At 28.5% G+C, this 134,301-nt stretch overlaps 2 protein-coding genes and 1 long non-coding RNA gene across 10 annotated transcripts; 2 read left to right on the plus strand and 1 right to left on the minus strand.

The window, feature by feature from the left end:
• Positions 1–3,074: 3,074 nt before the first annotated feature.
• On the minus strand, positions 3,075–3,527 carry LOC147816931 (uncharacterized). Its single transcript, XM_087157459.1, has one exon. It carries the CDS (start codon positions 3,525–3,527, stop codon positions 3,075–3,077), a length of 453 nt encoding a protein of 150 aa, XP_087013585.1.
• Positions 3,528–54,953: 51,426 nt separating this feature from the next.
• LOC147816932 (uncharacterized) lies at positions 54,954–71,215 on the plus strand. Of its 2 annotated transcripts, XR_015429510.1 has the most exons (4): positions 54,954–55,472; positions 56,498–56,608; positions 65,994–66,107; positions 70,632–71,215. It is a non-coding gene; the product is annotated as an uncharacterized LOC147816932 (long non-coding RNA). The 2 variants fall into 2 exon arrangements; XR_015429509.1 differs by lacking the exon at positions 70,632–71,215 and having other exon boundaries at positions 54,957–55,472; positions 65,994–66,250.
• Positions 71,216–83,938: 12,723 nt separating this feature from the next.
• LOC147816933 (uncharacterized) lies at positions 83,939–121,693 on the plus strand. 7 transcript variants are annotated; one of them, XM_087152716.1, is made up of 9 exons: positions 83,939–84,451; positions 97,919–97,986; positions 98,604–98,663; positions 100,841–100,974; positions 106,702–106,801; positions 110,029–110,150; positions 110,315–110,499; positions 112,576–112,692; positions 113,445–121,693. In XM_087152716.1, the coding sequence occupies exon 9, from the start codon at positions 117,033–117,035 to the stop codon at positions 117,840–117,842; it is 810 nt and encodes a 269-aa protein (XP_087008842.1). In that variant the 5' UTR covers positions 83,939–84,451; positions 97,919–97,986; positions 98,604–98,663; positions 100,841–100,974; positions 106,702–106,801; positions 110,029–110,150; positions 110,315–110,499; positions 112,576–112,692; positions 113,445–117,032; the 3' UTR covers positions 117,843–121,693. The 7 variants fall into 7 exon arrangements, 6 of the variants coding, with proteins under 6 accessions (XP_087008842.1, XP_087008837.1, XP_087008848.1 ...); XM_087152711.1 differs by lacking the exon at positions 110,315–110,499 and having other exon boundaries at positions 100,841–100,996; XM_087152722.1 differs by lacking the exon at positions 110,315–110,499 and having other exon boundaries at positions 106,702–106,868.
• Positions 121,694–134,301: the final 12,608 nt, after the last annotated feature.

Genomic DNA, 134,301 nt, shown 5'->3' on the forward strand with positions numbered 1-134,301 from the left:
ACAGTTATAAGTACAAAAGAAAAAGTTTTAGTAAAACGATTCACTGTTTATTTTGTTAATACTTATTTTATATAAGTATTTAATTTATTTTGTGTAATTGGAAAATGTTAATTCAAAAAGTTTTGTTGTTAAGCTTTGTGTTTTTCTTGTTATTAATAATCTGTTTTTAAAATACTTTTTACTTTTTTTTTTAGTTTTGATGCAATTGCCCCTACCTTGATGATGAAAGTGCTTACAAAAATTAATAACTCACCAAAGGTAAGGGGTCTTTTATACTTCAGATCTCATTGAAGGAGACAAATGAATATGTTTCATTTCTTTTAAATTTTAAGTGTATTCCAGCTACAAAAAACTAAGCAAGTCTGAAATTGAAAATATTGTTGGATGTATACGGAATGCCATAAATTCTATGCATGTCTTATACATTATTTAGATAATGATTCACATTTTAATAAACATGTGATTCTCATTTTGTGTGCAATAAAGACACTATGGATTTGATAGGGTTATCTTGGAGTTGACTTTTATTTTTATTGCAATTTTTAGAAATCACTTAGAAACATTAGTAAAGACTGTCATATAAAAATAAAGAAACTTTAAATTTATTCCCTTAAATGTTTTTATATTTCTAAGAGTTTTTTTTCCAGTTAGCACAAAAACTTAGAGAGTGCAATACAAATGTTTGAGAGTATAGAGTGATATGAATATTGTTTGTTTGTAAGTGCAAAAGATAACTTTTTAAACTTCATGCCTATGCAGAAATGCTATGATACACTTATTACATAATGACTAAAACATTTCAGAAGCTCTTAGCGATATGTTATCTAAAACAAAAAGAAGAAATGTGTGAAAAATCTTAAGTTGAAATTAAATATATTTAAAGCATAAAAAATATTAGATAAAAGAAGAAAATTCTCTAAATTACTTAGTTTTTAACATAAAAGAAAAAGAAAAGAAATTCCCATTTAAAAGTGAGAAAGTAAAATTACGAAATTTATTCAATAACTTGTGTGCAAAAATATCCAGATAGAAAAAAAAGAAAATATAAATAAAGTTAAAAGGAATACAAAAATGGCTGAATAATATTACAGTTGACTTTTAATTAAAGAAATTAAATGTTAACAGAAAAAGTGGATAGAGAATTTGTCATTCTTCGTTCATTAAGCTTTTGAAATTAAAGTTATATTTTTTTCTGACGTTTAAAAAGCCACATAATATTTTTTGGCATTTCTGTTTTAAATCAGAGTGCAAATATTATTCTTATGGGATTTTCATGGCTGTTGTAGATTCTTGTATGTCGCAATTTAAAACATTTTAAGAAAAGGTAGATTTTTCAAATTATTTTGCCAAAAATCGACGTGAGAAAAATGAGATGCTTTGTGTAATAAATTGTGTGAACTTCATGATGAGAAAAAAAAACATGACCTTTAGGATGTTTAACACTTTATTTTGTACAATTTAGTTAATAGAATGTCTTAATTTGTAAAAATACTGCACATATTAGAAAACAATCTTAACATATTGTGTCATGAAAAATTAATTAATCTTCGAAAATTTTTCTTTCTCTTACTTTTAAGAGTTTCAATATTTATTTTCACATTAAATTTGATGTCTCTAACTGCAACTGTTTGCACTCACTCCACCCATAAAAATCTTGTGTGGATTATCAGCTTCATTTTGCTGTTAATTTTCTTTTCTTGTTTTAAAATTATCAACATTTTTTTAGACTTTAAAAAGCCCTTAGCAAGAGAGTGTTTCTTCCTCTTAAGATGGGAGTAAAAGGGATTCCTCTCTGTTTCATGCAATGGGAAAAATTCTTTACCCAAAGCGTAGGTTTAGTTTATTTCCTATGGGATTCAATATTGATTTTGGCACTTGCTAAATAATTTAGATGATGTTGTTTATTTTATTTAGGTGATGCTTCAAATAAGTCAAATTACAATGTACAGTCCGCAAAAAAAAAAGATATCACCCTGAATAACTTTCGTTCGAATCATCGGATTTTCACAAACTAAGTATCAATCTTAATGGTTTCTGGGGGTGACCTCAAATATGCTAATTAATTAGTGCTAACTATTAATAAAGTTATGAAATCAGACACAAAAACGTACTTTGTCTGAATAAACATATATTTTTTTTACATATTTGGAATCTAGACACTTGAATTAGGGGGGTAGACAAAATTTTTAAAAAATTGGGTGGTAAATTGGGTAGCAATAAAGGTTTATATATTTGGCGATAGTCCAGAAAACCGCCAAAAAAAGTCGCCTGCGCAAATGAATATTTTAAGATAACCCATTGACTAATTCAAAAGAGGAATGCTTAATTTTACTAGGTTGCTAAGCAACCAAAATCTGACCGTAAAAAAATTGAAATAAAGTTCTGTGATTGCTTTAAGAGGTTTTATTAATTATTAATAGGAAATATTTCGAAGTTTCTAGGCAATAGACAATTTTTAAGCTGATTTCTGTCCAAAAAGCAAAAAAAAAAATTTTTTTTAATCCCTTTTGAAAAGAAAATTTGAATCGATTTATAAATTATTTATTATGTTCTGAGTTTTTAGTATTTAAACACATGAACTTTTCATCTGATATTATTTAGATTATGTTGTTTTTGCTATATTTATTCGAGGATTTCATACTAAAATCAAATTAACATAACCTATTATAGCTACCAGCGGGTGACCGAGCTCCGCTCGGAGAAAACAGGTATCGAAGCTAACACGAAGATTTAATTTTTCAATTGTGATTTATCAAAACAATACATGCCATAAGAAAATTTGTGAAACCATTGGTGAAAAGATAACCGGTTAAAGTGCACCATTGTAAACTATCTAAACAAAGTTTGGAAAGGGAACTATTCTATACAAAGGTAAAGTTTGAAAAGTCATAGGAAATAAAATGTAATTGATAACAAAAAATTATACAATTAAAGAAATGGTACAAAGTGAGCAGTGTGAAGATTGAAGTGTGTTGAAGTTCAATATTTTTGACAAATTTATTTAGAAAAGCCAAACATATATACATACATAAGAAACATATTATAAACCTATAACAGCATAAACATAATAAACATTAATCATCGATTGCGAAGTCTTCCATGTTGTCCAGGTAGTTTCTTGTCGGAGAGGCAGGTGCGGCTGGTGAGTTTCTCTTGTTCAGGACTTCCTTCCATACGACGTTTCGGGTGTGGGTTGGATTCTCAGGAGGCAGCAGGACCTTCAACGCACTTTGACGCTTGACTCTTGAAAACGCGACGTAGAGCATTCCGTGCACGAAGACCGTCGTGAGGAGAAGCACGCCGACGAATTCGAATGTTTGGCCTTGTGACTTGTGTATCGTAATGGCGAATGCTGGAGTAACTGGGAATTGGTGCCGTTGCATAGTTGCGCCAAGCTGTGATTTGCTGGAGTCGAGCGTGATCCTTGGAAGGTGTACTTGTCGGCCTGCGTGTTCACCGGTGATGATCTTAGCCTTGATGATGTTGTTGCAAAGTTCGGTGACAATCAATCGTGTTCCGATGCACATTCCTTCAGAGACGTCCAAGTTTCGCTGCGCTGCTTGACTGCTCTTGTCGGGCGCAGCGGCGTTATCATCGGGTCTTGGATATTCAAAGCGTGCATATTGGTCGAAGATGTGAAAGATGTGGCTTCAGATGGTCCCGACATGTTCAATTGGTCACTGTTCACAACGAATTCGTAAATTTGCTTCCGTTCATCCGCTTCTTGAAAATTCTTGTCCAGGAAAAGGCGTCGATGAGAGAGGTATTGTCGAGCATAAAATACGATGTAAACTCCGCAGGAAGACGCGTCATCTTGGTGGTTGTAAGCGTTGCGAGGTTTCATGATGCATCCTTTCAGCTTTTCATTCGTAACAACGGTATTCAAAACGTGTCGCAGTATTTTTCTCAAAACAGCATCGATGGGCAGCGGGTTGTCGACTGGATCGCAGACTAATAGTTGACGTTCTCCATAGCTTGCTTCGTAAATTCCTATCATCCAGTGCTCGCCTCTATCCATTTGAGCTCTCTTGTGAATGGGAATGAGTAGCAGGTCGAATCCTTGTTGAACGCCGTATAGATAGTTGGAAGCCTTGTTCTGGTCGCTGATATCGTTGAGAAGAGCCATTCCTTCATAAGCGCCATCCGCTGTTGTAACGTAGAAGCGTGCGACAAATTCAGGGTGAAGTACGGCAACTTTGACGGTCGGGTAAGTTTGTTCGGCGTAATGGAGAAGCATTCTGACAATGACGGTATCTTCTAGTTGTCCATTTGCGGGTATAATTGAGTTGATAGCTTGTTGTTCCAAAATTCCGGCTCCTTGAAGAATTTCATGTAGAGGTGCGTTCTGCATGTTGAAAATGTAGCTTGAAATCTGATGAATGTTGAAATGTATTGAGTATTGAGTATAGTTAAGTGCTGCGAGCTCTCTGCTTATCGCTTATAGCTATGCGTTTATGTTGAAATGTCGGACTTTGTTGACGGTGATTTTAACACAAAAGTTAAACTTTTCTCCACTTTGATAAATGTAAACTAATGCGAACCTTACAATTAAATTATTAATTCCTTCGTATATTATTGGTTTAAGTTGTCGAAAATTAATATTTCAATTGTAAGGTTCGCATTAGCATACATTTATAAGAGTGGAGAAAAGTATCTATAGCCATTACGGCGAACTAATAAAGTTTGAAAATATCCTATCTGTAACTCCGAACTGCTCGACCGTAGCGCTTCAAAACAGGCGCCAATCGATTCCTCGTGGCCAAAAACCCCAGACCCCCAAGTTTACCGGAGTTTATTAATTCTGGGGCGATTTTCGACTTGGCAACCATTCCTCGTATTATAGTATAAGATATACAAAATTTTAGGGATTATCATTTTTGAAGGGAAAAAAAGTGCTTGAAAAATAAAATGTAGATTGTATAGTAATTCTAATGCACATTCACAGAGTTTTCTATAATTTACGATATTTCTTTTTTCTATAACTCAAGGAATTGCTGAATGTTTAGTGGCATTTTAAAAACATTGAAATATGTTATGTTTAAGAATAAGATATTGAAATAATATGTTGCATATTGTATGATTAATTGTTTAAAAAATCACTTCATTCTGCTAGATATTTAGGTTACATAGTTTTCTTTGGATAAAGATGATTAGAAAATAGCATCCTCATGTTTCGATACATTCTGAAACTTACGTTCTCAAATTCACCATTAAGTGTCGCACAGCATATTCTTCAATTACGATAAGCTACATTTACCACCAAATACTGCTCCTATGATTATTTTTGTTTCCCTTATGTATATCTGATACTCTCTTTCTAAACAGAGCTTGTAAGATATTTAAGATACTGAAATAGGGGCACAAAAACTTTAAAGATAAAATATTTAATTTCATTAACTGAAAATATCTGATCACAAAATTTTAATTTTTAAGTTAAATATAACTTTTACAATATTGATGCTCTTACGTTTTTAAAGACCACATGAATCCTGTTAAAATATTAAAATGCATATGTTTACTTTAACGAGTGTAAAATCCTTATCAAAATAATGATCAAGACTCAACTGTAAAACAGTATAATTGACAATAAAAAGTCAACTGGCTTCAAAACATATGAAGAGGGTACTAAAAGTCGACAAGTTTCGAGCGTTCAAATATAATCGCCCATTCTCAAGACTTGTCAGGTTTGAATAACTTGTGACTTTTATTATTCTACGCTCAAAACATGTCTATTTTTACTATTATCTATTATTTTTTTGAATCAATGAAGTTTTTATATTTTCGATTCAGTTTCTTGGGATTATCCATTTAGTTACACAACATATTAAATTATTTCACTCGATATTAAAATAAGTTTTACATAAGTTAGAGGCACAGGTTCTTAGATTGAAAAAATTAATAATTCACTGCTTTGTGAAAAAATCAATGCAGTACAATTTTTTTTTGCTGCAAACCTTAACATTTTAATTCAAGGACATAAAAAAATTCCGTTTACAATTGAAATTTCAAAAGTCGAATGTGAAAATGGAATGCCCCCTAGCACCAGGAATCGAAATTAAATAGTTACAAGGACAACTATTTAAAACAAGTTAGCGTTCCTGTCCTACTCGAAGTTGTTTGAAAAGGTATTTTTTATATATCGATTTCAAAGTTTATTCTACATATATTTTAGGGTATACATTCAGAATATTTCGATCGAGTTTATTTTTACACCTTTATTTGCTTAAAATTATTAAATAATTTGCTTGAAATAAATTATTCAAGCTACATGATTTAATGCATTTATAGTATAATAGTAAATGGGGCTTCCATCGCATATCCTTAACCTTAATACCGTTATAAATGGAATAAGCTTAGATAAATAATAAAAGTTAATTTTCAAGGAATAATATGTTTCAATCAAACAGATTTCATTCTGGAAATAGCGAAATTATTGAGTAGATCCCTTGGAGCAATATAAGTCTTTAAAAAAAACTTGACTATAATTTTGAAAGGAACTTTACTTTAAAGAAAACCTAAATTAAAGTACTAAAAAAATTGATTAGTATATTAATGAGGAAATAATAAACTTAAAAGGGTAAAGAATAAGATTTTTAAAAATGTTAAACTTTAATTAAATAGTTGGTAAAATAGTTCTGCGAAACACTTCCGGAAATTTCTTTTAAGATTAAGACGATATAGGGTAAACCAACAAGTGAAGGAACACACCCCAGTGAAGGAACATTTCATAGATATTTTTTAAAAATACGATTTTAATCGTTTTGATTTCGATTGATTGGTAACAGTAGCTTACTACCTAACAATAGGAAGTCATCTAACAATGCACTGAGTTACCTGGTCTTAGAGTCTTCTCTGGAAAAAGTTTTGAATTTGTTAGTATCTGTTCAACGCCTTGTTTCTTTGACAAATTATAAGGTCAGGGTTTGTAGTTATCCGTTTAAAGTACAATTAATTGCATATAATGTTTTTTTTTTCTCATTGTGAAAAAGAGAAATCAAAATATGGTTATTGAAGTTACGTTTTATTTATTTTAAGCATCATAACATAAGCAAGTACTGAGATTAGGGGGTGTTTATTAACTGGATTACCAAACGATGAAAAACCAATGAATAAACAAGTGTTCCTTAACTGGGATTTTTTTCAAGTTAATGAAAATAAAAGAAAAATTTTAATTTTCTTGTACCTTTAGTCATATTATACATCAAAATTATGTTAAAAATACAAAAATCAACTTCTAGGAACCAGTGAAGGAACAGACATGTTCCTTCACTGGGAATAGATTTCCCAGTGAATGAACAGTATGTGTGAAATATGATTTTTCATGGACAATAAGTAGCTTTGAGGTATAGAGGACATCCAAAATTCAGTTAAATGTTGTATGAATAGTTCCTATAACAATTTCATTTCAAAATGCAAATTTAATTACTAAATTTATTTAAAGAATTATAATAATAATTTATTTATTATTTATCTTTATAAATGTAGTGATTAGTTATTACATCATACCTTAGACACCTTGATAAACTATGTTTACTGACTAAATATAACAAATAAATATAATAAAAGCTTGAATCGAAAATTTCTTTACAGGTTTTTGTGCCAATAATTAGCTAAATTATTATCTTATTGCGGTCCTTAATGTCCAGACGGGAACTGGTAGGAAAAATCCATTTAAAGACAATCATCCAGGTGAAAAATGGGTGAAGTTTTTTTTAAGGTGACATCCACCGATAACTCAGTGCAATGCGAAGATAATTTCAAAAGGCAAAACTTCCCTTTGAGAATAATATTCGAAATACTGGTTTTAAGAACTTTAGAAGAATCTTTAGGAGGGAAGTAGCTCTGGCACCCTTTTAGAAAGTGATTGCATTTACAATGCGAACGAAACAAGAGTTGAATACTGCCCTTAAACGGGAAAAATCTTTGGCCCAAAAAATTATAAGGATTTATATTCTAAAGTACCTAGGAAAGAAAAAAGTACCTCCATTGGTAGTTTTTCCTTACTGAAGAATTCTTTGAGATATTACAGAATCAGTCACTACTATATATTTCATTGGAAAAAGCGATTCATGAAATGAAACAATGTAGATTAATATGGTATAAAAAAATTCATACCTTATAATTCAACATTTTTTCATTTTCAATTTAATTAAATAATAAAAAATAATTAATTATTATTAAAAATTATTTTTTTCATGAAATTATCTTTGGGTAAGTGATTTTTATGACTGGGTGAAATTTTCTTTGAATTGCTTTATTAGTTTTAAAAATATGACTAAAAACGTAAAAAGTGAAATTAACATTAAGGGGTACGAACTTTGGATCGCTCTCCTGACCAAACTATGGGGACCATATTTCTCAGATTGCGGCTACCCCCTCTATTTTGAAGGTTAAGAATCCAAATATGTAAAAAAAAATGTATGTTTATTCAGAGAAAGTACGTTTTTGTGTCTGATTTCGTAACTTAATTAATAGTTAGCACTAATTAATTAGCATATTTGAGGTCACCCCCAGGAACCATTAAGATTGACACTTAGTTCCTGAAAATCCGATCATTAGAACGAAAGTTATTCAGGGTGATATCTTTTTTTTTTTTTTTTGCGGACTGTACTTCCTACTTGTCTAAAAATGTTTGAGAAGAATCCTTTCATTTCTAATCCTGAAATAAACAATTCAGAAATAAATACTCAATACAAATCTAAACTGCTTTCAAGTCTAAGCCACACTCCAAATTCTTAACACGTTTTGTTTCACGCAAAAAATAGTTTAAAAGGTTTTATTGATATCAGACATGGACTTCAGGAATTGAAACCAGGATAGCCTGGTTGGTATGGCACTGCACTCAATTTCGTGAGAATGGGAATCCGAATCCAGCCTGCCGAAGACCCTCTGTATTGTAAATGGTGACTGGTGCACGTTAAATCTGCCAGGTCACAAAGTCTTCCATGTCCCGATGACAAATTACACCTCTGGGGGTTTTGGAAAGGAGAGTGATCATTCTATGATTCTGGTCAAAATTACGATATGACACAGAAGACTGCAAAAGAATGCATTACACATTTTTAATTCTTAATAATGAAGAGTAACTTAAATTCCACCATCCTTTTCACCATAGAATACGTTGTGGGATTTATTTATAGACTATGTCAACCGTCATCCATCAAAAGTTACCTCATGATAGAGTCAAGTTAACATGTCTTATATAATAGTGAATTGGTATTTAATATTTATAGTGGTAGTTATGCCACAACGTCTAATTTAAGAAATTATGGTTCTTTTGTACTTTCATATGGAATTTAATATACTCTATGTTCATTTGCTCTAATGTCAAAAAAATAGGTGGACTTCCATGAAACTTTTGCTATCCATTGAATTTTTGCCCATGAAAAAAAAATTTTTTTGAAAGAGCAAAAATATTTAACTCCTGTTTTTGACGTGGTTTTCTTACAAAAAATTAAACAAAAATTTAATGTTATATTGGAATGAATAGTTCAACATTTATCAAAAGTAAGATTAACTTTCATATTGAAAATATACCAAAATGTTGCATATATATGAAAACATCTGCTATTTTTGTTGTTTTTGAAAATATTATGATTTTTACTACTACTGAGTGCTTTCATATTTTCATTATTTTAAAACCAAATGTTTAAAAGCGCAAAAATATTTAACACCTGTATTTGATGTGATTTTCTTATAAAAAATTAAACAGAAATTTCATATTATATTGGAATCAACAGTTCAATTCAGATTTTCTAACTCAGGTTAACATAACATTGTGTCTATTAAATAGATGTATTGGTCGCAGTAATGACTGTATTTAATAATTATAGCCTTAATTCACTTACTGCTGTTTTCTAATCTTGTATTGTATATTTTTAGGAGGTGTTTTATAGGACATCAATTTCTGCAGAATCTTTCACTTTGTTTTTGAAAGAGAATTCCCTTTGTTGATGACATTGAAGCAAACTTTGAATGTGCACTTTGGTTAAGTGATGCTGATTATGTGAGTGCTCCATAGATTGTATGTATCTTTTTTGAAACTGCTAATAATATAATTAAAAATTTTGAGAAATAGTGATCAAAGCTCTTATGTATTTTTCAGTTCACAAATTTTTGAGAACAATAACCCCCAAAATTATTCTCTTCTGAAAGCCAATCACTCTGTTTTTATGGTTACATTTGCTTAAATTTCAATGGAGTGCCCATTAGCTTTTCCAAACTTTCTTCTACTCAATTTTTGCTTTAACAATTACTACTCAATTAACAATTACTAATGCTCTACTCAATTTTAACTTTACTCATTTAGAAAGTAATGTAAGAATTTCAATACCCAAAGGCTCTATGATTGAGGAGTTTTTTTAATGTTATATGTTCATTAAAGAAACCATTTCGTAGAAACGTTCTTGAAAAATTCTTGTTTCTAAATCAATTTGTTTCTTGTTAAAAAAAAATCTGCGACTGAAAGTCATGTGACATTTGATTTATTTGCAGTACTCCACTCCCTAATTTTAGAATTACTTGTTTCTGTTGAATTTTTTTTTCTGCGTTATTTAATTTAGTTAAGGAAAATCTCTGAGCAGTATAATAAGGAGTTTTTAAAGTCACATATTCATATGTCTGATGATATGCATTACATTTTTCTTCCTTTTAAAAAACATCAAATTGGTCTTAGAGTTATTAAATTTAGTTTAATCATTATTTTCTTAAGAAAAACTTATCTTGATCATAAAAAATCATGTCATATCAAATCATATCACAATCAGAACTTATCATAAAACTAATCACATAAAAATTATAATTTCTTGCAGCCATGTACTCTTTTGTCTGAAGACTAAATAATCTTTGCCTTTTTTTAAAAAAAATTTCAAAATATTTAACGAACAACTAATCTTAATATTTACTTCATTTATTCATTTCTTTTTTTGGGGGGAGGAGGGTTTCTCAATTAAACTCATTTATGTAATTTTGAAAAGTTAGCTGAAAATTCCTTTTTTCCATTTTCGGAAGTTATCATAACTATACGGTCTACCTTCAATATGAATTTTCTTGAATTAGTTTAATCAGAAAACTAAATCATTTATATTTATTTAAATGTAGAGAGATTTTTAACTTATCAAATAGAAGGATTTTTTTGTTCTGACCTCCCATCACCATAACATTGCATTAGTCACATGTCAGCTGATAACAGAAGGAAACTCATTTTATTTGTATCAATCTATCTTCTTTGTAATTTCTATATATATTTAAAAATAACTCATCTTTTCATGTAAGTTATTTATAACCAGAGTGAGTCTTATTCCTTCAATTTATGAATTATACAATGATCTTTGCATTCAGATTGTTTTCAAATTACTTATCATGATTTTTATTCTAGCAAATTTAGAATTTTACATTCTGACATGAAGACACATTGCATTTCATTTTGACATGAATTATAAATAGCACACATAATGTTTGAGAATTTATAAATCAGTGATTTAGCTGATTATAGAAAACCATAATGAAGATTAAATAGGTTTTAAATGAAATCTTTAGCAATGTACTGAGTGTCTGTTGCTACTATTGCCAACTGGCAGGGGGGTTAAATTACAGAGTATGTAATATAATTTGAATCAAGATAACTGATTTTTTGTTATTAGCCTCAATGTGAAAATAAATAAAATCCTTTTTTTTTTAAATATTTTCCTTCATTTAAAAAAGTAATCAGATTTAGTTTGTTAATAAATGCTCAATAAATGCTTAGAAAACTATTTATTAACTTTAGAGATGTTTAATTTGTGTGATTTTTCTTACTTAGCAATGAAGATTAATGCTTTCAGAGATTTGAGGGACTGACAATAAATTACAAAAGAAAACAAGTATTTTTAAACATCCTATGACAGATAATCAAGAACTAAGCTTATAACTTGTATCAATTACTTTGATTGGTATTTTACTTTGAAATAGCAACACAAAATTTCCTAAACTTAGCCTAAATATTTCTGGAAATATGGACAATTTTATAAAAAATGTATCTTTTTGTTTTACGTTATTAACTTTAAGATTATTCTATAAAATTAGGCAAATTTTTTGGAACATTTTAAAATTTATTACAAAATTATAGTTTTAAAATTTGAAATAAATTTGACAAAAACTGCATAAAATATGAGTTTATAAAGTAATTTTTTTATACTGTAATTTTGTAAGGAATTATATTTAGCTACTAATGAAAAGAGTATTTCAATATCTCAAAAATTTAAAACGTTTCAACCAATTTTCTAAGTAATTTTTGTACTTTTTTAAAAAAATTACAAAACCATTAGGAGTTTTCACAAATTTCATTTTGAAGCCGCAGCTGTTTTTGCCGGTGACATTTTTAATAAATCTTGTTTCATAATACAAAATGAAACTTGTAGAAAAACCCTTTCGTTTTGAGCTTACTTTTAAAGAGTACAAAAACTACTTAGAAAATTGCCTGAAATTTTTTAAATTTTTAAGATACTCAAATCAGAATATTTTCATTAGTTGCCAAATACAATTCACTACAAAATTCTGAAATTTTTTTTTAAAACTTTTCTCTGCATGCGCAGTAAAGAACTACTTTAAATACTCATATCTTAAGCAGTTTTTATGGAAGTTTTTTAAAATATTAAATCAATAGTTTTGTAAGTAATCTGAAATATCTCTAAAAATTTTGTTTACTTGTGTAGAATATTTTTAAAGTTACAGCAAAAAAACATGGGACAAGGAAAAAAGTTTTTTATAATCTCCATAAGTATTTAGCATAATATAAATAATGATAACCAAAATAATCAATACAAATTAAAAGCTTCTTAACTGATTTCCTGGCATAGGGTGATCAAAAATACTACTTTTCTTTTTGTAATTTATTGTTGGTGTCTCAAACTTCTGAAAGCTCTAAATTTTATTGCTAAGTATAAAAAATTTAATGAGCTAAAGAACCCTGAAGTTACTAAATAATGCTCTAAGTATTTCTCGAGAAATTTTAAAAAAATGCCAAAAATTGAAAGTGAAAAAACTAAAAACTCTTCCATTACTGTAGGATTGTTTATATATATTTGTTTCAGAGTCACGACACAATGAATGATTATATGGTGTCTTTGGCATCTAGAGGTGTGATGTTCAATTTATTCTCTGTGAATAATAGGAGGTGTAGAGGACTGCACAAACCTCAGTTTTATGAAAGTTTTTCTAAGGTATAAATGAAGATTCTTTGCCCAAATTAATATTATGTAATTTTACATCTGCTTTAATTTTTTTGTTTCTTATTAATTTATTTATTATTATTTTTTTTTTACCTTCCAGCAAAGGCGATTGCAAAAATCTCTGTAACATGCTTATAGAGGCTAAACTTTATTTTGATAGATACCCCGCCCCCTTTTTTTTTCCTTCCAGGAATGAAAAATTATAAACCCAAAAGCTGTCCCTCTTAATAAAAAATATCTGAACTTCACTGTACTTATGTGAGTGGTTGAAGGTTAATTGTCGTTTTGTAATATGAATTTTGTTATTTTTGTTTTCATAATATTACAATCAATGCTTCCTTGCTTGAAAATATTCATTAAATTCTATGAAAATAGTTTTTTTTTTTCTTGGAAAAAAAATTATTGTTTTATTTTTTCTACTACTAAAACAGATACTTTGTCATACTGCCTCAATTCAAAAGGAACCAAAGATCATTTCAAAAGCTACTAAATCTTCAGGACATTATAGTTGGTATAAAATTTGTATGGGCATAAATAACATCATTTTTTTAATAAAGTTTCATTATGCGCAAAATCTTTTAAAATATTCTTACTATATCTTTAAATTCTCAGGGAAAATATTTCTGGAGTTAATTTTCATTATAAGGAAGCATTGATCTTTCTGGAAAGCTTTAAATTTTTTAGACTTGTGAATTTTATGCTAGATTCCTAGATCCAGCTAAAATATTCAAAATTTACATTTATTTGTTTTTAAAATGGGTATTTATGGTTATGAATTGTTGGTAACTTTTTAATTTGTATTTTATTAGACAACTTGGATTTTTTGCAGCTTATGAATTAAGTGTTTTATATATTCTTTTCAGGTTCTTCTCTTAGTAAGAGACAACTACAAGTTGACTTAGTTCCTTATCTTTCAAAATTCCAATTGAAAGATTTAAACTGGTATTAACACTTTAATATTATTGTATTTGAAGAAGAAAAAATTATAGATAAAAAAAATTGATTTAATTTCTTTTTTAAACTTAGGTAGCACTAACGAAAGAATTAGGAAATATGAAAATAAAAAAAGTTTTTTAGGTAATTAATTATAATTTTATGTTCTAATTTTTTAATTTTAATCCTTGTAGTGATACAATCTACTAATTAAGCTATATTAAGTCAATTATTCTTTGAAACAATTAAATTCTCTTCAATTTGGTTTTTATTGTTATTTATTTTGTTTTAAAACATATCAATTATATTTTAACAAAAATGTAAAATATGTTTTGAAAAAATATGCATTACTAGTTATTTTTACGTCTAAAAATATTTAGACTTGTCTTAAAGGTGAACACATATGATTGCTATTACTTTGTACTTGCATATTTACTATCTTTCTTTTATTCTCTAATGTAGTGTATTTGCCTGTAAAATATTGTCTTTTTTGCGGAATTTTGTTTTTAGTTACTTTTTCTTGGTAACTAAACAGTACGGTAATATAATACGTGGTCCAATTTGAATACAGGGTGTTTATAAAGTCCCGGACCCATTTTTATGTTTAATAACTCATAAAATAATAAAGATAGATTAAAATTAATAACATAAATGGTTAGATAGACTCAAAAAGTTTCCACCCTTGTCAATGAACTTCCACGTGTGCCCTCTTCTTTTTTAGAGGTTTACAACAGATATGGTAGGAAGGATAGAAGATGGTGCTGATTTTCTGAAGTGCATAATGTTCTCCGACGAAGCATCCTTTCATGTTTCTGGCATTGTTAATTGCCTTAATGTACGCATATGGGGATCTGAAAACCCCATGAGTACCATGAGACACAAAGGGACACCCCAAAGGTTAATGTGTGGTGTGGACTAATGCACGACCGAGTCATTGGGCCTTTCTTTTTTATAGAAAAGACGGCCTCATTAGTCGTATACTTAGACATGTTGGAAAATTTCATATTTCCACAACTAGAAGAGCTTCAGCCACATGTCTTTTTGCAACAAGATGGTGCACCACCTCATTGGGGTATCATCGTTCGTTGTTCTTTGAATGACCATTTTCCAGGAAGATGGATTGGGCGAGGAGATCCAATTCCTTGGCCACCCAGATCACCTGATATAACGCCGCTGGTTTTATGTTTACAGGAGAATCGTGTCGAACATTGATGACCTAAAAGCCAGAGTTACAACCGCAATAGCTACTGTGGATGCCGACATACTTGCCGCTAACCTGATGTGAAATTGACTATCGACTTGATATTCTCCGTGCGACGAAGGGGCACACATGGAAGTTCATTGACAAGGGTCATGAAACTTTTTGAATCTATCTAACCATTTATGTTATTAATTTTAATCTATCTTTATTATTTTATGAATTATTAAACATTATAATGGGTCCGGAACTTTATAAACACCTTGTATTATGGACAATATTGTTATACATAATATTGACTACGAATTTCTTCATTTTAAGGCTATTACATATATACATACATTGTAACCTATAGGGCGACATTGTGGGCCCCCTATTAGGCTTATAATTATTTCCTCTTGTAGGGTTCACTAGTTTCTGGTACTGACTTCGAATTTCTTCATTTTAACGCTTTTCAAAACATTATTATATATAAAATTTTATAAATTTATTTATAACATTCAGTTATGCTTTATTCTGTACCCATTATTTACAATACGTACTCATTACATGACCCAGCTATACTAAAGCACCTTGCTTAGTTTTACTGTCCTTTAACAGCTTGGGCGGCCCTTTACACACAATCTCACCATTCAATCAAGCGATGGGTAGTGTATTGGTAATGGGGTCGAATCCCATTGTAACCATCTTTGAGATGACGTTATTTAATTTATGTTATCTATTTTTCAACTAAAGCTTTTAAGCCATGACATGCAGCCAACAATAAATAACTTAATTTAACGGCAGTAGTTGGAATGAAACATTATTTTAGGCCTAGTCAGATAATGTGAACAGTTATTGAGTTGGTACTTTTCTGTCTAACCTGTCACATTATACCAACGAGAGGATAGTTTTTACCTACACCTTGTTGTGTGAATGCGATGAGGTTAGTTTGACGCTAAGATGGAATTAACGAACCTGGCCTGTCTCACAGCGATGTCCTTAGAAAATACGTCACCGGAGTACTTACATACACCTGTGCTCAAAAGACTAGTGAGTCTTTGTCAAATTTCAAGAACAGATTGTACAAGCTACGGAAGTTGATCGAAATAATATAAGAGATCAGGAGAGGCTTCCTTAAATCAAATATCTTCAGTGATCAAGGGGAAACGAACCAGCTACCAATTTTGTTGCATTTCAAATTTCACCCACCCCGGGCTCGTCTTAGAAAGGTTTAGGAATCCTATATTGTAAGACATTTTTATGATTTAAAAAAGTTCTTAAATGTGGGATAGAATAAAGCACATTATATTGAGGTACCACAATATTTTTCCAGTGTTGGGATTTTGGACTTCCTAAACTTATTTTGGACAGGACACGTGGATTTTACTGCCCTAAACTGACTAAAACTGTCTTAAAGTGTCCAAAACCTTGAACATTGGTAAAAGGTAATTTAATACTATATGCGTAACAATTGTAGGCATAATAATTGTATAGATTAATAAATATTTGATACTTTTTACACAATTTGCTTTAACTTGTTAAATTAGAATGATATAATAGGAAAAGATTTATAATTTGTGAATCTCCACAATTCAATGAACAACAAAAGTGAATACTTTTAAATATGACTAAATATGCTTTTAATACTGTTAAATAATGTTTTTGCATAAGGATAAATAATACAGTATTAAAAATATTAATAAACTTTTTTTAATAAAACAAAAACTTTGGCTTCATTTTTCCTGTGCGAAAAGTAACTTTATTTTCCACAATACTTATTTTTAATTGCGACATAATTTGAATGAAAGGATTTTTTTCGGGTTAAAAAAGTTTTGAGCAAGCAGATTTTAGACAGGACAGTTTAAACCGTGGTTTAATCCATTTTGTCCTAAACCTTGCCAACTCAGTATTTTTCTCTAATTTTAGTAATTTTATTCTATGACATGTTATACAGAGTTTTTTTTTTTTTTTTTAAATGTTTATTATTTTAGAAAAGGAAGGACATGCTGAGGAAAAAGTAAAAGTTCCTCCCCGAGTGTTCACCTGTCATTTTCGAACCATAAATGTTACCCGTGATAATGATTACATCCAGATTGTTTTGAAAATCACCAGAGGGAAATCTATATTCCTCACTCATGAGGTAATATTATTATTATTTGCAGCATTGATACAATTTAATTAGCTCTTGTAATATCTCATTCATGCGTAAAAAGTGTTTTTCAAAGGAAAAAAAATACTCTAATACAGGGTTTGGTTCCCATGGTCCTTAAAAGTCCTTAAAAACTGCTTAATTTTTATTTTAGAAAATATGATCCCTTAAAAGTACTTACAGGGTATCCGCGCACCTGGAAAGTCTGAATTTCGGTATTTAACAAAATATGTCATGATTTTAACTATTTTTTTTATAAAAAAATCATGGATTTAGGTCGCCGAAAATTTTATTTTTAAAATGGAATTCCCCCCCCCCCCAATTTCATGGTGTTCCGAATATCTGAATTTGTAACAAAATCCCCAGAGTCATATTTTATTAAAAAGTTTTTATCATGTTCTTTAAATATTATGGTGTTCTTTCAAAAAATGAAAGGAAAAACATAATTTCTGGAGCGAAGTATCTTTTAAACTTCTGTGATTTCAGAATTATTATAATTTTTTATTTTATTTATTTAAAATTCTAGTTGGAGCAAGCCAGTCATTGGCAAATTTTTTTTTTATTCCGAAATGAAAACAGAAAAATCAGGAGTATTTCTTTCCTTTATGATGAGCGAGAAAAGTATCTTTAGAATATAATTCTGCAAAAGAAAAAAAAATTGCTCAGCTATTATTTTTTCAGCTATTTTATTGCTTCAACTCTTTCTTTACTCCATTTTTTGTTAATTTAAAATCAATAAATATGAAGATGCAGAATATAACAGTTTTGGTTATACCTATCATTTTAATTAATGTTATTATAATACTTTTTAAATTTATTATTCTGTTTTTATCGGAGAAAATAGTAGCTTCATTAAGTCATGAAAAGTTCTTGGAATTAGTCATGAAAAGTCATGAATTTGAAAATCTAAAGTATAGCAGATACCCTGTACTTAATTTTGGTACAAAGTTTTTAAAAGTCCTTAATTTTTCTGCATCACTATTACTTGATAGGAACAATTTTTTCAGTCTTACAAAAATATTTTTTTTTTTTTAAAAAGTCATTCTTTTATCACCTAGAATGAGACCATGCATTGAGGGTAGAACATTTTGGAAAGACAAATTTTTTGTCATTGCTTAATATTTAGCATGATTGGCCCACAACTGAATATGTGATGCGTGCCCAACAGCGAAATATAGAAACTTGTGTTAATAATTATTTCAATGTTTTTCTCAAATTTCTTTATTTGCCCTTTTTTTTAAATGAAAAAAAATTGGGAATCTTGATTTCTGCCCTTAATTTTACAATTCAATTTCAATAAAATGATTAAGAATGGAATATGGTTTAGTTTCACAGATGTTGTTAACATTTAACTATCTGAAAATATTTTTTTAAGAAAACACAACTCGGGTTTGCAGAAATTACCTGACCCTACTTTGGCGAACCCTGTTAATTAATGCAATTATATCAGTACATGCGTTATAATAAAATTGTTTTTTATTTGTTGATGTTTTTAAGAACTGTCACTGGTGGTATATTCGATGATAAACAATCATACTATTTTAAAGTCCTTAATTTTTCGAAAAAGTCCTTAATTTTTTCAACAAAAAAATTTGCTACTCATTTATCTGAAGACTACTCTCTGCAACAAATTGCTATCAATTATACTTATTTTTTATTATTTGATTGAGTATTTGCTGAAAAAGTTTTTTAATTATTGGCTATTGTGAGTTCATTTCTCATACTTTTATTACGAAATAATATATAATATAAAAAAGTAGTTATAGTAAACTAATAAATTAATGTAGTTTTTCTGACCACTGGTGTGGATAATTTTTATGAATAAGTCAACCTAGCATTTAAATTTCAATGTCAATTAAATACTGAGTATTGTAGTTTAAACTATCTGTTTCAATGCTGTACAGAGATAAATTGTTAATTATAAATTATTTTTTGTAATATATTGAGCTAATTATAATAGATTTAGTTACTGAATAAATTAAGAAAACTGTCTTAAGATGCATAATAACTCCTTTTAGAAATTTTGTTTAATAACTTGGTATACATCAATGATTTTTGGGTCATTCACTACAAATAAGCTATTTTGCTATTTTCAGGTAGTGATAGCTAAAAAAAATTGTGTCTAAAATTTCTAATTTTTTTGTAGTAAGATATGACAGAAGGTTCAAAAACAAGAAAAAAACATGGCTGTCACTCTTTAATATTTAAAAAATATTATTTTTAAAGTGTAGGAATGATAATTTTTGTTTATGATAAGCTATTAAAAATAATTTTAATGAATGTATTTAATTATATGACAATCCTTTGCTTTAAAAAGTATTTAAAAAAAACAAAAATATCTTTCTTAACTAGTCATTAGAAACATAAAATCAATCCCTCACAAGTGTTATTTTTTTCTTTGTAAAGGAATGATAATAGTTAGGGAATGAGAAAATAGTGTTGTTTATACCCACAAATCGAATGAAATAGTAGTGTCTATTCTTAAACCATCCCATTAAAGGAAATTAAAACTTTCTTAAATGCATTTTTAGAAAATGAATTACCTTCATAAATTTAAATGAAGGAATAAAAATGTTATCTTAACATCTGTCCAATTTGCTCATTCAGTTTCTTTTTACATACTGTAGCCCAAATTAAATGAAATTTCTTTTGCAGTTTTCTCAGAAACATTTCAAATCACTATGAGTGTAGGAATCATGAGTTTTGAACTATTTTGCCAAATAAAAATCCATTTTTTCTTCTTCTTCGTCAGTTTTTTTAATGTGTATTTTTAAATGTGTATTTTTTGTGAACTTTTTTTTTTTTTCATTTGCTACTATTAGTTCACACTCTCCCTATATCCACAAATCCTGATATAGATATATCAGGAAAATCTTGTTCAAATTTTCAATTGTTAATAAAAATATGTTTTATTCATCCACTCAAATTCAAATACATTTCTTAAAACTTATATTGGTTGACACTCGATGTTAATATAATTTTTTTTTCTTCAAATATTAATTCGTTAATTAAATTTTATATAATAAAATTTAGTTTTATGGGGAAGAAAAAAATTTATTGTTTAATGAAAAGTAACTAAAACAAAATTTTTCTTATATATATATATATATATATATATATATATATATATATATATATATATATATATATATATATATATATATATATATCTTTTATATATATATATATATATATTGTTTTATAGTAGTTGACTGCAAAATCCTGAGGTTTGGTGTCTCTAATCTTAAACATAAATGGCCTTTTAAATTCTTTTTCCTTAAATTTACAAAAATATTTGTTCTGATTCTTCAGATTAGCATTTGATTCTTAAATACTTTTTTTTTTTAAGTAAATGATGTTTTGAAATTTTTATCTTCAAAAAAAATTTATAATGATGTTATATAACACAATAGCCTTTACCTCTGCTTTAAAATTTCATTTAAAGAATAATTATTTTTCTCTTTTAAATATTTTTTCATTATTTCTTACACCTAAGCATGTTTTGTATAATATTATTAAACAAAAAAATTTTGATTTAATTTTCTTTATTATTGAATTCCTTTCTTCTGATTTATAATTTTGTAGTATATTTTTTCTCTATACCTTGTTAAAAGATTTGAAAGTTTAATGTAGGGAATACGTTTAAAATTCTAAAAAATTTGGAGAAACTTTTTGCTGTCAACCTCAAAATCTAAATAATTTTTTTTCTCTATTACATTTTTTTCTCTGCACCCTATTTAGAGAGTTAATATTTTTATACTGAGAATTAATGTAGAATTTTAGTCAAAAAATTTCTTTTACAGTTAACTTCAAAGTCTTAAGTTAATTTCTTTTGAAAACTTCATTTCGATAAAATATGTAGTAATTCAATTTAAATTTTTTTTTAAATATTTTACTTGTTTAAGAATATGATTTTATTTTTTAATATTGATTAGAGTGTGCAAGCAACGAAAGCAATGATAAAGATGCGATTGCACATTCAACTCCCCCTGGTGTTGGAGACGGAGGCGAAGCTTCTACCGCAAATGGGGCTTTCTCCCACCTGCCAAAAAGCCATTCAAAGTGCATTGAATTCTGGATTCTTTGAGGACTGTTGATGATATTTTGTTGTTCCTCGTTTCATCCTATAATCAGTAAAAGTACATTTTAAATAAACATTATTTTATTATCAGAAATGTAAATAATAATGCTTTTATCAATATGTTCTATTGTGTAAATAAACTATATCTCAATGTAGACTCTGTCTGTCTTATTTATAATTAGTTGTGTGTAAGTTTTCTGGGAAATAAATTCAGTGTTGCCACAGGACAACTAAAGTGCCGTTGAATTCAAGGTTGCAAAAAAACCACCTACCCGGTTAAGCCCGGGTGGCTTTTACTGGGTAAAACCCACCCTAAAGAGGGTTTTGATTAGTAAGAATATAAATAAAAAATAATCTTGTGTCAAAATAAGTTTCAAATGTGTGATGTATGTGAGTGCATATAACATTTTGTATTGGGATGTCAGAAGAAACTTCTTTCAGACTTTTGCATCAATTTATTTGTATTAATTATTAATTACCTATATGTGAAGTCAATTCATAAAATTAAACTTAATTATTACTAGTAAAATAAGCTTTTTTGAAATAAGATACTTACTTATTCTTACCCTGTCTTTTGAAAAAAAAAACAATAAAACATGAAAAGCCCTATAAAACCCACCTGTGTTGGGTTTTTCTGGAAAACCTGTGTATTTTGCAACCCTGGTTGAATTGCATGCCAACTGAAACCAGTATTGAATCAATGTTTCAGCTATATCCTTGTATTTGGTATCATTTTAAAGAAAATTTGTTGTAATTTATGAATTCAAAAGTTGTTTTTTGGAGTTGTGCATGATTATAGTAAAATTTATCATAAATAGAGAGCATTCATGATTTTGATTTATTGTACCAAATAAAAACTCTATTTTAAAGAAGAATAAGTTATTAAAAATATTACGATTTTACAAATAGTTTGATTTATATTGTAAAATAAACTGTTCCTGAGTCTAATTATGCAGTGATTACCGTCAAAAAAAAAAATTTTTCTTCTTATTCTTTTAAGTTTATTTTATTCATTACACAAAAAACTTTTTTAACTTAATATTTGGTTTTTACAATAAAGTCTATTAATACAATCATGTTATGTTATATTTTTGAAAATTTTTTTTAAAGTTTCTCGTGTAACAGAGAGGGCAAAACTCAATTACACAAAATTGATAGGTTGATAATTCAAAAGGAACTCTAAGAATGTAAACAAGTGCCAATGCATCTTGATTCAACTAGTTTAAACCAGTTTCTCCATTATAAGAGCACACTTTTTATACAAAGCTGTGCCGTTTTTATTTAATAGTGTGTTTAGTTTATAGTTAAAAGTTTTTTAAGTGAGTAATTAATATGGGGAAAACAGCAGCTGAAAGAATGACAGAATATAGAATGTTCCAAGTAAAAAAGATATTTGTATGAAGAAAGCTAAGGAATATAAAACGAAAATTTAAAAAAATAAAAAGGCACTGATACAAGCAGAAGAAATTCAGGAAGGATATTCTCTTTATAATATTTCATAGGCATTGAAGAAAGCTATTATAAAAACAAACCGTGTATTACCTGTATCTCCAAGAAAACATTGTACTGTTCTATGCATACTCTGTAACCTTACTACCAAAACAAAAGAAATAGCCTAGTAACAAAGTTTCTGATGAAACAAAAAAAACTTGTAATAAATTTTTATTCATCTGATAAACTTTCTTGCCAGAATTCTGGTAGAGCTGAGTGCATGATTATCAACGAAAATGGACAGAAAGTCCGCAAAGCCAAATGTGCACCTTGATGGAAGCATATCAAGTATCAAGGCAGATGCACCAAACTTAAAAATTGACGAAGTTTGGCTGTACTATGACCTATCCATATTTTATGCATAGGTAAACACCATATAAAATGCGTATGCGCTATTCACGAAAATGTGAATTTTCTATTAAAATCACAATTGTTTGCCTAACACTTGCATAAAATTACTAAATATAACGACTTGCAACAATCGCTCAATTGACTTTTTATTTTATAACCGTCGTTGAACAACAGATCCAAATTTGAGTTAACGGTTCCCAATGTTTAGCTTCATAGCCTTGTAATTTTGAATCTATTCAAAAATACAAGGATACTCGTCGATCAGTACCCACAGAAGTATTGATTTGTTTTGGGAACTTGGAGGACTTTGGGACCCGACATATTTAATGTACACCAGTCACCATTTAAAACACTGGGATTCTTTTGATGTTGCTGTAGATAGTTTTGCAAGTGTAAAATTGTAAGGAAAAAAATGAGTAATTAATTTTGTTGCCCAAATAACTGAAATTGAGAAAGAAACAAAGAATGCTTCTAGCTATTCTATTGTTATATACAGAACACTTTATTTACGTTAAAATATCGAAAAAATATTATAAAATAATTTGAAAGTCAACCATCGCAGGGTTTCGTACCCAGAGCCTCCGGGACTACATATCTAACTTGCCCACAGCGCCACCAACTGTGCCACGCTTCACGTGTCAGTCCAGCGAATATTTAGATGAAAAACACCACCTCCGGTTTAGTCAACAAACTTATTTTGGCCCTTTGTGGGCCTACTAAACAGTCTATAAAAAATTCCATTGGTACAATAGCTTGTTGCATTAAACTCTAATTTAAATCCGAGTTTGAAATTTATAGGTTAATATTATAGGGAGTTAAGGGGTGTGATGTGTGCGTGCCTCCTGATATGACTTTTGTCCCTTTTTCAGCCATTATTCGCTCTTTAACAAAGAAAAATAATTCTTTTCACATATAGAACACTTTATTCACTTAAAAATATTGAAAAAGAAGTTTAAAAAATAACATAAAATAAAATAAATGAATAAATAAAAAATATCCAAAATTTATTCGTTTATTAGCTATTTTTCGCTACTTTCCAAGGAAAAAATAGTTATTATTATATACAGAACACTTGATTCTAGTTATAATACCTAAAAGAATTTTTAAAAAAATAATATAAAATAAATAAAAAAAATTAAAATCGACCATCACAGAGTTTCGAACCCCGGACCTCCGGGATTACACATCAACCTTGTACACAGCGCTACCAACTGCGCCACTCTTCACATGCCAGCCTCACGAATATTTAGCTAAATACACCTACTCCCGGTCAGTCAACAAAACTTATTTTGGGCCTACTAAATAGTCTATAAAAAATCCCATTGGTACAATAGCTTGTTGCATTAAACTCTAATTTCAGGCCGAGTTTGAAATTTATAGGTTAATATTATAGGGAGCTACGGGGTGTGATGTGTGCGTGCCTCCTGATATGAGTTTTGTCTCTTTTTCAGCCATTATTCGCTCTTTAACAAAGAAAAATAATTCTTTTCACATATAGAACACTTTATTCACTTAAAAATATTGAAAAAGAAGTTTAAAAAAATCACATAAAATAAAATAAATGAATAAATAAAAATTATCCAAAATTTATTCGTTTATTAGCTATTTTTCGCTAATTTCCAAAGAAAAAATAGTTATTTTTATATACAGAACACTTGATTCGCGTTATAATATCGAAAAGTATTTTTAAAAAATCAATATAATACAAATAAAAAAAATTTCAAATCGACCATTATAGGGTTTCGAACCCAGGACCTCCGGGACTACACATCAACCTAACACACAGCGCTGCCAACAGTGCCACGCTTCACATTCCAGCTTTGCGAATATTTAGCTTAATACACCTACTCCCGGTTAGTCAACAAAACTTATTTTTGCCCTTTGTGGGCCAACTAAATAGAAATAACTATTTTTCCTTCATGAAATATCGAATAATAGCTAATAAACAGATAAATTTTGATTATTTTTTATTTATTTAGTTATTTTATTTAATGTTATTTTTTTAACTTCTTTCTCAATATTTTTAAGTGAATAAAGTGTTTTACATATGAGTAGAAATATTTTTCTTTGTTAAAGAGCGAATAATGGATGAAAAAAAGACAAAAGTCGTATCAGGAGGCACGCAGACATTACATCCCGTTACTCCCTATAATATTTACCTATAAATTTCAAACTCGGCCTGAAATTAGAGTCTAATGTAACAAACAATTGTATTGAAGGAATTTTTTATAGACTAATTAGAGGGCCCACAATGTTCCAAAATATTATTTGTTGATTAACCGCGAAGAGGTGCTTAAAGCTAAATATACGCGGAGCAGGTAAGTGAATCGTGGTGCAGTTGGTGGCGCTATGGACAAGTATGATTTGTAGTCCCGGAAGTCCTGGGTTCGATACCCTGCAAGGGTCGACTTTAAATTTTTTTATTTATTTCATATTATGTTTTTTAATATACTTTTCGACAATTTAGCGTGAATGAAGTGTTCTGTATATAGAAATAACTATTTTTCCTTTATGAAATTGCGAATAATAGCTAATAAACAGATAAATTTTGATTATTTTTTATTTAGTTATTTATTTTATTTAATGTTATTTTTTTTAATTTCTTTCTCAATATTTTTAAGAGAATAAAGTGTTTTATATATGAAAAGAATTATTCTTCTTTGTTAAAGAGCGAATAATGGCTGAAAAAAAGACAAAAGTCGTATCAGGAGGCACGCACACATCACACCCCGTTACTCCCTATAATATTAACCTATAAATTTCAAACTCGGCCTGAAATTAGAGTCTAATGTAACAAACAATTGTATTGAAGGAATTTTTTATAGACTAATTAGAGGGCCCACAATGTTCCAAAATATTATTTGTAGATTAACCGCGAAGAGGTGCTTAAAGCTAAATATACGCGGAGCAGGTAAGTGAATCGTGGTGCAGTTGGTAGCGCTATGGACAAGTATGATTTGTAGTCCCGGAAGTTCTGGGTTCGATACCCTGCAAGGGTCGACTTTAAATTTTTTTATTTATTTCATATTATGTTTTTTAATATACTTTTCGACAATTTAGCGTGAATGAAGTGTTCTGTATATAGAAATAACTATTTTTCCTTTATGAAATTGTGAATAATAGCTAATAAACAGATAAATTTTGATTATTTTTTATTTAGTTATTTATTTTATTTAATGTTATTTTTTTTAATTTCTTTCTCAATATTTTTAAGAGAATAAAGTGTTTTATATATGAAAAGAATTATTCTTCTTTGTTAAAGAGCGAATAATGGCTGAAAAAAGACAAAAGTCGTATCAGGAGGCACGCACACATCACACCCCGTTACTCCCTATAATATTAACCTATAAATTTCAAACTCGGCCTGAAATTAGAGTCTAATGTAACAAACAATTGTATTGAAGGAATTTTTTATAGACTAATTAGTGGGCCCACAATGTTCCAAAATATTATTTGTTGATTAACCGTGAGGAGGTGCTTAAAGCTAAATATTCGCGGAGCAGGTAAGTGAATCGTGGTGCAGTTGGTAGCGCTATGGACAAGGATGATTTGTAGTCCCGGAAGTCCTGGGTTCGATACCCTGCAAGGGTCGACTTTAAATTTTTTTATTTATTTCATATTATTTTTTTTAATATACTTTTCGACAATTTAGCGTGAATGAAGTGTTCTGTATATAGAAATAACTATTTTTCCTTTATGAAATTGCGAATAATAGCTAATAAACAGATAAATTTTGATTATTTTTTATTTAGTTATTTATTTTATTTAATGTTATTTTTTTTAATTTCTTTCTCAATATTTTTAAGAGAATAAAGTGTTTTATATATGAAAAGAATTATTTTTCTTTGTTAAAGAGCGAATAATGGCTGAAAAAAAGACAAAAGTCGTATCAGGAGGCACGCACACATCACACCCCGTTACTCCCTATAATATTAACCTATAAATTTGAAACTCGGCCTGAAATTAGAGTCTAATGTAACAAACAATTGTATTGAAGGAATTTTTTATAGACTAATTAGTGGGCCCACAATGTTCCAAAATATTATTTGTTGATTAACCGTGAGGAGGTGCTTAAAGCTAAATATACGCGGAGCAGGCAAGTGAATCGTGGTGCAGTTGGTAGCGCTACGGACAAGGATGATTTATAGTCCCGGAAGTCCTGGGTTCGATACCCTGCAGGGGTCGACTTTAAATTTTTTTATTTATTTCATATTTTGTTTTTTAATATACTTTTCGACAATTTAGCGTGAATGAAGTGTTCTGTATATAGAAATAACTATTTTTCCTTTATGAAATTGCGAATAATAGCTAATAAACAGATAAATTTTGATTATTTTTTATTTAGTTATTTATTTTATTTAATGTTATTTTTTTTAATTTCTTTCTCAATATTTTTAAGAGAATAAGGTGTTTAAATTTATGAAAAGAATTATTTTTCTTTGTTAAAGAGCGAATAATGGCTGAAAAAAGACAAAAGTCGTATCAGAAGGCACGCACACATCACATCCCGTTACTCCCTATAATATTAACCTTTAAATTTCAAACTCGGCCTGAAATTAGAGTCTAATGTAACATACAATTGAATTGAAGGAATTTTTTATAGACTAATTAGTGGGCCCACAATGTTCCAAAATATTATTTGTTGATTAACCGTGAGGAGGTGCTTAAAGCTAAATATTCGCGGAGCAGGTAAGTGAATCGTGGTGCAGTTGGTAGCGCTATGGACAAGGATGATTTGTAGTCCCGGAAGTCCTGGGTTCGATACCCTGCAAGGGTCGACTTTAAATTTTTTTATTTATTTCATATTATTTTTTTTAATATACTTTTCGACAATATAGCGTGAATGAAGTGTTCTGTATATAGAAATAACTATTTTTCCTTTATGAAATTGCGAATAATAGCTAATAAACAGATAAATTTTGATTATTTTTTATTTTGTTATTTATTTTATTTAATGTTATTTTTTTTAATTTCTTTCTCAATATTTTTAAGAGAATAAAGTGTTTTATATATGAAAAGAATTATTTTTCTTTGTTAAAGAGCGAATAATGGCTGAAAAAAGACAAAAGTCGTATAAGGAGGCACGCACACATCACACCCCGTTGCTCCCTATAATATTAACCTATAAATTTCAAACTCGGCCTGAAATTAGAGTCTAATGTAACAAACAATTGAATTGAAGGAATTTTTTATAGACTAATTAGTGGGCCCACAATGTTCCAAAATATTATTTGTTGATTAACCGTGAGGAGGTGCTTAAAGCTAAATATTCGCGGAGCAGGTAAGTGAATCGTGGTGCAGTTGGTAGCGCTATGGACAAGGATGATTTGTAGTCCCGGAAGTCCTGGGTTCGATACCCTACAAGGGTCGACTTTAAATTTTTTTATTTATTTCATATTATTTTTTTTAATATACTTTTTGACAATTTAGCGTGAATGAAGTGTTCTGTATATAGAAATAACTATTTTTCCTTTATGAAATTGCGAATAATAGCTAATAAACAGATAAATTTTGATTATTTTTTATTTAGTTATTTATTTTATTTAATGTTATTTTTTTTAAATTTCTTTCTCAATATTTTTAAGAGAATAAGGTGTTTAAATTCATGAAAAGAATTATTTTTCCTTGTTAAAGAGCGAATAATGGCTGAAAAAAGACAAAAGTCGTATAAGGAGGCACGCACACATCTCACCCCGTTGCTCCCTATAATATTAACCTATAAATTTCAAACTCGGCCTGAAATTAGAGTCTAATGTAACAAACAATTGAATTGAAGGAATTTTTTATAGACTAATTAGTGGGCCCACAATGTTCCAAAATATTATTTGTTGATTAACCGTGAGGAGGTGCTTAAAGCTAAATATTCGCGGAGCAGGTAAGTGAATCGTGGTGCAGTTGATAGCGCTATGGACAAGGATGATTTGTAGTCCCGGAAGTCCTGGGTTCGATACCCTGCAAGGGTCGACTTTAAATTTTTTTATTTATTTCATATTATTTTTTTTAATATACTTTTCGACAATTTAGCGTGAATGAAGTGTTCTGTATATAGAAATAACTATTTTTCCTTTATGAAATTGCGAATAATAGCTAATAAACAGATAAATTTTGATTATTTTTTATTTAGTTATTTATTTTATTTAATGTTATTTTTTTTAATTTCTTTCTCAATATTTTTAAGAGAATAAGGTGTTTAAATTTATGAAAAGAATTATTTTTCTTTGTTAAAGAGCGAATAATGGCTGAAAAAAGACAAAAGTCGTATCAGAAGGCACGCACACATCACACCCCGTTACTCCCTATAATATTAACTTATAAATTTCAAACTCGGCCTGAAATTAGAGTCTAATGTAACAAACAATTGAATTGAAGGAATTTTTTATAGTCTAATTAGTGGGCCCACAATGTTCCAAAATATTATTTGTTGATTAACCGTGAGGAGGTGCTTAAAGCTAAATATTCGCGGAGCAGGTAAGTGAATCGTGGTGCAGTTGGTAGCGCTATGGACAAGGATGATTTGTAGTCCCGGAAGTCCTGGGTTCGATACCCTACAAGGGTCGACTTTAAATTTTTTTATTTATTTCATATTATTTTTTTTAATATACTTTTCGACAATATAGCGTGAATGAAGTGGTCTGTATATAGAAATAACTATTTTTCCTTTATGAAATTGCGAATAATAGCTAATAAACAGATAAATTTTGATTATTTTTTATTTAGTTATTCATTTTATTTAATGTTATTTTTTTTAATTTCTTTCTCAATATTTTTAAGAGAATAAGGTGTTTAAATTTATGAAAAGAATTATTTTTCTTTGTTAAAGAGCGAATAATGGCTGAAAAAAGACAAAAGTCGTATCAGAAGGCACGCACACATCACACCCCGTTACTCCCTATAATATTAACCTATAAATTTCAAACTCGGCCTGAAATTAGAGTCTAATGTAACAAACAATTGAATTGAAGGAATTTTTTATAGACTAATTAGTGGGCCAACAATGTTCCAAAATATTATTTGTTGATTAACCGTGAGGAGGTGCTTAAAGCTAAATATTCGCGGAGCAGGTAAGTGAATCGTGGTGCAGTTGGTAGCGCTATGGACAAGGATGATTTGTAGTCCCGGAAGTCCTGGGTTCGATACCCTGCAAGGGTCGACTTTAAATTTTTTCATTTATTTCATATTATTTTTTTTAATATACTTTTCGACAATTTAGCGTGAATGAAGTGTTCTGTATATAGAAATAACTATTTTTCCTTTATGAAATTGCGAATAATAGCTAATAAACAGATAAATTTTGATTATTTTTTATTTTGTTATTTATTTTATTTAATGTTATTTTTTTTAATTTCTTTCTCAATATTTTTAAGAGAATAAAGTGTTTTATATATGAAAAGAATTATTTTTCTTTGTTAAAGAGCGAATAATGGCTGAAAAAAGACAAAAGTCGTATAAGGAGGCACGCACACATCACACCCCGTTGCTCCCTATAATATTAACCTATAAATTTCAAACTCGGCCTGAAATTAGAGTCTAATGTAACAAACAATTGAATTGAAGGAATTTTTTATAGACTAATTAGTGGGCCCACAATGTTCCAAAATATTATTTGTTGATTAACCGTGAGGAGGTGCTTAAAGCTAAATATTCGCGGAGCAGGTAAGTGAATCGTGGTGCAGTTGGTAGCGCTATGGACAAGGATGATTTGTAGTCCCGGAAGTCCTGGGTTCGATACCCTACAAGGGTCGACTTTAAATTTTTTTATTTATTTCATATTATTTTTTTTAATATACTTTTTGACAATTTAGCGTGAATGAAGTGTTCTGTATATAGAAATAACTATTTTTCCTTTATGAAATTGCGAATAATAGCTAATAAACAGATAAATTTTGATTATTTTTTATTTAGTTATTTATTTTATTTAATGTTATTTTTTTTTAATTTCTTTCTCAATATTTTTAAGAGAATAAGGTGTTTAAATTCATGAAAAGAATTATTTTTCCTTGTTAAAGAGCGAATAATGGCTGAAAAAAGACAAAAGTCGTATCAGAAGGCACGCACACATCACACCCCGTTACTCCCTATAATATTAACCTATAAATTTCAAACTCGGCCTGAAATTAGAGTCTAATGTAACAAACAATTGAATTGAAGGAATTTTTTATAGACTAATTAGTGGGCCCACAATGTTCCAAAATATTATTTGTTGATTAACCGTGAGGAGGTGCTTAAAGCTAAATATTCGCGGAGCAGTTAAGTGAATCGTGGTGCAGTTGGTAGCGCTATGGACAAGTATGATTTGTAGTCCCGGAAGTCCTGGGTTCGATACCCTGCAAGGGTCGACTTTAAATTTTTTTATTTATTTCATATTATGTTTTTTAATATACTTTTCGACAATTTAGCGTGAATGAAGTGTTCTGTATATAGAAATAACTATTTTTCCTTTATGAAATTGCGAATAATAGCTAATAAACAGATAAATTTTGATTATTTTTTATTTAGTTATTTATTTTATTTAATGTTATTTTTTTTAATTTCTTTCTCAATACTTTTAAGAGAATAAGGTGTTTAAATTTATGAAAAGAATTATTTTTCTTTGTTAAAGAGCGAATAATGGCTGAAAAAAGACAAAAGTCGTATCAGAAGGCACGCACACATCACACCCCGTTACTCCCTATAATATTAACCTTTAAATTTCAAACTCGGCCTGAAATTAGAGTCTAATGTAACAAACAATTGAATTGAAGGAATTTTTTATAGACTAATTAGTGGGCCCACAATGTTCCAAAATATTATTTGTTGATTAACCGTGAGGAGGTACTTAAAGCTAAATATTCGCGGAGCAGGTAAGTGAATCGTGGTGCAGTTGGTAGCGCTATGGACAAGGATGATTTGTAGTCCCGGAAGTCCTGGGTTCGATACCCTGCAAGGGTCGACTTTAAATTTTTTTATTTATTTCATATTATGTTTTTTAATATACTTTTCGACAATTTAGCGTGAATGAAGTGTTCTGTATATAGAAATAACTATTTTTCCTTTATGAAATTGCGAATAATAGCTAATAAACAGATAAATTTTGATTATTTTTTATTTAGTTATTTATTTTATTTAATGTTATTTTTTTTAATTTCTTTCTCAATATTTTTAAGAGAATAAAGTGTTTTATATATGAAAAGAATTATTCTTCTTTGTTAAAGAGCGAATAATGGCTGAAAAAAGACAAAAGTCGTATCAGGAGGCACGCACACATCACACCCCGTTACTCCCTATAATATTAACCTATAAATTTCAAACTCGGCCTGAAATTAGAGTCTAATGTAACAAACAATTGTATTGAAGGAATTTTTTATAGACTAATTAGTGGGCCCACAATGTTCCAAAATATTATTTGTTGATTAACCGTGAGGAGGTGCTTAAAGCTAAATATTCGCGGAGCAGGTAAGTGAATCGTGGTGCAGTTGGTAGCGCTATGGACAAGGATGATTTGTAGTCCCGGAAGTCCTGGGTTCGATACCCTGCAAGGGTCGACTTTAAATTTTTTTATTTATTTCATATTATTTTTTTTAATATACTTTTCGACAATTTAGCGTGAATGAAGTGTTCTGTATATAGAAATAACTATTTTTCCTTTATGAAATTGCGAATAATAGCTAATAAACAGATAAATTTTGATTATTTTTTATTTAGTTATTTATTTTATTTAATGTTATTTTTTTTAATTTCTTTCTCAATATTTTTAAGAGAATAAAGTGTTTTATATATGAAAAGAATTATTTTTCTTTGTTAAAGAGCGAATAATGGCTGAAAAAAAGACAAAAGTCGTATCAGGAGGCACGCACACATCACACCCCGTTACTCCCTATAATATTAACCTATAAATTTCAAACTCGGCCTGAAATTAGAGTCTAATGTAACAAACAATTGTATTGAAGGAATTTTTTATAGACTAATTAGTGGGCCCACAATGTTCCAAAATATTATTTGTTGATTAACCGTGAGGAGGTGCTTAAAGCTAAATATACGCGGAGCAGGCAAGTGAATCGTGGTGCAGTTGGTAGCGCTACGGACAAGGATGATTTATAGTCCCGGAAGTCCTGGGTTCGATACCCTGCAGGGGTCGACTTTAAATTTTTTTATTTATTTCATATTTTGTTTTTTAATATACTTTTCGACAATTTAGCGTGAATGAAGTGTTCTGTATATAGAAATAACTATTTTTCCTTTATGAAATTGCGAATAATAGCTAATAAACAGATAAATTTTGATTATTTTTTATTTAGTTATTTATTTTATTTAATGTTATTTTTTTTAATTTCTTTCTCAATATTTTTAAGAGAATAAAGTGTTTTATATATGAAAAGAATTATTTTTCTTTGTTAAAGAGCGAATAATGGCTGAAAAAAGACAAAAGTCGTATAAGGAGGCACGCACACATCACACCCCGTTGCTCCCTATAATATTAACCTATAAATTTCAAACTCGGCCTGAAATTAGAGTCTAATGTAACAAAAAATTGTATTGAAGGAATTTTTTTATAGACTAATTAGTGGGGCCACAATGTTCCAAAATATTATTTGTTGATTAACCGTGAGGAGGTGCTTAAAGCTAAATATACGCGGAGCAGGTAAGTGAATCGTGGTGCAGTTGGTAGCGCTATGGACAAGAATGATTTGTAGTCCCGGAAGTCCTGGGTTCGATACCCTGCAAGGGTCGACTTTAAATTTTTTTATTTATTTCATATTATGTTTTTTAATATACTTTTCGACAATTTAGCGTGAATGAAGTGTTCTGTATATAGAAATAACTATTTTTCCTTTATGAAATTGCGAAAAATAGCTAATAAAAAGATAAATTTTGATTATTTTTTATTTAGTTATTTATTTTATCTAATGTTATTTTTTTTAATTTCTTTCTCAATATTTTTAAGAGAATAAGGTGTTTAAATTTATGAAAAGAATTATTTTTCTTTGTTAAAGAGCGAATAATGGCTGAAAAAAGACAAAAGTCGTATCAGAAGGCACGCACACATCACATCCCGTTACTCCCTATAATATTAACCTTTAAATTTCAAACTCGGCCTGAAATTAGAGTCTAATGTAACATACAATTGAATTGAAGGAATTTTTTATAGACTAATTAGTGGGCCCACAATGTTCCAAAATATTATTTGTTGATTAACCGTGAGGAGGTGCTTAAAGCTAAATATTCGCGGAGCAGGTAAGTGAATCGTGGTGCAGTTGGTAGCGCTATGGACAAGGATGATTTGTAGTCCCGGAAGTCCTGGGTTCGATACCCTGCAAGGGTCGACTTTAAATTTTTTTATTTATTTCATATTATTTTTTTTAATATACTTTTCGACAATATAGCGTGAATGAAGTGTTCTGTATATAGAAATAACTATTTTTCCTTTATGAAATTGCGAATAATAGCTAATAAACAGATAAATTTTGATTATTTTTTATTTAGTTATTCATTTTATTTAATGTTATTTTTTTTAATTTCTTTCTCAATATTTTTAAGAGAATAAGGTGTTTAAATTTATGAAAAGAATTATTTTTCTTTGTTAAAGAGCGAATAATGGCTGAAAAAAGACAAAAGTCGTATCAGAAGGCACGCACACATCACACCCCGTTACTCCCTATAATATTAACCTATAAATTTCAAACTCGGCCTGAAATTAGAGTCTAATGTAACAAACAATTGAATTGAAGGAATTTTTTATAGACTAATTAGTGGGCCCACAATGTTCCAAAATATTATTTGTTGATTAACCGTGAGGAGGTGCTTAAAGCTAAATATTCGCGGAGCAAGTAAGTGAATCGTGGTGCAGTTGGTAGCGCTATGGACAAGGATGATTTGTAGTTCCGGAAGATCTGGGTTCGTTTCCCTGCAAGGGTCGACTTTAAATTTTTTCATTTATTTCATATTATTTTTTTTAATATACTTATCGACAATTTAGCGTGAATGAAGTGTTCTGTATATAGAAATAACTATTTTTCCTTTATGAAATTGCGAATAATAGCTAATAAACAGATAAATTTTGATTATTTTTTATTTTGTTATTTATTTTATTTAATGTTATTTTTTTTAATTTTTTTCTCAATATTTTTAAGAGAATAAAGTGTTTTATATATGAAAAGAATTATTTTTCTTTGTTAAAGAGCGAATAATGGCTGAAAAAAGACAAAAGTCGTATCAGAAGGCACGCACACATCACATCCCGTTACTCCCTATAATATTAACCTTTAAATTTCAAACTCGGCCTGAAATTAGAGTCTAATGTAACATACAATTGAATTGAAGGAATTTTTTATAGACTAATTAGTGGGCCCACAATGTTCCAAAATATTATTTGTTGATTAACCGTGAGGAGGTGCTTAAAGCTAAATATTCGCGGAGCAGGTAAGTGAATCGTGGTGCAGTTGGTAGCGCTATGGACAAGGATGATTTGTAGTCCCGGAAGTCCTGGGTTCGATACCCTGCAAGGGTCGACTTTAAATTTTTTTATTTATTTCATATTATTTTTTTTAATATACTTTTCGACAATATAGCGTGAATGAAGTGTTCTGTATATAGAAATAACTATTTTTCCTTTATGAAATTGCGAATAATAGCTAATAAACAGATAAATTTTGATTATTTTTTATTTAGTTATTCATTTTATTTAATGTTATTTTTTTTAATTTCTTTCTCAATATTTTTAAGAGAATAAGGTGTTTAAATTTATGAAAAGAATTATTTTTCTTTGTTAAAGAGCGAATAATGGCTGAAAAAAGACAAAAGTCGTATCAGAAGGCACGCACACATCACACCCCGTTACTCCCTATAATATTAACCTATAAATTTCAAACTCGGCCTGAAATTAGAGTCTAATGTAACAAACAATTGAATTGAAGGAATTTTTTGTAGACTAATTAGTGGGCCCACAATGTTCCAAAATATTATTTGTTGATTAACCGTGAGGAGGTGCTTAAAGCTAAATATTCGCGGAGCAGGTAAGTGAATCGTGGTGCAGTTGGTAGCGCTATGGACAAGGATGATTTGTAGTCCCGGAAGTCCTGGGTTCGATACCCTGCAAGGGTCGACTTTAAATTTTTTCATTTATTTCATATTATTTTTTTTAATATACTTTTCGACAATTTAGCGTGAATGAAGTGTTCTGTATATAGAAATAACTATTTTTCCTTTATGAAATTGCGAATAATAGCTAATAAACAGATAAATTTTGATTATTTTTTATTTTGTTATTTATTTTATTTAATGTTATTTTTTTTAATTTTTTTCTCAATATTTTTAAGAGAATAAAGTGTTTTATATATGAAAAGAATTATTTTTCTTTGTTAAAGAGCGAATAATGGCTGAAAAAAGACAAAAGTCGTATAAGGAGGCACGCACACATCACACCCCGTTGCTCCCTATAATATTAACCTATAAATTTCAAACTCGGCCTGAAATTAGAGTCTAATGTAACAAACAATTGAATTGAAGGAATTTTTTATAGACTAATTAGTGGGCCCACAATGTTCCAAAATATTATTTGTTGATTAACCGTGAGGAGGTGCTTAAAGCTAAATATTCGCGGAGCAGGTAAGTGAATCGTGGTGCAGTTGGTAGCGCTATGGACAAGGATGATTTGTAGTCCCGGAAGTCCTGGGTTCGATACCCTGCAAGGGTCGACTTTAAATTTTTTTATTTATTTCATATTATTTTTTTTAATATACTTTTCGACAATTTAGCGTGAATGAAGTGTTCTGTATATAGAAATAACTATTTTTCCTTTATGAAATTGCGAATAATAGCTAATAAACAGATAAATTTTGATTATTTTTTATTTAGTTATTTATTTTATTTAATGTTATTTTTTTTAATTTCTTTCTCAATATTTTTAAGAGAATAAGGTGTTTAAATTTATGAAAAGAATTATTTTTCTTTGTTAAAGAGCGAATAATGGCTGAAAAAAGACAAAAGTCGTATCAGAAGGCACGCACACATCACACCCCGTTACTCCCTATAATATTAACTTATAAATTTCAAACTCGGCCTGAAATTAGAGTCTAATGTAACAAACAATTGAATTGAAGGAATTTTTTATAGTCTAATTAGTGGGCCCACAATGTTCCAAAATATTATTTGTTGATTAACCGTGAGGAGGTGCTTAAAGCTAAATATTCGCGGAGCAGGTAAGTGAATCGTGGTGCAGTTGGTAGCGCTATGGACAAGGATGATTTGTAGTCCCGGAAGTCCTGGGTTCGATACCCTACAAGGGTCGACTTTAAATTTTTTTATTTATTTCATATTATTTTTTTTAATATACTTTTCGACAATATAGCGTGAATGAAGTGTTCTGTATATAGAAATAACTATTTTTCCTTTATGAAATTGCGAATAATAGCTAATAAACAGATAAATTTTGATTATTTTTTATTTAGTTATTCATTTTATTTAATGTTATTTTTTTTAATTTCTTTCTCAATATTTTTAAGAGAATAAGGTGTTTAAATTTATGAAAAGAATTATTTTTCTTTGTTAAAGAGCGAATAATGGCTGAAAAAAGACAAAAGTCGTATCAGAAGGCACGCACACATCACACCCCGTTACTCCCTATAATATTAACCTATAAATTTCAAACTCGGCCTGAAATTAGAGTCTAATGTAACAAACAATTGAATTGAAGGAATTTTTTATAGACTAATTAGTGGGCCCACAATGTTCCAAAATATTATTTGTTGATTAACCGTGAGGAGGTGCTTAAAGCTAAATATTCGCGGAGCAGGTAAGTGAATCGTGGTGCTGTTGGTAGCGCTATGGACAAGGCTGATTTGTAGTCCCGGAAGTCCTGGGTTCGATACCCTGCAAGGGTCGACTTTAAATTTTTTCATTTATTTCATATTATTTTTTTTAATATACTTTTCGACAATTTAGCGTGAATGAAGTGTTCTGTATATAGAAATAACTATTTTTCCTTTATGAAATTGCGAATAATAGCTAATAAACAGATAAATTTTGATTATTTTTTATTTTGTTATTTATTTTATTTAATGTTATTTTTTTTAATTTCTTTCTCAATATTTTTAAGAGAATAAAGTGTTTTATATATGAAAAGAATTATTTTTCTTTGTTAAAGAGCGAATAATGGCTGAAAAAAGACAAAAGTCGTATAAGGAGGCACGCACACATCACACCCCGTTGCTCCCTATAATATTAACCTATAAATTTCAAACTCGGCCTGAAATTAGAGTCTAATGTAACAAACAATTGAATTGAAGGAATTTTTTATAGACTAATTAGTGGGCCCACAATGTTCCAAAATATTATTTGTTGATTAACCGTGAGGAGGTGCTTAAAGCTAAATATTCGCGGAGCAGGTAAGTGAATCGTGGTGCAGTTGGTAGCGCTATGGACAAGTATGATTTGTAGTCCCGGAAGTCCTGGGTTCGATACCCTGCAAGGGTCGACTTTAAATTTTTTTATTTATTTCATATTATGTTTTTTAATATACTTTTCGACAATTTAGCGTGAATGAAGTGTTCTGTATATAGAAATAACTATTTTTCCTTTATGAAATTGCGAATAATAGCTAATAAACAGATAAATTTTGATTATTTTTTATTTAGTTATTTATTTTATTTAATGTTATTTTTTTTAATTTCTTTCTCAATACTTTTAAGAGAATAAGGTGTTTAAATTTATGAAAAGAATTATTTTTCTTTGTTAAAGAGCGAATAATGGCTGAAAAAAGACAAAAGTCGTATCAGAAGGCACGCACACATCACACCCCGTTACTCCCTATAATATTAACCTTTAAATTTCAAACTCGGCCTGAAATTAGAGTCTAATGTAACAAACAATTGAATTGAAGGAATTTTTTATAGACTAATTAGTGGGCCCACAATGTTCCAAAATATTATTTGTTGATTAACCGTGAGGAGGTACTTAAAGCTAAATATTCGCGGAGCAGGTAAGTGAATCGTGGTGCAGTTGGTAGCGCTATGGACAAGGATGATTTGTAGTCCCGGAAGTCCTGGGTTCGATACCCTGCAAGGGTCGACTTTAAATTTTTTTATTTATTTCATATTATTTTTTTTAATATACTTTTCGACAATTTAGCGTGAATGAAGTGTTCTGTATATAGAAATAACTATTTTTCCTTTATGAAATTGCGAATAATAGCTAATAAACAGATAAATTTTGATTATTTTTTATTTAGTTATTTATTTTATTTAATGTTATTTTTTTTAATTTCCTCCTCAATATTTTTAAGAGAATAAGGTGTTTAAATTTATGAAAAGAATTATTTTTCTTTGTTAAAGTGCGAATAATGGCTGAAAAAAGACAAAAGTCGTATCAGAAGGCACGCACACATCACACCCCGTTACTCCCTATAATATTAACCTATAAATTTCAAACTCGGCCTGAAATTAGAGTCTAATGTAACAAACAATTGAATTGAAGGAATTTTTTATAGACTAATTAGTGGGCCCACAATGTTCCAAAATATTATTTGTTGATTAACCGTGAGGAGGTGCTTAAAGCTAAATATTCGCGGAGCAGGTAAGTGAATCGTGGTGCAGTTGGTAGCGCTATGGACAAGTATGATTTGTAGTCCCGGAAGTCCTGGGTTCGATACCCTGCAAGGGTCGACTTTAAATTTTTTTATTTATTTCATATTATGTTTTTTAATATACTTTTCGACAATTTAGCGTGAATGAAGTGTTCTGTATATAGAAATAACTATTTTTCCTTTATGAAATTGCGAATAATAGCTAATAAACAGATAAATTTTGATTATTTTTTATTTAGTTATTTATTTTATTTAATGTTATTTTTTTTAATTTCTTTCTCAATATTTTTAAGAGAATAAAGTGTTTTATATATGAAAAGAATTATTTTTCTTTGTTAAAGAGCGAATAATGGCTGAAAAAAGACAAAAGTCGTATAAGGAGGCACGCACACATCACACCCCGTTGCTCCCTATAATATTAACCTATAAATTTCAAACTCGGCCTGAAATTAGAGTCTAAAGTAACAAACAATTGAATTGAAGGAATTTTTTATAGACTAATTAGTGGGCCCACAATGTTCCAAAATATTATTTGTTGATTAACCGTGAGGAGGTGCTTAAAGCTAAATATTCGCGGAGCAGGTAAGTGAATCGTGGTGCAGTTGGTAGCGCTATGGACAAGTATGATTTGTAGTCCCGGAAGTCCTGGGTTCGATACCCTGCAAGGGTCGACTTTAAATTTTTTTATTTATTTCATATTATGTTTTTTAATATACTTTTCGACAATTTAGCGTGAATGAAGTGTTCTGTATATAGAAATAACTATTTTTCCTTTATGAAATTGCGAATAATAGCTAATAAACAGATAAATTTTGATTATTTTTTATTTAGTTATTTATTTTATTTAATGTTATTTTTTTTAATTTCTTTCTCAATATTTTTAAGAGAATAAGGTGTTTAAATTTATGAAAAGAATTATTTTTCTTTGTTAAAGAGCGAATAATGGCTGAAAAAAGACAAAAGTCGTATCAGAAGGCACGCACACATCACACCCCGTTACTCCCTATAATATTAACTTATAAATTTCAAACTCGGCCTGAAATTAGAGTCTAATGTAACAAACAATTGAATTGAAGGAATTTTTTATAGTCTAATTAGTGGGCCCACAATGTTCCAAAATATTATTTGTTGATTAACCGTGAGGAGGTGCTTAAAGCTAAATATTCGCGGAGCAGGTAAGTGAATCGTGGTGCAGTTGGTAGCGCTATGGACAAGGATGATTTGTAGTCCCGGAAGTCCTGGGTTCGATACCCTACAAGGGTCGACTTTAAATTTTTTTATTTATTTCATATTATTTTTTTTAATATACTTTTCGACAATATAGCGTGAATGAAGTGTTCTGTATATAGAAATAACTATTTTTCCTTTATGAAATTGCGAATAATAGCTAATAAACAGATAAATTTTGATTATTTTTTATTTAGTTATTCATTTTATTTAATGTTATTTTTTTTAATTTCTTTCTCAATATTTTTAAGAGAATAAGGTGTTTAAATTTATGAAAAGAATTATTTTTCTTTGTTAAAGAGCGAATAATGGCTGAAAAAAGACAAAAGTCGTATCAGAAGGCACGCACACATCACACCCCGTTACTCCCTATAATATTAACCTATAAATTTCAAACTCGGCCTGAAATTAGAGTCTAATGTAACAAACAATTGAATTGAAGGAATTTTTTATAGACTAATTAGTGGGCCCACAATGTTCCAAAATATTATTTGTTGATTAACCGTGAGGAGGTGCTTAAAGCTAAATATTCGCGGAGCAGGTAAGTGAATCGTGGTGCTGTTGGTAGCGCTATGGACAAGGCTGATTTGTAGTCCCGGAAGTCCTGGGTTCGATACCCTGCAAGGGTCGACTTTAAATTTTTTCATTTATTTCATATTATTTTTTTTTAATATACTTTTCGACAATTTAGCGTGAATGAAGTGTTCTGTATATAGAAATAACTATTTTTGATTTATGAAATTGCGAATAATAGCTAATAAACAGATAAATTTTGATTATTTTTTATTTTGTTATTTATTTTATTTAATGTTATTTTTTTTAATTTCTTTCTCAATATTTTTAAGAGAATAAAGTGTTTTATATATGAAAAGAATTATTTTTCTTTGTTAAAGAGCGAATAATGGCTGAAAAAAGACAAAAGTCGTATAAGGAGGCACGCACACATCACACCCCGTTGCTCCCTATAATATTAACCTATAAATTTCAAACTCGGCCTGAAATTAGAGTCTAATGTAACAAACAATTGAATTGAAGGAATTTTTTATAGACTAATTAGTGGGCCCACAATGTTCCAAAATATTATTTGTTGATTAACCGTGAGGAGGTGCTTAAAGCTAAATATTCGCGGAGCAGGTAAGTGAATCGTGGTGCAGTTGGTAGCGCTATGGACAAGGATGATTTGTAGTCCCGGAAGTCCTGGGTTCGATACCCTACAAGGGTCGACTTTAAATTTTTTTATTTATTTCATATTATTTTTTTTAATATACTTTTCGACAATTTAGCGTGAATGAAGTGTTCTGTATATAGAAATAACTATTTTTCCTTTATGAAATTGCGAATAATAGCTAATAAACAGATAAATTTTGATTATTTTTTATTTAGTTATTTATTTTATTTAATGTTATTTTTTTTTAATTTCTTTCTCAATATTTTTAAGAGAATAAGGTGTTTAAATTCATGAAAAGAATTATTTTTCCTTGTTAAAGAGCGAATAATGGCTGAAAAAAGACAAAAGTCGTATCAGAAGGCACGCACACATCACACCCCGTTACTCCCTATAATATTAACCTATAAATTTCAAACTCGGCCTGAAATTAGAGTCTAATGTAACAAACAATTGAATTGAAGGAATTTTTTATAGACTAATTAGTGGGCCCACAATGTTCCAAAATATTATTTGTTGATTAACCGTGAGGAGGTGCTTAAAGCTAAATATTCGCGGAGCAGGTAAGTGAATCGTGGTGCAGTTGGTAGCGCTATGGACAAGTATGATTTGTAGTCCCGGAAGTCCTGGGTTCGATACCCTGCAAGGGTCGACTTTAAATTTTTTTATTTATTTCATATTATGTTTTTTAATATACTTTTCGACAATTTAGCGTGAATGAAGTGTTCTGTATATAGAAATAACTATTTTTCCTTTATGAAATTGCGAATAATAGCTAATAAACAGATAAATTTTGATTATTTTTTATTTAGTTATTTATTTTATTTAATGTTATTTTTTTTAATTTCTTTCTCAATACTTTTAAGAGAATAAGGTGTTTAAATTTATGAAAAGAATTATTTTTCTTTGTTAAAGAGCGAATAATGGCTGAAAAAAGACAAAAGTCGTATCAGAAGGCACGCACACATCACACCCCGTTACTCCCTATAATATTAACCTTTAAATTTCAAACTCGGCCTGAAATTAGAGTCTAATGTAACAAACAATTGAATTGAAGGAATTTTTTATAGACTAATTAGTGGGCCCACAATGTTCCAAAATATTATTTGTTGATTAACCGTGAGGAGGTACTTAAAGCTAAATATTCGCGGAGCAGGTAAGTGAATCGTGGTGCAGTTGGTAGCGCTATGGACAAGGATGATTTGTAGTCCCGGAAGTCCTGGGTTCGATACCCTGCAAGGGTCGACTTTAAATTTTTTTATTTATTTCATATTATTTTTTTTAATATACTTTTCGACAATATAGCGTGAATGAAGTGTTCTGTATATAGAAATAACTATTTTTCCTTTATGAAATTGCGAATAATAGCTAATAAACAGATAAATTTTGATTATTTTTTATTTAGTTATTTATTTTATTTAATGTTATTTTTTTTAATTTCCTCCTCAATATTTTTAAGAGAATAAGGTGTTTAAATTTATGAAAAGAATTATTTTTCTTTGTTAAAGTGCGAATAATGGCTGAAAAAAGACAAAAGTCGTATCAGAAGGCACGCACACATCACACCCCGTTACTCCCTATAATATTAACCTATAAATTTCAAACTCGGCCTGAAATTAGAGTCTAATGTAACAAACAATTGAATTGAAGGAATTTTTTATAGACTAATTAGTGGGCCCACAATGTTCCAAAATATTATTTGTTGATTAACCGTGAGGAGGTGCTTAAAGCTAAATATTCGCGGAGCAGGTAAGTGAATCGTGGTGCAGTTGGTAGCGCTATGGACAAGTATGATTTGTAGTCCCGGAAGTCCTGGGTTCGATACCCTGCAAGGGTCGACTTTAAATTTTTTTATTTATTTCATATTATGTTTTTTAATATACTTTTCGACAATTTAGCGTGAATGAAGTGTTCTGTATATAGAAATAACTATTTTTCCTTTATGAAATTGCGAATAATAGCTAATAAACAGATAAATTTTGATTATTTTTTATTTAGTTATTTATTTTATTTAATGTTATTTTTTTTAATTTCTTTCTCAATATTTTTAAGAGAATAAAGTGTTTTATATATGAAAAGAATTATTTTTCTTTGTTAAAGAGCGAATAATGGCTGAAAAAAGACAAAAGTCGTATAAGGAGGCACGCACACATCACACCCCGTTGCTCCCTATAATATTAACCTATAAATTTCAAACTCGGCCTGAAATTAGAGTCTAAAGTAACAAACAATTGAATTGAAGGAATTTTTTATAGACTAATTAGTGGGCCCACAATGTTCCAAAATATTATTTGTTGATTAACCGTGAGGAGGTGCTTAAAGCTAAATATTCGCGGAGCAGGTAAGTGAATCGTGGTGCAGTTGGTAGCGCTATGGACAAGTATGATTTGTAGTCCCGGAAGTCCTGGGTTCGATACCCTGCAAGGGTCGACTTTAAATTTTTTTATTTATTTCATATTATGTTTTTTAATATACTTTTCGACAATTTAGCGTGAATGAAGTGTTCTGTATATAGAAATAACTATTTTTCCTTTATGAAATTGCGAATAATAGCTAATAAACAGATAAATTTTGATTATTTTTTATTTAGTTATTTATTTTATTTAATGTTATTTTTTTTAATTTCTTTCTCAATACTTTTAAGAGAATAAGGTGTTTAAATTTATGAAAAGAATTATTTTTCTTTGTTAAAGAGCGAATAATGGCTGAAAAAAGACATAAGTCGTATCAGAAGGCACGCACACATCACACCCCGTTACTCCCTATAATATTAACCTTTAAATTTCAAACTCGGCCTGAAATTAGAGTCTAATGTAACAAACAATTGAATTGAAGGAATTTTTTATAGACTAATTAGTGGGCCCACAATGTTCCAAAATATTATTTGTTGATTAACCGTGAGGAGGTGCTTAAAGCTAAATATTCGCGGAGCAGGTAAGTGAATCGTGGTGCAGTTGGTAGCGCTATGGACAAGGATGATTTGTAGTCCCGGAAGTCCTGGGTTCGATACCCTGCAAGGGTCGACTTTAAATTTTTTTATTTATTTCATATTATTTTTTTTAATATACTTTTCGACAATTTAGCGTGAATGAAGTGTTCTGTATATAGAAATAACTATTTTTCCTTTATGAAATTGCGAATAATAGCTAATAAACAGATAAATTTTGATTATTTTTTATTTAGTTATTTATTTTATTTAATGTTATTTTTTTTAATTTCCTCCTCAATATTTTTAAGAGAATAAGGTGTTTAAATTTATGAAAAGAATTATTTTTCTTTGTTAAAGAGCGAATAATGGCTGAAAAAAGACAAAAGTCGTATCAGAAGGCACGCACACATCACACCCCGTTACTCCCTATAATATTAACCTATAAATTTCAAACTCGGCCTGAAATTAGAGTCTAATGTAACAAACAATTGAATTGAAGGAATTTTTTTATAGACTAATTAGTGGGCCCACAATGTTCCAAAATATTATTTGTTGATTAACCGTGAGGAGGTGCTTAAAGCTAAATATTCGCGGAGCAGGTAAGTGAATCGTGGTGCAGTTGGTAGCGCTATGGACAAGTATGATTTGTAGTCCCGGAAGTCCTGGGTTCGATACCCTGCAAGGGTCGACTTTAAATTTTTTTATTTATTTCATATTATGTTTTTTAATATACTTTTCGACAATTTAGCGTGAATGAAGTGTTCTGTATATAGAAATAACTATTTTTCCTTTATGAAATTGCGAATAATAGCTAATAAACAGATAAATTTTGATTATTTTTTATTTAGTTATTTATTTTATTTAATGTTATTTTTTTTTAATTTCTTTCTCAATATTTTTAAGAGAATAAGGTGTTTAAATTCATGAAAAGAATTATTTTTCCTTGTTAAAGAGCGAATAATGGCTGAAAAAAGACAAAAGTCGTATCAGAAGGCACGCACACATCACACCCCGTTACTCCCTATAATATTAACCTATAAATTTCAAACTCGGCCTGAAATTAGAGTCTAATGTAACAAACAATTGAATTGAAGGAATTTTTTATAGACTAATTAGTGGGCCCACAATGTTCCAAAATATTATTTGTTGATTAACCGTGAGGAGGTGCTTAAAGCTAAATATTCGCGGAGCAGGTAAGTGAATCGTGGTGCAGTTGGTAGCGCTATGGACAAGTATGATTTGTAGTCCCGGAAGTCCTGGGTTCGATACCCTGCAAGGGTCGACTTTAAATTTTTTTATTTATTTCATATTATGTTTTTTAATATACTTTTCGACAATTTAGCGTGAATGAAGTGTTCTGTATATAGAAATAACTATTTTTCCTTTATGAAATTGCGAATAATAGCTAATAAACAGATAAATTTTGATTATTTTTTATTTAGTTATTTATTTTATTTAATGTTATTTTTTTTAATTTCTTTCTCAATACTTTTAAGAGAATAAGGTGTTTAAATTTATGAAAAGAATTATTTTTCTTTGTTAAAGAGCGAATAATGGCTGAAAAAAGACAAAAGTCGTATCAGAAGGCACGCACACATCACACCCCGTTACTCCCTATAATATTAACCTTTAAATTTCAAACTCGGCCTGAAATTAGAGTCTAATGTAACAAACAATTGAATTGAAGGAATTTTTTATAGACTAATTAGTGGGCCCACAATGTTCCAAAATATTATTTGTTGATTAACCGTGAGGAGGTACTTAAAGCTAAATATTCGCGGAGCAGGTAAGTGAATCGTGGTGCAGTTGGTAGCGCTATGGACAAGGATGATTTGTAGTCCCGGAAGTCCTGGGTTCGATACCCTGCAAGGGTCGACTTTAAATTTTTTTATTTATTTCATATTATTTTTTTTAATATACTTTTCGACAATTTAGCGTGAATGAAGTGTTCTGTATATAGAAATAACTATTTTTCCTTTATGAAATTGCGAATAATAGCTAATAAACAGATAAATTTTGATTATTTTTTATTTAGTTATTTATTTTATTTAATGTTATTTTTTTTAATTTCCTCCTCAATATTTTTAAGAGAATAAGGTGTTTAAATTTATGAAAAGAATTATTTTTCTTTGTTAAAGTGCGAATAATGGCTGAAAAAAGACAAAAGTCGTATCAGAAGGCACGCACACATCACACCCCGTTACTCCCTATAATATTAACCTATAAATTTCAAACTCGGCCTGAAATTAGAGTCTAATGTAACAAACAATTGAATTGAAGGAATTTTTTATAGACTAATTAGTGGGCCCACAATGTTCCAAAATATTATTTGTTGATTAACCGTGAGGAGGTGCTTAAAGCTAAATATTCGCGGAGCAGGTAAGTGAATCGTGGTGCAGTTGGTAGCGCTATGGACAAGTATGATTTGTAGTCCCGGAAGTCCTGGGTTCGATACCCTGCAAGGGTCGACTTTAAATTTTTTTATTTATTTCATATTATGTTTTTTAATATACTTTTCGACAATTTAGCGTGAATGAAGTGTTCTGTATATAGAAATAACTATTTTTCCTTTATGAAATTGCGAATAATAGCTAATAAACAGATAAATTTTGATTATTTTTTATTTAGTTATTTATTTTATTTAATGTTATTTTTTTTAATTTCTTTCTCAATATTTTTAAGAGAATAAAGTGTTTTATATATGAAAAGAATTATTTTTCTTTGTTAAAGAGCGAATAATGGCTGAAAAAAGACAAAAGTCGTATAAGGAGGCACGCACACATCACACCCCGTTGCTCCCTATAATATTAACCTATAAATTTCAAACTCGGCCTGAAATTAGAGTCTAAAGTAACAAACAATTGAATTGAAGGAATTTTTTATAGACTAATTAGTGGGCCCACAATGTTCCAAAATATTATTTGTTGATTAACCGTGAGGAGGTGCTTAAAGCTAAATATTCGCGGAGCAGGTAAGTGAATCGTGGTGCAGTTGGTAGCGCTATGGACAAGTATGATTTGTAGTCCCGGAAGTCCTGGGTTCGATACCCTGCAAGGGTCGACTTTAAATTTTTTTATTTATTTCATATTATGTTTTTTAATATACTTTTCGACAATTTAGCGTGAATGAAGTGTTCTGTATATAGAAATAACTATTTTTCCTTTATGAAATTGCGAATAATAGCTAATAAACAGATAAATTTTGATTATTTTTTATTTAGTTATTTATTTTATTTAATGTTATTTTTTTTAATTTCTTTCTCAATATTTTTAAGAGAATAAGGTGTTTAAATTTATGAAAAGAATTATTTTTCTTTGTTAAAGAGCGAATAATGGTTGAAAAAAGACAAAAGTCGTATCAGAAGGCACGCACACATCACACCCCGTTACTCCCTATAATATTAACTTATAAATTTCAAACTCGGCCTGAAATTAGAGTCTAATGTAACAAACAATTGAATTGAAGGAATTTTTTATAGTCTAATTAGTGGGCCCACAATGTTCCAAAATATTATTTGTTGATTAACCGTGAGGAGGTGCTTAAAGCTAAATATTCGCGGAGCAGGTAAGTGAATCGTGGTGCAGTTGGTAGCGCTATGGACAAGGATGATTTGTAGTCCCGGAAGTCCTGGGTTCGATACCCTACAAGGGTCGACTTTAAATTTTTTTATTTATTTCATATTATTTTTTTTAATATACTTTTCGACAATATAGCGTGAATGAAGTGTTCTGTATATAGAAATAACTATTTTTCCTTTATGAAATTGCGAATAATAGCTAATAAACAGATAAATTTTGATTATTTTTTATTTAGTTATTCATTTTATTTAATGTTATTTTTTTTAATTTCTTTCTCAATATTTTTAAGAGAATAAGGTGTTTAAATTTATGAAAAGAATTATTTTTCTTTGTTAAAGAGCGAATAATGGCTGAAAAAAGACAAAAGTCGTATCAGAAGGCACGCACACATCACACCCCGTTACTCCCTATAATATTAACCTATAAATTTCAAACTCGGCCTGAAATTAGAGTCTAATGTAACAAACAATTGAATTGAAGGAATTTTTTATAGACTAATTAGTGGGCCCACAATGTTCCAAAATATTATTTGTTGATTAACCGTGAGGAGGTGCTTAAAGCTAAATATTCGCGGAGCAGGTAAGTGAATCGTGGTGCTGTTGGTAGCGCTATGGACAAGGCTGATTTGTAGTCCCGGAAGTCCTGGGTTCGATACCCTGCAAGGGTCGACTTTAAATTTTTTCATTTATTTCATATTATTTTTTTTAATATACTTTTCGACAATTTAGCGTGAATGAAGTGTTCTGTATATAGAAATAACTATTTTTCCTTTATGAAATTGCGAATAATAGCTAATAAACAGATAAATTTTGATTATTTTTTATTTTGTTATTTATTTTATTTAATGTTATTTTTTTTAATTTCTTTCTCAATATTTTTAAGAGAATAAAGTGTTTTATATATGAAAAGAATTATTTTTCTTTGTTAAAGAGCGAATAATGGCTGAAAAAAGACAAAAGTCGTATAAGGAGGCACGCACACATCACACCCCGTTGCTCCCTATAATATTAACCTATAAATTTCAAACTCGGCCTGAAATTAGAGTCTAATGTAACAAACAATTGAATTGAAGGAATTTTTTATAGACTAATTAGTGGGCCCACAATGTTCCAAAATATTATTTGTTGATTAACCGTGAGGAGGTGCTTAAAGCTAAATATTCGCGGAGCAGGTAAGTGAATCGTGGTGCAGTTGGTAGCGCTATGGACAAGGATGATTTGTAGTCCCGGAAGTCCTGGGTTCGATACCCTACAAGGGTCGACTTTAAATTTTTTTATTTATTTCATATTATTTTTTTTAATATACTTTTCGACAATTTAGCGTGAATGAAGTGTTCTGTATATAGAAATAACTATTTTTCCTTTATGAAATTGCGAATAATAGCTAATAAACAGATAAATTTTGATTATTTTTTATTTAGTTATTTATTTTATTTAATGTTATTTTTTTTTAATTTCTTTCTCAATATTTTTAAGAGAATAAGGTGTTTAAATTCATGAAAAGAATTATTTTTCCTTGTTAAAGAGCGAATAATGGCTGAAAAAAGACAAAAGTCGTATCAGAAGGCACGCACACATCACACCCCGTTACTCCCTATAATATTAACCTATAAATTTCAAACTCGGCCTGAAATTAGAGTCTAATGTAACAAACAATTGAATTGAAGGAATTTTTTATAGACTAATTAGTGGGCCCACAATGTTCCAAAATATTATTTGTTGATTAACCGTGAGGAGGTGCTTAAAGCTAAATATTCGCGGAGCAGGTAAGTGAATCGTGGTGCAGTTGGTAGCGCTATGGACAAGTATGATTTGTAGTCCCGGAAGTCCTGGGTTCGATACCCTGCAAGGGTCGACTTTAAATTTTTTTATTTATTTCATATTATGTTTTTTAATATACTTTTCGACAATTTAGCGTGAATGAAGTGTTCTGTATATAGAAATAACTATTTTTCCTTTATGAAATTGCGAATAATAGCTAATAAACAGATAAATTTTGATTATTTTTTATTTAGTTATTTATTTTATTTAATGTTATTTTTTTTAATTTCTTTCTCAATACTTTTAAGAGAATAAGGTGTTTAAATTTATGAAAAGAATTATTTTTCTTTGTTAAAGAGCGAATAATGGCTGAAAAAAGACAAAAGTCGTATCAGAAGGCACGCACACATCACACCCCGTTACTCCCTATAATATTAACCTTTAAATTTCAAACTCGGCCTGAAATTAGAGTCTAATGTAACAAACAATTGAATTGAAGGAATTTTTTATAGACTAATTAGTGGGCCCACAATGTTCCAAAATATTATTTGTTGATTAACCGTGAGGAGGTACTTAAAGCTAAATATTCGCGGAGCAGGTAAGTGAATCGTGGTGCAGTTGGTAGCGCTATGGACAAGGATGATTTGTAGTCCCGGAAGTCCTGGGTTCGATACCCTGCAAGGGTCGACTTTAAATTTTTTTATTTATTTCATATTATTTTTTTTAATATACTTTTCGACAATATAGCGTGAATGAAGTGTTCTGTATATAGAAATAACTATTTTTCCTTTATGAAATTGCGAATAATAGCTAATAAACAGATAAATTTTGATTATTTTTTATTTAGTTATTTATTTTATTTAATGTTATTTTTTTTAATTTCCTCCTCAATATTTTTAAGAGAATAAGGTGTTTAAATTTATGAAAAGAATTATTTTTCTTTGTTAAAGTGCGAATAATGGCTGAAAAAAGACAAAAGTCGTATCAGAAGGCACGCACACATCACACCCCGTTACTCCCTATAATATTAACCTATAAATTTCAAACTCGGCCTGAAATTAGAGTCTAATGTAACAAACAATTGAATTGAAGGAATTTTTTATAGACTAATTAGTGGGCCCACAATGTTCCAAAATATTATTTGTTGATTAACCGTGAGGAGGTGCTTAAAGCTAAATATTCGCGGAGCAGGTAAGTGAATCGTGGTGCAGTTGGTAGCGCTATGGACAAGTATGATTTGTAGTCCCGGAAGTCCTGGGTTCGATACCCTGCAAGGGTCGACTTTAAATTTTTTTATTTATTTCATATTATGTTTTTTAATATACTTTTCGACAATTTAGCGTGAATGAAGTGTTCTGTATATAGAAATAACTATTTTTCCTTTATGAAATTGCGAATAATAGCTAATAAACAGATAAATTTTGATTATTTTTTATTTAGTTATTTATTTTATTTAATGTTATTTTTTTTAATTTCTTTCTCAATACTTTTAAGAGAATAAGGTGTTTAAATTTATGAAAAGAATTATTTTTCTTTGTTAAAGAGCGAATAATGGCTGAAAAAAGACAAAAGTCGTATCAGAAGGCACGCACACATCACACCCCGTTACTCCCTATAATATTAACCTTTAAATTTCAAACTCGGCCTGAAATTAGAGTCTAATGTAACAAACAATTGAATTGAAGGAATTTTTTATAGACTAATTAGTGGGCCCACAATGTTCCAAAATATTATTTGTTGATTAACCGTGAGGAGGTGCTTAAAGCTAAATATTCGCGGAGCAGGTAAGTGAATCGTGGTGCAGTTGGTAGCGCTATGGACAAGGATGATTTGTAGTCCCGGAAGTCCTGGGTTCGATACCCTGCAAGGGTCGACTTTAAATTTTTTTATTTATTTCATATTATTTTTTTTAATATACTTTTCGACAATTTAGCGTGAATGAAGTGTTCTGTATATAGAAATAACTATTTTTCCTTTATGAAATTGCGAATAATAGCTAATAAACAGATAAATTTTGATTATTTTTTATTTAGTTATTTATTTTATTTAATGTTATTTTTTTTAATTTCCTCCTCAATATTTTTAAGAGAATAAGGTGTTTAAATTTATGAAAAGAATTATTTTTCTTTGTTAAAGAGCGAATAATGGCTGAAAAAAGACAAAAGTCGTATCAGAAGGCACGCACACATCACACCCCGTTACTCCCTATAATATTAACCTATAAATTTCAAACTCGGCCTGAAATTAGAGTCTAATGTAACAAACAATTGAATTGAAGGAATTTTTTTATAGACTAATTAGTGGGCCCACAATGTTCCAAAATATTATTTGTTGATTAACCGTGAGGAGGTGCTTAAAGCTAAATATTCGCGGAGCAGGTAAGTGAATCGTGGTGCAGTTGGTAGCGCTATGGACAAGTATGATTTGTAGTCCCGGAAGTCCTGGGTTCGATACCCTGCAAGGGTCGACTTTAAATTTTTTTATTTATTTCATATTATGTTTTTTAATATACTTTTCGACAATTTAGCGTGAATGAAGTGTTCTGTATATAGAAATAACTATTTTTCCTTTATGAAATTGCGAATAATAGCTAATAAACAGATAAATTTTGATTATTTTTTATTTAGTTATTTATTTTATTTAATGTTATTTTTTTTAATTTCTTTCTCAATATTTTTAAGAGAATAAGGTGTTTAAATTTATGAAAAGAATTATTTTTCTTTGTTAAAGAGCGAATAATGGCTGAAAAAAGACAAAAGTCGTATAAGGAGGCACGCACACATCACACCCCGTTGCTCCCTATAATATTAACCTATAAATTTCAAACTCGGCCTGAAATTAGAGTCTAATGTAACAAACAATTGTATTGAAGGAATTTTTTATAGACTAATTAATGGGCCCACAATGTTCCAAAATATTATTTGTTGATTAACCGTGAGGAGGTGCTTAAAGCTAAATATTCGCGGAGCAGGTAAGTGAATCGTGGTGCAGTTGGTAGCGCTATGGACAAGGATGATTTGTAGTCCCGGAAGTCCTGGGTTCGATACCCTGCAAGGGTCGACTTTAAATTTTTTTATTTATTTCATATTATGTTTTTTAATATACTTTTCGACAATTTAGCGTGAATGAAGTGTTCTGTATATAGAAATAACTATTTTTCCTTTCTGAAATAGCGAATAATAGCTAATAAGCAGATAAATTTTGATTATTTTTTATTAAAGAAAACAAATAGTTTGGGGAGGAATTTAGACGAGAGAGTTTTTTTTTTTTTTAAGTACATAAATAAAAGAAGCATTGTCATAATATGAGTAAGCAAAGTAGCACTATTTCGAAGAATCTAACGTGGAACTGGGAAGTTAGCAATTTTTTTGTGGGGAGATGGGGGCCTCTGGGTATCATCTCGTCTGCAGAGGATCAAAATTGTGATGGCGTGTTTTCGGATCATCCTCAGGGATGTTTCCCAGACCGTCACCAATAGCCCATTGTGCAGCTCTACTGCGACGTAAATGCGACTACACCAGGGCCGGATTAACCTATAGGCACGTGCCTAGGGCCAACGAAATTCAGGGGCCTGCGAAAAACTTGGGAGAAAAAAATTTAAAAAAAAAAATCAGAGCGTAGTGGAATCTGAAAAAAAGTTTTGTTTTTCTGATTCCACTGTGTTTGATTTTTTTTTTCTTTTCACGATAAATTTCGCAACCAATAAATTCTTTTTATTCATAAATTTCCGGGTTTTAATATTTATGCTAGTGCCTTTTTTAACTATCGTTTCGATAATTTTCAAGTGTTTTGATTTAGATTAATAAGTTTTCCTTTTATTTTATTGTTTCCCCCCCGTTTAATTAGTTAATTAGGTAATATTGCGTTATTTAATCATTGGTTTTGTTTATATAAGTTAATTTAGGAATTGTAATTATTTTTAAAAAATAAATATGAGAATTTTGTATTTTTTAAACTTGTTTTTCTTGTCTAAACTTGTAAATTTTTTATTCTTTTAAATGTTATATTTCTACCATTTTTTTTTCTCTTTAAAGTTAGGAGTACCTATCTTTTTTCTCTTACTTTATGCATTACACTTGGTCGGTATTGCAGATAAAGTTCGATAAACAAATTCGTAAATTAAAATCCATATTAATAAAAGTGTAAAAAAAAATATGCAAGAAAATTTCAGCATATATTTTGAAAAGAGGGGAGGAGTGGGGGAAGGAGTGGGGGAAGGAAGGGAGGGCCCAAAAACGGCTATGCCTAGGGCCTACGAAAGGTATAATCCGGCTCTGGACTACACCCAAAAAATCTAAAAACGTCTTAAAAAACAAGTAAGCTAAGAGCGTGAAAATACTTTCACACAATCTTTCGAAATTAATTCAAAGCCAACAATTTTTTTTTATTTGCAGCATTTGAATTTGCTTTTAGCATTGGTTGATATAATTACCAAAAGAGTATTTTTAAATCAAAAATTTGACTAAAATTAAAAAAGGTTTTTGAAACTTAACTAAATTGTAATAGCTCTGCTGATGTTGACCCGTGTTAAAGTTCTTGTGCTTGTCCTGCTGGATGTTTCTTGTGACTGCATTGTTGATCATGGATTTTTAATGCGCTAATGAATTTAATTTATGTGAATGTTCGTGAAATTATGTAAACATGTCATTTAAGCCCAGCAAAATTAGTTTTTAAGTAAAAGTGCTATTTTTTATTTTATCATTTCGGTTGTTTCAAGTAGCAGTTTAAATTATGCAGGGATATATTCGTAATCTGACCTGTGAAGCCAACTACATTTGCCAAGACCCAGGTTATCCAGGAAATACATCCAGAAATAAAAGTATATGCTGGGATGGCGCGTATATGGATATCATCAGATCGAAATAGTATTTCTATTTTTTCTTTATTTAGGTCGATAGTATTTTTAAGCTAGTTTTAGTTTAAATTTATTATAACTGTTTTCTTTTATTTTGAAGTTTTATTTGGGGGTAAATTACCGAATTGTGTAGGATATTATAAATGGTGTAAACCTATTTAGTGTGATCTTGGCAAACAATAATATACAATAATATAATACCTTAATTCTGGTGGCCAAGGGTGTGATAAATATGTATTATATTCTGTAACGATGTAAACAAGAAATTTACTCAATCCGGAAAGATAACAAAACTCAAATAATTCATTTGCTAATTTAAGACAGTGCTAAACATTCAAGGAACTAGCTCATTTGTTTATTTTTTTTTCTTGATAAATTTGTGTGTATTCTGTAATACTTAGCTTTGTTAATCTGAAATGTTCTGATGTTTTTAAACATTATTATTTCTCAGAATTCCAATTGCTATTTTTAATTGAAAGATAATCTATATTTCATTGTTCTGTAACTTTTATATTAAGATACTAAGAAAATATTCATTCTAGACCTTAAAAAGGGCAGGGCACAAGAAGCTGGAAAGAGCCCCTAAAAAAGGGCTCACATCATAAAAAAGAGCATTATTTAAAAATATTTACTTTATTTTTAGGACACCCAAAATATAAAAAGTTTTTAATTTTATCACTAAAAAAATTTTTTGTTGTTGAGGTAATTAGTTTAAAATAATTCCCTTAATTCAATTGGTACATTCTATATGTTGATTTTAAAGTGAGCGTAATTATGAAATTTTGAAGCGCATGATAAAATATCTATATGGTTCGAGAGTTGGTGCGAAATTTACATTTTTGTAAAATCCTAATATTGTTTTTCTTTTCATGTTGCTTATTTATACACTATTATACTATGCTTATTTATAAACTTAATTTAAAATATATTTTTCCTTCCTATCTAGATGATGAAAATCAGATTTTTTTTCTTTTCATGTTTATAATTATGCTTATTCATGCATTCAATTGAAAATATTTTTTCTTTCTTATCTAGAAGATGAAAATGTTGGACATCCTTTTTGGAAGCTGAAGATTGTAAGCATGAAAAAAATTGATGGTGGTATCCTTGGTTGTCAAAAACAAGAAGCTATCAGCTGATATAATGGTTAGTCAGTAATTAACAATAAATTTAATTTTTACATTCATTTTGGTGTACTTACCCATTGCAAGAGTAAATACCCTACCCACTGGATATTTACCTGACCCTCATTTATAGTTGCAATCTCAATAAATCGAACCTCATCTTAACTATAAGAGTTTTTGTTGAAGATTTTTCTTTCAAAGTTTTTACTACAAAATCAAAAGATTTACCCATTGTTATAAATTTAAGAAAAATTTATTAGTTACAAATTTTATGAATAAAAAACTATAAATTAGTTAATTTGAAAGAAATAATGTAACTTTTTTTTATTGAAACGAGACAAATTTTTTTTTTTGGTGTTTTCTTTCTTTTTTGAATTTATTTGAGACATTATTTTATTTCGTATAAAAAATTTTTTAGGTCCTTATTTTTAAGTACTAGTTCCCTAAACACTCATTATTTAGTACAAGATCTTAATAAATTTAACTCAGTCAAATTTGTCAACCTCTTGTTTAATTGTCTAAATTATCTTGTATTTTAAAGATTTGTTTTTCTCATACTTGACAAAATAATTCACTAATATAAAAATTAAATTGTTCACTTTAATATTTTTTGAAAAAATGATTTTTTTTAAAAAAAATTTCATTAAAATATCAACTGATTTTAAAATTACATTAAAAAAAGCATTTATTTTGAATAAAATAGTTATATTTTTTTTTTTTTTTTTTTTTACAAAAACTTACAAAAGAAATTTCCAGTTTTAGTTTAGTCATTTAATATAAATATTAAATTTATAGAATTAATAGAAATGAACACAGTTAAGAAATTTTAAACTCATCCCTTATGCATATAAATTTCTTCTATTTTATCCAGTTAATGCCATTGTCTTCGAAAAAAATGATTTTTTCTTGAAAAGCGCTCAATTTTCACATAAATCACTTAACATAAAGTCTACTTTGTGATACTGCACAATACCTTTTAACATTGCTTTTTATTGTGACAATTTAGCTCCTCTGCTTGGTATTTATAGTTTTTTGAAATATTTTTCCTGGAATTGATATTCTTTAGTGTTCATTTTTTGACATTAAAAATGTTATGTTATTGCCAGAACTATAAGCAAGGCAAATGATGGTTATATATTTTAAAAGTGACGAAAAGTTTTAAAAGCCTTGATTTAGGGTACTACCCCCAAGGCAGAGGTAAATACCCATTTATAAATACCATACTTACTGGCTATTTATCTGACCACATCTATACCCATGCAGTGTTTGGCTAAATTTGAATTGATAAAACTCTTAATAAATATAAAGTAATGACTATAAAATATGTAAAATTGTAATTGCTGCAATTTTTGTAGTCTTTATCAAATTTTCTTATTTATTTCCTTCTCAGTGACGATACATATTATATAAAAAACTATTTTAAGTTTGAAATTGTTTTTTGTTTATAAAAATAAATAATTATAATAAAGTTTGCATAAAACACTGAAAAGTTAAAAATTTTATACCTTATTATTTTGAACTTTTTTTTAAAATTTTTTTCATGCAACAAATTTGTCCTAAAAAATTTTAAGCAGAGGAACTTTTTTTAGAGGAAAGAAGAGGAATTAGGTGATTGAATGTGCCTAAAAGTTTAGCTTTTAGGCTCATTCAATGACCTAATTATTCTTTAGTTTAATGAGAACAATCACAAATTTATCTTTAAAATGATAAAAATAGAAAGTTAGAGCAAGGTTTATGTGTCATGTAAACTAAAAAAGTAAATTAATGTTATTAGTTTTACCCATGCTATTTTCTCTTTGCTTAATCAGATGAAAGTATACTGCAAAATAAAAATCTGCAATATCTTTTTTGGTAGAATATAGATTTTAAAAATAATTGATTATTCTAAAATTCTCAATAGTTCCCATTAAACTTTGTTCAGCAGTTTAAGCTTCTAAAAATGTTTTGAAGAACCTAATTTTATTATTGATTTTCTGAAAAATGTATTTTCTCCTACAGAATTTAAAAGAATAAGTTTTATTTGGCTAACGGAATAGCAGGGTCTAATACTAATTCTTATTGTCGGCATTGCAACAGATTTGTGTCTTAAAATATTTGTACAAATATTTTAAAAGCAAAATACGCAAATTCGAAATTGAAAAAGTCATTATAATGATCTATTATATAGCTATTATAAAATTATAAAGTTTCTAAAAAACCTCAAAATTTAGATTTTTTGTCTTCTATATTTTTATATATTTCTTTTTATTCTTCACAACAAAATCCTTCTTAAATTAAATAAATTTCTTATTTAATAACAAATCCTTTTAGTTAGTTTACTTTGACTTATATAGTGACTTATTCATTTGAATTTTGTTTGATAATATGAATTTGAAACAAATGAGATTTTTTAAAAAAAAAGAATCACTTCTGACTCGTATCTGTATAAATAGGAAATATATTGTATTACAGAGTTCTCCCTACGAATAAAATAGGGTTGGGCGCTTCCTCTCTGAAAAAAGCTTTTTGAGTCTTGAAACGAACTCACATTAAAAATTGAAATTGGTAATATTATGTTATAAGTGAATTTTATCCACGACAATTTTTAAATTACCTCATACTATCATAAATTGTCTCATACTATCTTATAAGTATATTTCAAAGGTAATTCTCTCTCATTATCAAAATCTGAGAAGAGATTGTTGTTAATGAAAATAATTAAAGGTATGCTAACAAACAAACTCTGTGCATATATTTTTTTTCAATTAAAAGTAAACTAACAAAAAATGATTAATTGATAAGCAGCTTGATAGCGTTTTTTAATAATTTTAACTAAAAATTATAAGAAAATAAACTTTAAAATGTGCATTTTTTGAAAAAAAAAATATTTAGAAATTAGTTTTAAAATTACTTAAAAAAATTATTAATATGCTCCTCCCCGACCTCCCCCTAAAAAGATACTTCTATTATAGAATGTTAACCAGTTGAGAATAGTCCAAACAGAGTAAATGTTTGTAAAAGTAATCTGAATTTAACCTATAAACACATAATTTTACCAATGTGTAATTGTTATTTAAGCAATGAATTAATTTTTTTCAAAATGGAATCTGAATAAAAAGACAATATTTTTAAAAGAGAGTGTCTTATTTTTATGAAAAGGGCAAAGAGCATTTATTGGGGTCAAAGGGCAAGCTGAAAGGGTTGCCCTTCACAAAAGGGTTAAGGAGAACACTGGTATTAAAGTATACTGTTAATGAATTTCTTATAACAAAATAACTAAATGTTGCGTTTTTAGAATGTTTTTCAATCCCCTTGAAAAATTATAATTATTGGAGATAAGATTTTGTTTTTTCCGATCAATAATATAAAAAATATTGTTTAGTGTGTCTTAAGGAGAATTCTCAATCTCTTCCAACACTTATGTATCTTTGAATTATTAGGTATGCTCTATCATTAATATCATTGTTGTATTAATTTTAAAAGAAAAGTTTTAAATTACCTTTTTTCAAACTTGTGAAGTTTCTAATAGTGTTCTAACAGCTGAACCTTGATTATTTCCATTCTATTTATCCTTTTACTGTTATTTCCAAAGAGTGAATGTAAGCAATTGATAAATGTTTTTCCAAGTTTATATCTTCTTGGTAAAGCTCAACATTATTTAATAATTTCGACCAATTTTTAAAAATCCATTTTGATGTTCATTTGATCCTTTTACTGTTACATTATTTGGGCAAATTATTAATGGTTGTCCCTACCATTATCGCATTATCATTACTTTAAATTAGAAGTCATTCAAATATTATATAAGCATATTTTTGGCAATTTCAAACACCTCCCATATCAGCAAAATTAAACAAATTTCAAACCTTTTTCCATGTGTCAGGATATTGCATCACCCTCTGGTTTTTACTTTCTTTTCAGTACTATAATTTAATTTAAGGATAAAATTCTAATAAAAGATATTAACTTTATGTTAAACAACTATTGTATACAACTAATAAGCTACCGTGTGATCTGTTTTTATCCTAGCAAAATCATATATTACCCCTAAAATTGTTTGAAAAAAGTTCCTAAAATTACCCTAAAATTTTAAAAAACTTTGCTGCTACCCCTGTAGATTGTGCATGTTTTACAAGGAGATGCCCCAAGGGTAAAATATTACCCTTTAAAGTTTCAGTTCATTTACCTTTAAATTCAGAAAAACTTTGAAACTCACCTGCAGTTGTGGTGCAGCATTTAGACTTTCCATTTTCTGTTGAGAGGTTCGGATTTCGATAGAATATTTATTATCTTTAACTTTCTTTTCTAAAAATGAACTATTTAACATGTTTTATGCAATTTATAAATTATTTATGTTTTATGCAATTTCAAACACCTCCCATATCAGCAAAATTAAACAAATTTCAAACCTTTTTCCATGTGTCAGGATATTGCATCACCCTCTGGTTTTTACTTTCTTTTCAGTACTATAATTTAATTTAAGGATAAAATTCTAATAAAAGATATTAACTTTATGTTAAACAACTATTGTATACAACTAATAAGCTACCGTGTGATCTGTTTTTATCCTAGCAAAATCATATATTACCCCTAAAATTGTTTGAAAAAAGTTCCTAAAATTACCCTAAAATTTTAAAAAACTTTGCTGCTACCCCTGTAGATTGTGCATGTTTTACAAGGAGATGCCCCAAGGGTAAAATATTACCCTTTAAAGTTTCAGTTCATTTACCTTTAAATTCAGAAAAACTTTGAAACTCACCTGCAGTTGTGGTGCAGCATTTAGACTTTCCATTTTCTGTTGAGAGGTTCGGATTTCGATAGAATATTTATTATCTTTAACTTTCTTTTCTAAAAATGAACTATTTAACATGTTTTATGCAATTTATAAATTATTTTAAAAACAAAAAATATCAGTACCTGTTTAATTTTATCTTATTAAAATATATGGATTAATTAAAAAATGTGTAATTCAAGTTAAAATTTTGTTGTTATTTTTTTAAATTACAAATTTAAGTTAAGAAATTTTGTAATTTAAAATTTGCATTGAAATGTTATAATTAGTTAAAAATTAATTCAAATATTTTGATTAAAAAATAAGAAAAATAAAACATTTATAAATTTTTGTCTTAAAAATTTAATTTTTTTAACAAATTAATTTTGATTAAAAAAATTATAATTTATAACTTATATAAAACTTATTAAATAGTTATTAACCTTTTTAGATAAAGAAATTTGAATTGAACTCCTGACCTCACAGGTAGAAGGTGAACAGCCTTACTGTTACACCACGAAAGAAAAAAAAATTCAACTAAACCAATATTAACTTAGTTTTAAAATAAACTAAAATACGCATTTGAAAATAATGAAGTTATATTTCTTGAAACTAATAAGAAATCAATTATAAATGATTAAATAAAAATAAATAAAAAAACTTATTTTAAGAAAAAGTTTTCAGCAATTTTTCAAAATTGCCTCATGCAATACTTACCATCTCCCTCCCCACAAACTGATGACATTTTCGACCAATAACTTGTCTTGGCTATTCTTAAATATTATCACACGTTTAATTTGTGCCCTATCTTAACCACATGCTCCTTAATTTAAGCTTAATTTTGTTTTAATAGGAATTTTCTAGATGTGTTCCACCCTTGTTAGATACAAACTTGTGCGCATGCAATCGCTTGTGAGAACTGAACAACAATATTTGGGCATAAGCTTACTTTTCTGGGTTACACCAAAAATCGCAATTGAAATTGCAAGCATTCTCTAAAATGTTTAATCTTCTTTGAATAGAATTAAATTAATTTTGTTCAGTATATTATGAACTGATAACATATCGATAAGACTGCTTTAAAACTCTACTACGCTTTTTAGTTTGTCTCAGAAAGATATTTTTGAGCAATTATATAGTTTTTTTTTGCAAATTCAAGAACGGTATTTATTATAAGGATATTTTTTGTGCTGTCTAATTGAAACATTTTTAGATTTTGTCCGTTTTATTTTCTAAGTATTCCTTTTGTGTATGTGGATAAACAATTCAATACTGCTGTTTGCATTACTTTGAAAATTTTCATTTTATACTTCAAGTAAACTTATTTAATTCTTGTACATTTCCATTATTTCACAATGATTTGTTTATAATAAATATTTCTATCAGGTGGAATATTTTTCTAACTTGTATCTAAAATTTAACAAGAGTTAACTTAGAAGTTTCAATTGCTATTGTGTCTTTTGAAGACTTTTATTTATCTTTCAGGTTTTGAAGTGGTTATTAACTTGTTATTTCTTAATTTAAAAGTTCATGTATTTCTCTTAATATGGTCACATGCATTTTTCTTAATATGGTCATATATTTTTCTTAATATGGTTATTAAAAAAATCATATAGTATTTTGATGAATATAGAACCATAGTTTTTGATACATATAATTTTCACAAGATTCTTAAAATAAGATCCTTAATGCATTGACCTCTAATAATGTTTTAAGATTTGCTATTCCTTTTTCTCTTCAATAAGAATTTCTCTTCACTTTTTATATTGACACTTTAAAATATATATATATATAATATGCGGTGTATCCACACCGATATTTTTTAGTTAATTAGGTGAAAGAAGCATGATTAAAAAGTCCAGATTGTGCATAATCTTCTTTTATTAAGTTGCGATGGTGAAATAGCAGTTTAACCCCTCTCCAAAGCGGGAGAGGGGGAACACATATCCCGTCTAAGCTGACGGATTTTATTTTAGCATGATAAGCAACAAAAAGCCACGCAAAAACTAGTGCTCTGCGTGTCCATTGGGGTTTCCCCGCGCAGGTTCGAATCCTGCCGGCTTATAATATGCGGTGTATCCACACCGATATTTTTTAGTTATAACTATATATCAACTATATATTAACAACATATATATATATATATATATATATATATATATATATATATTAACAACATATATATATATATATATATATATATATATATATATATATATATATATATATATATATATATATATATATATACAGTGGTGGCTAAAAGTGTGGACACTTTTTGAAAGTTTCATGTTTTTCAACTTTGTGTGCTTGTAGAATATATTAATTTTCACTTAAATACAAAAGTTTATATATCAAATTAAAGGTAATTTAATCTATCGTTTGAATAAATCGTTTTGAATAAAGACGTGTTTTGTAATAAAAGCGTACTAGCCTATCACAAACACTGTTCTTAGGACCAATCAAATGTCTGTAACTATAGTTTAGGTTATTTGGATGGCAAAAGAGTTATTGTTGTGGAAATATTTTATGGAATGATGCGTACTAGTACAATTAAAGAGAGTATTGCTGTTTTTAAATTTTAAAGTCCTTTGTTTTAATTAAACTAATTTTAAACAATGTCATCAACAAGAAGAACTAATTGGTCATCTACAAAACGAAGCCGAATTGTCATATTGAGAGAAAAGGACCTCTCTTATGCTGAAATTGCAAGTCAAGTTAGTGGTTCAGTGACTTGTTCTGGTGTACGAAAGTTCTGTTTGCGTTATAAAAAAACGAAATCAATGGAAAATGAAGGCAAATCAGGCCGAAAAAAATGCACCAGTGCTACCGCCGATAGAAAAATTAAACGGCTATGCCTTCGAGATAGAAAAACTTCATCAGATGCCATTAGATGTGAATTGAATGCAGCGGGTATTGCAGTAAGTTCAAGAACAATAAGAAGAGAGTTATCAGGATTTGGACTACAAGCTAGAATTCCAAGGAAAAAACCATATTTAAATCAAAAGCAAAGCGAAAAACTACTTAAGTGGGCAAAAGAACACATTAAATGGTCAGAAAATCAATGGAAGCAAGTAATCTGGAGCGATGAGAGTAAAATATCTCTCTTTGGTAGTGATGATGGAAAATACGTGAGACGTAGAGTAGGTGAAGCACTTCATCCTGATTGCATTGAAGCAACATCAAAAAACCCAACAAATGTTATGATTTAGGCATGTATGTCTGCAGATGGTGTGGGCTGAATTCAAGTGATTCTTGGCATCCTGAATGCCAAAAAATGCATCAAAACTGTCCTGAAACCATAATTGATACCTTCCATCCGGGATCTCTTCCCCAACAACGCACCATTTATTTTTCAGCAGGATGCAGCTCCATGCCACACTGCAAAAGTATACAAGCATGGTTTCAAAATAAAGGTATAGATATATTACCATGGCCAAGAAACAGTCCTGATCTCAATCCAATTGAAAATTTGTGGTGACGTTTGAAAATTCTTGCACGAAAAAAACGTCCATCCAATAAAAGACAACTTATTGAAGCTATAATTGATTCTTGGCACCATGTGAATACGAAGTATTAACATGCCGCCCGGTCTGATATATATACGTAAGATTATATACGGTATTACGTAAGATGAACTTCAAACAGTCGATCACTCAATGAAAAGAAGCTGGGAAGCTGTCTTAAAAAATAAGGGTTATCCTACTAAATATTGATTGTGTAAGTATCACTTTAAAAAAATGCAAATCTAAGATAGATCTTATTATTAGTTGCATTACTTTTTTTGTAATACAGATATTGTAATACTGTATTCATTATTAAATTTTACATTAAATTAACTTCAATTTGATATATAAACTTTTGTATTTAAGTGAAAATTAATATATTCTACAAGCACACAAAGTTGAAGAACATGAAACTTTCAAAAAGTGTCCACACTTTTGGCCACCACTGTATATATATATTAACAACAAGCTGTAAAGTTTCAAATTTATCAAAAGCTTCTTATATTCTATGTTTGCAGTAAATTTTAGTTGAATTTTAAATAACTGGTAGATTTTTAAACTGATATTCAAAGAAACATTTAAAATATATTTTAAAATTTCTCTTAAATACTTTTTAGAGAGGGGTTTAAACACTGCTAACAGAGAGCTTGATGACATTTTTTAATTCTGTTACATTTGTTTGAATATTATAAATAGTATAAATATCAAAAAATCAAAAATACATGTTACAAATTGAAAATTGTATGCAAGTTTCAATTAGAGTGCACAATTGTATACAGTTACATTAAATCATCTTTAATGCAAAGTACAATGCAGAAAACATTGCAAAAACAAATGTTACAAATAGTGTGGAATATTTTAATCAGTCTATGAGAAAGGGCTTAAATACTTAAGAAAAATCAGCCTAAATTTTTTTTTTACTGCTCTTTTTATTTTATTTTTTAATTCAGTTATATTTGTTTTCAAAATTTTTTTATACCTATTTGTAATGTTTTTCTGTATAATTTTTCTGTAATGTGCTTTTTACCAAATATAATGCTCCATCATAGTTTTGATGCTTGTGTATTATTTTCATGGTTTTAATTTGTTTAGATTTTTTGTATCTCTTTTATACTTATCAATCTTTATATCATAATATTAATTACTTGTAGGACTCATCTTCACAGTCCTGCTTCACCTATAATTAAATTGTTTTGTTGGAAAAAGATGATCAACTTGAGATTAATCATGAAACAGTGTGGGAGAGGATGAAGAATACCTCTACAGTAAGTTTTAAATAATATAAAACTTGTAAATTTCTTTATTACATATACAGATAACCCAAGTGTTGTGCAGACTTGGGTGACCTCCTTATTACAATATCCCCACACTCCTTAGAAGTCCATAAAAACTGCTTAATTTTTATTTTGGGAAATAAGGGCTATTAAAAGTACTTAATTTTGGTTCAAGATTTTTAAAAATATTTAATTTTTCAGCATCACTATAGTTGATGGGAACAATTTTTTCAGTTCAATTTTTTAAAACAAAAAGTTGATCTTTTATCACCTAGAATTAGACTATGGTAGAGCATTTAAGAGAGTCAAGAAAGGGTGTGTCTGAGGGGGGTAAGCATATTTCATTCATATACTGGTTCTTTCATTAATATATTCTGCATTTTGTCTAAAATCTGTTCCGAACCTTTTGTTATAAATGTGGATTAGAATAAAATTCTAACTTAGATTTTAATAATCATTTTATTGAGTTAACATTGCAACTTAAAATGTTTCTTCTTCTTCTTTTAAAATTTCTAATTAACTTTTGGTAGCAAAATTAGTTCATGTTTTTCATCAGATTGTTTAGTAATCCTATGTAAAGTTAATTCCTAATAACAGTTTTGGCGGGAAATAATTTTATGTAATCCTCATTATAAAAGTTGAGGTACCATAAACATAATATGATAAAGTGATAATGCAGGATAAGAAAATGCCACTAATAATGAAGAATACTGTTTTGTTTTAAACTGTCAATTTGCAATAAAAATAAAATATCAAATCATAGTAATAGTAGAGAGTAATATTAAGAATGATAGAGGATAATAAAAAATATTACAAGTAAATGTCTATAAATGATTAAAAATTAAATAATTTACCAGTATTTATTAATTAAGTAACCTTATCAATTTTCTGCCTAAGGAATGTGTTGATATCCTTAAAAAATGGTTTTAGAGCCTTTTATTAATAAGTTTCACTGAAAAGCATTGGTTTGAAAATTATAAGTTTTCTGAACATAATTGTGTTTTTATTCTATAAAAATTTCATAAAAATATTTATTTCAGTAAATTTTTAAAAAAAAAGTTCAAACCAAATGAAAAAAAGTGAATGATTTAAGGTGCTTAAATACCAGCGTTGTCTGTTTTTACTTGAAAAAGGACTTAATTTGACATGACATATTAAGAAAACTACTATCATGCATGACTCTAATTATACTTTTTAGTATTAATTCTTTTAATATTCATTTGAAACATTTTATTAATGGAAAAGAAAGAATTTTTTCGGCATAACTGAATATTTAGCGAGATTGGCCCACAACTAAATATGTGATGCATGTCTAGCATAGTTGCCAACTGTTCCGGTTAAATCGCGTTTGTTCCGATTTTTTAGCTTTGTTTTGAAACTACGGTTTTAGGCCAAAATGTTCTGATTTTTCGACATTCTAGTGCCTTTTCACTCCTTATACCAATTTTCTTTCAACCCAGGGCAGGTCTAAAAACGAGAAGCAGGGCATGTGATTTTTCCACAAATATCACGGAATACTGTTAGACCATTGGTTAGCGCGCTTCGCGAATCAAAGTTTTATAATCCGACGAGATTTTGAAACTATTGCTAAATCACATTGACGAGACGTTTATGATTCTTCTGCCAATTTTATTCCTTTGATTTGGCTGATTTTCGCCATTCTGAATATTAGGAACTCCATCGGAATCTGCTAATATCACGATTCTCATTCACACAATTTTAATATCAATCTTCAATTTTGATATTTAGCTAATTTAAAAGTTATGCAATGTGATTCATATTCTCGTGATTTAAAAGTGATGCATCATGATTCCTATTTACACGATTTAAAAATTTAGTATTGTAATTTGTATTTTCGCTTTTTTAAATTCCAATTTCACGATTAATATTCACTCAATTTTTAAAATCAAGTATTATGATTCATGTAAGAAGTAAGTTTTTTCTTGAATTAATTACTATAAACATGTGATATTCTTTATTAGTAAGTAATTTAATTAAAACTGTTAGCTCAAAAAATTATTTTCAGCATGAAACATTTATAAATTGATATTTTTATATCAATAGTTTAGTTTTTGATATTTTGTTTTCACTTTGTGTCATAATTTCCCATGATTACCTTATCAAGCTTTGTGTTCCTCTTTTTGTTTTTAACAAGTAGGCAGCTATTTTCTAGAAACCGCAATATAAAAACTTGTTGTAATAATTTTTTCTCAACTTTATTTTTTTAAATATATGAAAAGAAAATTGCAAATCTTGATTTCACCAATTAATTTTACAATTCAATTTCAATGAAATTATTAAAGATGGAATACTGATTAGTTTCATAGATATTGTTAACCGTTAACAGTCTGAAAATGTTTTTTTTTTCCCTTCAAAAATCCGACTTAGGTTTGCAAAAATTACTCGGTCTCACTTTGACGAGCCCTGTTAGTAAATACAATTTTATCAGTACTTATATTATAATAAAGTTGCCTTTTATTGTTTTTTTTTTATTGATTGATTTTCTTTTTCAAGAAAGGTCAATAATTGGCACTGTCACTGGTGGTATATATGCATATTCGATGATAAACAATCCTATTATTTTTAAAGTCCTTTATTTTTGCTTTCTTAAAAGAGTGGGAATCCTGTATTATACATTTGAATATTTTTTTTAAAATTCATTCAATTACTTTTGTAAAATTGTTCTACATTATTATATACAAAAACTTTATAAATTGAATTCCATGTAGTGTAGCCCTTGTTGCTGAACTTTATTCAGCCCAGCATTTGCTCTGTTTAATAGCATGTACAAGAGTAACTGTAATCTGGTACAAATTTTTTTTTATTGATTATATAAAATTCATCATTCAATTTACTTCTGCAAATGTTTTCATATTTTGCAATATAATATGAGTTCACTCTTTGCATCTTTTTCCACCCATGTACCCTATATGTCATTCTCAGTCAATTAGGAATTCATATCATAATTAACTAAATGTTGATAATTTTTACATTAAAACTGTTGATTGAAAATTGCAAATCAATGACTAGCAATAAAGAAACTTTAAAACAAAAATTTAGTTAAAGTTTTAAATTTCCATTGCATGAGAAAATGTAATTAATTACTGCATGCTCACTTAAATGCTTTTAAAACATACAACTTTTTTCTTATCAATAAATAATTTATTAAAAAAACATGAAAAATATTTTAAATGATATTTTTTTGAAAAGTTATTGAATATTTTTAAGAAAATAAATAATATTGCTAGGAAATATGTAAATCACAGTTCATTTCACTTTGGATAATTTGGAAATTAGGAAAATTTGTCATATATTTTGTGCCTACAACCAGTAAACATTTTCATTCAAACAACCCATTAATGATAATCTTATCTCCATAATTTTCTTTTGCATTATCCACAATACCTAAACACATAGTAAAATATACTTTTACTTTATTGTCTAAACAATTTATTATAAAAAAATAAGAATGTTTTTGAATCTGTATTACTAAGTACTTGATTACAAATTGCTATCATAAATAATCACACCCACTAACCACATATTTTTTCTTAAAAATGAAAAAAATATTTTTGAATTTATTACAATATATTCTTGAAAACCAATTCCTATTATTATTGTTATTTCCAATTACAGTCGAACCCCGCTATAGTTAACCGTCTGCGAACTCAGTAATGTGTCCACTATATCCAAATTTTTTGAAGAATATTTTTTGCATAAGACAGTTGAATGATTGAAAATTGGCTTTGCAATTTTGCATAAGTTATTTAAAAAATTATTAACTAATTAACGGATAATAAAGCAAAAATTGATGAAAAAGTAATTACGTCGCTAAATATTAGTTTTATTTTCACTTTTTATGAAAAAAATTTGTGATTTTTGATTGAATATAATTTGATTTTAAATTGAGTTCATCAATTTTCTTATCTACAATGTGCAAAGAATGCAAGATTTTTACATTTTGAACAAGATTTCGAACCATCTTAACAAAGTATCTTCTACGTAAATGAGCAAAATCAAATCTTCATTTTAAACTCTGCTGAATTTCTCTTAACATAGTACAATTTTGATATTTTGAATCTCTTCTGGCAAGAAAAAAAAATTTAAATATCTTATGCTATTTGCAAATAAGTTTAGTTAAATTTAATATAGTTACTAATATCAAAATAACTTTCCTTTCTTACTATGCAACTTACAAAATGTATATCACACATTAAAAAAAAAAAAATTATTCATAAAAATCATTTTTTCAGTTATATTAACATTTACATGAATGAAATAGTTTAGTTTTCACTATTTAAATTATGAATTCTAAAAGAAATAAAACTTATTTCTCATTGTTTAATATTGTTTATTTTTAGTATAATTTTATTTTATTAAAGCATTTAATGAATTTTTCAAAATTCTTATGCAATATTTAAAATTTTTTCTTTTTTTAATTAAGTTATAACTCAGGAAACTGATTTATTTGTAAATCTATATATATATATTTCTCTTACACGGCGACAAAAAAAGCCTCATTACAACTTCCCGAATGGCAACGCTAGAAAATCAACCAATGATTGCCGCTAAAAATGTCACATGCCAAATCTAGCTGAAGTGGCTAAACATATAGCCCTTTTAAAAACGGAAACTGGAATAACCAGAGAGAGCATCAGCAGGTTGTTCAATTCAGCTGCGGCAATCTCATACTATTAAGCTAGGCAGAAGTGAGTAGTCTTTGTTGATAGATCTCCATTTTAATATTTTGTCAAAAGCGCTTTTTTTTCACGAATTTATATAGACTGAACCAGTTTTTAGTCATGGGCAACTTTATGTTGTCCTCTCTAGGGTTAGATCATTTGACAGCCTAACAGTGATAGCTCCAAGTCCAGAAATTTATAATTGTGTGTTTAAGGAAGTTCTTAATCTTTAATAGTAATTATTTTTTGTTATTAACAAAGCCCTTAATCTTTCTCAGTATTTGTTCGTATTTAGTATTTATTTCAAATTAATGTTTAGTATCTGCAAGTTTTTCTTATGTATGTCAAAGTTCAAAGATTTATTCTTATGTTTTTAACAAAGTTGTGAATCGTTCATGGTTATTATTTTTTAAAAAACATAATGTTTTGTTTATGCAGGTTTTTCCATTGCAATTCACTTATTTCAGTTTTTAATAGACTTAATTATAGCCAAAATTTTAACCTTTTTAAAGAGATATCAGTTTTAGAAATTTTATCTTAAGATTTTATACTATAGCACATTTCTAATGGGCTTAACGAATTACATGTCATTTATTTGAATTCAAATTTATTTTAATGACTTAGTATTTACTACAAAGATGTAATTTAAAAAAAAAAAGAGTTATATGGATTTGAATGATTGTTTTGAGAATTTTGCGCATTTGCAATGTACCTAAGTTAGTAGCGAGCAAAACGAGCTTGGCTTGCGAAGCAAACCATTTAAGATTGCGTAGCAATTTTCGGGGGTTGGTGAGCGTTAGCGAGCAGGGGGCGCAGCCCACTTGTATATTTTAATTCTTTAATAACTTGTTCCATATATCTATATAACTTATGTTGCCTACTTTTAAATAAAATTAATTTTGTAGCAGATTTTCTATTTACTCTTGAGAGTAATGGGCATTTCTACATCAATCATTCAATAAAAAAATTAAGGTCAATAATTTGGATAAGCTAAACATGTTTGAAATTTTGAAAATTTACAAATTTTTTACAATTTGTAAATTAATAGATAGAGAGTTGACCTAGAGAGCTAAATTGTGTGATATTTTGTTAAGATTTTCAGAGCATTTTATGGCATGTAGCATAGCTAAACTATGAAAAAAATTATTTTTGACTTAAATGTAAATATTAAAGCTTTAAATTTTTTTAAAATAATAAAATTTAATTACCTTTCTCTGTTTTGGAAAAGTTGACACCAAAAAAATAAATTAATAAATAAAAAAACAGCCAAACTAGTTTTTAGTTTATCATTTACAGAAACCAAGTAGTAGTTAAAATTTCAAAATTCGCTATTAAAAAGAAGTTTTATTAAAAAGTGACTTCTTCATTTGAACTACTAATTTTCATAACCTATTCTGGTCAAAATTGTGATATTTGTTATTCCTTTTATTAAATAACTCATAATAAAATAATTATACCCTAGGGAACAAATTTTTTGTTGTGTTTATACAAGTACTTGATCTTAATTAATTCCAATGTATGAATTTCATGTATGTAATTTCCAGTTTTGTTTCTTTAAAGCTGAGTTCACAACTATATAAAGAATGTATTGTGTATATATATATATATATATATATATATATATATATATATATATATATATATATATATATATATACATATATATATATATATGTTATTTTTAAACATTGAAAAAATTAAAAAGTAACATGAAAATTAAAAGTAACATTGCACAATGTATTTTTGAATGAAATAATAACATAACATAAGAATAAAAATTGATGTGGTCCAAAATATTAAAATATTTTATTATAAGCACTACAATTCATTTATAAAAGGAGAAAAAAAATTACTTATTTTTTAGCATCACCTTTAGCTTTGATCACTGCATATAAACAATTACATGGAATAAACAAGTGTTTGACAATTTTCTTTCAAGTCTTAGTAGTCCTAATGCTTTTCGCTTTTTGTTAATTAGAGCAACTTCTTATAGTTCTTTCCTTATTATTCATAAACTATCAGTTGGGTAAGATCTGGGGAATTAACTGGCTACGGTGCCATTGTGATTTTGTATTAAGCAAGATCTTGAAATATTTTAGTGTATGGTGTGAGGCTAGTTGAAAAATAAAATCATCTTCATTTGTGCTCATGCAATTCCATACTATCACACCAGCTTCATGCACTTTTTCCGATACTATTGTATAAATGCATATCCAAACTCAAATGCCTTGATTTTCATAAGAGGCACAGAACATAGTTTTGTCACTAATATTTTCTTTCAGTCTTTTAATCCCCATAACAAACTTGATTTGTATCATCACTTTCTTTTAAGCTTTTGTTTTATAGTCTTAAATAGTTTTGTTTGAGAAAAATATGAAATTGAAGGTGCTGAATTGATTTTTTTTAACTTCACCATTCAGTTTTTTTTTTTTTTCAATTTGTGTTTGATTTTTAGTAACCATTAAAATTATTATTTGTTTTTATTCTACTGATACTGCTATATGATTCTTGGTGAGAATAATCTGAACTGTTAGCTATATATATTTGAATTTTACTTGTTTGATATGAGTTATTAACTCTAAGTTTTATTGATTCTGAAATATCAGGAAAAACGTTCCCTTTTGAAACAAGCATAAAACACAGAAAATCAAAATAATCGTTTAACAAATCAATAAATTAGTTTTTTTCTTGGATATTTAATATATATTTCAGTAAAACACATTTTTTTTTAAGTTTGCCCTTTGTCTTTTTTAAACGTAGTCTGGCATATATCTGCTGTTATAAAAAATTTCCTTATTTTTTTCTTTAATTTTTCCTTAGCCCATTATAAAGCCTGTGTTGTATGACATATTCTGTTTTCCTATGTTTTAATTTATTTTTTCTCGAGTGCAGTCTCACTTTTCAAGTCAAGATCATTATAAATAAAATACATCGTTCATATCGCTATAAATAAAATATTAAGAAACTATTCCAACATAAAATTATAATAACTATGTATTTGACTAGTAAAATAAGATTATTTTGCAAAAAGTATCTACCTTCAAAAGAAAAGTTTATTTGAAAATTGACTTACCCTAAATTTTTATTATAAAAACTTTTTGTTAGATTTCTAAACTTATAAGTCCGTATTCAAATACTAACTAAATGTATAACTTTAAATTTATAATTTTTATTCAGTAAGGATCAGATATTCCATTTAAATGTTTGACTTATGTTTATTTTGTCCTAAATTGAAGTACATCAAAATCAGAGGAGCTCCATTATAAAGTAATAAACTAATGCAGTATATATACCTGAAACTCTGTAAATTTGAAGTCTCTATGCACCCTTTTAACTTTCAAACAGCTGCAGCTATTTTAAAATGTCTGTGGCTATTATTGTGTCTAGGTATTGTAAAATAGCTAGTACTGCATGATTATATTATTTAGAATGCCAACCCGAAGAAAGTTGGGGATTTGTCTCGACAAGATATGCGCTCTATCTTTAAGAGATTAGGGGAAAAGTAATGATCATGTAAAGTCTTTGAAAATTATTTCTCATTTTGATAACGTATATAGTGCTTAAAAATATTTTTTAAGTGCTTAAAAATTACTTTTTTTACTTATTTTTGTGTGATTACGCTACACACCCTGGAAAAGCTCTTTGAGTACTTAAACTGATCACAGTACAGTAAAAATTGCTAAATCCCAACTCTTTCATAAAAAGTAAATATGTTCAGTTAAACCTATTTGCACATAAAAACCCTGATAACTTCCTAACTATGAAACTTTCAAACTTCATTATCTTTACTTGTCTTTATGTCTGACACATATTAATTGATTTTTCGTAAATAAATAGTAATTTAAAAGTTTTTATACAAAAATGGCTGCAGAAGCTCACTTTGAACTTAAAATATCTGCATTTTGCTTTAAACTATAACTTTTGAAACATTTAACAGCTTTGTTCTAAATATTTTTATGTTAATTTATTTTGGTAGAATGATTCTAGAATTTATTTTTCTTCCAATTTTATATAATAAAGTCTCCTAGTTTTACTAGTTCCTTAGCTTTGTGATTACATATTTGAGATTAAAAGAGTAAATATGATGTAAGTACTCATTTTTCCAAACATAGAAGTTATTTAAAATTTTAATAACGTCACTGGCAAATAAAATTATATATATATAGGAATGAATGTCTGTATGTCTTTGTGCTAAGTCTGTGTTCCAAAAATAATGAAATTTGGCATATTTATAACTCACAGCACTAAGAAGGTCAGTGTCATAGCATTCTATGACGAACTGTTCAAGCGGGATAAGCAAGCGACAAATTTCATAGTTAATTTGTCTTGCAAGGCACAAGAAACGTTGCTGTTATAGGCTGAATTGTCAGAACGAGGTTTAACTTTAAACCTGGTCTAAACCGCGAAGTTAAACCAAGCTGCATTGCAGAAACGAAGTTTAAGGAAAAACGTGGTTCTAAAGATCTAGTTCAGCCTTGTCTAAGTTAAACCTAGTCTGAGGTAGGTTCAAACCAGGCAGACGAGTTTTAAACCTCGATCGTCTGCTTACAATCGGAAAACGTCAATCTCGTTTTCGTAGATGTTTAGTTCTGTATTGTTTTATCAGTTTTAAAATATAAATATGTGCATATTATTGAGAAACCATAATATAATTTAGTGTTAATATCGTATATTTTTTTCTGTATCTATTAAAGTGTTTATAAAATCTTATGAAAGAATGCCTCTTTTATTTTCTGAATTGATAGTATACTATTCAGTAATTTTTGTTTTTCTTGAAAATAAACATTGAGATAATTTAATATCTCACTTGCTGAATGGGGCTTTCTTTTTGAGTGATTTTGTATATTATATTCAACCACTCAGAAGATAGACCTTTTCGGAATAATAAAACGTGAGGGATACGAAATTACAAATTTAAGGATTAAAAAGAGTAAGATTACTTTTTTTAAAATTAAAAATCATGAATGTTTGAATAGACCAATTATTGATCTTAAAATAGTGCTATTGTTAATAAAAAGTATTGGATTCTTTACATGTTGACAATAATTATTACTATTTACTTTATTTGATAGTTTCAAATATTGATTAGATTTTTTTTTTAAAGTAGGGAGTTTCATTTATTTATAAAATTTCTTATCTCTTAACATATGTTTTTTAGTAGCAGTCAACAGATTTTCAAAGCACATACATTAATTGATCTTTTTTGATTTGTTTGCTACATTTTTCTAAAGTATTAAAAAAACATCACTTAGTAAAATGTTCTAAATCAGAGAATAACAACTTCATGCCTTGAATAAAAGTTACTATGCATGTTATAATTCTCCTTTTTATAAATTTTAACTACATAAATGCTAGTAGCTGGAAGTTGAAAAAAATTGTGTTTTTAAAACTTAATTTAGAAGAAAAAAAATTCACAGCCACTTTTCACTTTATTTTGTTTCTATGATGAAGTTTTAGTGTGAATTGGTGAAAATATTTTTTATTTCAACTAAATTTTAAGAGAAATATAAGCGAAAATTAATTTGTTAAAGACAACATATCTGTTTTTGTAACACTAAGTGCAGAGATATTTACTTGAATAGACTAACTTAGTAGAATTTTTACTTGCATGTCTCTAGCACAGCTCAAATAGACTAGATGAAAAAGAATTTTTCATTACTGTAATATGAGATAGCAATAATTTTTCTTTGAACTGCTTTATGAGCTATGTAAAATCACAATTTTTTTGTATTTAATTGACTGAAAGTCATTTAAGATGCTGAAAACTGTTTCGTCTTGGCACTATCAACTAAATTTTACAAATAGGTTGCATTTAAATATTTTTTCTGTGTATATTATCAATAACCAAGTAACCAGGAGATAAACTTTTAATGCTATGGAAACGAGTGATTCTTGCCCTGTAAGAGAGGCAGAAACAGTTGTCTCTTAAGGGAAAATAGACTATAAAATGAGCTAACACAATTCAGGGATATTTCTGTAACATGATCTATCGGGCCAACTAAAATGAGTGATGTACCAAATGAATTTTAAAATTGCACTTTTTCTAGACTTTTGCAACTGAGCATGTGAACACCACAACATGAAGAGAGCTTGTTTAAACTAAGTATAATTTTATTGGCTCCTTAATAAATGAAGACGTGTTCATGTTTTTATTATTTTATATTTTTGAGATATATTTAGAGAAAAGATATGAGAAACAAACTTTGCGTATGTAGTCAATGATAAAAGACAACAGATATGTGACATTGATTGGCTCTATAACTTCATTCCATGGAATTAAAAATTAAACACCATAATATTATCATTCATGTTGGTTTATGTTACAGTAAAAATATGATTCGTTCAAAAAATTTTTATCGATCAGAAAATGCTTATGTTTTATTGTTTAATAATTAAAAACTATAATGCAATTTAAAAAGTAAAAAAAGTAAGTTAAAAAAAATCTGTGTTATATAAGTAGTATGTATATAATATATAACATCTTATATGTTATAAAAAATTACAGATATCAGCATGGTGATAAATTTAGTAGTCAATCAAGTTAGTAAGCCCGAAAAAAAGTTTAAGAAGTTATTAAGCATGTGAGTAATAAAAAGTGCTGTTTGAAAAAAAAAAAACGTTTGAAGTTCACAAAAGCTTACTTCATTCATTTTTAAATACATACAAATGATTTTCCTCTTATTAATAGTTTCCAATTATGCTTTTAAGTAAATTTTCTAGAATGTGCATGTCCTTGAATTGCAAGAATAAAATCTAATACAGTAGAATTTTTCCTTAATACAAATTTAAACTAAGCTCATTTTTTCATCCCTATTAGTCCTGCAGAGGACTGATCGTTAAGTCACGGTTACCAGTAGAATACTGAAGTCAAGCACCACTGGCTGCAGTCAATAAGTGGGTGAGTGGCGACTTTGATCAGCTTGCGTAGGGACTGAGGGTATGCTGTACAGGTTCTCCTAAAACTGTTTTATCATGAAGTGCTAGACTTCGCATGCAGGACGTCGGGTTACCAAACCAGGGGAGCCATTCCATCTGCAGAAGATCAAAATTGCGATGGCATGTCTTCAAATCACCAAAGTAAATAAAGCAACCTGATGCAATACCTTTCACTTATTGGTGCCAAAGTTATGGCAAACAGTACTAATCTAACTAGTAGTCAGTAACAATTGTTTGTGTCAAAAACAATTGCCAAAAGAAACAAAATTACCTTAAAAAAATATGCAGTTGTTTACCTGGGAGAGACTACGAGTTAGCCCTTAAATTTTATACTCTGTCATGATGGGGTTTTTTTCTTTCTCGTAAGCTGTTGCCTAGTTGTGGGCTGAAATTTGATGAAGGTACACAGGTAGCAATCTATAAATCTTTTATGCTATATCATGTACTGTGCTTTTTTATCAGTAACTAAAATGATTTATGTGAGCAAAAATTTATATATAGATAATACTTCCATATCGGAATATGTTTGTGTCAACAACAATTGCCAAAAGAAACAAAATTATCTTTAAAAAATACACAGTTGTTTACCCGGGTGAGATTACGAGTTAGCTCTTGAATTTCATTCTCTTTCATGATGTTTTTTTTTTCTTTCCTGTAAGCTACTGCCTGGTTGTGGGCTAAAATTTGATTTAGGTACACAGGGAGCAATCTAAAAATCTTTTCTGCTAATAGACAAACATATTCTTTTTTAAATATTTAAAAACCTGAGGTCTATAACGAACAATGGTTGCATGAGTGACTTACAAAACATCATTGTAAAATAGTTTATCTACTTAATATGTACTAAGTCTCATAATCAAGTATTAATGTTGCTTACACAAATAGAAATATATATATATATATATATATAATTAAATATATATATATTCTTGTTATATAGAAATTATGCAGATTCCTTAATGTTGTGCATTGAAAGGAAACATACACAAGAAAATTATTTATAAAGATATGTGATCAACAAATATACTAAAATGAGGTTCTAAGATTGTGTCTCCCGTGCTGTGTGTGAGTCCTTTAAAAATTTTACTTTGTATATTTATAGGAAAAACTTAATTATTAGTAAATTTTAAGAAATTTTATTTCAAAGCCAAATTTATAAACAAGTTAATTTTATGTCTAGAATACCAATGTTGATTATATCTATATTACTTAGCTTCACTTAATTGGTAACTGTTAAGTTCTAACAAAAATCATAGCAAAATCAATCATTATAATAAAATGTTCCATGCATGATAGAAACATCATTTTTCACTCATTTTCATTTATATAGAATGAAAAAAAATCAGATTATTTTATTAAATGTATTTTTGTATAACACATATAGAAAAATAAAGTAGGTAATAAAAACAAGCATACATGTTATTATACATCAATTTTATTTATAAAGCACTTATAGGGTAAACTAACCAATGAAGGAACATTTAAGCTTAGCTTGCCTTTAAAAAAAATCATGAACATTTCAAAATTTTTAATTTTAGCTAAATGATGTTGTCGACATATTTGTTATTAAATGAGAATTAGGTAAAAAAAAAATCTGATAACTTACATAATATTGTTTTAAGCTTTTGGTGGTTTAAATAATAAGTAGTAAGATAACCAAGTGAAGGAACAGTTCTTACCAGTGAATAAACACTAAATTTTCCAGTGAATGAACACTTAATTTTGAGAATGTTTGATGCTCGTTAGGAATTCATAGGCCACACAAGTGTCTAAAAACAAGATTTTACTTGGAATTACAACATATAACCACAGTTAACGTGGAAAATGTTACTTTTTTTTCAGTCATGGAATGGAAAGTAAAATATGTTTGAATACATAATTTAAAAAAAAAATATTTCATTTTTTTTCCTCACAGTTTAATAATCTATTCTAAATTATGAATGTTTATTTTTTTGTTTACTCTTTTCCCCATATTTTTTTAAGCTTTTTTTAAAATCTTTTTAGGTATTTTTTTTTTCTTTGTCATACTTTCTGCTTGAACTTTTTTTCAGCTCTTTCAATCTCTTTAAATTTTCGTTCTTTTTCTGAAGTTAATGCAAAAAAGTAATTTATTTCTTTTTCTTTTGATTTAACCGTCCTCTTTTTTCCAAATTTTTGGCTAATGTAAATGTATCTTCGAAATTTCTTTTGATTTTTCAGTACCATTTCTAGAATTCCTCACTGGATAATAAATGAGAAAAAGGAGTTTCGAAGTTTGAGTAAAATCCATCTCTCATTGACTTATATCTAGTAGGTCTTCAGCAGTACTTACCATTTACTTATGGAACCAATTGTTTTTGCAACTAACAAATGCCTTAAGAGGACTTATCTCAAAATCAGTTTTCAAGATACTTTCATTATCAATGCTAGTTGTATCAGCTTCAGTGCCAAAATTTGATGAACCAAATGTTCTTTTTGAAATAAATTCTTCCATATGGAGAAAAGCACAGGCAATTGGATATTTGGGAGATTAAACTTTTCTGTCAATGTTCCTTTAAAAATTTGCAACATAACTTGTGAGATTTCCTTCTCAAGCTTCTGAAGAAATAGCGCATCGTTACTCTCAAAGCATGTGTTTTGTTGATAAGTTGTCTTGCTCATTAACTCTTGGTGTCTGTTTTGCATGCATTTGTTACAGTCAACGTTTTCTACATCGAATGGAAAAATATCGCATTTCATAAAAGCATTTTAACTTCATCAGTTGATGCCTCAAAATCTTATTTAAAAATGGATGTAAAACTTTCTCGACATATTGTTTTACAATTCTTTTGTTTTCAAGATCTAACGGGAGATTTCCATGAATTAGGTAGAAAACTAAACCAGAAAATTTGTTTTGATGAACAAAACTTTCTCAGTTTCAAATTGATATGAGTTTTATACCTAGGGAATAGGGAATTTAATAGCATTTTTAATTACCCATGGGTAGTAAAATTTGCAATATATTTGTAAAATGTTGCTGCAGTCATCGTTTTATTTCATGAATCGCTTTTTCCAATGAAATATTTAGCAGGGACTGATTCTGTAATATCTCAAAGGATTCTTCAGTAATTCTTTTATTCTTTTGAATTTTTTTCTGAAGTTATTCAAGCCTGACAAGTCTTGAGAATGGGTGATTATATTTGAACTCTCGAAACATGTCGACTTTTACTTCCCTCTTCATATTCTAATGCACATTCGTAAGGTTTTCTATAATCTACGATATTTCTTTTTTCTATAACTCAAAGAATTGCTGAATGCTTAGTGGCATTTTAAAAGCATTGAAATATGTTATGTTTAAGAATAAGATATTGAAATATACGATAAAAGCCAGTTGAGTTTTTATCGTCAATTATACTGTTTTACATTTGGATCTTGATCATTATTTTGATAAGGATTTTACACTCGTTAAAGTAAACATATGCATTTCAATATTTTAACAGGATTCATGTGGTCTTTAAAAACGTAAGAGCATCAATATTGTAAAAGTTATATTTAACTTAAAAATTAAAGTTTTGAGACCAGATACTTTGAGTTAATGAAATTAAATATTTTAACTTTTAAGTTTTTGTGCCCCCATTTCAGTATCTTAAGGATCTTACGAGCTCTGTTTAACAAGAGAGTATCAGATATATACAGGGTGATTCTAAAAAGATGGGCAAAATTTTAATAAGTGATAGTACACACCCAAGCAAACAATTTTCATCAAAGGAAGCATGGTCGAAAACAAAACGCAAAACCGCTAAAGGGCGTCAAAGTTCATGTTCTTATATGAGGCAAAAACACATAAAGAACGATGAAATTAAGTTATAAAAGCAAATTTAATGGCATGTGATTACAATAAATGTTCAAAACAGTGGCTGGCAGCGACTATGCATGCAGTACAACAGCGAAGAAAAGATAGGTGAACATTCTGAAACACACCAGGCATATCACGAACTTTCCCTGCAGCGGCCGAAAGCTTGGCGACAAGTTCTTCTGCAGTTTCAATGGGAGTCTTATACATAAGACGTTTGCATCAAACAACTTTCCAAATGCGCCAGCACCTTTGCGTTTTGTTTTCGACCATGCATTCTTTGATAAAAATTGTTTGTTTGGGTGTGTACTATCACTTCCTAAAATTTTGCCCATCTTCTTAGAATCACCCTGTATAAGAAAACGAAAATAATCATAGTAGCAGTATTTGGTGGTAAATGTAGCTTATCGTAATTGAAGAATATGCTGTGTGACATTTTATGGTGAATTTACGAACATAAGTTTCGGAATGTATCGAAACATGAGGATGCTATTTGCTAATCATCTTTATCCAAAGAAGAAAACCATGTAACCTAAATATCTAGCAGAATGAAGCGATTTTTTAACAATGAATCTTACAATATGCAACATTATTTCAATATCTTATTCTTAAACATAACATATTTCAATGTTTTTGAAATGCCACTAAACATTCAGCAATTCCTTGAGTTATAGAAAAAAGAAATATCGTAAATTATAGAAAACCTTGTTAATGTGCATTAGAATTACTATACAATCTACATTTAATTTTCAAGCACTTTTTTCCTTCAAACTTTCTTGCCTCGAAGACTCTATTAAAGCTGTAAAAATGATTATCCCTGAAATTTTGTATATAGCTATAATAAGTTATGTTAATATGATTTTAGTATGAGATCCTCTAATAAATATAGCAAAAGCAGCATAATCTAAATAATATCAGATAAAAAGTTCGTGTATTTAAATTCTAAAAACTTAGAAAATCATAAATAATTTATAAATCAATTCAAATTTTCTTTTCAAATAGGATTAAAAAATTATTTTTTTTGCATTTTGGACAGAAATCAGCTTAAAAATTGTCTATTGCCTGGAAACTACGAGATATTTACTATTAACAACTAATTAAACCTCTCCGAGCAATCACGAAACATTATTTCATTTTTTTTTACAGTCAGGGATTGGTTGCCTAGCAATCTAGTAAAATTAAGCATTCCTCTTTTGAATTAGTCAATGGGTTATCTTAAAATAATCATTTGCGCAGGCGACTTTTTTTTGGCTGTTTTCTGGACTATCGCCAAATATATAAACCTTTATTGCGACCCAATTTACTACCCAATTTTTTTAAAATTTTTTCTACCCCCCCTAATTTGCATGTCTAGATTCCAAATATGTAAAAAAAAATATATGTTTATTCAGAGAAAGTGCGTTTTTGTGTCCGATTTCGAAACTTAATTAATAGTTAGCACTAATTAATTAGCATGTTTGAGGTCACCCCCAGAAACCATTAAGATTGACACTTAGTTCGTGAAAATCCGATCATTAGAACGAAAGTTATTCAGGGTGATTCTTTTTTTTTGCGGACTGTACACTTCCATGCAATTGTAAAGTTAGACTGAATATTTTTGTTTAAATTTGTAAAAGAGGGTTTTTAAGGTGCAAAAGAAACTTTTATATTTTCTCTTTTATAGCATATTTTATTTTCATTATTTCAAAAGAGGTGCCAATAAGTTTAAAATTATACATTTTTGCCTATTTTGATATTACCTTTTGCTCTGTATATTTTCAATTAACCAGTATTAAGCTTAAGCAAATACAACATGTCTTCATGCTACTAGTGTAGACAAATGGTGGTATGGGTAGTGTGGACAATGACTCTGTTCAACTTCCAATGGAATAAATGTTTATTGGTTAAATATATAATTCATTTGATATTGGTTAAATATATAATTCATTTGATATTGATTAAATATATAATTCATTCATTTCCTAAATCAAAATGATTTTGCAAAATAATATACCTTTACAATTAATGATTTCAATATTTAGCACAAAATCTTTAGATTAATTCATCCCTTAAAAGTTTTAAGAAAATTTAAAGGTGGTGTTTTATCAAGTTTGATAAAAGAATACCATTCAATATAGATAAATTAAAGAATTTTTGCCATACGTTAAATTAAAACAACAAATGGTTCTCTTTTGCCAGTGGTTTTCATTACCCCAGTAAAGGAAATATCACTAAACCATGCTCTCCTCGTGTTATCCATTCAAACCATTACATCATCAAATTAAAATTATGGTTATTAAAACTGATTCAATTTTAAGTTGATTCAATGCTATCAAATAAATCAAATTGAATAGTAATTTTTAATGTATTGATTTAGTTTAAAATGTCTTTTTTAGTTAAGTGAAATGCCCTCCAATAAGGCTTAGATTGTAATTGATTTCATTTTTGCTTTAGATATACCATTCTGAGTTATGATAAATGACTACTTAATAAATTATCAAATTCGTAACTAGCACCTTAACTTGTCCACATTAGTCCGGTGTAGTAAAGATAGCGAGGGGGGAAATTATTACAGAAAACTTAAACAACTTTGTAATTCTAGATATAAACCAGAATACAGGTTCAGATTATTATTGAAAAAAATTCTTGACTAGTTAAAAACTATATTTAATAAGATTTTTAGACAAATTTGTAAGAAATGTATCTCTCCAAAACTAACCACCAGAAGGGTGTATGTTAACACACATAACCAAACCCTCACCTCCTATAAAATATTTCCCCTTAAAAAGTTCATTAATAATGTTTGAATTGTCAACTAAAAAATGTTTATGTTTTCAGCACAATTTGGACACTCCTCTGATACTCCTTCTGGCATTCTCTTCCCTTTTTATGATCATGATACTTGAAAGGTGTATCCTGCTGGAAAGGTCAAATATTTGCTTGATTTTCTTTCTTTTAAAGTCTTGAACAAAATAATGCTTTTTAATGAATAATATGCTATTTTTATAACTATTAAGAGTTTGGAACATCTCAGGGTTCTTAGTTGTCCTGATATTCTTGATATTTTTGATCATATATTGTCCTGATTTTTATCTACTTTGTCATGATATTCCTGATTTTTGTGTGTTCAGAATATTCCATTTTTTTACAAATACAAATCATGTTTATAATTACTGAACTGCCCATAAGAGAGTTTGAATTTTCTATTATTTTGGGAATGGTTAAATTATTTTGAAAAAATTGAATTTTCAATCCAACATCTTTTAAAACGCACACTATTCGATGGTTCAAATTTATGAACCACTAACTTATATACACTATTAAGTCATACAACCTTACCTGCAGGATACTTTGTTTCAAATTATTTAGGAATGCAGTCACTTTTAAAAAAGATACTCAATAAATCTTATGTAGTATCAAATTTTTATGGTAAATAATTCACGGTCCATAAACTTATTTATGCAAATACAATAACAAACATTAAAGTGTTGATTTTTGTAATTTTAAAAGTTATATTGATTTATCTCTTTCATCTAATTTAAAAAATAATCAATACTTATCATGTCGTAACATTTTCAAATGGGAAATTGAGGTATTATCCACTAAATTACTTTTGCACAAAAGTGTTAAGAAACACATTCACTGCGCTTTTGTTTCAAGATTTGTATCAAGAAACCCTACTTTAAACTTATTTGTTTAATATGTTGACTGCCACATCACCCATATTCAGATATCAGCTTAGTTTCTGATCAGACCACGTCACCCATATTGGGGTGGCGCTTATTTAACTCCTTGTGAAGGATATTCGTATGTATTTGAAAAGATATTTCACAGGACGTAACAAAACCGAATTTTTATAAAAGTAGTACAAAAATGATTTATTAAAGGAAATTATTGTGAGCCTCATAAAAGCTTTCTTCTTCACTTCTATTTGACTCGCTAAGAAATAAGTTTTCCATTTTCTTTTCGAAAGTTTAACTTGTTAGAGTAAAGATTTTAAGTAATATTCCTCATTGATCCGAACTGATTGTGTGAAGTGGCGAGATAAGAAGCAACGGACACAAATAAACAGACATGATACTATGGAAACACACAGAGCGATATATTATTCTCGTGATCTCCAGAGACTCACGTTATTGAAATATCATTGGAAGCAGAATACGCTTTACTCATGGCGTGAGGGTGATTTCACTGTAAATGCGTGTCTATGTGTTAAGGAAGTCTTGAACTCTATTATAAAATTTAATTAAACATTGGTATAAGAGAATGTTAACTGATTGATACTGATTATTTATTTTTTTATTTCAATGTAACAGCACTGTAAAATTGTATATGTATTGATCTCTAAATCTTATGAATTGTTCAGTACTCCATTAATGGAATTATACTGGATACTGTTAAACTATCTGACTAAACAAAGTTTTGAAACTAAAAATAGTATATTGTGTAATTCTTTTGCTATAAAATTCACTTTTAATGTATTTAAGTTAATCAAAATTTGCTTCTTTTTTTTTTTTTAATAGTTTGGTATATAAATACTTTGCAAAAAAATGCTCTGAATTTTTTTTCTTTCGCTGTCCCAAAGACGGAACAACTGTTAGTTCACCATTTGAGTATTCTTAGTCTGCACTCTTTATGCTAATTATGAAAATGGGACAAAATGTCAATATGAAGAAGAGTCACAGTTAATGGAAATATAAAGCAATTGTAATCTAATTTTTTAATATTTGAAAAACTACTGTAGATTGCATTTTCTAAGTTTGCAGAACTTCGAATAGAATTTAAGAATTATTCTTTGATTTTTTATAATTTTCTTGTTGGTAGAAAAATCTGGCCAAATTAAAGGCTTTTAAAAAAAAAGTTTAGGATTCTTTTTTTTTTTTTAATATTTAAACTTTTTTTTGTAAAACATTGACAGCAAGATAATTCTTTACAGCAAGATAATTTCTCTTTCTCTCTTTATAAATATATAACACACAGTGCGCAAAATAAAAGACAAACCACCCTGAATAATTTTTGATTTGATGATTCAGATCTTCACATTCTAGGGGTTAATTTTAATGACTTCAAAAAGGGACTTCAATTATGCTAATTAATTAGTGCAAATGATATTTTAAATTATGAAATAAGACACAAAAATGTACTTTCTCTAAATAAACATATCTTTTTCGATGAATTAAAATTTCTGTCCCCCAAAATTATTGGGGGTAGCCGCAATATGGTCTCAATAGTTTGACAGGAGAACGCTCCAAAGATTTGAACCCCTTAATATTTTATCTTTTTGCTTAATTCGCCATATCTGGAGAAAGTTTTAAGTGAAAAAAGGAAAAAATTTGCTCGCAGTTATAAAGTTCGTTTAGCCTTAGATAAGTCCGTGTAAGCAATAATGTTTAGGGAATATTTATTAATTTTTATTACTTTATTTAATAATAATCGGGAAAAAAATTTAACATTAAGACATGCAATATTTTACATTGTTTTTAAGAATGTATTTTTGAATTGCAAATTACAACATTTGAGCAAATGGTTCCTGAGAAATCGAATTTTAAAAATATAAAATTTTCAGAGGAGGATTTCTCGGAAACCATTGGACCGATTTCACTCAAACTGCGTAGTTTGGATTTTAAAATTACATTCTTTAAAATAATGCAAATAACTGTATACCTTACAATTCATAAGTTTCTTGACTATTAAATAAAATAATAAAAAGTAGTAAATACTTGCTAAAATTTATTTTTTGCATGGAATTATCTGTGTCTAAACGGATTTTATAATTGCGTCCAACAATTTTTTTAATTTGCATAACAATTTCTGTTCCTATGGGGAAATATGCAAATAGTAAAATTAACATTAAGGGCCCAAATTTAGACTGCTCTCCTGATCTAACTTTAGTGGCCATATTTCCGAGATAGCGAGAAATATTCCCCTTCATTTAGGGGGTAAATAATTCTAATTTGTCAGAAAAAGGGTGTGTTTGTTCAGAGAAAGTATGTTTATGTGTCTGATTTTGTGACCTAAAATATTATCTGCTCAAATAACTTAGCATATTTGAGGTCACCCACTCAAACCATTGAGTCCTAGAATATGAAGATCTGATCATTAGATAAAAAGTTATTCAGGGTGCTCTGTTTATTGGTTTATGCAATGCACATTAGGTAATTTTCTATGGATTTTGAAATTTTATAGCATTTAAAATTATAACTTTCATGTTTGCTGCACTGGCTTTTATTTATTTTCCTTTGTAAAAGAATTTCCGAAAACACTCTTAATCTTGTAGGGCAAGAGTTTTTAATTGATAAACAAAAAATTGTCTGAAAAACTTATTTTTAAAAAATATTTTGGAAATCATTCCTTGTTCAGAAAGGTCTTTAGCAGTTAAGAAATAAAAAATCAGACAGACATGTATGCAATTTTACAACAGTAATTATTGAAAAGATCGCTGGTGCCATGCCAGGAAAATGGTTTTTGAAAAAAAAAATTTTTTTGGGGGGGGGGGGGAGTATAGAATGTATGTAAGCAGTTTATAAATAATAATTTTTTATTATAATAATAACAGAATATCTGATTAACAGAAAATTATCTAGATCTGAACATAGGCAATAAAGAGGTATGATTTTGTTAAAGAAAATTTCTTGAAAATTTTTTTTTGGCTTGTTTTTGACTCATTTCACGGTTGTATACTAACATGACTTTTTCTATTGTTTTTTTTTTTTTAATCCAGTGTCATACTCCCTTTTAGAGTTTAGAAAAATGACCAAATCATTTCTGTTATTTCTAAAAGTAATTTTCTGTTAATAAAAAATTCCCATAAATGCTCTTAAAATGAAATAAATAAATCCTTTGTAATTAAATAAAAATTTTAATCTGAGACATGGTTTCTTTTCTGAACTTTCATATAACATACAATTGTATTTAAATACTTAAAAAAAAATGAGATGTAATTTCCATTATACTTTGAAATTAATATGAAGATCTAAAATAACAAAATACTAAAGAAAGAAAATTTGTTTTGATACATGTGCACCGTTAAACATTGTTCATAAATAAACTTTCACAAAAGGCTAGATTTAGAGGGTTTAGATTCATATTTAAATAGACATATTTAATAGACTTAAATAGACTTAGATATTTAAATAGATAGTATTTAATAGAAATAATTTTGTATCAGCTGTAAGTTAACTTCGAAGTTATTTATAACTAGAATAGTCTTCTAGACTTAATTTCTGTTTAAGGTGTAAGAATAATATTGGTATTTCCAAAAAATTTAAAAAAAAATACATTTGCTCTAAAAAGGAAAAATTACCTTCCAGAAACAAATAATGTGCCCCAAAAATTGAAAAACTTTCTCTAATATTGCAAAAGTATCCAAAACTGCAAATGCCATCAAAATCTTTATTTTAACTATAATATGTTGTAGGCCAAAAATGGACCATATGCCATTGAAATTTACAATGCCTTTAAAATTGTCTATAATCATTTTTAGTTTCATCAAATAAATTTTATGAAGTAGCTGTTGCTACATTTAATGACTATGCCTAATATTTGTCATATGGTATATGAAGCATTAAAAAAGCTTCATTAATTATGAATTATAACTATTTAATTTCTGAAAAGAGTTTAGTTAAAATAATATAATTAACTGCATTTTTAAGCATATTTTAAAAGTATGAATTCATTTATGATTTGTAAAATTATTTTGTTAAAATTATTTTCTCCAGCAACTGTGCTTAAATTACTGTTTTGTTCATAATATTTTGATAAACTTTAAGGCCTGCTGCAATTGTTAGAGAATTGGATTTATTTTTTCTTATAAAATTTCCTTTTTATTGTGAAGTTTCTCAAATTTTCTATTAATAATTCCTTTTTTATTTTAAAAGCATACATTTTATTTGCTATTTCTTTTTAAATTTTTTTTTTGTTTTTTTTTCGCTTTTCAGTACTAAAAATTACATTTATACATTAACCATCATTACTCTAAAAATAGATTTGTACTAAAAAATATGCATATGATGTCTAATTTACATAAAAATAATTATTTCTATTTACTCTACAGATACTGTTATATGATTCTTGATGAGAATAATCTGAATTGTTAGCTATATATGTTTGAATTTTACCTGTTTGATATGAGTCATTAACTCTGAGTTTTATTAATTCTGAAATATCAGGAAAAACTTTCAATTTTGAAACAAGCATAAAACATAGAAAATCAAATTAATTGTTTCACAAATCAATAAATTATTTTTTTATATATTTCTGTAGACCAAATTATATGTTTTTTAGTTTGCCCTTTGTCTTTTTTAAAAGTAGTCTGGCATATGTCTTCTGTTTAAAAAAATTTTCTTATTTTTTCTTAAATTTTTCCTTAGCTCTATATAAAGCCTGTATTGTATGACATATTCTGTTTTCCTACGTTTTAATTTATTTTTTCTCAAGTGCAGTCTACTATTTTTCAAGTCAAGATAATCGATCATATGATTTTAAATAAAATATTAAGAAAATATTCCAACATAAAATTATAATAATCATGCACTTTACTAGTTAAACAAGCTTATTTTGCAAAAAATATCTACCTTCAAAAGAAAAGTTTATTTGAAAATTGACTTACCCTAAATTTTTATTATGAAAACTTTTTGTTAGATTTCTAAACTTATAAGTCCGTATTCAAATACTATTTAAATGTATAATTTTTAATGGATAATTTTTATTTAGTAAGAGTCAGATATTATTAAACCATTTAAGTGTTTGGCATATGTTTATTTTGTCCTAAATTAAAGTACATCAAAATCAGGGCAGCTTCTATATAATGAAATAAACTAATACAGTATATATACATAGTGCTCAGTAAAGTTAAAGTATCAATGCACCCTTTTAATTTCCAAACAGCTGCAGCTATTTTAAAATGTCTGCAGCTATTAAAGTGTCTAGGTATTGTAAAATAGGCAGGTACTGCATGATTATATTACTTAGAATGCCAACTGGAAGAAAGTTGTGGATTTGTGTTCCTATCTTTACAAGATATGGGATCTATCCTTATGAGATATGGGGAAAAGTAATGAGGATGATAATAATTTTAAAGTTTGGAGTTCTTTGTTAGAAACTAGTTATTTTATCTGGATCATGTAAGGTTTTTGAAAATTATTTCATATTTTGTGAAAGTATATAGGGCTTAAAAATATTTTTTGAGTGCTTAAAAAGTACTTTTTTCACTTATTTTTGTGATGTTTGGCTACACACCCTGGAAAAGTTCGTTGAGTACTTAAAATGATCATAGTACATTAAAAATTGCTAAATCCAAACCTGTGCATAAAAAGTAAATATGTTTAGTTAAACCTATTTGCATATAAAAACCCTTATAACTTCCAAACTATGAAACTTTCAAACTTCAATACCTTTACTTGTTTTTATATCTGATGCATATTAATTAATTTTTCTTAGATAAATAGTAATTTAAAGGTTTTTATACGTAAACTTTTATTTTTGTATTCTTGGCTTTTTTTTAAATCATATTCAGAACAAAACAATATGCAGGACCTATTTAATAGCAATTTTAAGCACACAAATGTGTAAAATTGTATTTTTTTACACACTTATTTCTTTTCTCTCTTATTTTCTTATTACTTCTAAATTTTAAAATCTAGGTTTTTGGGTCTTGCCTTTTTTGATATTACTTAAAAAAAAAGCACATGAAAAAATACATAACTTCGCTTGACAGCTAAGCGTTGAAAAGTGCAAATTAAAATACAAAGCTTTTAAAGCTCTTGTCTTTTGAGAGAAATTATTATTTCATCATTGACTATTTGAATGTCTTCAAATTCTGTTCTGGCGCCCCAACTACTTGGTTCGGATTTAAAAACAACATTTTTAATTATTTATTTTCTTTTGATCATGTTCAATTTAGAATAAAGGAAACTTACGAAACATTACCTCACTTGCTCAGACAGCAGCGTCTGATGCTTAAATATTTATCAGTCTAAATTTGTATTGTTTTTTTCTTCATTAAATCATATTAACTATTAAACTTTTGGTTCTATTGACATGAACAAATTCATCAGAAACTACACCTCCCTGTCTAGATAGCATAGTTTAAGTTTTGTACCACTCTGACCTCTTCTGTAAATTCAAGATAGCTTCAAAAGCTCACATTGAACTTAAAATATCTAAATTTTTCTATAACTTTTGAAACAATTAACAGCTTTACTCTAAATATTTTCATGTTCACTTATTTTGGTAGAATTATTTTAGAATTTTTTTTCCAATTTTAAGTAATAAAGACTCCTATTTTTACTAGTCCCATAGCTTTGTGATTAACGGAGTAAATATGATGTAAGTACTCATTTTTCCAGACATAAAAGTTATTTTAAATTTCAATAACGTCGCTAGGAAATAAAATTATGTATATATAATATTGGATCATTAAATCAAGCATCAGCATTGGCACAACAGCTCTTTGTGAGCCTTACTCAGAAGCTTTTCCCATTCTGCCCTTCTCCCAGCAATTGATTTCCAGTTCTTTCCTTTTAGGATGGCAAAATCCTCATCTACACCATCTTTCTATCCCTTTTTAGGCCTTCCTCTTGGCCTTTTATTGGAGGGGGTTACAATAAAGACTCTTTATGCTGTACGTTCTGGGCTCATTCTCACTGCATGCCCAGCCCATCTCATTCTACTTAGTTTAATAGATTTAATGATATCATCACTATTAAGGATCTTATATATTTCAAAATTATATCTTTTTCTCCAGTTGTTGTTATCGAGGATAGTAGTTAAGTTCATGAGATACTGAAGTAAATTTATTTAGTAGACTATGTCATCTATCAGAAGGTACCTCAAGATAGATTCAAGTGTCTTATATACTAGTGCTTTGGTATTTAATATTTGTAGTGGTAGTTACGCCACACTATTCCCCTTCCAGAATTTTATCTGTGATAGAATTCGATGAATGGATAATACTAGTTGATTCAAGCGTTTTTTTATTTTTATCAATTTGCATTGATAAAAATATTCTTCATTTTTTTTGTTTATAGCATTTCGCTCATTCAAAGATTTAATAGGCATTTTAATTCGTAATACAATAATTTATTGACGATCTTAAAATAAATTGGTATTAATTTAGAAGTTTAAAAAAAGTAGCTGAGTATTGTTCCCTGCAGTATATTATTCGGCTTAACCTAATATTCGATTTGTACTTTGAATACCGAAAACTATCCTAAAATTTTTTATATCACACTTAGGAAAAAAAATTACATTGTATTTTGCATGATTGACATTATTTAAAAATTGTAATATGAAATTTAAAATTGAAATTGTCTGTAAAAATTGTAAAAAAATTAAAAATTTTATGTAAAAGAAAAAATATTTTTTACTCCATAACATTGGTACACATTACAAATGAGAAAAATATGCTTCATATATTACATATTTGTTTATTCAAGAAATAGGTTTACAGAACTGTTTGTTAACAGAATGTCATTATACTTTCAATCAGAGGCTTGATAAATTTATTTAATTACTATTATTTATATGTTTCCCATTTTATGAAGAAAGGATTTAGTACAATATAGTAATAAGTAACTTTTTGTTCCAAATGTGATATTTTTGCTGTTTTTGTTAACTGTTTAAAAGATATTTTCAACATGCTTCCCGAAGTTCCAATAAATGACAATAATTGTTAAATATATTTTTTTACCTAAACAGAAAACCTTATATGATTAGCCCAACGATTTTTACCCTTGACCCATTAACAGTGATAATCTTACACTTAACTTTCTGGTCGTTGCAAACCGGGAGTAAAACCCACATAGACCAATCATTGAACCCGGGACACCTCATTGGGAGGGGAATTTCTTTTCCGCTGCGCCATCGTGATTCCTCCTTGACAATTTTATTTTATATTGTCATTTGATACAGTCATGAAACAGCAGATCCAGTTTTGGATTTACGACTATCAATGTTCAACTACGTAGATTTGTAATTTTGCGCCCAATCCAGAAAACAAGATATCAAGTATAGGGGGAAATTGCCTCCATGGAGGACTTTTTTTGATAAAACTAAACCGCATTTGCGTTACACGGCGAAGAAAACCACTAAAACCTCCCACAGTTAATCTGGCCGCAATGGGACTCAAACCAGAGTGACCACCCACCTCGAAAGGAAATCCTCGATTATGAGGAAATTTTTTTATACTGGAAAAAAACTGGAAAAGTCAGGGAAATTTGGATTAAGACCTGGAAAAATCAGGGAATTCCAAAGAAAAGCTGGAATTTTTCTCTTAATTAAAATTATTTTACCATCCATTACATCCACGCTTATTTAGACGTAAATTTATCGTAAAAAAAGTTGAAATATCATCAACTCAGTAATACTTTTCTTGCATTAAAATTCTCTTCATTAAAATTCCTGCGAAACTGGAATACCATTGCAAACTCTTTTGTGTTGCGAAATGAATGGAGAAATCTTTTTCCTCTTTGGAGATTATGGGACTATGCAGTTTAAGAAAGGCAAAAATGTGGAAGAAAGGATTAGGATATTTGCTTCTGTTTATAAAAGTAGCGTTTAATTTTTTTTTCTTTAAATCTTCTTTTAATCTGTGGGCTGAATTCATTAATTGTTCAAGTTTGTTCCGATACTTTGGGAGTATTTTTTTCTTTTAACAAAATTATTCAAAATGTTTTAGTATTTTTAACTTTATAAAATTCTCCAAAAAATAATTGTTCATAATTTAATTAGAGATTTTATCTTGAAAATTTGAAAAGTTAAAAAAGATGAAATTGAAATCTTGAAAAGATTTTTATCTTTTTTTGAAAGCTTTTGTCCATTGAATTATTTTTTTCTGGATTTCATGATAAATTTTATTTTGATATTTCCGAAATTGTTTCTCCTTTTACCCTGTAAAGCTGTCAAAACCAAGGAATGTATGGAAAACATGTTAAATGACATATAAACTTAGAATGGAATTATTTTTTATTTAAATTTGTTTGTTAGAAAGAAGGAAAACAAAACTTTGCTTTTTTGTTTTGCACTGTACAGGGACAGGTTTCAAGTTGGGCAACCAGATGACCAAAATTTTAAACTTAATATTAAGTGAACTAAGTATTATTTCCAAGGTAAAAAGTCGAAGATTTAGAAATAAAGATTTTTAACTTATAAATATCAGTTTTCAATAAGTCATAGGCTGTTAAATGAAGGGCAACATCATTTCAAATTTTCATCCATGGTAAGAGAATCTGTAACAAAGTACAGTTTTAAGAATTCACACTAAAGAGAAAATAGGAATAATAATAATTAAAGTAAACTATAACAAAACAGGTTATCTTGCACAAATATGTAGAAACATTTCTTATTTTGATTTACAAAAAAATTTCTCAAGATATACTTTTGATGTTTTACGTGTGACACCAAAATACATCATTAATTGTACTGTAGCACCAGGATTTAATATAATAAAATTATTTTTTCTGTTTAAAGCAAGATTTGATAATAATATATATGTTTATTTTAAATTAATAGTTAATTATTTTTACGCACCACTCAGACACCACTGTTTTTTTTTTCATTACATTTGTTTTTTATTTATTTTCATCTTTTATTTCACCTTTTCTTTATAAAATGAAGTAAAATATGAAGAGAAACAATATAAATATTCCTTAAGGTTATTTTAAAATAATGTATTTCACCTCAGTAACCTAATTTTTGCAACTATGTTGTACTTTGAGTTATTTATGTTATAGCTTAAAATTGATCAATGAAGTTTTAATATATTTTTTTAATTTAATTTAATTTATTTATTTAAGGTAACTATCTCAGTTTTAATTTAATTTTATTTATTTATTTATTTAAGATAAGCATCTCGGTTTTAATTTTTTTAGTAACAATTTAATTTCATTTAGAACATTTTAAATCAATCATTTTGCTTAGAGCTTGAATAATGTGTGTATTGAGAGAAAAAATAATTTCTGAACATTCTATAGTTATTTATTTATTTATTTTAAGTAAAGAAGAGAAATAATTTTATGGGGGGGAAATATTAAACCTACTTGCATAGCAAACTACAACAATAACTCATATCCTATTCAATCTTTAGGTAAATGGGGTAAAAATTATTAGTTATTTATTGGGCCTGTAATTGGTCAACAAAACTGGAGAAGGGGTATTAAAAAGAGACAAAAATTTATTCGGGAATTCATATAAAAATTTATTCAAAAAATTTGACCCATCTTTTATACTACAGCCGGACATATGTTCTTTCTTGTTCAATGCTAGCTATGCCACTAAATGGAAGTAAAAGCCATATCGGTTAATATTGTCTGCTACAAAAAGATTATTTAATTTTATGCAGGCAATAAATAAAGCTATGATTATAATGTTTCCTGTGCCCAGAAAAATTTGTTATAGGCTAACAATACAGTATAAAATTTTTCCCATATTTAAAAAGAAAAGTTTTTTATTCCATGTTTTTTAAAATGATATTGCTTAAATATGAGTTTTATTTATATTGCTGTTAATATATTACATTGATGTTAATATATTACATTGATGCTAATATATTACATTGTTGTTAATATATGTTGCATAGCTAAAATGAGTGATTTTTCAACTAACTTTTATAAGGTGGAAAATGTTATAAAACATATTAATCTGACCATTCCAACAGGAAAGACAATTTAAAGAAGCTATTTAATTAAAAAATAATATTTGTAGCATTAAGATTAAAATTAAAGTAATTTTCAGTCATTATAATGGTTAGCATTGACTTAAATTTCTATCCAATTTGAGTAATTTACGTCTGGCACAGAAGTAAAAAATTTCAAATAAATTATGTATCCTATTTCACAAACAACTGCATAGAATTTTTTGTTCAAATGTCAGCTTCAAAATTCAGACAAGTTTACATTTAAATTACAAACAAATTCAGAGTTTTGCAAATTAGTAATCATTTTTGCTTTTGCGCGATTCACATCTGACAGCAACAATTTAACCCATTTAATTTGAACTGTTAATAATCAGTTTTTATAAAACAAATTGTTTTTTGATAAGTTATGATATACTAAATATTTAATGTAAAAGTTTGATTATAAACTTTTGTTTTATAGGATAGTTTTTCTAAGAAATGTATGTACATTTTTTTCTGACACCATGGAATTGCCCAGATGTAAAAACAAAACTATTTAACTCATCTGAGCTAGGAAACTATGTTAGATTGGAATTTTTAATATATTCTAATTTCCAATAAGAAAGAAGGGAAAAAGAATAAAATTTAAGGAATTTTATCTTGTTTTTTTTTCTATAGAATGTACAACAAGAAATTGAAAAAATTTTCAAAATAATAATGCTAATTTGAAATAAACAATTTTATTTAAACATTTGACTTATGATATTGGTTTAAAGAAAATTATTTCAGTGAATTTTATAAAGAGCATTGTCTGGATAAAATTAAGTATAAAATGGCTCTATATTGAAAGTAAAGAAATGTAAAAATTTATTGGTTTCTAATCACGTGGAATTATTTTCTTTTGCTTAATAAAAATATATTAAACAGTACTTATCCAAAGTTGCTTTGGGTCATTGCTATTAGGTACATTTTGTGCAAAAACTATCTAACACATAAAAAAAATTTTATTCATTAAAAGCGTTCTTCAAGCTAGACATATTGTTTCCTTCACATCTATTCGAGATGATATATTTAAAACATAACATTTTAAATGAAATACTACGCTATTATACTGACTAATACACTAATATTGACACTTTTCTTCTACTACACTCCAGGAGGGAAAAAAACACGCTGACCCGGAAATTGTCAGATTTTTACTGGAAAAATCAGGGGAATTTGAAACCTGATTTGAGTGGCCACCCTGAGTTATGATTATGAGGGCTTTAGCTCAATTTATGTTTCTATTTTGGTCTCCTAGAAATTCAAATTTTTCTCTTATCAAAATTGTGCAAAGAGTGACATTCCATATAAGAATAACATTAATGTAGCTTGTAATATTAACCTGACTTTAACTCTGTAGCTCTTTTTATGTAATTTTCAGTTTAGGAAGCATTATTTTTGGCCATTCTCTATATTAAATACTTTTACATGCATTTCAAAATGTATCACATTTTTATACTAACATGTTTAACTATGTATATTTTAAATTTCAGTTTTCTTTATTATGACAAATGCAACTCTAAATCTTAAAAAAAAAAATCTTTTGGTTATACTATATAATTTTTAAATTTGGCATTTTTTTAAAAAAGTTGTAATTTCCTTAAGATTTGTTTATATTCATTTATATGACCATATGTAAGGTTTTTATTTTGAATGTTTTATACTTTCAGATTTTATTTCAGAACAACATTTATTCAATGTATTTTGAAGTTATAAAATTCAATATTGATGTTTATTCCAGACTGTGGAGATGGCGATATAGAAACATCAGAGAAAATAATACAAGAAATGCTTTCCAGATACTCAGAAGTAAGTTTTCATCCAACTTTTAATTTTTGAATATTTCTGTTTTACAATTTAAACTCTAAATTTTGAATAATTATTTTTTCTGATTTTTGAAACAAAGTAAAATTCAGATTATACGAAATAATTGGTGTAAAATACAGAGCTACTTAATTTTTTAAACCAAAATTCTTTTACTAATATTAAAATTATAATTACATGTTTTTGGAAAATCAGAAGTTTTTGAAGGATTCAGAGTTCATCATCATAAGTTCATAAAATCGCTGATCAATCATTAAAAAAAAGTTTCTTTTTCTTTCTTTTTTTTTTGTAATCGACGAATATTTGTATTCTGTTCATATCAGTGATTCATGTGATGTTTAAAACTATTGGTTTTGCCTGTTTCCTTTTTTTTTTACATAAATGTTTTATTTTTCATATAAAGTGTGCATATTTTTTTGAAACAAGAATTTTTTCCCCACTCATTTAATTATTTTAACATTTGAGAAATGATTTAAAAATTTTAACTTTAATTTTTTTGGTTACAATAAAATATGTTGTTGTATAATTATAATTTATATAAAACAAGATTTTCTTGCTGAAAAACAATTATAATTTATAGTCAGAATTTGTTCTTTATTTAGGCAGCTTTGTTCATTTTCTTATCTGACTGAATAAAAATGCAGAAAGGACAAATTAATGAGGTAAATCATTTGTATATTTATCAATTAATTCATGATTTAAATTACGTTTTAAATAATGACCTGTGGATTTATTGTAATTTCATAATGTATTATGTATGGTAATGTATAATGAGAATTGTCTTATTTACATTCATTTAAGAATGTTTTACTTAAACTTACGGTGTTAAATAATTGCATTCATGCATATGTCACAGATAAAATTGGCCATTCACCATAGAACACATGCATTAGATATTTCAGATTTTGGCTTCAACTTTCTAAACTTTAGACTTTATTACTCTGTTATTATTTTATTCTCTTTAATCATAATTTACTTTTGAAAGTTAACAGTTTGTTTGACTGTCTAAGTATAAAGTAAAAAGGCTTTAAATAAGTATGCAAATAATTTAAATGTTTTCTTTTGCGCAAATTATTACGCAAATATTGTTTTTTGTTTTTTTTTAATGATTTTAGTTGATAGGTCATTTAAGATTTTTTTTCTACTCTTATGCCTGAGATAAATGTATGTGGATTTGCTCTTATTTCTCATCGTTATTTACTGTTCTTTTGCCCCAATCTAAAATATTAAGTATGTAATTTGAGCAATTCTGTTACTTTGCATAAATTGATACTGCAACACTAAATCTCTATAATTTAGAATTCTTAAGTGCACTACATTTTAGAGGATAACATGAACTAAGGAAAAATCCCAAGCAAATGATTATATCAATAATCATATTTTTACTAGCAGCTATTTTTCCTTCTTGCCTAAAATTGGGAATATGAAAAAACAAAGTTTTAATTTAGTCTTTTATCTCAAAGTTGAAGACAAGCAAAAACATAAGTCACAGCTTTGCTGATATATCAAGTTTTTCTTTTATTTTCTATCAACTCTTAGTTACTGATGTGAAAAATAATTATGTCCTATTAAAATAACTCTCCTCTTAGTTGTTACTTTTAATAATATGCATTTTAATGATTATTTTTTCATTATATCATTTTTATTAATATTTATATTCCTTACTTTCAGAAGTTGAGATTTTTTAATTAATCATGCTTATTATTATTCACATAATTATAGATGATAAATTATCTAAAATACACTGGTCGACAAAATTAAGAGATGGAAGACATTTTCCCAAATATCTAAAAAAAATACTAAATATAAATAAATGAAATTTGGTATGGTTATAGCTTATTCCATGATAATAAAGTATGCGAAACAAAAATGAAAGTGCCATTCACTGGCGAGACCTATTGCCAATAAATCCAATGTAGTCTGAACTTAAGGATAAAAGATTACTATAAAAGTGAGGCGTGTAGAGTGTGTGTTGCCTCTAGTATGGTGTATGTTCACCCCTGACAAACAGACAGCATGCGCAACAAGTATGCATGCTGTTAATAAGGGAGTTAACGAGGACTTGTGGAAGACCCTCCCATTCTTCCACCAGAGGAATTTTGAACTCCAGAATGGTTCTGGGGGAGGTTGGCGCATCGCTATAGCTCTCCCAAGAGCATCCCAAGCATGTTCAATAGAATTCAGGTCAGGGGATTTGGCTGGCCAATCCATTCGTTGAATATCCTCTCTTTCCAGATACTCATCAACCATGAGAGCCCTATGTGGTCGCGCATTGTCCTCCATAAAAATGAACTCAGGGCCATCAGCGTCCCTGAAAAAATGCGCATAGGGCTCTAGGTTCTCCTGCCTGTACCTCTGGGCATTAACGGATCAATTGTCAAACACATAGGAGCGGTGTGCGGGTATCTTGCATGATCCCTGCCCAAGCTATGAGTCCTCCACCAGCATAATGGTCCCTTTCGATAATGTTCCTGGAATGGTATCGGGTTCCAGGTTCCCTCCATATCAATAACCGTCCAGAAATAGCGTCATAAAAATGTGCGTCGTAGGAGAATATAGCATCATAGAAATATGCGAAAATGCTTTCCATCTCTTAATTTTGTCCACCAGTGTAGATAGTATTTATCATCTTGTACTAAGAATTACATTTTGGGTATTTAGGCCATTGACACATATCAACTGTCTATTAATGTTCAGCAAGAGTGTAAAAAATGTCATTATCTTGGTTATTGGGAATTGGTGTGGTGCCACCGGTAACATTCAGAATTAATTACCTTCTTGCTTTTATAATTGTGAACATACATTGTTTATATGATAAACTTTATTATATTTCGATTAGCTTTGAATGTGATTGGAAAGAAGCAGCAAAATGCTCTGATATATTGAGATTAGAGTGGTCTCCGGTGGTTTATACTTATGTTCATGCTTCAATTCTCTCTATGATGGTAGAAGAAGGAAAAACAGAATTACAAGGTACTATTTCAGAAATCATGGAGTAAGATTTATTTTAGTAATGATTATAGAAATGCTTGTCTTTATCTGTAAATGTAAAATCTATTAAGAATTCTTGCATCTTACATAGTTTCTTAGATATCTTTAGTTAATAAATGAATAATATTTTCAGATTTTCTTGAAACTGCTTAATCTTTGTTTTTTTTTTTTTTAAAGAATTAAAAAATTTTAAAAAATTTCTAACTATACAAACATAATTAAAAATGTTAAAATAATTAAAAATGTTTTCTAATTATACAAACAGGTTCTTAGGACACTCTTAATGACATACATAATTTAGAGGAGCATGATTCTGATGATCTTTTTTTATTTAAAAAAAATTTTTTTTTCTCAAATATTGTTTGTTAACATGCGTTCAGTGATTATTTGAAATTTGAATAATTTAAACTGAAAAAAACATTAAAATATTTTTAGAATTTAATTTTTTTCTGTTTGTTTTTTATGTTCATAAATTACCAGGCTGATATGCCTTCCAATTATACCTTTATAGCTGTGTTATAAATAAAAGAAGTTTGAGGAAAAGTAAACTACTGCTGTTGTGTATATTTTATGTACTTGCAATGTTGTTTATTTCGTCATATCCTTACTTGTTCATCATTGATTATGTGGTCATCAACAATTTATAATTGATAGTAAAGTTTAAAAACACTATTATTTAAGTTGGTTAGGGCTATTGTTTAAGAACTGAAATATATATTATGAAGCAATTATTCAGGCAGTTACAAAAATAAGTGCTTATGTTAATTATTTTTTTAATTTCCATTCTATGTTAGGTTATTCTTATTTTCCATTAAAGGTCTTGCTTATAAAACAAGACTACATTTAAATATCATTGCGGAAAACTTTTTATGATCATAAGTTTTTAAAGTAATATAATTTTATCTCATTTTGGAACTTTAGCTCTTTTTTCTGCGTAGCATTTAAATTATTTCTCTTGAATTTTAAAAATATTAAGCAGTTTATTTTATGTGCTGTTTTAGGAAAGTTCCAAGCTTAAAACAAGGATTAGCTGGTAAATCAATACCTTTAGAAAAGTATGTAATATGAAAATCTGTTAAGTTTGTGTCCCAGAAAGGTCGTCTGATTGTTCCAGCATTATTAAGTTTAATGACTTAAAACATTATTTTCATTGGTAAATCCAAAACCAATATTTGATACACATGATATTTGTATTTATAATTTAATAATGAATCAAAATTATAAAGAAAAAATAAATAATTATAAGTAATTATTTGTATATACAAAAAGTAGTGTGAACTATTTCTCTTGTTATTTCTACTTCATTTTTTGAAAGAAAAAAATTTTTGAAAAAAATTAAAGTTTAGTTTTTATATTAAATTTTTGAAAATAAAAGAATATAATCTTTGACCCAGTTTTTTTTAAATTCTTTTTTCTAAATATCATTTAACGATATTCCTTTGTTATAAACTCTTTATTTCTTTATATTGACTATTAAATTACCAGTCAAAAATATTCAATGAGTCTGTTTATATTCAGTTTCAGTATTTTTTAACATATATTCTTCATGATGTCAATTTATATAAAAATGTAACAATTATCTTATGTTTATTTTTAGCTTTTATTTTAATTATACCATATTTCATAAATTAAATTTTTTTGTTAAAATCAAATTGAAATATCAAAATTAAAATCTGTTAGTTATTAATTGTAATTGTTAAGATTTTATTGAATTTGATTTTAAAAAAACTTGTTTTGTTTAGTAAAAGCTTATTTATTATTACTTTAGTTATAATCTAATTTTTTATTTTAATATTTGGTACCTTTCAAATAATGGCAAATTATTTTGTTTTTAAAAATGAAATTGATTGCTTAAGAAAAAAGTGAAAATTAAATATTTTAAAATTAAGTGTAGTATAATGAATTTCTTTGAAAGTATATTTGCCTAAGTTAAAATAATTTTTTGTTTACAAACATTATTTTTAAACTTTTAAGTTTAGCCTAATTAAACTTTGATTATTTTCTGTTACATTCTTAAAATATCAAACAATTTTAAAAAGTTTACATTTTACAAGTTCTACTCTCTTTATTCTCTACTATCATTATTTAAATAAAGATTCTTGATATCAATTTTTTTTTTAAATAAATTGATTATTTACTTATGAGCTCATTGTTGTAAAAAAATTTGTAAATTGAATATTTTACACACATTCTTTCTTTTAAACTAAGTCATTTATCTAAATGTTGTAAATATTTTCAAATTTCGTTTAATAACAAGTTTTTATTTCTAAACACAGATAGATATTAAAATGAAAACGTAAAGAAATATTTATTGCATTTCTAAATTTTTAGTATATCATAGGTATCGCAAGTTTTTCATATCATCTTTGAATTATATCACTTATTTTTTTTTAAAGAAAAGAATCTGTGTTCTTAAGCTTTATAATTAGTTTTTTTTTAAAGAATTTATTACCTACTACTTGTTAGTTTCTAAAATTATTTTCATAATTTGTTTTTCAATGAGAAGTTTCATATTCTGTATTTTGTAAATTTGGTGTTTATTCATACGTGAAGAAGATGGCGTTTTGGCTAAAGTTTTCAGTTTTTCACCTGGGGCCCTACCATGAACTACCGGGAATGGAATGAAGATTCCCGGCTGGAAAGTGAAACTGGGAAAGTTTGGTTCCATGAATGCTCAATACCGTACCATGAACACTCCCTTGGAATCAGACATTCCACGATAACTCGCTCTCAGGGCGTGGCTAAAATTTAACCAATCACACAATTTACTTTAGATTTTCTTTTTGAGTTTGGCAGCGTTAGCATGAGTAAAACGAAACGAGCTTCTGCTATTTAGATAATATTTTTGACTACTTATTGTTTTATTTTTATAATGTTTTTTGTTTTCATTAGACTAAAAAAACATGAACTGCGAACACTTTGAAATATTCTTCAATTTATTATACATATAGTTTTATTAATTAAAAACTATCATATTTATCATGTATAATTCATAAAATAAAATCCTTTTTTCATAATAAATATTTCTGATCTATCTCTTAATACGTTTCATTATTTATTTTAAATATTTTTTAAAAAGTACAACTCTTAAAATAATGATCATATTTTAATGAATTAAGATTCAAAATTTCGTGCCTGAGAACTGCAAGTAGATAGATTACTAATTATACTAGTTTTTAAATCTAAACTAATTTCCAGAAAGAATTCAAATTTTATCAGACAAAACAATTAACGCTTACCTTGATCACTTTGAAATTAATTTTATTTCAGAAAAGTTCATTAGTTTTCAATTAAAATTGTAACAATATGAATGACTAGAAAGTTACTACTTTGCTTATTACTTTGGTTTATTTGTTACATTATAAAAGTGACTGTTTTTACTGATAGTTAAATAAATATGTTCACAAGAAATTAATTTCTAGATCTGCGTAAAAATTTTTTCGTGATTTGTAAAATCATTTTACGTATTAAATACTTAAAAATTATAGTTCAGGGAACTACTTGCGCAGCTTTATTTTAATGGAAGAATGAGAATAAAAATTTTTAAAATGAGTAAGAGAAGAAATAAATACAAATTTCATAAATATTTTTTGAAACGTTTTTATTCTTTTTTGTATTTCTTATTATAAATAAATTGTTTACTTTATAATACATCATGCCTGTAAAAAATTCTTTTAAATGTGCTGCCATTGGTGTATAGTATAAAGAACTATCGTTCGAAAGGAAGTTAAATATTGTTGAATTAAAAGTTCATCGAAAGAAAATTAAAAAAAGAAATGATTGGAACTTCAGAAAAAGGTATTGGCCAAGTAATACATCCCGTAATAATAACATAGAAATAGTAACAATTATTATATAATGAGAGCATAATTATTTTTAGTTAGCCGTAATTTCTTAGTTAACTCTGAAAGTATCTTTTCGTTCACACATACTAATGAAACAAAACATTTCTCTTTTAATTATCGTCTTGAAAATGGCTCGGGCACGTTTATCTTTTAGAAATTTTGTTATCTTCTCTTATGAAATAGAAAAAAATTAAGACATTCATCGACGAAATATCGTATTTAGTCCTTAAAAATTCATCATTCCCTCCATGGAACGACGATTCCAGGTGCCGGAGACTGGTTGGAATGAAACCGATTCCAATTCCAGCCAAGAAACTGTTTCCAAGGTGTTCGTGGTGGGGAAAAATAATTTCCGTTGGAACGTGACGTCATTCCCAAATGGAATTTCATTCCATGGAGCTCATGGTAGGGTTCCTGCCTAATATTATACCCAACTACAATTTTTGTGTTGATGAATTTTTTAACAAAATATAATTATAATTTAAATGTAAGTATAATTTTTAAAGATAAGTTTTAATTAGGGAAATAATTACTTTAAACCTCAGTGATTTTAAAATTATTTAAATTGCAATTTTTATTCTGGTCATATGATTCATTTTTTATGATTGGCCATGAGAAACATGAAGAAAATATTAGGTGTTACAACTTTAGAAAATTGAAGAAAAAGAAATTTATGTTAGGAAATTTGTTAATAAAGACTTTTTAAACTATAATCTAAATTAGCTTTCAGATTTATTTCTGATGTATCTAAAGAAAAAAAAAATCCGAAGTCTGTACTTTGAAGGCAAATTTATTTCAAAAAACAGTAATTATTTTGACACATCAGTTCACTGAGTTCACTTCATTGCTCACTGAGATCTGTATTATTTATTTTAATGAATTCATGAATTAAGTATAAATAATTACCTTATTTTTATTCAATATTTGATTTAAAACTATCCATTTTTTTGTTGTAAATGTTTTACATAATGAATGTAAATGTTTAGTATTATTTTAGTAATAAATGAGAAAACAAGATAACAAAGAGTATTATGAAAATATTTTTAAATTTAATATACTTCTATTTTTTATGAGATAATGGCAAAGTTGATATTTCCAAAAAAAAATGTTCATTTACGTAAAAAAAAAAACTTCTGGGGGGAACTTTTTCAGAAAAGAAAAAAAAACATTATTTGGCGAAATTTTTTGCATGCTTTATGTGTATTTTTAATAGGTTATTTGTCTTAATTTAAGACAATTGCTTGTTACCTAATCTTTCCCCCGGTGGGTCAATATTATTTTTGAGCTATTTTTTGTTAAATTGAATTTGATTTTTTTGTGCAGAATTTATTTTTATTATTGTAATTTTTTTTATTTAAAAATGTTTAGCAAAAATCTGCATTACACACAAAAAGAAATCTTATGGGTAACTAATGTGTCTAGAGCTGCCGTTTTTACTAAATATTCAAATTGCATTTTTAATCTCTAGAATGCAATTGTTATATATATATATATATATATATATATATATATATATATATATATATATATATATATATATATATATATATATATATATAAATATATATATATATATATATATATATATATAAATATATATATATATATATATATATATATATATATATATATATATATATATATATATATAAATATATAAATATATAAATATATATATATATATATATATATATATATATATATATATATATATATATATATATATATATATATATATATATTGCTGATTAAATGTGTTAAACTGTTTTATTCATTACACTATAAATTATTTTAACATTTATTGATAACATTATAATTTTGTAACTTGTAATATTTCATTACAGCTATATATTGTTTCTTTTAGGAATTGGTGTATAATTGGAGTATAGCAAAATCTCGCGAACTTACTGAAAATATTCTTTGTAAAATCAAAACTATATTTTCTAGTCTTTGAGATGCCAAAGGTATGTTTTTTTTAAGATAAATTCATTGCAGTTTTGAATGTAAACAGTAAGGGCTAATAATGTATAGGTAGAATCCTTTTTATTTATCTACTATTAATTTTTTAATATATTTGACTTATTCAATTTGATTTTTAAAATTCATTTTAAATTGGGATTATTTAGAATTTTTGTTCTTATTAGGCATGTGTTTCTTCTGTTAATTTGCAGAATTCCGCGAATCTCAAGATTATTGATTCACGGACTTTCGTAAATCAATAATTTATATTTCAACAAAATTTTCTCGGAATTTCGCTAATCAAAAACTTAAATTTTACCACTTACACAAAATCTAGTTAACATGAAATTTATATCTCCTTTACAAGCACCTCTTTTTTTCTTTTTGAGTACTTAATGAGATCCAAAAGAACTTTTTTTCAGCAGATTTGTTTGAGTTTCTATGCTTTATATCTGTAATAACTAACTCTTATAAAACTTTGCATCTGTAATAACTTCTTCAGTAAAAATTAATGAACCACGGAGGCGAATAGAAAAATAATTAAGTTGACGGTCTTCAAAGTAATTCTGAAATCGAAACATTTCAACTATCGTTCCCTAGAAAAAAAATGGTGTTTTTTTTTTCATTTCTTTTAAACTTTGATTTTAAATATGTAATAAATTCCGATTTGTAATAAAGGAATTATTTAGTCAATATTATATATTTGCTCTCGTTTTTTAATTGGATGCAATTAGATTGAATTTTTCATATGATAACTGTAGATGGAGATTTCAACTCGCTGGATATCATTATAATTCCTGATTTCGATGTTTTATTTTTTTTTTTTGCAGTTACTGCTACTGATTTTCTCATGGTTTTTAAAATTCCAATATTATTGTGACATGCAAAATTCAATTAATGTATTTATTATTATCGTTTGTTTTACGAGGACACTACCAAGTTTTAGTTGAGGTTTTTAAAGTTTTTGCTACTTGATATCGTCAGGATTTTTTGAATCGTGATATTTTCATACAATATTATTAAGAAGCGAGAAATTCTAATCACGTATTTATTTGTGTAATTGATTTTTCGCAGACTTGATTTACGTTTTTTTTTTTTTTTTTTTTTTTTTTTTTTTGAGTTATTACTGTTGATTTTCACATGATATCTTAAAACACAGATATTACTATGATACAGAAAATTCAAATTGCACAACTGAATATTATTAATCTTATACGATAATTCTACTGTTGTTTTTCTATCAATTTTTCAGCAGTTGTCACTGCTAAATTTTGAATATTTTTAAAATCTCAATATTTTTAGTACAGTATTATTAGTTATAATATGTGAATCTCGAAACATACATTTGATTAACTTCTTTTTCACCTGCTCAATTTGTGCGATTTCGTAGTAAATACTTGAGGTTTTTATCATCAATCTTTTTTCAGTTATTGCAATAGATTTTACAAACTTTAATATCTTCTTTTCTTCTTTTTTTTAAAGCCACACTTAGTTCAACTATGGAGGAATTTGTTTGTTTTAATGTTTCTTTTGTCTGTAAGTCTTTTATTTATTTTTTATATAAGAAAAGAAAAAAAATTAAGCACTAAAAGAAAAAAACATTGAAGAAAATTCAGATAATTTCTTCTTTCAGGAATCATTTGTCTATCTTATAAATAAAAAAAATACGCTAACATTTATCATGTCTGAGATTGATACTTTGGTTCCTCAGTGAAAAATACAGTATTGTTATCAAGTACTAATTTCCATTCTTTGGAGTCTGGTGTGGGGCTCATTTTTTTTAAAGTTCTTATTCCTTAAAATCTTTCTTCATGCATTCTTTTTAATTTCTTAAAACATTTTTCCTCCTTGATTCTTATTTTTATTAATTTTTTAAGTACTAAAATTGTTTTATTATTTTTAATTTTCAAAAATATTTATGTGTATTTATATGGTTTATTATCAAAAACGTTGAATATCGAAGTGAAATTTTCCCTAAGAAATTATATATATATATATATATATATATATATATACAGTGAATTCGCGATAACTCGAATCTGATAGGACTGACGAAAAACTTCGACATATCGGAAGTTCGACTTATCGTTAGTTTCGGTTTTGGACTTTCAAAATATTGTCGGATTATTTAATTAATGCTTATTAATCATTTTTTTGACAAGCCATTTACGATAAGACTGTTTGAAGCACTTTATGATACCCTGGTCTATCGGCTGCAACTTTGCTGTTGTGTTAGGCGGGAGAAACTGCAAGTTTACTGCTTTCAAATTAGGTTGATCACTATGTGCTGTGCATTTATCCATGAAGAGTATCACTTTGATTTTTTTAGCGAATAATTTCCGATCCAATTTTCTTACATAGTTTTCAAATAAAACTGATGTCATCCAAAACTTTTTGTTAGACCTGTAATCCAAAGGATACGTTTTTATATTCTTGAAACATCGGGGATTTCGCTTTTTTCTGATAACAAGTAAGGGCAATTTCTCTGTCCCAGACGCATTTCCTCCAACTAGGACAGTCAAACATTCCTTGCTCATTTTACCACCTGAGCAGTTTTATCCTTAAACATCATAGTCTTATTTGGAAGACATTTAAAAAATAAACCCATTTCATCAATATTGAAAACATCATTTTAACTGTATCCTTGAAGTAAATTTGGTAACGTTTCACTTAACCACTGTTCACATACTTCAAGAGGGACAGCTTTAGCTTCTCCATGAAGAGTGCGAAAGATATTGTGTGTTGCAAAGGAAGGGGCAAGATATCCGCTCCTAGGTTTTTTTTCTTGCTTTAAAAGATCCAAAAAAAATCGAGTTAAAGGGAGTAAAATTCGAGTAATCGAGAATAATTAACATGAAATTGAAGATAAAAGGGTCGGGACCTCATAAAAAAATCGAGTTATAGTAATATTCGAGTTATCGTACTTCGAGTTATGGCGAATTGACTGTATATATATATATATATATATATATATATATAAAAGCACTAATTTTATCACAGTTGAAAACTTGTTGCATCTTGACTCATTGTGTAACACTTAACTGGCAAAATCAGTTTTAGATAAAATTTATTTAAAACTTCATCTTGTAAAATACTCATAAATCAAGTTTCTTGTGAAGTTTCAAAATTAATGACATTGCACTTTTTAAAATGTTCTTACTTAACCAATTCAGTGAATTTTGTGTATTTTTAGTTATTGTCTCTAATTTTTTTCATAATCATATTTATCTAGATATAGCGGGCACACGACATGATTAATATTACTGAGAGGTGTATATAATTTGGTCGAGTCAGCGGTACTAATTTGGGTCGCATCAATCAAGTTGAAGATTGTTTCCGTGGAGTCATTTCTTGGTACGATTTTATTTAAACGACTGTATTTTATAATAATTTGAATGAAGTAATTTTTGGTAATTAGCTTTATTTGCTATTGTGTTTTTTTTTATTTGCACATGCAATATTATAGAATGACTCATTTCATTTGCGTTTTTATAAATAGCTTACATTCTTTTTTGTAGGCTTCCCTATTGCATAGACCTCTTCATTAAAATGTAAGATACGAAAGTCCCATTTGATGCATGCAATGTTATTTTACTGTTCATTATACTTGCTGTCAGAAAAATGACCTAGAATTTGAAATATTAACTAAAGAAAAAATGAAGGTGATAGAATTACTTGCTTTTCTACTGTTCTAAGAAACTAGGTAATTTTTTAGTTTCAAAATTAGTTGCATATAATTGAACAAAAGTTCTGATAATATTAAAAGACAACAGAAGGAAATTTTTCTAAATGACTACCATATGCAGCAAAACCTGGTCAAGTTTAAGGACATTAATTTAGACATGACATTCTTGCAAATACTTTTTTAGTTGGAACAATGGTGTTTGTAGCCATAGATTCCATCTGCTGACAATCTTAGTATCTAATTTTGAAATTAAACAAGAAAAATGTTTTAGTAAATATCCACCGTTCTTTGCTTGATTTTTCAAATCATACGTAATTTTTGGCACACCTGGTTCCATGAAACTTTCCATAATAGCATTTGAAATTAAATGTCTTCATTCCTAAAAGAAGTATTTAAAGAGAAGTGTTTTATCTATTTTTTAAATTACAGAAAAAAATGTATCTACCTCGCAAGAATTATTAACAATTAAATTTTTAGAACCTTTATTTTATATATGTTACCTCACTATACTATAATTTAAGTGCTCTGTTTAAGTCAGCAAGAGTCCTTATATTGATTGTTGGCTGTTTGGGTTTAAATAAAAACTCGGATTAAAATACTGTATAAAACTACTTCAGTATTATAGTCTTTAGTTAACATGCACGTAATTTACCGCTGAATACTAGAGTGATTTACAAATTAAGGAATAAAAATAAAAGCACAAATACAGTTCAATTAATATAATCTAGAAACAATGTACAGATGCTTATTTCTATAACTTGGCTAAAAACTAAATCTGTAGATCATATTGCAAAATTTTAAAATCTTTAATACAAGTTGATCAATTTCTAACAATAACAATTTCTGCAATAACAATTTAATTACAAGAGAATGTATCTTTAAAAATATTCACTCTAAAATATAGTTCAATCAGTAGACCAGAGTCCATCAGTAGTCTACTGATCTTGACTGATAATTGTCTCAATTAAATTACAATTATTACAATAATGAAAACCAGTGTTTGTTTTTTTGTTAATTTAATTTGTATATTAAAATAAAATACGTTGAATGAAATTTATTTTAAAATTATTGATAGCTAATTTATAATTGATGTGACTAATTCATCAATCCCATTTGTTTTATTAGATTCTGACGCCTATGTAATTACTGGCAGTTTTTAATTTGTGATTAATTACTTAAATTAGTTCATATTAGCTTTCTTATAAATTTTAATCAAAGTGTTTTCCACAATTTACATTTTAATAAGAATTGTGCACAGCTTTCTCCCAGCTTCTTGATATAAAGATTTATATTAGTAAAATTAATGTTGATAAAAGTTTAAAAATGGTTGTTGCATTATTTAAAAATATCTTGTTGAAATAGACTTTATTAATTTTCATGCTTTGAAAATTTAATTTCTATTTTTGTAATATTTTTTCTATGTTTTTAAGCTATATTTAATGTCCATTATTTTTTCAAACCATTATTATTTATACTCTATTATTATTTATACTCTAAAAAAGATGATAATAAGCATAAACATATGAATCACAAAGTAGTTGGTTGATTTTGATTTACTTATTAACATAAAGTTTTAAGAAATTTTGTTTAAAAAGAAACTTTTTACTTCCTTTCCAAATAATAGTTTTTCCCTAGATAAGAAAAAGAATGTTGGATATTTTTCTACAAAAGGTAACCATTAATATTTACTGAGTTTATTTAACTAAAGACAAGAAAGTGTATGGAAGTGGAGAAAAATTTCTAATGAAGTATTATGATTAAGCGAAAATTTGATTCAAAAAAGAGGAAGAAAAAAACTATTTAGTGAAGGATTAACATTATACATTATAGGACTTATATTACATGTTATTATTTAAAAACTTCTTTTTATGAATTTTTATGAATATTTCCAAACAAAATATAAATTTGCTGCATTTTGATCTCAAAAGAATAATAAAAATACTAAAATATACGAAATAATTATTTCGTGCTATATGTGAATGAATAAAGCTAAACAATACAGAAAAACTTATGATTTCATTTCAAAAGTCCTTTAGGATTTTTTGGTTGTTTAATTATATTTTTTGTGATCCTAAACAATTGGAAATATTTCAGTGAAAAGTGAGTTAAAGATGATATGTATTTGATACCTTTCACTATGACTGAATTGGCATTGATCAAGTTAAAGCAGGGAAATGGTGTAACTGCTAAAAAACTCTTGGAACCAACTCGGTATGTTGCTTAACATGTTAAATTTATTGTTGTAACTTTCATACCTGTTTGTTCTTATTATTATTATATGACTCTAAATAATTTTCTTTAATAAATTTATGTCTATATGCATAAATTTATAGATATTTTTTAAAAATAACGCTAACCCATTATTTTTGTGTGTTATTCAGGATCTCCTAGTGCTTAAAAAATTTCAACATTTTAATACATGCCATTTTATCATTCCAGTTGTCGTTTCTATACTTTTGACATTTTCTTTTTAGTATTTTTGTTAGCTTGTTTAGTTCTTGTTTATTTTTTGGGTCTCCGTTTTTCTGCCATCTTTTCCTTATGTAGTTTTTATATCCTATTTCCTCTCTAAGGTGTTGCGGTAGTGCCATGTAATTCTTTGTCATGTCTGAATGAGACTTTTGCATGCACCAACATCTTTTCTTAATGCCTATTTAAAATATATGAATGCACCAGTTATTAATATGCTAAAAAGATAACATTATTGTATTTATTTCGGTATGAATCAGAAATATCAAGCATTGTTAACAAGGAATTATTTAACATGAATAGGTATTGAAAGAGGAAAAATCATAATTTAAACCACTTGGATTTTTTTTTTTAAATGTCACTGATTTAAATTTAAAAATTTTTTTTAATCTAATTTGTAGCTAGTTATCATTTTTGAGTAAAATTTAATGCTATTTAAACCTATTTATCATTTATATAAAATCTGTATTTATAAGTTTATATATTTTTGGAAGGTAGGGGAAACCATTTTCAAATTCTTTTATGTTCAGCGGCAACAAAATACCTTTCTCTTCATGTGTTCCATTCCAGCGGCGGTGCCAGAATTGTTCCTTTTCATTTGTTGTTATCATACCAGAACTGCTCTTCACTACAAATAAAAAGAAAAAGTAATAGGACTTCCATTTCTTAGCCTTTTATTATAATTATTATAATTAGTTTACATTTGAGAGTTAAAAGGAAAAAAATTTTTTTTAACTAAGTTCACAAGAAATATTTTAGTAATTTCATGACATTAATTATGAAATCACAATAACATTTATTATGCAGATCTTTTCTATGAATATTTTTGAGGATGTTGTTGCATCTCAAATGCTTCCAATTTAATGATGAACCTTATATTTAGCCATCTAATATTGAACAGATAACAGAAGAAAAGCTTACTTATGTCTCTGTGAGAGGCTTGCTTTTTTAATTTTGATAAATGTCCTAGTATACTCAAATGAAAAATAAAGTGGAAAATGAAAAAGCCAGGAAGATAATATTTTTAATTTAAAGTCCACTCCTTAATTATTTTTAGAATAAACTAAATGCATCTGAATTATTTGATTTGCTATGAAATTTTTATTAGTTTTTATCAATATTGCAAATGACATATTGGACAATAATTACTATTATCAAATAGTTAACTTTATAATGTGATATTTAAATTATTTTAATACATGTATATTTAAAAGAAATATTATTTCTAAGACCTTTGAGTAATACTTGAAATTTTAGTCAAATATTTCAATTGCATTTAAAATACATTTATTCTTTTATGTTCATTACTTTCCATTTCAATCACATGCTTTATGTCTGCAAAAAAAATTTAATATTTTTAAGAGGTCACAGTACCCAAAAAATGACCAAAGTATCGAATTTTTTTTATTGCTTATAATAAAACTTTAAACTATTTCAAATTCACTGAAAAAAAATCATCTATCTATCTACATTTTTAAAAAAGTTATGACTGATTTTAGATTGTCCTAATACAGAAACTTGCACAGCTGACAGATTTTAGAGTGCTTTTCCTCATTGATGATAATTTTGTGTTTTAATCTTAATTAAATCCCTAAGGAATTTTTTCTATTTAAGTATTATTACTTTTTTATCTTGAGTATAATACACTTATTTAAACTGTGCATGGAATAAGCATTTTATGAGGTATTAAAATTTTTACAGCATATTATATATACCTAACAGGAATTTTTAACCTTTTTTTTCTACATTTTTACAAAATAATCTATCAAAAATATTCTAATTGATTAATCAACAAATAAATGCACAACATTGTTAAGATGAATATGGTAAGCACCAAGGGAAAAAATTTTTTTTGAAAATATGTTCAAATAAAAAAGCCTTAGGGATTTAAAATTTTTGAATTTTTTCAAATTTTTTTAAAATGTTAAAAAAATTAAACAGTTTAATTACTTTTTGAAAATAAATTATTGATTATAAGTTAAATGAGCATGTAAAGCATCCACAAAATGAATGATTATATCTTTATTTAAAATAATTGTTGCAAAGGTACTGTGACATCTTAAAAACATACTAGACATCTAATAGAAATTAACTTAATTAGTGCCTGGGTGATTGTAAATAGCATAATTAGAAAATATCTCTCTTTCTCCCTAAAAGATTTCAAATCATAAATTATTTAAAATCCTATTATAGAGTAATGCTTTACATAACATCATTTTGAATGAATTTCATGTATTATTTACTCATCAGCTAGCAATATTTTGTTACATAGCTTAATTATACTTAATTATTTCAATTAAAGTAATAAATGTATTATGAATTATTAGCTCGTATAATCAGACTGAAAAGTTTTTTTTTTTCCAATGGCAGGCACTGAATTTGAATCTACACTGAAAAGTAGAATAGGCAAAATTTAAATAATAGTTAAATCACTTAAATGTTGCAATTTCTTTTTATGTACTTTCTATCAGTAAGCTATTTTTACAAGAATTTAAATGACTTATGGAAGATAGCGTATTATCCTTCTGAACAATGACTTTAAGTTTATGCAATCGCTTTATAGCCTTTCTTGCATACTTCACATCCTCTTCCCTTACGATAACAAAGCTTTCCTTATCGTAATATAGTTTTCTGTACTGATGCGCTCGACTTGAAATTCTAAAATTTTTGTTTAGAATAAACTTTGTGTAACTCGACCACCAAGTGAGCTTAACAATGTTCAGATGAATGTTGTTTTCCTTTCCCAGAATAAGATCAACTTGTTTAGGTGCAAGTTGATTCAACACTATTTTGACTGCGATTCTACATTCCAATTTGAATTTCTCTCTAATCGACCGATAACACATCTCGGTCAGTCTCTCCCTGACCCTCGTCCTAAATTCGGTTTCAGATAGTGACGTGAAATCACTTTTCAAAACTTGAAAGATTTCGCTTAAATCGAATCTGACATTGTGCGATTGAATATTATTAACGGTGGCATTTTACCTTAAGTGTTTTTTTAAAACTGTATTGTTATAGTGTTCTGTTTGTAAATTAAAATTTTAATAAAATAATTAAGTTCAGAATAATTATCTTTTGATGTTTCCCAGTATTTGTCTTTAATCAAGTGCAGGCTAAGAAAAAGACATTAAGCTGGTTGGTTAGAAAGAAAGGCTGGTTAGTATCTTCCTCCTTTATTAATAAACAATAAATGTATTATATTGATTATTTTAAAAAAATTATTTCTTTTTTCTTTATCAATTTTTAAAAATTTATTATTTTAGCATTCAATTTCTATCAATAGGGAGAAATAAAATTAATTAATGTCATTTTTAAAAGTATTTAAACCTTACTTCATAATAAATGATGAATTGTCATGTATCAATATTCAGTAGGATTGATTTTGACTTATAAAACATTCAAAATAATATAAGGTCTCCCTTTTTCACTCTAAATCAAATGCGGGCTGAAGAAGAGAGGAAGAAAAAAAACTATGTCTGGAAGTTAATAAACTTTTATTACACAGGCCTTCGATGAAAAAAATTCAAGGGGTCTGATAGCTGAACTTAATGTATTTTTTGGTGCTGAAATGGAAAATAATAATGAAAACTTTCTATCACGTTGCGTTTTTTTGAAAAATTCAGTTTTACTGGAATTTTTATGAACATTTACCATAAAAGAATTTCGTTTTTGAATTGCTTAACTTATTGACTGACCAGCATTCTACTTAGGTTAAATCTACAAAAGCAGCCCTCTATGACTACTCTGTCACAATCTCTCTCTAACAATAGCGTCGCGAGAATTTTTATCCAGGTTCGCTGACCTCTCAGAAACACTAGCAAACGTAATAGGGAGTGACTTTAACGTCTGGTTTTTTTCTGTGTGTTTCGTGAAACATGACTTCGAGTTCGAGACATTGTAAAACTTTCCCAGGTGGCTTTTGTTATGTATGCGGCGAGTATAGTGTTGTTAAAAATTGCATGAGGAGCATTACAGACTATGTAAGACAACTAATGGGGCATATTTTGGCATGATATTAGGAGACCAGAACAAATCGTGGACTCTCCATAAAGTTTGTGTGCAGTGTTTCATTTGGAATTCCTATGACATGGAGGGAGCCCAAAAACCACTTTGATGATTGTTATTTTTGTTCCTGCCATGTTCGTGGGTATAACCAGAAAAATCAAAGGCTAATATCTTATCCTGATAGTATTAAATCGGCTATATGCCTCGTTCCTTATGGACCTGGTGAGCCTGCGTCTCCAACTGAATTGCCAATCATCTCTTCAGACTTGGAACATCCAGAAGTTCAAGACTCCGATATTGAATATAAGCCACCTACAGCCGGTTCACCTCAGCCATTCTCTCAGGTTGAACTTAATTATCTGAGCAGAGATCTTGGCCTTTTAAAAGAGGCAGATGAATTGTTAGGCTCCAGACAGAAAGAAGAAAAAAACTTATTGGCCAAAGGAACATCATTTTATTGGTACAGGAATCGTGAAAAGGAATTTATTAAGTACTTTGATGAAGAGGAGAACTTTGTATATTGTTCTGATGTTCCTGGATTGATGAGCAAATTTAATGTCATCTACGAAAAAGATGAGTGGAGGCTGTTTATAGATTCATCTAAAAGAAGCCTCAAAGCTGTTCATCATGGGAGCCAGTATGCATCTGTACCAGTTGGAAACTCAGTATATTTAAAAGAATGCTGTGAAAACCTGGCATTCGTCCTAGACAAACTAAAATACATCGATCACAGTTGGACCATCTCCTGTGATTTGAAAGTTATCTCCATGCTTCTTGGTCAACAAGGTGGATTTACAAAGTTCCCATGTTTCATTTGTGAATGGGACAGCCGTGACAAGACTCAACATTGGGTAAAAAAAAGAATGACTGAAAAGACAAAATCTTGACCCAGGCACCAAGAACGTTATTCGAAACAGCTAAGTTGATTCGAAAAAAGTATTGTTACTTCCGCTACATATAAAATTAGGTGTAATGAAGCAGTTTGTCAAGGCTGTTCCAAAATATGGCGATTGTTTCAAATACCCGTTCGAAAAGTTTTCAGGTTTATCCCAAGCCAAGTTGAACGGAGGAATCTTTGTTGGTCCAGATATCCACAAACTCATGAAGGATAAAGAATTTGAGACACGGCAGCAACGGAAAAAGAAACTTGGGTTGCTTTCAAAGATGTCGTCAGTAAATTTCTGGGTAATTGCAAGGATCCTGATTATTAGGAAATTGTAATGAAAATGCTGGACAAATTTAAAACTTTGGGTAGCTTCATGAGTGTAAAAATGCATTTCCTTTGCTCACATGTGAACTTTTTACCCGATAATTTAGGAGCAGTCAGCAAAGAACAAGAAGAAAGGTTCCATCAAGATATCAGATATATGGAGCGTAAATATCAAGGAAGATGGGACAAGAACATGCTCGCCGACTACTGTTCGATGATAGCTCGGGATAGATCTGAGATTTAGCATAAAAGAAGATCATCAAAAATAAGTTTCAGAGGAAAACGAGTATATCCTTAAATAGAAACTTTTCTCTTTTTTACGTTACCTTTAAATTACCAATAAGTTTTTTGCTTGTTTTGTATTTGTTTCAAACTTTCATGTACACATACACAATATTTGCTATTTTTGGTCAATCATCAATTTTACGTAAGCTATCTTAATAAAAAAAAATTAATTAAAATTGTATGTTGGTGATTTTTTCCAGAAACTGATATAAAAAGTTTAAGCGCAAGGAACTTATTGTTTTTCTCTCGACCAGAGGTGACTTGTGCGGTCTGGTAACAGTATTTTTTATTCATTTTGACCTATAAAAAATTAGCTGATAGCTCAAAAATCAATTTTCTTTCACAAGATTAAATTTTACATAGATCAAAATGAATGAAGAGAGCAGTTACTGGATAGTACTTGAAAAATTGTTTGAGAAAATTCCTTTCCAAATAGGATTTTAGTAAAAACATTAATATCGATTTTACAAAAAATCCTAATGTGATTAGGAAAAATGAAGATCATTTTCGAAATTAGCACATCAAATAACATATAAATCAACAATAACTTCTCTTGTATTTTTCAAAAACTTCAATTTCGCAGGCTTGTGTTATTAAACCATATTTTTGTTAATATTGGTGTAATGCTTTAGTTATTTTTTGAAGATTTATTTTTTCTCCTTTAAGGTTAACATTGTTCTTGTATCAGAAAGTTAAGTTAGTTGCTTATGTTAATTTTTTAAAAAGTTAGTTATTTCTGCCATCAGTCTGTAAATGTGTCTGTTCTAAAAGATCAAAATAAAGAATTAAGTTTGCAAGTTGTGAGATATAAGAGCAGTCTAAAAGAAATATGGGTTTTCTTGTTTAATGTTCTATTTAAGTTTTACTTGATGATGTAGTAAAGTCTCTTTAGCTTAATTCATAACACAAATATTTATCATATTTTTAGATAAACTTCAGTTACAGAGTTTTGACATAGTTATCCAGTTGCACATTTTATTGCTAGCAGTTTAGATGCAGAAACCATTAAGTATTTCTTTCTCTTAAATCTAAAATTCCAAACCTAAATTGTTATTGTAAAATGACTAATAATAAATTTACAGCTGATCCATTCAATACGATTTTTGAAAAGGTTTCACGTTTGCTATGTAAATGGCACATTCACAGGACCTGGCAAAGACAATTATCAGCTAAGGTTAAAGATGTATATTTACAAAATGAACTATACACAGACTTATTATCTCTTACAAAAGCGAAATCTTTTATCATTTTTAAATAAACTTCAGTTGTTTATACAAAAGCACGAAATTGTTGCTCTGCTGTTTACCTCTTATTTTGTACAAAATTATTGTTCACCACAGTTCTGCAACTAAGTTCTACCGTAGGCAGTGCACCCGCCGATCAAGCAGTTGGCCGTGAGCTCATTTATGTCATATGCAAAGAAAATAAATTTTAAAAAAATCTGTGCTGTGACTAAATATTAAATGTTGTGATGTAATATCCTGTGATTGTCTTGTTCTTTAAATGCTGTTATTTATGTCTAAACTCTGATGGATTCTGCAATATAAATATTAAATAAGATTAATCAGACACTACCCCTCTCTTTCAGACGTAAATAACCTGATTAAATTGAAAACCTGCAAAAGAATTGAAAATAAGAAACCGAGCATCAAACCTCTCGTAACAATAATTTATTTAATTTTAACAATTTAACTCTCAATGTAACTTTGTAACCCAGTAACCTATCAACACTTAGACATAACTTAAAATTGTAACAATGAGAACTATCTTCCTTTAGTTTTTACTTCTTTTACTAGACTGTAACTATGTGATTCAAAAATTCATTTTTGCAAAACCCATTATAACTATAATACTTGAGTGAACACCTGAATGCTAGAAGATTGAGTTGAGAGAATTAGTTCAACCTCATGACAAGTTAAACATGCATGGAGGAAGTGGGCCAATTTTTTATTGTTAATAAAAGCTTTTTGGTCGACTAGCAAAGCACGAGAGCGATTTCCTAATTGTGGATGTGTGCTCCAATGTTCTGTTAACTGCGTCAACATGCCTTCAGATATTAACACCCTTTTCAACTCCTTTTTTATGTTTAGATTTTTTAAGTGACGAATGCACCAAATCCCAAAGTATGAGTTGGAGTAGCACTTCCACCCAAAAGTGTAGTGAAACTACTCTGACGGTGTCGCAAGTAGTCCCGGAAGATGTTGGATGAGCCAGGTTTAATAAATCGTGGGCATTTTTTATTTTATATATATATAATTGTATGTGTGCATGCTTATAATACTTTCCTGGTTATTAAAAATTTTCTCTTAAAATGTATACTTTTGTGTTAAATGTCCCCTTTCACTCTGTTACTCAAGTTGATTCAAAGTAATGTTTTCAATCTTTTTTAGATTTACAATTTAAAAAGCTGTGCTTTAAGTTATATACTTAGCCATCCATTGAAATTTTCACAAGGTATCTTGAGTGCAATACTAATTTGAAGCAACTTGTTCTCTCCTAGCTTTTACCTAGATTTTTTAAGGAATTATTCTTTAAATATTTAATATAATTTGTTTTTAATAAAATTTTTTTTTAGTATTTACATTGCTGTTTGTTTTACTGATGATTTACATTTGTCCCGGAGAATAATCTCACAGCATTGTCTGCTTAAAGCTTTTCTGTGAGATATGTTTACCAGGACTTCATGTTTCTACTATGATTTATGCAGATACTCATTCGCTTTGAAGAATATCTCTGTGCCATAACAAGTCAAAATTTAGTCATTAATTTTGTTATATGTAATAGATATAATTGTAAATTTTTTAAATTCATAAAAAATAATTAAGCTCTTTATTATTTAGCATAGTTGTCTGATATTAATATAATGTATGTCTTAGATTAGATTCTGACCCACTGCAGAACTTTAAGGTAACATGATTTACATTTTTTTTATCAAGAAAAATGCTTCTATTTTACAGCTGAATAAGCAGACAAGACTTTTAGCTGCTCCTTTTCTCAGGATGTTGCCACTAGTAGCTGTCATAAGCCTTACGTGATTGCACCATCATAGAGTCAAGCTGTCTACCAATACTCTTTCTCTATTGTATAAGAACAACAAAAAATAGACATGCTTCAAATTTTCTGATCCAACTTACATATTTTTTTTTTGTGTGTCCTATTTTGTACTTTTTACATATATGCTGTGCTCTTACTTACCACTAAAAAATAATTAAAAAGGTAAAAATAAAAATTATCAAAATAAAATGTATCTCATTTATTTATCATTTCTTGAAGATACATATTATGTATCTTACATTTCACATGCCAATTCATCATCACATCTTCACATCACATGCCAATTCTATACATGTAATTATATTCTTCTCAACAAAGATTACAAATTCAATAGTATACAAATCTTACTTTCTGTCTTAAATTTTAATTTTAATAAAAAAAAAAAAGTTGTGTTACCTGCCATAGTAGGCAAAAAAGAAACGAAACTTGATTTGCAGCATTTTTGAAAACAATGTACCATAACAGCTCCTTTTTTTAAATTAACTTTTATTGAGTACACACTTAAGTACATTAATACTGATCAAAATGATTCAGAAATTAAGCATTCAATGTACTTTTTATTCCCATTTAAAATATAATTGATTTATTCTAAGAAGAAAGAATACTGTTTTCCACTTTATTAAAAAAACAAAGCATTATTAATTCAGGCTATAAAGTAGCAGTAAAGCATAAGCAAACACAAATAATTCATATAATGAGTATTAAACTCTATTTAAGTTGATTTGAAATGAGGTCAGTAATCTCCAAAGACAGTATGTGGCCCCTTTTAATCAAATAGTAAAGGAATAGAATATAAATGCCCTTTTAACACAAAAAAGACAGTCTTACAGTAACAATATTTTACGAAATCAGACACAAAAATGCACTTTCTCTGAATAAGCCAGCTTTTTTTTTTTTTTAGTGATGCAAATGTCTGGCCCCCAAGATATTGGGGGCAACCGGAACTCTGGAGATACGGTTCCAATAGTTTGGACAGAAGAGAATTCCAAAATTTGGATCCCTTCATGTTAAATTTTTTTTTGACTACTTTTTAAACGAATTGAAAGATTTTTGCTCACAATTGTAAAATTCGTTTATTTAAATTTAATTCCACTCAAAATATATCTTTTAGTAAATGATCATTGTTTTTTTTATTTAACATAAGTCTTAAAATTTTTGAATTGTATAGTAGAAAATTTTTTTACATCATTTTAAGGAATGCAATTTTAAATAGCAAAATTTCGTTAAATCGGTCAATTAGTGAAAAGTTAAATTTTGAAAAAAATTTCTACCTTGCAGTTATTAATATATATTATTATAAATATTTTTCGACTATTATTATATAAAATAATGAGCATTTACTATAAGTTATATTTTGCATAGAATTTTCTTTTGGATAAACTAATTTTATAACTGAGAACAAAAATTTTTCAAATTCTTTTTATAATTTTTTGAGATATAGTGAAATACACAGAAAGTAAAATTAACATTAATTGTTAACAGAGCCGTTTTGGGGGCCCTCGGCCTGCCTTCATTAGGGGGCTCTTTATGAGTAATTTCAAAGAAAAAATTTTGCTTTTGAATAATTTTTATTTTAAGAAAGTAAAACATTGATACATTATTATAAAAGCTTTATTTACATTATTTTCATCAAAAGTTTAAGGTAGCAATACTTTTTACGCGTTTTGAGAGGTGAAGCCCTCTATCACATTGCCAAAATCAATTTCCAGCACATCATTTTCAATGCTCATGGAAAATCATTCTTTCTTAAGTCATTTTTAGTTCATTTTTTATCAAGTTCAGTATGGAGAATGAACGTGCGCCACTACATCTAGTTATCATGAGTGACAATTGTCCAATGTCACGCTTGAAAAAAATATTACAAACGTCAATGTATGGAAACGTGTCTCCGAGATTGTTGTTTTTTACTATTTTATGCATCTATTCCAAATTTATCTAACTTATTCTACTAGGCCAAATCATGCTTGAAATGTTCTAATTATAGCTCTAGCTCTTTTTCATCTATATCACTGGCATAAAATGTTCAAAATTTATAACGGTGAAACGTTAGTTCCTTGCTCTTTATTTTTTATTCCATGATGCGATCTTTCACTAAGAAAGACACTTGATTTTAAACACAGAGCACATTTCGCATGCTAAACTATCGTGAAAATATTGCAAAAGAAGTTTAAAAAAATAATATGATAAAAATAAACTAATTTTTCGAGTTTTTAAGCATTGTTTGAAATTGCACGATTAAAAAAAATATTTTTTACATATAGGATCCTATAATATATCGAAAAACACATTAAATAAATAATAAAATGCGAAAAAAAACAAATGAAAATTTTTAAAAAAAAAAATGACTACAGCCGGGGTTCGAACTCGCGCCACCTCGCTTAAGGCGTAAGTCACTCGCATGCGGTCTTAGCCGTTGAACCACGTTTATACGGGGATCGTGCTACCACATAGATTCAAGTACCCTCTCCCGGTTAGCTAAACAAAAAACTTAAGGGGCATTTTCTGCCCCCCCTATATGTCTATAAAAAGTTTTCTTGGTAGTGTGGTTTGGCCCATAGAGGCAAACTTTCCGCCCGAGTATTAAAATTATAGCTTTCAATTGAAGGGAGTTAGACGGACTGTAAATTTGAACTTTTTCCCGCCATTTTATTTTATTTTTTATTCCATTATGGGTTCTTTCACTAAGAAAGACACTTGATTTCAAACACGGAATACATTTCGCATGCTAAACTATCGTGAAAATATTGTAAAAGAAGTTTTAAAAAAATAATATGATAAAAATAAACTAATTTTTCGAGTTTTTAAGCATTATTTGAAATTGCAAGAATAAAAAAAAATATTTTTTACATATAGGATCCTGTAATATATCGAAAAACACATTAAATAAATAATATAATGTAAAAAAAAAATTAAAAGAAAAAAATGTAAACAATTTTAAAAATTGACCTCTGCCTGGGTTCGAACCTGCACCCCCTCTCTTAAGGCGTAAGTCACTAGCACGCGGTCGTAGCCGTTGAACCACGTTTATACGGGGATAAGGCTACTACATAGCTTCAAGCACCCTCTCCCGGTTAGCTAAACAAAAAACTTAAGGGGCATTTTCTGCCCCCCCTATATGGTGTATAAAAAATTTTCTTGGTAGGTTGGTTTGGCTCATAGAGGCCAACTTTCCGCCCGAGATTTAAATTTATAGCTTTAAATTAAAGGGAGTTAGATGGACTTGAAATTTGAATCTTTTTCCCGCCATTTTATTTTATTTTTTATTCCATTATGCGTTCTTTCACCAAGAAAGACACTTGATTTCAAACACAGAACACATTTCGCATGCTAAACAATCGTGAAAATATTGTAAAAGAAATTTAAAAAAATAATATCATGAAAATTAACTAATTTTCCGGGATTTTTCGAGTTTCTGAGCATTATTTGAAATTTCCAGGAAAAAAAAATTATTTTTTACATATAGGATCCTTTAATATATCGAAAAACACATTAAATAAATAATATAAAGTAAAAAAAGACAAAAGAAAAAAATATAAGAAATTTTAAAAATTGCCCTCGGCCGGGGTTCGAACCTGCACCACCTCGCTTAAGGCGTAAGCCACTAACACGCGGTCTTAGCCGTTGTACCATGTTTATACGGAGATCAGTCTACTACTTAGCTTCAAGTACCCTCTCCCGGTTCGCTAAGAAAAAATACTTGAGGGGACTTCGTGGCCCCCCTATATGGTCTATAAAAAATTTTCTCGGTAGGGTGGTTTGGGACATAGAGGCCAACTTTCCGCCCGAGTTTGAAAATTATAGCTTTATATTAAAGGGAGTTAGACGAACTTGAAATTTGAGCCTTTTTCCCGCCATTTTATTTCGTTTTATTATTTATACCTTTATGCGTTCTTTCACCGAGAAAGACGCTTGATTTTAAACATAGAGAATTTTTTGGATGCTAAACTTTCGTGAAAATATTGTAAAAAAAATAATATAGAATAAATAAATAAAAATTAACCCTTGACCGGTATCGCAGCTTTAAAAAATAATCTTCTGCCAGTATCGATCCCCAGCCTCTATGCTTACTACCCCGTCGCTCTTCCAACCACGCTATGCCTTACACACTTCTGCCGCGAATATCAAGCTTAAAGAACTTTAAAGCGGGTACCTAATGGAACCTATTATGGGCCATTGTATGTCCCCTAATATGTCTATAAAAATTCTCTTTAGTACGATTGTTTAGTATATTAAACTCCAATCTCTTGCCGAGTTTGAAAACTATAAGTTAATATTAAAGGAAGATACTGGATGATTCGTATCCGTGTCTGCGAACCCGAAATTTACCCGTTTTTTAGCAATTATTTGCTTTTTCCCAACGAAAAATAATAATTCTTATATATTGAACACTTCATTCACGTAAAAATATTGAAAAAGATATCAAAAAAAATAATATAGAATAAATAAATAAAAATTAACCCTTGACCGGTATCGCAGTTTTAAAAATTAATCTTCTGCCAGTATCGATCCCCAGCCTCTATGCTTACTACCCCGTCGCTCTTCCAACCACGCTATGCCTTACACACTTCTGCCGCGAATATCAAGTTTAAAGAACTTTAAAGCGCGTACCTAATGGAACCTATTATGGGCCATTGTATGTCCCCTAATATGTCTATAAAAATTCTCTTTCGTACGATTGTTTAGTATATTAAACTCCAATCTCTTGCCGAGTTTGAAAACTATAAGTTAATATTAAAGGAAGATACTGGATGATTCGTATCCGTGTCTGCGGACCCGAAATTTACCCGTTTTTTAGCAATTATTTGCTTTTTCCCAAAGAAAAATAATTATTCTTATATATTGAACACTTCATTCACGTAAAAATATTGAAAAAGATATCAAAAAAAATAATATAGAATAAATAAATAAAAATTAACCCTTGACCGGTATCGCAGTTTTAAAAATTAATCTTCTGCCAGTATCGATCCCCAGCCTCTATGCTTACTACCCCGTCGCTCTTCCAACCACGCTATGCCTTACACACTTCTGCCGCGAATATCAAGTTTAAAGAACTTTAAAGCGCGTACCTAATGGAACCTATTATGGGCCATTGTATGTCCCCTAATATGTCTATAAAAATTCTCTTTCGTACGATTGTTTAGTATATTAAACTCCAATCTCTTGCCGAGTTTGAAAATTATAAGTTAATATTAAAGGAAGATACTGGGTGATTCGTATCCGTGTCTGCGGACCCGAAATTTACCCGTTTTTTAGCAATTATTTGCTTTTTCCCAAAGAAAAATAATAATTCTTATATATTGAACACTTCATTCACGTAAAAATATTGAAAAAGATATCAAAAAAAATAATATAGAATAAATAAATAAAAATTAACCCTTGACCGGTATCGCAGTTTTAAAAATTAATCTTCTGCCAGTATCGATCCCCAGCCTCTATGCTTACTACCCCGTCGCTCTTCCAACCACGCTATGCCTTACACACTTCTGCCGCGAATATCAAGTTTAAAGAACTTTAAAGCGCGTACCTAATGGAACCTATTATGGGCCATTGTATGTCCCCTAATATGTCTATAAAAATTCTCTTTCGTACGATTGTTTAGTATATTAAACTCCAATCTCTTGCCGAGTTTGAAAATTATAAGTTAATATTAAACTTGATATTCGCGGCAGAAGTGTGTAAGGCATAGCGTGGTTGGAAGAGCGACGGGGTAGTAAGCATAGAGGCTGGGGATCGATACTGGCAGAAGATTAATTTTTAAAACTGCGATACCGGTCAAGGGTTAATTTTTATTTATTTATTCTATATTATTTTTTTTGATATCTTTTTCAATATTTTTACGTGAATGAAGTGTTCAATATATAAGAATTATTATTTTTCTTTGGGAAAAAGCAAATAATTGCTAAAAAACGGGTAAATTTCGGGTCCGCAGACACGGATACGAATCACCCAGTATCTTCCTTTAATATTAACTTATAATTTTCAAACTCGGCAAGAGATTGGAGTTTAATATACTAAACAATCGTACGAAAGAGAATTTTTATAGACATATTAGGGGACATACAATGGCCCATAATAGGTTCCATTAGGTACGCGCTTTAAAGTTCTTTAAACTTGATATTCGCGGCAGAAGTGTGTAAGGCATAGCGTGGTTGGAAGAGCGACGGGGTAGTAAGCATAGAGGCTGGGGATCGATACTGGCAGAAGATTAATTTTTAAAACTGCGATACCGGTCAAGGGTTAATTTTTATTTATTTATTCTATATTATTTTTTTTGATATCTTTTTCAATATTTTTACGTGAATGAAGTGTTCAATATATAAGAATTATTATTTTTCTTTGGGAAAAAGCAAATAATTGCTAAAAAACGGGTAAATTTCGGGTCCGCAGACACGGATACGAATCACCCAGTATCTTCCTTTAAAGAACTTTAAAGCGCGTACCTAATGGAACCTATTATGGGCCATTGTATGTCCCCTAATATGTCTATAAAAATTCTCTTTCGTACGATTGTTTAGTATATTAAACTCCAATCTCTTGCCGAGTTTGAAAATTATAAGTTAATATTATAGGAAGATACTGGGTGATTCGTATCCGTGTCTGCGGACCCGAAATTTACCCGTTTTTTAGCAATTATTTGCTTTTTCCCAAAGAAAAATAATAATTCGTATATATTGAACACTTCATTCACGTAAAAATATTGAAAAAGATATCAAAAAAAATAATATAAAATAAATAAATAAAAATTAACCCTTGACCGGTATCGCAGTTTTAAAAATTAATCTTCTGCCAGTATCGATCCCCAGCCTCTATGCTTACTACCCCGTCGCTCTTCCAACCACGCTATGCCTTACACACTTCTGCCGCGAATATCAAGTTTAAAGAACTTTAAAGCGCGTACCTAATGGAACCTATTATGGGCCATTGTATGTCCCCTAATATGTCTATAAAAATTCTCTTTCGTACGATTGTTTAGTATATTAAACTCCAATCTTTTGCCGAGTTTGAAAATTATAAGTTAATATTAAAGGAAGATACTGGGTGATTCGTATCCGTGTCTGCGGACCCGAAATTTACCCGTTTTTTAGCAATTATTTGCTTTTTCCCAAAGAAAAATAATAATTCTTATATATTGAACACTTCATTCACGTAAAAATATTGAAAAAGATATCAAAAAAAAATAATATAGAATAAATAAATAAAAATTAACCCTTGACCGGTATCGCAGTTTTAAAAATTAATCTTCTGCCAGTATCGATCCCCAGCCTCTATGCTTACTACCCCGTCGCTCTTCCAACCACGCTATGCCTTACACACTTCTGCCGCGAATATCAAGCTTAAAGAACTTTAAAGTGGGTACCTAATGGAACCTATTATGGGCCATTGTATGTCCCCTAATATGTCTATAAAAATTCTCTTTCGTACGATTGTTTAGTATATTAAACTCCAATCTCTTGCCGAGTTTGAAAATTATAAGTTAATATTAAAGGAAGATACTGGGTGATTCGTATCCGTGTCTGCGGACCCGAAATTTACCCGTTTTTTAGCAATTATTTGCTTTTTCCCAAAGAAAAATAATAATTCTTATATATTGAACACTTCATTCACGTAAAAATATTGAAAAAGATATCAAAAAAAAATAATATAGAATAAATAAATAAAAATTAACCCTTGACCGGTATCGCAGTTTTAAAAATTAATCTTCTGCCAGTATCGATCCCCAGCCTCTATGCTTACTACCCCGTCGCTCTTCCAACCACGCTATGCCTTACACACTTCTGCCGCGAATATCAAGCTTAAAGAACTTTAAAGCGGGTACCTAATGGAACCTATTATGGGCCATTGTATGTCCCCTAATATGTCTATAAAAATTCTCTTTAGTACGATTGTTTAGTATATTAATCTCCAATCTCTTGCCGAGTTTGAAAATTATAAGTTAATATTAAAGGAAGATACTGGGTGATTCGTATCCGTGTCTGCGGACCCGAAATTTACCCGAAAATGGCGGGAAAAAGGTTCAAATTTCAAGTCCATCTAACTGCCTTTAATTTTAAGCTATAAATTTCAAACTTGGACGGAAATTTGGCCTTTAAGAGCTAAACCACCCTGTGAAGCAAAATTTTTATAGACCTATTAGGGGGGCTGCAAACTCCCCTTAAGTCTTTTGATTAGCTCACCGGGAGAGGGTACTTGAAGCTATGTAGTAGCCCGATCTCCGTCTAAACGTGGTTCAACGGCTAAGACCGCGTGTTAGTAACTTACTCCTTAAGCGAAGGAGTGCGGGTTCGAACCCCGTTAGAGATTTATTTTCAAAAAAATTTTTTCTCTTTTTTTTATTTTACATGATATTATTTATTTACTGTGTTTTTCGATATATTTAAGGATCCTATAAATAAAAAAAATTTTTTTTATTCGGGAAATATGAAAAAATGCTTAGAAACTCGAAAATTCCTGGAAAATTAGTTTATTTTTATTATATTTTTTTTAAAACTCCTTTTACAATATTTTCACGATAGTTTAGCATGTGAAATGCGTCCTGTGTTTGAAATCAATTGTCTTTCTTGGAGAAAGAACGCATAATAGAACAAAAAACAAGATAAAATGGCGGGAAAAAGGTTCAAATTTCAAGTCCATCTAACTGCCTTTAATATTAAGCTATAAATTTCAAACTTGGACGGAAATTTGGCCTTTAAGAGCTAAACCACCCTGTGAAGCAAAATTTTTATAGACCTATTAGGGGGGCTGCAAACTCCCCTTAAGTCTTTTGATTAGCTCACCGGGAGAGGGTACTTGAAGCTATGTAGTAGCCCGATCTCCGTCTAAACGTGGTTCAACGGCTAAGACCGCGTGTTAGTAACTTTACTCCTTAAGCGAAGGAGTGCGGGTTCGAACCCCGGCAAAGATTTATTTTCACAAAAAAATTTTTTTATTTTTTTTATTTTACATTATATTATTTATTTACTGTGTTTTTCGATATATTTAAGGATCCTATAAATAAAAATAATTTTTTTTATTCGGGAAATATAAAAAAATGCTTAGAAACTCGAAAATTCCTGGAAAATTAGTTTATTTTTATTATATTTTTTTTAAAACTCCTTTTACAATATTTTCACGATAGTTTAGCATGTGAAATGCGTCCTGTGTTTGAAATCAATTGTCTTTCTTGGAGAAAGAACGCATAATAGAACAAAAAACAAGATAAAATGGCGGGAAAAAGGTTCAAATTTCAAGTCCATCTAACTGCCTTTAATATTAAGCTATAAATTTCAAACTTGGACGGAAATTTGGCCTTTAAGAGCTAAACCACCCTGTGAAGCAAAATTTTTATAGACCTATTAGGGGGGCTGCAAACTCCCCTTAAGTCTTTTGATTAGCTCACCGGGAGAGGGTACTTGAAGCTATGTAGTAGTCCGATCTCCGTCTAAACGTGGTTCAACGGCTAAGACCGCGTGTTAGTAACTTACTCCTTAAGCGAAGGAGTGCGGGTTCGAACCCCGGCAGAGATTTATTTTCAAAAAATTTTTTTCTCTTTTTTTTATTTTACATTATATTATTTATTTACTGTGTTTTTCGATATATTTAAGGATCCTATAAATAAAAATAATTTTTTTTATTCGGGAAATATAAAAAAATGCTTAGAAACTCGAAAATTCCTGGAAAATTAGTTTATTTTTATTATATTTTTTTAAAAACTCCTTTTACAATATTTTCACGATAGTTTAGCATGTGAAATGTGTCCTGTGTTTGAAATCAATTGTCTTTCTTGGAGAAAGAACGCATAATAGAACAAAAAACAAGATAAAATGGCGGGAAAAAGGTTCAAATTTCAAGTCCATCTAACTGCCTTTAATATTAAGCTATAAATTTCAAACTTGGACGGAAATTTGGCCTTTAAGAGCTAAACCACCCTGTGAAGCAAAATTTTTATAGACCTATTAGGGGGGCTGCAAACTCCCCTTAAGTCTTTTGATTAGCTCACCGGGAGAGGGTACTTGAAGCTATGTAGTAGCCCGATCTCCGTCTAAACGTGGTTCAACGGCTAAGACCGCGTGTTAGTAACTTTACTCCTTAAGCGAAGGAGTGCGGGTTCGAACCCCGGCAAAGATTTATTTTCACAAAAATTTTTTTTTTATTTTTTTTATTTTACATTATATTATTTATTTACTGTGTTTTTCGATATATTTAAGGATCCTATAAATAAAAATAATTTTTTTTATTCGGGAAATATAAAAAAATGCTTAGAAACTCGAAAATTCCTGGAAAATTAGTTTATTTTTATTATATTTTTTTTAAAACTCCTTTTACAATATTTTCACGATAGTTTAGCATGTGAAATGTGTCCTGTGTTTGAAATCAATTGTCTTTCTTGGAGAAAGAACGCATAATAGAACAAAAAACAAGATAAAATGGCGGGAAAAAGGTTCAAATTTCAAGTCCATCTAACTGCCTTTAATATTAAGCTATAAATTTCAAACTTGGACGGAAATTTGGCCTTTAAGAGCTAAACCACCCTGTGAAGCAAAATTTTTATAGACCTATTAGGGGGGCTGCAAACTCCCCTTAAGTCTTTTGATTAGCTCACCGGGAGAGGGTACTTGAAGCTATGTAGTAGCCCGATCTCCGTCTAAACGTGGTTCAACGGCTAAGACCGCGTGTTAGTAACTTTACTCCTTAAGCGATGGAGTGCGGGTTCGAACCCCGGCAAAGATTTATTTTCACAAAAAAAAATTTCTTTTTTTTATTTTACATTATATTATTTATTTACTGTGTTTTTCGATATATTTAAGGATCCTATAAATAAAAATAATTTTTTTTATTCGGGAAATATAAAAAAATGCTTAGAAACTCGAAAATTCCTGGAAAATTAGTTTATTTTTATTATATTTTTTTTAAAACTCCTTTTACAATATTTTCACGATAGTTTAGCATGTGAAATGTGTCCTGTGTTTGAAATCAATTGTCTTTCTTGGAGAAAGAACGCATAATAGAACAAAAAACAGGATAAAATTGCGGGAAAAAGGTTCAAATTTCAAGTCCATCTAACTGCCTTTAATATTAAGCTATAAATTTCAAACTTGGACGGAAATTTGGCCTTTAAGAGCTAAACCACCCTGTGAAGCAAAATTTTTATAGACCTATTAGGGGGGCTGCAAACTCCCCTTAAGTCTTTTGATTAGCTCACCGGGAGAGGGTACTTGAAGCTATGTAGTAGCCCGATCTCCGTCTAAACGTGGTTCAACGGCTAAGACCGCGTGTTAGTAACTTTACTCCTTAAGCGATGGAGTGCGGGTTCGAACCCCGGCAAAGATTTATTTTCACAAAAAAAAATTTCTTTTTTTTATTTTACATTATATTATTTATTTACTGTGTTTTTCGATATATTTAAGGATCCTATAAATAAAAATAATTTTTTTTATTCGGGAAATATAAAAAAATGCTTAGAAACTCGAAAATTCCTGGAAAATTAGTTTATTTTTATTATATTTTTTTTAAAACTCCTTTTACAATATTTTCACGATAGTTTAGCATGTGAAATGTGTCCTGTGTTTGAAATCAATTGTCTTTCTTGGAGAAAGAACGCATAATAGAACAAAAAACAGGATAAAATGGCGGGAAAAAGGTTCAAATTTCAAGTCCATCTAACTGCCTTTAATATTAAGCTATAAATTTCAAACTCGGACGGAAATTTGGCCTCTAAGAGCCGAACCACCCTACAAAGCAAAATTTTTATAGACCTATTAGGGGGGCTGCAAACTCCTCTTAAGTCTTTTGTTTAGCTCACCGGGAGAGGGTACTTGAAGCTATGTAATAGTCCTATCTTCGTCTAAACGTGGTTCAACGGCTAAGACCGCGTGCTAGTGATTTACACCTTAAGCGAAGGAGTGCGGGTTCGAACCACATCTGAGGGTAATTTTTAATATTTTTTATATTTTTCTTTTGTTTTTTTTTTACATTATATTATTTATTTATTGTGTTTTCAGATATTAAAGAATCCTATACAAAAAAAATAATTTTTTTTATTCGGGAAATATAAAAAAATGCTTAGAAACTCGAAAATTCCTGGAAAATTAGTTTATTTTTATTATATTTTTTTTTAAAACTCCTTTTACAGTACTTTCACGATAGTTTAGCATTCGATATGTCTTCCATGCTTTAAATCAAGTGTCTTTCTTGGTGAAAGAACGCATAATGGAATTAAAAATAAAATTAAATGGCGGGAAAAAGGTTCAAATTTCAAGTCCATCTAACTGCCTTTAATATTAAGCTATAAATTTCAAACTCGGACGGAAATTTGGCCTCTAGGAGCCGAACCACCCTACAAAGCAAAATTTTTATAGACCTATTAGGGGGGCAGCAAACTCCCCTTAAGTCTTTTGTTTAGCTCACCGGGAGAGGGTACTTGAAGCTATGTAGTAGCCCGATCTCCGTATAAACGTGGTTCAACGGCTAAGACCGCGTGCTAGTGACCTACGCCTTAGCGATGAGGTGTGGGTTCGAACCATGGCTGAGGTTAATTGTTAAAAATTTTTATATTCTTTTCTCTTGTTTTTTTTTTACATTATATTATTTATTTTTTGTGTTTTTCGATATATTAATGTATCCTATTTGTAATAAATAATTTTTTTTTATTCGGGAAATTTCAAATAATGCTTAAAAAATGGAAAAATTCAGGAAAATTAGTTTATTTATATTACATTATTTCCTAAAACTCCTTTTACAATATTTTCACGATAGTTTAGCATGCGAAATGTGTTCTGTGTTTAAAATCAAGTGTCATTCTTAGTGAAAAATCGCATAAT

The sequence above is a fragment of the Parasteatoda tepidariorum genome, chromosome 1 (assembly GCF_982258835.1).
Source record: "Parasteatoda tepidariorum strain Cologne lab strain chromosome 1, Ptep-v5.0, whole genome shotgun sequence".
In the NCBI taxonomy this organism is placed as follows: Eukaryota; Metazoa; Arthropoda; class Arachnida; order Araneae; family Theridiidae; genus Parasteatoda; species Parasteatoda tepidariorum.

Coding starts and splice junctions, on each gene's coding strand:
- LOC147816931 (XM_087157459.1), bottom strand. CDS start 3,527: ATGTGCATCGGAACACGATTGATTGTCACCGAACTTTGCAACAACATC.
- LOC147816933 (XM_087152711.1), top strand. CDS start 117,033: ATGACATGGAGGGAGCCCAAAAACCACTTTGATGATTGTTATTTTTGT.